The sequence below is a fragment of the Rhyacophila brunnea genome, unplaced genomic scaffold (genome assembly GCF_057557595.1).
Source record: "Rhyacophila brunnea isolate RB1 unplaced genomic scaffold, BYU_Rbru_1.0 scaffold_1, whole genome shotgun sequence".
Taxonomy (NCBI): domain Eukaryota; kingdom Metazoa; phylum Arthropoda; class Insecta; order Trichoptera; family Rhyacophilidae; genus Rhyacophila; species Rhyacophila brunnea.
The window spans coordinates 47,955,177-48,086,125 of NW_028232751.1; the positions used below are offsets into that span (position 1 = coordinate 47,955,177).

Sequence of the window (130,949 nt, forward strand, 5' to 3'; positions counted from 1 at the left end):
GGAAGTTGAGTATTTTTTTGTGATGGTGAAAGACCAGTGTTGTTGTTTAAGTTGAAGAATGACATTGATAATGGGAGAGCGCAGTAGACCACTATCAATTTTGATACTGGATAGTGCACAGACCACAACCTACTTAGTCAGACATGGGTGATCTATGCTATAAATAATTGACTAACCAATTCCAATTTCAGCTGAGTATACTTCTCAGCTTCCTCTTTCTCAAATTTCAGTTTTTTATATTCGGCAGCAATGGCTATCTTTTTCTGGTTAAAGAATTGAGTTTCTTCATTGGCTCTATTCATATCCAGCCGACATCTTTCATACTCTTCTTTAAGAGAACCAGATCTAGAACATAACTCAAAATATAATCACATCTATACCAGGTTATTACCATATGTTGTGCACTGTTGTGAATACAACACGATCTTACCCACTGATTTCTTCAAACAGCAATGTCCGTTCTTTAGGATTTTGCATTGCAATGCTTTCAACAGCACCTTGAAAAACTAAGAAATTCTGTGCCTTCGCAATGATTCCAAGTTTTTCCAGCTCAAATAAATATTGTTTAATGGAGACCCACTGAAAAAGAAAAAATACCGAATGAGTTTAATGGCCCGAATTTATTAACATTACCATTATGTCACGCCCTGTCACTCCGAGATAGAGATAAGCTTCCCATGCACGTACAGTTTGAGTAGCAGGTTGAACATGGCACAGACAATAACTGTTCAATAACTGTACGTTAGTGGGGACACCACAGATCAGTTTAACTACCCCATTTAAATCTGTCGAACTGTCAACAGACATGCCCATATAGGTACGTACAGTTATTGTCTGTGGCAGAGCAAGTGTCAAAAACTATGGAGGATAAGTTCGCGGAGATAGAACACAGGGGTAGTGCTTAAATTAGTTTTAAGTAGAGTATACTTGAACAATATTGATAGGTACACGAATAATTTTACTTTGAATTTATTATGATTATAATTGTTTTTACTAGAAACTAATTGACATAAAATACACACCAATGATGTTAGTAAAATAAATCATGATTTCGCTAGTGGATTGTGTATTTTATCGATTCACCGAAACAATATTATACACATTTGTGTAAATATAAAATATGAACTATAATCTTTTCTTTTGAATAAATTATTCCCTTTAATGGGCAGTATTAATTATCTATTTGGTCATATTTATATAGGTATTGATTTTATATACAATAAATTTAAACATACCACAAAATTATATTTACATCAATCATCAGTATAATAATTAATTACTATATTATTAAAATATATACTTAAATTTTATTTAGATTTACCGACATTGTCATTCACAATTAGGTATATTAATTTATGTTGTGAACGTTTTAAATTAATTGTAATATTCACTACATACAATAAATAAAATTTGAATACTGAGTTATTAGTCTATATTTTCACAATAACTTAATGTTTATAATGCTCTCTAAAATTTTAACATTTATATTATATTGTATAAAATAATATGTTTACATAAATAACTATTACTTTGTTTTACTCTCGTAAAAATAAATAAAATATAATATTTGCGATCTCCGCATACATAATATTATTACATTTTTAATAATAAATGAATTTGTATTTTATAACAAGCAACACCAGCCGCAGTTGTATCGCGCGGTATATTCTACTTTACGTTACCAACATCTAACATCACCCGAGAACTTTCGGCTAGTTGAAATTCCAACAGTTTTACAAAAACACGGGAGTAGGGGGTCGCTGGCAGTTTGAACCTGGCACACATCTGGCAGGTCGAAAAGTGTCCGTCTATGGGCGCAGCAGATTATCTACCAAAGATAACTGTATGGCCGCCATTACGTATTAACTGGCATGTTCAACCTGTTACGAGAACTGTCCGTCTGTGGCCAGCATTAACGTTACCAACATCTAATGTCACCCAAGAACTTTCGGCTAGTTGAAATTCCAACAGTTTTACAAAAACACGTGAGTGGGGGTCGCTGGCAGTTTGAAACTGGCACACATCTGGCAGGTCGAAAACTGTCCGTCTATGGTCGCAGCAGATTATCTACCAAAGATAACTGTATGGCCGCCATTACGTATTAACTGGCATGTTCAACCTGTTACGAAAACTGTACGTCTGTGGCCAGCAATAGAAAGGTTATGATAGAGATAGTGATTCAACATCGTGACAGTATATGACATGTTAGTAATGTGTTTGGGCCATATGAAGAATTTTAAATTCAGCCGATGTAAGCAAAACTATTACTAACATAATAGAGGATTTTCACACGCATAGATTTATTGCCACTAATACCACTGTCGCAAGAAAAATGCATATGTAAACCCTTACTGTCGTGAAAATTTTATTATGCATGAGTAATATGCACAAAGTTAGAAGCCTCCTAATATTGCCTGTACACATGCGTAGATCTATTGTCGACAATAGCATGCAAATTATACTTTCACAACAAAAATTGTTTACACACGAAACGGTGATTGTCTCACCAATCCCATTTTTACAGTGCCGGTGGGAGGCGTTGGTTATCTGTGTGAACTATATATCGTCACTGTTCTGGCAGAAGACACTAATTCGAAAAAATTACATGAGTTAGTTATACCAAAATGTTCCTTATTTCAAACTTTACCGTCTGGTAACCTTTTTAATAAATAAACAGTCTTTATTTAAAAGTCATCCTTTTTACGATTACTTAATAAACTTACATGATAGACCATTTCAAACATTTTAACAACTTCAAAGTCAAATGAATCAAAACTAGTATTCTCCAGTTAGTGTGTTCTGCCAGAACAGAGACGATATATATAAACGACACAATGTGTTAAATTCAATTAAAGCAATAAATAAAATGAATAATTTATTACCTACTTAATTTAATATAATCTTTCGATTCATTGTAAATAGGTTGACAAACATCTGGTAGGAAATTTTAATATTGTGTATTTTGGAACAAAGTACAGGTATTCTAGAAATGCAAAGGAATTACCGATATCTTAGTATCAAAGTTGCTTGTGATTGATGTTTCGCAGATAAACCATCCCTTATTTGGGTGTTAATCTTCTCAATATAATATTTTACACGTTATACAAGTAAATTAAAACATTCTTCTGACATTCGAAATTGTCTCAACATTTTCACAACTCTCAAAACAGTAAAGCCTAATTTATTTAACTTATTAAATAAAAAAAAAAAATTTTTTTTTTTTGTGCCTGCTTAATGTGACATCAATAACATGCAGAGATCAAATCTGATACACAGTTTTAATTCAAAATCAAATCGCTGGATAAAATATAAGAATATTTATTACCTGTCCATCAATTTTATGATCTGAATAAGAGCCCAACACGGTACGTTGGAAAGATTTCTCTGTTCCACCTTCAAATTCAAATATAGCTATTACTGATGCACTGTAAAGCAACAAAATAAAACAATGGTATGAATAACGAAAATGCTTTAATGAAACAAGGGTGACTATGCCGCAGATGCCCGCATGAGCTTTTATAGTTTTTTTTTTTACAAAAACAGTTTATTCCATGTAGATAATTATATTAAATACCTTCTTCGGTACATTACGGTTATACCGGACACAGTCGGATGAAAACGGGAAGCAGCGAGATGTAGCCCTCAACTAAACAACAGAGCCTACATAGGCGTGCTAGTAATCGGCAACCTTTTTTTATATGTATTCTGTGACTTTTACTAGTAGGGATTCTTACTATATAATTTGTTAGATTATTATCCACTTAGAGCAGTGATACTGTCACCTCCGAAAGGAAGGGGGGGGGGGGGGGCGTAGGTCGCTCTGAGAATTTTCACCTGGCTCGAAAAATTATTACCTACTTACTAGGTACCTAGTAGGCTAGTAGGTATAATTTTAAAATATTTCTTTGCTAAGTAACTACATAATATTATCTGCTTATCTATTAACAACAAAGAAAGTTTTAAAAACTCATGCGGGCATCTGTAGCACATTTACCGAAACAAGAGATAACTTCAGTCCGAGAGAAGCAAGTAAAAGAATAATAAATGTATTCTATATAACTAGAATAGAACGTAAATTAATTACCTTAGAGAAGCAGGGCGTTGTATAGATGCACCATGAATTAGATCTGCGAGCTTCTTTACTCGCAGACTAGTCTTCACGCCCATAACAAAGCTGACAGCATCCATGAAATTCGATTTCCCTATGATAAAAAAATTAATAGTAACTAATGGACATACAAATATATTGTATAGGTACGCATAAGTCTCATACTATTTATGTAACCCCTTGGAGCTCAAATATCGTCCCCTTACTGCGAAAATCCAATAACTCCACTTTTTTGTGAAATTGAGTTATGAATGCAATTATAGTTATTTTTTTAATGTCTTTCTACTGAAAGGATCCGTTAACTCCTATCGGCTATATTACAAAAGTTATCGGCATGCCTGGATACATGTAACTCCATATGCTTGATTTTTAGTCTGTAAAAATCCAATAACTGCACTTAATGGATTTTTTCAGAAAGGTCAGGAAAAAAGTATTTTGGGGTCGCATAATAATATATACCTACCAAATTACAAATAAATACATTTTTGTCGCATAATTTATTTTATAAAATAATACAATCCTATTCATTCCTCGAAATAAAATTATTATTAAAAACTTCCTAAAAATGCATCAGTAGCCTAATATATTATAATCATAATCAATTTTTTAATGAAATTGTAACAATGTAACTTTTTTCTTTTTTTTTGCTTTGTAAAAACACATTTTTATTTCCATTTATATACGATAATAATTTTGTCAGTCATAGCACGCAACAGAGTGGCGCAGGTAGCGTGCTGGGCCCATAACCCAGAGGTCTGTGGATTGAAACCACGATCTGCTAGTTATTTTTTTTTTTATCAAAACAGGTCTTGATAAATTAAAATACATATTAATAATAAATTACTTAATAATTTAGGAAATACTTATAATAAAATTTCACAACTTATTCTCAGATGTGTAATTCGCAAATATTATGAAGTAAAATCGTCACTATTGAAGTTTCATGCCGTGGCGCAAAGCTAGCACGCTCGGCTGGTAACCAAAAAATTATTGATTCAAATCCAGCCGAGTGCGTTATTTTTTCATGTGAAAAAAAGCGGCCACCCATGCAAGTAATATCCGCACCAGATATTGCTTAACTTAGGTGATCGGACGAGAACGTTTAACCACTCGGCTGGTAAAATTTTGCGTAACTCTGTGCACACAATTTCAATATCATGGCCAGGGATAAGACATATACCTTCATGTCAAAAATTTGATATAATGACAACGCCAAATCCAATAACTCCATGTGTCAGATGATAAAAATAAATAACCTACAAACTTTAATCCACGTAAATCAAGAACCAATAGATGCAAATGTAGTTGATCATTTAAATCAAGAAAAAACATTATCACGTTGGAAAAATTGCGACCCAAGTAAATGGAAACGTAATGTCATTTAATGTAATTGACTGTCTTACAAAACAAAAAGCAAATCATATTACTCAATAGAAAAAACTAGGTAGGAATGCTCAGTGATATTTACTACAAATAAGCAATCTGAAATTTGTTCGGCATACTGAAAACTTCAGGACTATGTAAGACAAAAAGATTTTATACTTTCCAACGTTACTAATTGCATTCATGAAAGAAGGGTCAAAACGAAGATTGTAAACAATGAAACGATACCAAAAAAATACTTCTTAAATGACCATAATGTAGTTAGGTACGAGTATGCAGAGCATTTTTCCTTAAAACGCATTTCGTCTCATCTAATTACAACTGCCTTCTCTCATAAAAATTCAAGTGGATTGTTTGAAGGGAAAGATGGAAAGAGGGTCAAGAGTGTCAGTCAGTTAATAAATCTAGCGAAACAGACATCAACATACATCAATTAGTATTATAAGATGTATGAGCCATATACTGAACTCCAAACCGGTATCTCAAATAACTTATCGACGAACCTTTTACAATCATTATAACATGTAATTTTTTAAACTATAGAAGGACCAATGTTCTATTTGCATGAATTATTGAAGCGCTAAACCTGATGGTAAGCTTATGCAAGAAGAGAGTAATTCTGCTCACATTTCAAGAAAAGAAGATTGTAATAACGCAAAATCAATGTACAAAACCAGCTAATTGCGAAGCAAATTTCAAATCGGGTACATTCGACATGCAGTCAGTTTTACAAATTCCCTCAAATGATGTTAGTCAGTTACTATAGCCGAAAAATAATATGTACATACAATTTGACATTGATTATGTGGCAGATCTCCCGAATGCTGCATTTTGTTTTGTATGGATGGAGCACGGAAAAAGGGGAAGTTTAGAAGTAGCATCATGCTTGTTATACGTATTTACCCCTATTCTATCAGCAAAATTTCATTGTTCTTCAAAACGTGTGAAGGCCAAAATCGGAATAAAAGAGTTTCAACACTTCTTCTCCATGTCGTTCAAAAATCAATGCATATACAAATCATTTAACAAAAGTTTTTCGAAAAGTGGTCACACACATATGGAAGTTGATAGTATGCACAGTGTCATATAATCTCAAAATAAATATGTGCCGGTGTATAGTGTAGGAGATTGGTTGACTATTATGCGTTCGGATAGGTCAAAAAGACTTAAAAAATAAGCATAGTCCCCCATACCACGTTCATGAAATTCGATATGCCGATTTTCTGGATATAAACGCTAGATGCAGTAATGAAATGTAGGTACTGGTGAAAACACAATCAGAGAGAAAGTTAATTGGTTAGGTTAGGTTAGGTTAGAAGAGTTCTCGGTACTCAAAAGTCAAGCCTGTCAATAGGCATTATTATTAATATTTTAAAAGGCCTAATATGTCACATTCGCTTGTTATTCGTAATTTAAATTAATTTAATTTTAGTCGATTATCGTTTTTAACCTACTTTCCTGTGGAGATACAAATTCGCCATTTTTACACAATAAAGCTAGTGGGTTACATATTATATTTTCATTAAAATCTCGATTTCGTCAAAATGGATGATTTGCCCTTTTTACAAAACAACGACGATATTAATGTTACGCAAATCGTCAATTAGAAAATTGTTTACCTGATCCATTTTCGCCGATTACTGCAGTAAACGGCTTGAGAGGTCCTATTCTTGTTTTCCCTCGATAAGACTTGAAATTATCAACTTCAATAAACTTCAAAAAAGCAGGCATTATGCCTGACATGGCTGATTACTTTATAATGCCTGACTTATGAAAATTACGCCGTCTACATTGCAAAAACCGCGGGCAATGAATGTTTATTTGAGTTGTGTGTCCAGTGTTACCAACTAAAATTTTCAAAATTCAGTAGATTTTTTGATTTTTTTCTTCAAAATATCAGTAGATTGACAAAAATGTATGATATTCAACAATCTTGTTTGGTGAAAGCGTGCTTATTCACATAATCTCACAAGTGTCTTTTAAAAAATCATGTAGAAAGTGACTTTTATTCATTACAAAATATTATAATTTCTTCTTTTTCTGACCAAAATTTCAGTAGAACTACTGAAATTTCAGTAGACGTGGCAACACTGGAACTGTCTCGATCTCATACAGTGTTGCCAACTAAAAAATTTAAAATTCAGTAGATTTTTTGATTTTTTCTTCAAAATATCGGTAAAATGACAAAAATGTATGAAATTCAACTATTGTGTTTGGTGAAAGCGTGTATTTTGACATAATCTTACAAGTCTCATTTAAAAAATCATGTAAAAGGTGACTTTTATTCATCACAAATATCATAATTTCATATTTTCCTGACCAAAATTTCAGTGGATCTACTGAAATTTCAGTAGACATGGCAATACTCCTGAACAATAATTCTACTTTGAAAAGATGGCAACACTGGTCAGTACTCAGTTTCGTATATTATCTATGCTCAGTTTGTAAGTAGCGAGATAGCGAGTGGATGTCAGCGGGTTTTACTTCGTGTTGTGTGTTTGTTTTATTGTTCGCATCGGGTCTGCGCGTTTGTCGGACACGCAAATGGTCGACGACTAATTCGGTCTAGCTGTGTGCCAACACCCAACAAAATCATTGGTATTCTAAACCCACGAATGAACAGTAAGATGGTAATTAATTACCCGTGACATGATAATCGAGTGTCTTTCGATTTACCGAATCTAGTGTGAATGTGATGTTATCCGCAGTGTCTTGTGTGTTTACTTGTAAATGCGAGACATCGGCGCGTATCTTCATCAGACGTTCGCATGTGTGCCTCACCTGTCATTCGGATGGTACAGTTGTTTTTATTTATTTATTATTAAAATTACATGGATCCATCATAAATGAAATAGGTAATGTTTCAAAAATGGTGTCAATGCGCTACAAAGTTCTCGACCTGCGTAATGCAACATTACATTAAGTACGTCTATCGTTTATTCCACTGCACAAATTAAATTATTTATTAGTAATATTCGTAAACACAAAGAAAGCATATTATTTAATAACAATAACATATTTTCCTAACAATACAAATTGTAATTAGTTGGGCATACTTAATATAGTATCAGCTATGACAATTTAATAAAATCCTTAGTCTGTTTTGCATAAATGTAAAAGAACCATGTGAAATAATATACTTAATGGTTTTTTTTATAGGTAGCTACTAGTAAATTGATCTAATATTCTAATATGTACATTTTATGTTATATTACATATCGTCCACGATAAATAAGTTCATCCATTTGTTAGTTAGTCAACAGTATTAATAATTTTAAAAACAATATCCTACCTACCTAATATGACGTTCTATTGTGTGAAAGAAAATTATTAAACATTTGTAACGTATACTTACCTATTTATGTAGAAAATCCTGGCGCCGACTGATTTCGAGGCACGATGTGTTATAAATTCAATATTAATATAGGTAGGTACCTACATCATGTCACATTAATTAACAGCATGATTTTAAATTTTCGTTTTTAAGTTAAAATCATGTACCTACTACCCACCTATCTATAATATCAGGAATTTCTGTGGTATAGTACAAAAATGACAATTAAAATTTTCATTCACTTTAGTCACTCAGTAGTCTCAGTCAAAGGGCCAGATAAGGGATATTTCCTTCAATCGGTAGGGACCTCGTCCGAAAAATAACAGATGAAAACATTCACGAAAAACCGTCAGGCAGTCTGCCCATTATTGGCAAAAAATGCCCGATGCCCAAACGTCTGCGTCATCTTATAACGTGGGTCCGATTGTCTGATTATAATGTGGTGATTCGAATCGTGGGTAATACACAATACTTATAGGTTTCATAAGCATATAAACAATTCTGTATTATATGCTATTCATATCACAGCATGACGTGTGGATTTTGAGCTATGGATCCATTACCTGCATGGCCCCCACATCTTAAAGCGCCCCCCCCCAGGCCAGGATTTTTGGCGGGCCCACCTACCTACCAGTCACTAAGATTAAGTGTAATATATAATATTGAACAATATTTTTTCCGACTCTCGTCTATTTGTACTTGTCTGAAGATTTTATTTCCTGAAGAGTTACTCACATACCCATCAAACGAAGAATCGTATGATAATTGTATCAATTTTTACTTTTCAACAGTAAGTACCTAGTCAATCCAAATTCATCACCCGTTCGTGCCTCCCTTTGCAATAGTCTGCGGCTCCCCAGAGAGGCGCGCCTCACATTTTAAAAATCACTATATAGTTTTTAATTTTTCTAGAAGTCACAACCACAGAAAAGATTAATACATACAATTTCGTAATACAATACACTACATTTTGATGCAGGCCTTTGAATGTGTGAGTGTCTTACGAAAATGAACCACACATTACATACCTGCAATAGTGTGTCTGCAACCTTCAAATACACCAATATTGAATGAGCCTCACTCACCTCAGTGCATAAACCGAGAGCAGTTCTCAGAACGAAGAATCAGCGCATTCTTGACACAAGTTTATCGCATTCTCTTCCACACTCGAGATCGGTTGCCTGTTACACCACACCAGTGGCGGCCGGCGATCTTCAAAATAGCATTTTCTGGTAGTGCGCAATGGTTTACCTTCTATAAAGAGAACATCTTCTTTTTTCACCCTGTCATGACCCAACATATTGGAGCATAGGGCAAGCACAAGTTCGCGCCACTTCCCTCGGTTCATCGTCAAATCTTGCGCCTCCCGCCATGTCAGACCTGCAGCACGTAGGTCGCTTTTGTGGCACCGCTGCAGGGTGAGGGAGGGCCGGCCATGGCAACGGAACCCTTGAGGCTGTGCCATAAAGGTACGAAGTGTCACACTCTTTGGCGGCATCAGGAACACGTGTCCTAGCCACGTAGAGGTCATAAAGCGTCTCTTCATGATTAGAAATCACCGAAGGCCATAAGCTAAGCGTCAGCCAAACGTCTGGGTAATTCACTTTGTTAAAAGTGCAAAGCAGTATGTTTATTTTTTAAATCTCACATTATTATTAATTTATGTGAAATTATAAAATTAACTAACATTACGCGGGTAATATTTATATTGTAAATCAACGTTCATTCGAACTCAGTTTTATTTCTGATGTATTTATATGGCATTAAAAGTATGTTTCTCTTATATTATCGTTCTTATTTTATATTCACCTACGACCTACTACTCATGTAGTGCTGTTGTGTTTTTTTTTTATTATTATATTGAATGTATTTGAGTGGTTTAGAAATAAATGCGGCGGTTCGTATTTTCGTAAAATGTTGGCGATTCATTAAATCTTAAATGTAAAAATGTTAAAAATTAACTCGTCAACATTGTTATGAAACAGAAACTGGCGCTTTGGTTCTTGAGTCCTAATTTCGTGCGCCGATCATAAAGTGTGTAAAAAATTCTACAACAAACGCTACTACTTACAGGAACATTGGACCACGGTTTAAGAAGTATACAATGACCTCATTGTGATCCTGTGCAAACTGAAAATCTATTTGGATCGCAATCGCTTTGCGCCCATGAACGAAGTATTGTTCATAATACTGCTACATGTTCTACTTCGCGAAGTGAGTGTTACACATATGAATAACGATGAAAAGTTGAACGATGTCAAAAATGCAGGCGGTGCGTAGCACTTGCATGGTATTAGAGGAGCCGCCGAAGAATCTGACAGTATTCTACATTGCGGTACATTATTTATGTTATGTTAGGTGCTCGTGTTTGAAAGGCTTTTTGATTTCCGTAAACACTTTCCTAACCGTCAACATTTTAGATATCGAAACTACTAAACGTCAAACTGACATACAAAAACAAAATCCATGGAAGTCTCAAGCAATATAATATAAAACTACCAAATTAAGCTATACGAGTATGAAGGTATTTATAATTTGTGATTTTTTGACATGACGTTTCATTTTATTATGTGGTATTGTACTCGATGCATGGCGGAGTTCTTTCGCGAATACCGTCTGTGGGATCTTGGCATTACGTTTGACAGTAAGCTGTCATTTAGTGGTCATATAGCTATCATTTGTAAAAAGGCGCTACAACTGTTGGGCTTCGTCTTGCGTAATTCCCGGGTCTTTTCGGATGTTACTTACTGTTATAAAAATTCTCTATAATTCCTTAGTAAGAAGTTGGCTTGAGAGTGGGTCGATTGTTTGGGCCCCGCATCAGTTGAAATATGACCTTATGGTGGTGCGAGTTCAAAAGAAATTTTTGTGACTCCTTTATTTGAGGTTATATGGATACTAACCGTGGCTTTATCCAACTGACGTTCTCTTAGGTATGCTTACATACTGTACTTTAAATGCTAGAAGATATCAATATTTGGCCAGGTATTTTTTTCGACTTATAGGTACGTGGTGTAAATGAGAACTCTGCCATTCTTGGTAGAATTGACTTGTGTGTCCCTGATAACTATCTTAGAAATCGGGAGCATCAGTTGTTTGTTCTCCCGAGGAGCAGAACTAACCTGCCATTGGTGATGCCAATTGGGAAAGCAATAACTCTGTTCAACCAAATCGCTTCGGATGTTGATGTATTCCATCTACGTGAGGATGAGTATTATAGGTGGACGTTGTTTTATAAATTCTTAAAATAGGGTCCACTTAGCTCATTCGGTGTGGTTCCGTGCTTTATAATTTATATTTTTTTTATAATTTTGTACCTTTTACTTTACTTTTCATACTGTTTTTGTGGTACTGCTTATATTTATTATTTCTTTACACTGTTTCTTTGTTTTTAAATGTCATGTGAACGTCTTAAATTTTTAAAGTAGAAAGTAAAGAAGTACCTACATTGGAACATGTATATGATTTACCCAGTCTTTCAAAAGGTTACCGACCACTAATGTTTGTTACTTTTTAAAATTCAATTAAACCCTAAATCCAAGTCATATTAATTAGATAATAGTCAAAAAATATTCATTTATTTATTAAATATCTAAAATTATGCCATGAAACCATACACAATTTTAGATATTTTATAAATAGAAGAATATTTTTTATCGTCAATTTGTTTAGTATATTATTCACTTATTAACGTATAATAAATTAAATAAAAATATAAATTAATAATTATTAATTAAAAATATAAATCTGATCTGATATAAATAAAATCCTTTTTATTTATATCAAATCGAGCTTCAATATTGGGACCATACCTAAATAAAATTTGATATAAATAAAAACGATTTCAAGTTATACACATTTAGATAAATTTTTATAAAAATCGATGTTTTTTTTAAATAAATATAAAAAATATTAAAACTATGAATTAGTCAAAAATCTTGCTTAATGCTTAAAAACTTAATAAACTAAATTTTAATTATAAATATGACCATAAAATATATGCAAAAATAAGGTGGGGTCCGATTCAACAAATTCACATTTTATTACATCTATCTTTTATTAACATTTATCTTTGACTTAAATAAAAAATATTTTTCTTTTTAATGTTTTCAGATAAGTAAGTAAGTACCTACATATTTATTAATTAACATAGTTGATTGTAAATTATCAAAAAAAATGTCTCACATTGCAAGCTTCGTATTTAAAGACATCACCGTAAGAAATACATATTAGTAATAAAATGAAATATAAAAATATTTGTCGGAAGTTGGATTCTAACCTACGCCACCAGAACTTCAATTAAAAATTACTGCAGCCTTGGAACCCTCGGCCACCGTTCTTGTCGCGATGATGACGAAAGATTGTAATAAAATAGTAATGGTAACATTTTTGCGTTACACTCGAATTCATGCACACAATTTTAATATCATAGCGAGCGGTAAAACGTATACATGCTAAATTAGACTTCTGCTATCAAATACGGCCATGTCACGTTTTTCCGGTTTATTGTTTTAATAAACCTGGCAGGTAACTTAAAAACAGTTTTATATTATAATCAAGTTCAAGTAGTTTGAATATCAAAACCTGACTAAACGATAACATAATCCACTCTCAAAAATGCCCCTGTCAACTTGGTTGTGTATATAATGATCCAATCTCAATTATCCTGAAACTGAAACTGTATAGGTATTAAGTTATTAACATTGGAAATATTTTATACACTAAGTCAGCGATGGCAAATACGTAGCACGCATGCCCGACTTGGCACGCTAAAAGTTTTCGACAGCACGTCACAAAATAAATTCCTTTTATTTTTTAATATTCAAAACGTTTATATTGATTTTATTACCATCTCAAACATGGAGATAAAATCGCGTATGGAAAAACATGCCTAATACTTTTATATCTTATTATTTGATTAATTATTTGTAATTAAATGAAACACAATTTTATAGTGCTTATTCCACTTGAAAAACCATAAAAAAGTGGAATAAGTACTATAAAATTGTGTTTCATTTAATTACAAATAATTAACCAACTAATACAATGCAGTTCCACCATGAATTGACTATTAACACCATAAAAGAAACTTTTATATCTGTTGAAAAACTAGTAATCTCGTTGTTGACCATTTTTTCTACCACTTGCTTACTCATGTGAAAGTATTTTTTCTATGTTGAATCATGTACATTCTAAGACTAGAAATAGGTTGACTAATGAAGATTCAACAGCATGTATTAATTTGCAATTAACGGCATATTAGCCTGATATAAAAAGTCTCACAAATAACATGAAACAAAAAACTTCAAACAAAAATCAGTGTGTTATTAAATGTTTTTATATTTCCTTATTTTCCTTCATTTTATGTGTATCACTTTTATTATGATTCATTTAGATTATATCATGTGTATGTACACCTAAAAAGGAATAGCTCGCGCCACGAATTAAAAAAAACTCAGCTTATTTTGGCACGCTGGTCAAATCCTATTCGCGATCCCTGGACTAAGGTACTATGAAACCATAAATCTGTCGTAAGACGTCAAAAGACAATATGTCCGTTTTTCTAAATTGTTCGGGAGAGCTATTTTAAACTTCGTAAACTATTCAAACAATGAACAATTTATTGCAATCACATATTGATACAGTTTATTTTTCCCAACCTGTAGACGTAGACATACCACATTTTGATACTCGTATATTGTACATCTTACTGATGCGAGTCTGAAACATAACTCAATTTGCCAAAAAACGGACATATTATCATGTTTTGTCATCTTACCACAGAATTATACATTATAGTATATTGTAAACGCCAAGCGGGGTTTTGGGGCGTGGAAAACACCCGGTCGGCAGGATTCAGGGAGCGGTATAAATTCGATAATACATGTTTTAATGATTTTATTAAAAATATATTTTGTAAGTAAGTACTTACATAAATTGAATCTAATTATAGCATATAATATATATATGAAGTGTCTTCGTACGTTGTATATTTAGTACCGAATGGCGGCACTTACGACAGGGCGGCAAATCGACGTGAAAGCGAAATATGAAAAGAGTTCCTACATAAGTACAAATTATGTATATTCTGATTTAGAACTTTAAATCCTCGGATCTATGATTCATGAATGCATCGCAATTTATATAAACATATTATATTTTTTTTCTTTCACCCTGTCATGCCACTTCCCTCGGGCCATTGCCAACTCACGCGTTTCCCGTCATGCCAGACCTAGAGCGTGTAGATCGCTTTTGTAGCACCGTTGCATGGTGAGGGTGGGCATAAATTGTCTGGTGTTCAAATTTAGAACTAAGCTCATCACAGTATAAAAAGTATTAAATTATATGCCAAATGTTAGCATGTGGCGCACTCAGTCAGCGGACAACTTATACTGGTGGATCTATAGCGGCAACACGTGTCCCAACCACGTGAAACATCTCTTCGTGATTACTTCAATCACCGAGGGCTGCCCTGTCCGCTCACGAATTTGAGTGTTTGTAATGCGTTCGTACCTTAGACTATAGATACATCTAGACGCCACCCGTTGCATTGCTAAATGAAGCCGCGTGCCTTGCGTTTGGTTTGTGGGCGAGCGAACGCATTCGTCTACAAATGTTCGAGACCATAGACCATTTCGCTAGTGCTCGCCCAAAGTGCTCGCCGCTCAGAATTAAAATATAATTTTCTATTTTTTTACGTTATATAGTATTTTTAAGCGGTCAAAATGCAACCATTAGGTAAAGATATCCATAATTTAAGTTATTTTAAAGAAACACTAGGTCACCGATATTAAAATATATAATAAAATACAAATAAATTATCACGAACATGTATCAACTTACCTATGAAACGTAATACCATCTTCTTGCTTATCAGTACGGCTACCTTATTTTAAGACAACGCACAGAACCATCTTTTCTACTTAATTAACTAAAAATATTTATCATTGACTTTATGTTTAACACAAAAAATATCAATTTTAGCAACTCGAGCTCGCAAGTTATCGACGCTATGTGAAGCGTTTCGCCCCGATTTGATGGCGATACTTTTGGAAACTAGCTCACAGATATGTAGACCTTTTATCTTACTCTAGCGCGTGTCGCAGAGATTGTAAGGGTGCCGAATACTTTCTCACTCGCACTCATGCATCGTTTTTGTTCAGGCCTTGGTTCGTACTAATGTACCTACCCCTGATTCGATTGGGAGACATCGATTCTCAACCCTCAAATGCCGAGATGTGTGAAGCCTAGTAAGATGCCACGTCTCACAGTCATACAGGAACACGTATCGCACGCACGCGTTGAATAAAAGACATTAGGTCCTCATAGAATACCGTCCTGACTTCCATTCGACTCCAAGCTGGCTGAATGCAGACCCGTCACACATATGCAGATTCCACATTCGCTGGAAAGCCCACCATCGTTCCCTGACTACACGGTTCGAGTTTACAGTTATGCTGCAGTTTAGAATTATTGTAATGTGAATTTTTCAAAAGCAACCCTTATTCACTGGAAAAGATACTTACGAGTGCGTTCTCACCAGCGTTGCCAACTTAGCGTTTTTATTTCCAGATCTAGCATTTTTGAATAGGCATCTATCTAGCTTGCAAAATTTCAATCTGGTGTATGGCGTAAAATATAGCGTGTTTCGATACTGCGAACGACTTAAAACTTCTCACAATAAAGCTAGAATATTACACTAGATTTGCTCTACACTAGAATAAACATGCTGGCCTTACGTAGGTACCTACTTTATATTTTACTAGGAAAAAATACAAAGTGATAGTGCCACCTGTCAATATTATTGTCGATGCGCTCAATATATTATTTAAATATACAGTCGAACTTGGTTATTACGATCACGGAAATAGCGAGATCCTAAGCAATAAAATCTGACCGGGCAGTTACCTAGACCGATGCCGCCGGGAACGGATTACGTTTATGACACTAGTTAAGTGTCTAAGCACCTAATTGTTGTTTTCGCCAATGTAGGTATATTCTTTACCAAAAGCTAAAACAACTCAACCAGTAATAACTCAATTATAAAGTATGATTCTTATATAAGAAATATTTTTACTAGTTAATACTATATCTGTGGCACGTGGCGCCATTCTGTTGAAACCACATCTCAATCAAAATCAATGCTCCTAACCAAACCTAATTCGCGAGCTCCGGCATCATTCTTGAAGAAATAAGGTCCGATGATGTCACTAGCGTGACACAACATGGTGCCTTTTCGTGGATGTAATAGAGTCTGTAGGGTCTCTTCTGGATTGGTCTCGCTCCATATGCGGCAATTTTGGTTATTAACAAACCTGTTAAGCTAAAAATGAGCCTCATCGCTGAACGCAATTTTGTGATAAAACAATGGGTAAGTCAGTGACGTCCCGTGGGGGTTGGGAGATTGAGCATCGCCTAGGGGCGGTAGTTACTCAAAGGGCGGCAAATCGAGAATAATTATCAGTTATATATTTATTGAAATAGCTACCTAACTCAGTATGTAATAACGAAAATATTTTTCCAATAAAAAATCAACTCACTGGTTGAAAATAAAATGTATTAATGTAATTTATTAACATAACATGTTTAACAAGACTGTATTTTTTTGTCGCGTCTAGTTCTTTTCCATTGTCCTTGACCGACGTCCATAGAGCGGAATGCACAATCTAAGATTTCGATCCTAAGGCATGATCCGAAAAGCATGACTTAACTATAGACAATCCTGAGTATAGAGTTAAGGAATCCTTAACCATAGACTACTTTTGTTATGAACACGCCCCCTTCTGTATTACAATTTACCACTGACAGCTACTGTCAAAATAAATTCGCATGTCTATAAAACAGTCCATACACTCAAATTCATTTAACAATGTATCTCAATATGGATATTGATATTGTTAATTCGTTTGGCATGTACTTGCAGAATATTATTTTACTTTTATACGCCAGCCCGCAGAAATACAAAATGCCAGGTGAAGGAAACTTGACGCTAGTGTTACCATGTTAAAAAAATATCTTGCGGTGCCTGTGGAATCACGTATAATGACTTATAACAGAAACATAAGAGTATTATAATTAAATATTAATATGTATTTATAGTTATTGCATTTATAAAATCCAGTTGTCATATTTTTGTCATCGTTTAACAATTATAAAATAATTTACCTAAACCATAGGAAAGAGAATTTTTAAATTTGGTACTATTTTCAATAGAAATGATCTTAACAAAGGACAATGTTTCTGCATAGTGTTTTCTGCTAAGGAAATTTTAGTTATGACAAATGTTTCTGCATTCCGCTCTTAGTGACTAGGAAAGACACGTGGTCATTACTCTGATGACACGTGCAGATTTGCGATTTGCAATATTTTGAATTATAGGTGAGTTACCAAGGCCTGAAAAAAAACAAACCATAAGTGCAAGTGAGAAAACATTCGACATACATCTCCGTTATACGTGTTAGAGTAAGATAGAAAGTTTACGAATCAAAATTTATGGTAGTTGAAAGTCATTTTGCATTGCGCAGCAAACTTCACTTGATTATCGCCCGCATCTGAAATAATCGCAAATATTACTAAGCAATTTAAAATTCACTCGGTAAATTCCATAAACCAATAAATGCTCAGATAGGCAGTCAAATAAAACGGGTCAACAATTACGTATATCTCGAATAGTATATAAGTATGTAGGTATAACAAGATTGCTCGAAGCACCAAACGGATCTAATCAAATCAGAAGTGACTTTCCGCTGTGCCTAGTCATCGTGTTCAGCAAACGTGTGTCATATGTGCTAACGTATAAGTGATATATGGACCCTTAATGTAATTAATAGAAACCAAAAATTAGGAGGGCGTGCCATAGAAAGTGAAAATAAACCAATGGATAAGGACGAAAGCACCATTACGCGATGTGATATAGGTCGTCAAACTGATGGAATGGTAATGGTCCGGATGTATCGGTCACCAGGTGGATAAATGAAAATTATATATGTACTCAAAGGTCACTAAACGACTACGAATAATTGACAGTGAAGAGCTATGGACGGAAAATCCTTCGTTCGGCAGTGAATCAAGTCTCGCTGATGATTATATATGTCCGTGCCGATGAATACGTTCTAAACATTAAACTTATAAAATTCCTGGCCATAGTTTAAATTTCTTATTAAAATCCCTTTCCAAATTTTAATGAAGTACATAATGCCGAGAGCAACTTCTGCAAGAAACGATTGCACGGTCTCATAATAATGATAATACGAAAGATTTAAGTGGAATTCTTAAAAAATAGGTACCCAGTCGTATTAATTTACCTAAGCATGTGTTATTATTAGTAAAAAGTATTTTTTGGCACCTGTACAGCGTTGCCAATTTATTGTTTCTCTTGTCAGATCATTTTGATCAAATTAGCATTTGGCATATTATGTCGTTAAATCTAGCCGTTTTCGCCACCGTAAACAGCTTACAACTTCTTATAATAAACATATGATAATTATTTCAGATTTTCTTGAAAATCAACACGCTGTTTTCTTTTTGTTTACCCTTATAATATATTAAAAATCTTTAAATAATATTATAAATGTTACATACAAAATGATGACTAAACTCCTTACCTGCATTGATTTTTAATTTATTTTTTATTGGTTGTACAAATAACACCAAAATCTTCGATCTTTATTCTTGTAAAAACAATATTAATAATATGTAAGTAATTATAACATATTTTTTGAATTTTGAGAAAATCTCCCATTTTGGTCTGCCGTCTGTCTAGCTTACTTTCTTACCCAATCTGGTATATTTTTGTGAATGATTATTGGGAACACTGCACCTGTAGTACTTAAATAACACCAAGTTGATTAAACGAATCACTGTATCGTTTTGTCATTCTTATGACAGCTGAACTGCTTAAATAGGTCGAAAATTAAGAATCTCTAGTATGATAGGGATCCAACCAAGCATGAACAATTCATAATCCTTATAGAAAAGGTATTTGTGACAGTGAAACCACTCACCCGGAAAATGAATGACGTCAGTTCGAGTCCCACTCTGTCTTGACTTTTTTTTATCAATGTAGGTACTTACTACTTCTTATTTCAACCTGTCACGACCCATCATTGGGCATAGCGCTAGCTCGGTTCATCGCCAACTATCGCGTCTCCCGCCATGCCAGACCTGCAGCGCGTAGATTACTTTTGTAGTACCGCTGCAGGGTGAGGGAGGGCCGAGCGCCACGGCGACGAAACCCTTGAGGCTGTGCCACAAAGCATCGAAGTGTCGCACTCTCTAGCGGCATCCGGAATACATGTCACAGCAACGTAAAGCGTCTCTTCGTGATCACCTCAATCGCCGAAGGCTGCTGTGTCCGCTCATGAACTCGAGTGTTTGTAACGCGATCGTGCCAATGTACCCCTAAGTGCTCAGCCGTAGTGGTTTGGCGGGCGTGGCGGCGTCTTGCGAAACTCAAACGTATAACCGTGTGTGAAATGTTAAATACAGTGTCTTTTTTGGGGCATAATACACACGGCTATACGTTTGAGTTTCGCAAGACGCCCCCGCGCCGCGCCCGCCAAACCACTACGGCCAAGCACTAAGATTCGGCGGAGACATCGATTCTCAAAACTCAAAAGCCGACACCTTTGACGCTTAGTAAGATGTCAAGTCTCTGCCATACAGGAGCACAGGTACCCCGCACGCATTGGACAAACATAAATTATCTATACACTCATGTAATTAGGTACTTTATGTATCATAGTATTGTAAATAATGTATGGGAACTTCAAATATTCATATTTTGTAAATATGGTCACATCGTGGGTTCAAAATATTTGCGTTGATCTAGAAATCGGCCGAGGAAATTTTAGTAAAAAAAAACAGTTTAGCTTACCGCTTAGAGTCTTCTTCTCGGACAAATAAAATATTATGACGTGTTTGCCTTATAATATGGATAATAGGAATAGCGCAATGGCTATTTTGTATCATGTATAGTATAAATTATAATATGGCGGAATGTCATGAGATGAGTTACCTGCATTGCCAGAATTACTCACGCGTACCTATCTCAATAATTGTCGTAAGCTCTTCATGCGTAGATCCCCACACTATCGCACCGCATAACCATCACGTGATCGGATCACGTGGCCATGTACCCACTCAGTGTCATTGAAATCAAATGACGTTTTACTTGATCTTTGTCACAACTGGTCACAACACTCACAATATGACCGTTCAAACTGGATTTTATAAAAAAATATTTGCTTGGACACTGGAGTGAGCCTTTGTAGGGTTCCCATATTTGTCGATGATTAAAAAAGACATATTTCAGCAACGCCGGGTTCCATGCCCGGTCATCTCACAATACATACATCTGATTTTCTCAATACACAGTGTTTCTGCGATGTATTTTGCCATTGTAATTACACCCATGGGATGCCCAATGATTACTAGATCCCGCTAATTTACCCCGAAATGTAATAATTTTACAATCATACATTCTCATAATATTAATTATTTAGTTTATCTATGGCCAATAGACAAAGCATAGACATGGACTAATATATTATATTATTGTTAATCGATTATATAAAATTGGAACATAAAAATAACTGTTCATAGCGGAAAAAGAGGACACATTATTACGCAATATTCGATAAAAAAAGATACCAGACAACGGACATTGACCTCATAAAAGGGGACTTGTCCGGGTAAAAGAGGACGTCTGGGAACCCTTTGGCAGTTTCGCACATATCATTATAAAAATCAGAGATGTTAAACTGAATTTAGTCGTCAGCTGAATGCAGAACTATTCTAACTCACATTTGAAATATTTTGCAGAAGATTTTTTTGAAACAGCCTACTTCAGTTATATATTATTTATATATACAAGTGTATGCACCGATTTTCTCATCAATAATCCTACTAAAATATGATGCGCACATTTATCCATAAAGATAATAAATAATTTCAGTAAGTTGTTTCAAAAAACTCTCTCCTCAAAAATTTCAAATGTAAGTTAGAATAGTTCTGCATTCAGCTGACGAACATCTAGTGCTGCTATCAACAAATCGCGTGCATCTCGGGCTGCGAGTCGAAGATGCCAGAACGCATACACACACCTACGAATTGGTCATTCCTATACCGGCTCGCCGGTTGCCGTATCCAAATATGTATAGGTACGTTTCGAGAGGTTACGCACGACTGTCGCTAAGTAGATGTGCGTGGTCTTCATATGCAACATCGAAACCGTTCGAAACGACTTTCCTAGAAGGTTTGATTTATGGCTGTGCGGCAGACAAGCCGAGTTTAGATGTGAGAGCCGGCTAATAGGTATTTGGCAACTTTTGTGCAATTTTATTATATAAGTTGTTCAAGTGACCGAAGCGGTTGACATATTGAATTTTATTTTTCAATGAATAATAACCTCGAGCTTTGGCTTAATTTTCACTCGGCGGGTACAATTTCCGAGAATTAATAATAAATTACAGTTAATTTAAAAGAAGATCAAATGTCGTACCTCATACCCCACACATTGCTACTTAAAAAAAATATGCCAACTTGTTATTTTCGTGTTACAGCTGGGCTAGTATATAATATGGACTCAAATTACGTGCAGTGGTACATATATGCCATTTAACCAATTGAACAATGCATAAGCCACAGACCAGATTAATACATATAATTCAGATAGGCTATCCCCCCCAATACAATACATTTTGAAGCAGGGTTTTGAATGTGTGAGTGTCCTACGAAAATGAAACACACATTATAGACGTGCAATAGTGTGTGTCTCCTCAAATAAAGCAATATTGAATAATCGTAAGTGCATAAACCGACAGCAGTTGTCATAACGGAGGGGAAGCTTAGAATGACGTATTCTTGACACGTGTTTAAGTTTATCCCATAATGTTCCACACTCGAGATCGGCTGCCTGTTACTCCACGCCCGTTAGGTATTTCAGTTCCCATTAATTCTGTGTTCCCTGCATAAGACAAAGTACCTATTTGAATAACATAATTTACATAATACCCAATAATTGAACATCACGCAAATACCTTGGCCTCAAACAGTTCCCGTGGGGGGTAGGCAGATCATGCGTTATATAGGGGTGGCACATTATAAAGGGTTTCGATTGAAAGATCGAACACAAATATCACAAACTTTGATATCTAGCAGTGGCGGGGTATCACACGTCATGAAACAGACGATGCGGTCGCTTCATCAGAAAATAAGTATCTGAGTTTTAAAACAATCGAAGCATAAAAATCCTGACAACCTAACTATTGTATTGCAATGCATGTTGTTATTGCGGTTTGTCAGACACGCAACTTTTTCACAAAAGTAAGGCCCGTTTCAGACGGGACACCGGTGTCGCGCTCCATAGAATATAGGAGGCCTTTGTATTCGAATAAAGGGGCCTTTGTATTATATTTATGAACGCCCCAGAGCTAATGAGTCAACGTATAATTTCGCGTTATAAATTAGAACATAAAACTGGCTGGGGTAATAAAAACAAGTGTATCAGCGGCTTGAGAATGTAGCGGCCGACGGAAAAGTGTACCGGACACGCGTTGACTCATTAGCTCTAGGACGTTCATAAACATAATACAAAGGCCTCCTTATTATAATATGCGAACGCGACATGGGTGTCCCTTCTAGAAACGGGTCTAACTCCGTAATTATCAGCGTCACAGACTTCCATATACCTAAAACCACCATCATTTGAGCGTGCGTAGGTTTCATGGAAATGCTCCAATGTTCAGTAGATGGTACATATCAGCGCTCGAAATGGAAAAATTTACGAACCGGAGCGGTCAACAGTTTTCTGAAGATATTCACATAGTTACCAAATTGTATGTTTTTTATAAAAAGAATAAGTGTATTAGATTTTCTATTATATGGCTATCTAGTTCATTCGGTGAAATTATTTTTTCCACGAGACGGAGCGATAATTTTACCGATTTCACGAACAGGAGCGGCGCTCCGGTCCATTTCGAGCCCTGGTACGTACCTATATAAATTTAAGATTTTTTGGTTATTTGTCTGTTGAATATAGCCGAAAATAAATAATATAATAGCTAAATAGGTAGGTAACCTAACGAGTTTGGATTTCAAAGAGCTCTGCGATTCTTTGCCGTAAAGCCAGGAAGGGAACACAATAATTTGAAAAAGTTCACGTCGACGGAAGCATCGAGAGGTGGAAGGTCGCCTACAACGATGGTCCGACCAAGTAAAGGACGCTCAATGTGTCTCAATATTTTCAGGTTTGTGGACAACAAAATAGAGGGATCGCTTGTTGAAAATTTACCTGTGTGATGTCTGATGATAGACCGACATTAACATATCTATTGTAGTGGGTATTGTAATACAATAATAGTTATGTTGTCAGAATTTCTTATATGATATATTTTTTTAAACTGAGATGTCAATTCTTTCCAATGCTGCGACAGCATCGTCTGCTCCGTGGAAAACTGCCACTGCTCTTAAAAATTGTAATATTTGTATTTGTTCTTTCATTGGCCGGACATAATATAATGAAAATGACAAATTATAAATTCAAAGCGTTCAAGACATGGCATAAAAAATAAGTGTTCACAATGTTGAAATAAAAATACAGGTAATGTGAGTAAACAATACGATAATAAATGTAGATACATGGTAGCACACAGAGTGAACTAGGTCGATAGACGCTATATTAAAACCTTTCAAAAACATCGTCCACTTAAACCAGTGTTTTCCAACGTGAATTGCAATTTGAATGTTTCGGGGAGCAATGCGCAAATTATTAATATTTTTTACATTTTTTCTGTAAAGTTAGTACCTTATTACTAAATTAGTACCTCAAATAAAAACTCTTTGCAGCTCACATCAAGCACAAGGGATTGCACTATTTTTCTTCCGAGTTGTACATGTAACATTATACATAATATTATCTTCGAACGTTAAATTAAATAATTACAAGATAACAAGAACTTTTTATATACCACGTATTTAAATTTTCTGTTGAATCATATAAACTTGACAATTCTATGTATTAATAAATACCTTTTTTGTACCTACTTGATAGAAATACTGAATAAATATAGAATACTTACTGAAATGTCATTTTCACGTTTTATATTGATTTCCATAGTAACGCACATATATATTATAATTTAGTTGCTAGGACCCCCTTAGCAACCAATAATAGTGTTTTACTTTTTACGATTTTTTTTCCGAAATAACTTTCCATACAAGAATTAACTGAAAATGAATTCAATTTTGTTTAAAGATGACTAAAAGTATTAAAAGAATGCATTGTCGTCGTGTTCTAATATATTCAAAAAGTTTCAAATGTCTAGCTAGTCGGGAAATCTTCAATCGTTCAATACAAATCTTGGACAAACAAGAAAAAAATTGTACTGGACAAACAAGAATACGAGCTAATAAAAACGTGGTAATAAAATAGTAAGTATTGAATATGTGCATTTTTTATTTGAAGCAATTTATTTTTTTCGGAGATTTTTGAAGCTTTGAAGTGGAGCATGACACAAATAAGCTTAGGAAACACTGACATAAACTCAATCTCACGTAGCGAAGCGATTTGATTGCACATAGTTATTTCCCTCCCAATTGGCATTACTAATTGCAGGTTAGTTCTGGACCTTGTGAGACACAAATCAATACTACCAAGAATGGTAGATTTTCCATTTACGCCACGTATAAGTCGGAAAATGTGTAGCTAAATAAAGATCCTTTCTAAACTTTCAGCTACCTACAGTATGTTTCCCATTTCCACGGTCACGGGGAGACGTCACTGATGACGAAGTGACTGCTTCATCAGACTTTGCTATGTGTAAGTAAAACCTCCATGTGTCCTGCTATACTGGCCTGCTAAGTAAAAAGACAGTGTTTTTGATTTGAGTGAAATGAGAGTCAGAGCTTTATACCTACCTACTACATTTTCTCTTAAATTAAGTAAAAATATTGGATTTTTTTGACATAATCTCTAAATGCACACTATGTATTTAGAGATTATGTCAAAACAATATAATAATTTTACATAATATAAGACAAATTGTAGTTACAACTTGGGTTCTCATTTCACTAAAACCAAAATCCTGTTTTTGACTTAGCAGGGCAGTATTTATGTAAGTCAATGGTGGCAATCTAGATTCTAGACTGCTTATGAACGGTATCCGAATAATAAATAGTCAGTCATGTTATTGTACCCATCTACAATTTATTTTCTCACGAATTTTCATCTCGGCAATAGCCTAGTCTAGTTGCTAGATTAATTAAGTAATTTCGTTTGTTTCGAAAATAAAAATGACGATTGGAGAAGACCCAAAAGTCCGCTTTGCTGGATGAGTCAGCGCAACACTAATACTTACTTATTCACACATAAATTTATTCGTAATAAAATAACGTTGTAGTAGGTATATACACTAGGGATTACAAACCGGAACAAATTTTTATAAATCCCGGGGTTTCGCGATTACTAAATATTTTGTTGATGCATTTTACGCAATCGATTCATCATAATATTTAAAAGGGTGCCTCGAAACAGTTCAAACCAGTCGTACAATTATTAAATTATCAGTTGCTTGCATTATGCTGTAGAGTAGATACATAGAGCATATCGGTACTATGATGGCAAACGGTTATAACAGCTGTTTACACAATATTATAGAAGAGCAAAAACAAAGTTTTGAAATCAGTCTGACGGTTTAGTTTTTATAAAATATTTTAAAGTATTTTATATCAAAACAAGCGGAATTAGCATCCCAACACAAACCTTTAATGATTTTTTTGAAGTTTTATTGTTAAGTATCTTGCATTTTCAGCAGATATATCTTTTTGACATAATAATATATCAACCTTCACATTTAGTCAGATGCAGATATCTTTTAACATTACTTTGTGTCAAATAAAGTTGCAGGTCTACTATTTTGCCATATCAAAGAATGCACAATTTGGAACATATTATGAAAGAAAACTTTTAAAAGTAAAAAAAATGTAGTTGTAAGTTATAACCGTCCGCAATCACTGTACCGATGTATAGAAATAAAACGCGATAGTAAATCGATAGATTATTCAGTATGTAATAATATTGTGCAATTTATACCATACTTCTTCTATTATATGTTTTATATATTAATTATGTACGTAAGTATTTTAGAATATTGCAGAACACTACTTACTCCACTCAACATTATTTGGAAAGGCTTTATTAGAATAAGTGAAAGAAGGCGAAACAAAATTTAAAAAAAAATGTCATGAAAATGGATCAACTGGAGAAGAGGTGCACTAGAAGACGAATGTTCTTTCAAGGAAATATAATCAGATGATCCCAAACACAGGACAGATTGATAAATAAAATTCCGATATGGTGTAGGTATTCGATACACTACATTTTGACGCAGAGTTTTGAATGTGTCAGTGTCCTGCGAAACTGAAACACACAATATAAACGTGCAATCGTGTGTTGCAACCTTCAATACACCAATATTAAATGAGCGTTAATGCATAAACTGAGAGCAGTTGTCAGTATTCGACGTTTGACGTATTCTTGACACGTGTTTAAGTTTAATCCGTATTCTTCCGCACTTAAGATCGGTTACCTGCTACTCCTTACCCGTTACGTATGTCAGTTCGCATTATTTCTGAGTTCACTGATCCCAAAGAATACTGTTCAACATTAAATGACCGCGAGTTGCTTTAATTTTCTGATGACAAAAATGCAGTCGCAAATTCAACGTAGGTACTGATTCCCCATATATGAATTGGAATTACTGCAAAAACAAAATCTTGGCAACAATAATGAACTTAATAAAGATAGCCATTTGCAATTCCTTACGTAAACAAAGGATTAAACGTCAGATTGACAGTGGTTGTTACTTTAAAAATAACAAAAACAATGAGAAATAATTATATCATTATATAATTTATTTAAAGTGTATAGAAATAAACCAGCGGCGCTTCAATAATTTTATTTAACAATACAACAACAATAACTTGTTTAAATACATATCATTCTAATTTGACTATGCTTTTTAATCAAATTTTTTTTGATTGTATTAAATATTTTTTATCGTATTTTCTACTTTTTTTTTGTTTTGTTACGCCAAATATGTATAACTTCTAACGCGCCGATTTTTTTTTAAATTGCCAGCTATATTTAGATAATAAATCGGCATTTGCAGTTTACGTCCTTTGGACACAACGTGTATTTAGTCATGTACAACGCTATTATCCAATAAACCCTATTGAAGAAAAAAAATGAGGGTAACGTCCATTTTCCTTTCAACAGTCGATATGTTTAGTTCACAAAAATAAGTAATTTTTTACAATAAAAAACACCAATCGCTGAATTCCGGGTTTGCAGTATTTTCAATCCCGGCATTTCTAACCCTATTATAAATAGAATAATATTCTGTTGTGTGTATAATCGGGCGCAATGCATTTGGGTCATTTATTTTGGCCAACGGATTTATTTACAACAGACGCCAGTTACAGTAGGTACCTACGTTGCATAATTCTAAAGCTGGACATTCAGACACGGTAAGACCTGAAATTTCAGCTCGGCCGTATGATTTCTAAAGGTAAACAAACTGGTAGACGTCTGTCTTTACTAGGCTGCTATTTCCAGAACAATATTATTATAAATTATAATATATAATTATGGTGACCACGCGTGCTTTATTAGAAGAAAAAAGTGGAGAACTAGGAAAACACTCTAAGAATGTATTGAAATATACATGTATATAAAACAATTTTAAGTACCTACATACCTATTCAGGAACAGTTTTCTGTTGACGCATTGTTGTTATCCTTTATTATAGAAGCCGGCAGTGGCGGAACTGCACTTTGGAAGACCCCGCAGTGATCCGATAAATTCTTAGAAGGTTTTGAGACATTATTGATACTATTTATAATGTAGGTACCTAATACTGGGTTCGAAATGTACCGGATCGCACCGGAGCGCCGTTCCGGTTCATAGAATCCCCAAAATTATCGCTCCGTCTCGTAGAAAAAATAATTTGGCCGTTTGAGCTAGATACGCCATATAACAAAAAAACAAACACACTTTTTTAGAAAATACACATAAAATTAGATAACCACGTTAATATTTTCGTAACATTATCGAGCTCTCCGGTTCGTAAAAAATCCATTTCGAGCGCTGAGTCCTACTACGCACTCTGTACGCAGTTGGAAAATAGAATTCTACATTGCAATAAGTGTGCATACCTTTGACCTATTCTATATTGCAATGAGTGTGCATACCTTTGACCTATTCTGCTAACGTGGCTGCCAATTATTAAGAGTTTTAAGTTAACAGTTATTATAGGTCACTTTTAATCTCTGACTCCTGACGTCCGCTTCCGTCCTTTCAGACTACATACAGAGCAGTTGTGTATAGGCCATAATATAATATAACACGCACTGTATGTAGTAAGTTATTCACACAGAAGAAAATAATATTAATTATTTCCGAGTTCCTTGGTTATTTATTCATGTCATTGTATTTTATCATAATGGTAAAACCAAGAACATTATATCGTCTCCCCAAAAGCAAAAGGCCACTTGTGACATTTTGACGATTTTGAGTAAATGAACATAGTTTTGTTCGTAATTTTTTTTCTCTACATTATAGGCAAAATGGCATTTTTTGGAGCTAAATCCATGAAATCACAATTTACAAAAGAACGGTTATTTTTGTATTTGTAAATATATTTTCAATTGACGTATAACAAAAACGTAATGTGTAAAGGCCTTTCTGCAACAAAAAATATATTTTTTTTGATGCAGAAAAAGTGTCCTTGTGATGGGAATCTTCACAAGATAATATCGTCACTGTTTTGGAAGAAGACACTAATTATTCGAAAAAATGAAATATTGTGTTAGTACCAAAATGTTCCTTATTTCAAACTTTACCGTCTGGAAACCTTCTTAAAAAATAAACAGTCTTTATTTTAAAGTCATCCTTTTTACGATTACTTAATAAACTCCCATGATAGACCATTATTTCAAACATTTTAACAACTTCAAAGTCAAATTACTCAAAACTAGTATTCTCGAGTTAGTGTGTTCTACCAGAACAGAGACGATATGAAAAATAAAAAAAAATACATTTCAATATTCGAGTAATAAGTCACTGTGCTCTGAATTTCGTTAAAAATAATAAGAAATAACCTCCACACGATTTTTCGATCAAAAACTTAAAATGAATATTTCTCAAAACTCAAAGTGCCCTTTTTGCTTTTGGGGCGACGATATTATGTATAGCAATGTTTTATGTTTGCTAGGGGCGGCAGGTTATATGAAAGTATGGTGAATCAGGCAAGTATAGTGAGCAGGCTGGTAATCAATTTGCGGCAAAATTTCCACATTCACATTATATTATTTGGGTACGTTATAATGACCAAAGTAAATCCTCCATGATGCCTTGCATTTTTCTTATCGCGTCGCTATTTCTCGTAAGTTGTTGGCTATTGTTGGCCTGCTTCATTCGGTTGTATGAGAAAGCCGATTCCTTGCCCCTCTTTTTATTTAATACCTTTATGAATGTTTAATATCTGTGTCGGAAAACAAAAATCCAACGTACCATTTTGTATCAGAAAATATTTTAAATGTAAAACGATATAACTTTCCTGCAGTTTGTTAACGTTTAGTGTTCACCGAAACAATATTGTATCTTGATATGAAATAGGCGGGAACCAGCTGTATTGACATAATTTTGTTTGTATTGTAATATCCGCAGTACTTAACATATTATGTTGTATGTAAATAGTCAAATCGGCTTTATTGATAATGATTGATAACATACCAAATCATTGATAATTATTTACCAATTTCCAAAGCTGTTCGTCGATAGGTAGGTACCTCTATAAAAGAAAAATCTGATTGGTTCTCCAATCGATATCGATCATATTAAATTTGTCATTTGAGCAAATCTGTTCTTTGGTAAACTATCGATCCAATCTGTACAATTAAAACTAGGCCTTATTCTAAATGTAAATAATTACAAGATAAAAAGAACTTCTTTTAAATTTTCTGTTGAATCATATTAACTTGACTTGACTAGCTTAAACGATTTAAAAAAAAAATTTACTTGATAGAAATAATACTGAAATGTCATTATGACATTCATTTTGATTTCCATAGTAACGCACGTATATATTAATAATTTAGTTGCTAGGACCCCAGACCAATGATAGTGGATTGGATTACGGATTTCTTCCGAAATTACTAATTTTACTAATTAAACAGAATTAACTGAAAATGAATTCAATTCTACTTAAAGATGACTAAAAGTATTTAAAAAATGCATTGGCATCGTGTTCTGATAATCGTCGGTGTTTTGTAAAAAGGGCGAATTAACCAAAATGCTACTTTACGGGAGGAGGATTTTTAACTTTTGACATTTATTTGTTTTTTACCTGTATATGATTATAAATATCTAACAATATTATAATAAAGCTTAGAAAGAATACTATCATTATAATAGGTATTATTAAATAATATTTTAAAAGGCCTAATATGTCACATTTGCTTTTTATTTCGTAATTTTAATTAATTTAATTTTAGTTGATTATCGTTTTTAAGTACTTTCCTGTAGAGATAAAAATTCGCCGTTTTTACACAACAAAGCTAGTGGGGTACATATTGTATTTTCATTAAAATCTCGATTTCGCCAAAATGGTTGATTCGCCCTTTTTACAAAACACCGACGATATATTCTAAAAGTATCAAATGTCTAACTAGTCGAGACGTTAGTTAAAAATCGATTGCAAGATTTGTACTGGATAAACAACCACCGGACAAATAAGAATACGACCTAATAAAAACGTTGTAAATAAAAAATCATTTTGAATTCCAAACAGCGCCCTGTTAATTTTTCAGGCAAAATCTCAAAAATGTAATACCTGAATTTTGTTTATTTTACCTACACAATGAAAAAGTAATTTTTCCAATGCTATTTTTTACAATTGATATTATGTGGCGAAGGGTGCCTGTTGCGTTAGAATGTTAATTCTCAAATCTTGTGTCTTATTCGTTGAATAAAAAAATAGTTTATTACTTAAATAATTATTAGCAAGTCTTAGTAGGTACTACTGAATAATGGAGTAATCCGCGATGTCGGTTAGTAATTAAGGAATTAATTGACACCTACCTTAATTTAATATACTATAACCGACGGCCATTATACCGCAATTCGATAAGCATTTCATGTAACAATTACTAAATAAAATCATCTAGATACCCGTAGCTTAATTGGAAAAGCATACGGGCGCGAATCCAGCAGATACAGGTTCAAGTCCCATCGGGTGTCGTATTTTTTCTTGTACAAAATAATTTTTTCTAGGTACGCTATATCGTACCACTTCGTTCTTAACTACCTTTATTCATCGATTGAAAAGAGTCTGGAAAGTGAAAGAGGATTTAAATGAAAGTGTATCAAATTTCAGATAATATTTTATTTAAAAAAAAACTTTTTAATAACTGGGACATATTAAAATATCAAGTTTAAGATTTGACGAACTGCTAATAAATCATACCACTAGTTCGGTAAATCGTACCTAGGTTCAACATCTCAAATTTGCAAACAGGAAAATAAAATATTTTGAACACATGCACGAATCGCATATATCCGGGTTATTTGCGCAAGTTTCGTGCAGCCATCTACGGCACCGCACGCACCGAATCCAGTCTCCTTTGGGTCCTTTCTTATCAAAATAATTGCCCATGCACATGTGGCACGTGTTTTCATCATCCAACGATAGATCCGAATCCGAATCATTCAAAACCATAACAGTATCAGATAGTTCATCATCATTGCTGCTGCTAGAAGCAGTCTTCTTACGTCGAGCAAAATTTTTGCCTCTACTGGCCTTCTTATCCTTTTGTTTGATGAGGACTTTATATTTAATCTTTTGGCCCACAACTAATTTGAATTTTGGTAACTTGACAGCCGAACGCCTAGCAACAGAAGCTTCCATTTCAATTTTGAAAGGACTTGCAGTTATTTCAGCAGATTTCTGAGCAGTTCGCTTATTTTTGGTCTCTTTATTCTTTGGAGTAGAAGACATCTCATGAACTGAGACTTGAAAATCTTGAGTCAATGCTGGTTGCGTGGATGTAGATGGAATCAGGTCCGATGATTGCTCTAACGACCCAGGCAATGCACCTGGCTGTGGTTCTGAACTACTTAAAGCTTCAGATGCAACGATTAGGTGGTCTTGAAAGATGTGTTTATTTGGTAGTCAAATAGCCGAACTTTTGAAACCATTAACAGCATTGCCAATAATTCGTAGTTCGTAGCTCTCGTTTAGTAATTGCGAAACCTGTTGTTGTGTTACTGGCTGTCCAGCATTTGCCCACAGCCATTTTTCCATAGCCTGTGTGTACCATATGTACTCAAAGGTTTAAAGAAAGACAAATCCAAAGGTTCAAGTCGATGAGTGGTATGTCCAGGCAAATGCAAAAGAACTATACCATGTTCTCTTCAAGTAAAAGTGCATCTAAATTTTTAATGTGTGTAGTATGGCCATCAAACAGCAGCAGTACTTTTTGTTGAAGCGTAGACTTAACAATTTCAATGAAATGTTTCATCCACGCGACGAATAAATTGGCATTAATGTAGCCTGTTTCAGACACCGTAACAATACTCCCTGCAGGTGCGCCTTGTTGAAGCTGTGGATTCATGCGCATTCTTTTAAAGAAATTAATTATTGGTGGAACATAATGACCAGCAGCGCTAACAAACAGCACAGACCAATGTTGTGTTGACACTTCGCTCTGCGCTTGTAATAGCGCCAATTTGTTTCTTACCCCTCTGCCCGATAATTTTCTGGGGCCTTTTCTGCACCGTGGAAAATCCCGATTCATCCATATTGTAGATGGCAGTGGCGGTAATTTTATTTTCATCGATGACTTTTTCCAACAAGTCAAAAAAATGAGTAATATTTTCTCGGTTAAACCCTTTGGCCCGATTTAATGATGGCTGTCGGATGCTCAATTCTGGATGGCGTTTCATAATTTTTTAAAACCAACATTTACCTGCCATTTTATTAATTTTGCTGAAAGTATGTGAAATACCGTTTTTCTCAGCAAATTGATAAGCTAATCGACGGATATCGCTTTTGGTCAAACCAAACATATGAGCCTCAAATTCCAGTAAATGTTCAACAAGCTTATTTTCGAGCTCAGGTATAAAAATTATTGGTCTTCCTTTTTGCAACATCAAATCATTTGCGTATACATTCCTTTTTTGCATAATATGTCTCCTGAGTGTAGGTTTAGAAACTTTAAATACTCGCGAAGCCTCATTTGGTCCCATTTCATTATTTTTGATTGCCGAAATTGCTGCTTGTAAATCTGTATTAGTCCATTGGTAGTATCTTCTTGTCGATAGTATCTGAAATTATAACATGAAAACAGTTTTGTCACAAAACAACTAATGGTTTTATTGTGGTAAGGTACTTAAATCGTACGGGTACGACTTACCAAACCATGGATGGTACGGTTTAACCAACTCCGAGTTTTGTGTAGTTAATATCACCAAAACATAACCTATATATTTAAAACATTTTTACCGTGACTCAATATTAAACTGTATGAACATGTTAGCAAAACTTTGTTAGAGAAAAAAATTAAAGAAAAGAATCCAAAAAGCGAAATTACTCAATAACAAACGCACGCGTGCATTGAACATAAAGCAACTATGAAGTTGACTACGCTTCGCCGAATGTTGCTAGTCTAAAAAATGTAGGCTAGTTTTAGAGATATTGAGGTGGTACGATTTATCCAACGGTGCGATATAGCATACTTTCCCCTATATGCGTGAGATGTTTTAAATTATGTATATTCAATATATAAAATGTTACATTCTCAAATCTTGTGTCTTATTCGTTGAATAAACAAAATAACTGGTTTCTTAGGCCTACCGCGCATGGACGATTACATAACCGGCCGGTAGCATTCGGACAATCGTTGGTTTGCTCGCGCATGATCCAAATTATTACCGACCAGTATGTTTGAGCGCGCATGGCGTGATATAGATCGGAGGCAATGCGCGCGCACTGAAGATATGCGTCCGCACCGAAAAATGGCGGACGCAATATAAGAAACGTCAAAATGGATTTTGTAGAGCTTATATTATTACATAATATTTAGAGGTTTTGTATAGATTATCAAACTGTTTTAAAATGTGGGTGTATATATTATTAATTTATGAAGAAAGAAACTGAAAAAATGGGACTGGTACGCGCATGCAAAGCCAATAGGTACGCATCGATGAACTGTCAAGTCAAATGTGGATCTCATAACGGTTCGATGTATGCGTGCACTCCATACGACCGCGTCACTTGTGCGTGCATGTATGAGTGCACTCTCGGCCGGCCATGACTTGTCATGCGCGGGCTCTCATTTAAAAGCATTGCCAATGTGACCCCGGCCGATTCGAATCGGTGTAAAATTTTGTGTCTGAACACAGATTTTCAATTCGGCCGTTCGCTCGATCGTCCATGCGGGTTGCATTGCAATACGATGGTTACAACTCCTCGATTGTTGACCGTACGATAGTAAATCGTTCATGCGCGGTAGGCCTTATGGTACGTTTACATCTGACACTTATACCGATATACTTATTTTATGTGTCTGACATAAAAATTCACTTACTGTTTACACCTGCATGGATCTGACATAAAATTCTGGTATACTTCTCGTTGAAATAAAGTCTCGACACTTTATTCAATGGCGGTGTTTACATATGGTATTGTAATTTATTCGGACACTTATTTTGTATACTTCTCAAAAACGTTATGTCAGTTGTCAATATGGGAATGTTAAAAAAGAAAGCAGCGACTGTTATTATTTTAAGTCTTTTGGCAACAAAAAGGAGGAAAAAATGGTCTAGATGGGTGCGGGAATGGATTCAGCGACGAGAAGAACTATGTGCCTTCCGTTTAATGTCAGAGTTTAAAATCGAAGATCCAACTCAATTTGTGAACTTTAGTTTGCAAGATTGGACCTTTTGCCAAAAAACAAGACACACTATTCAGAAATGCAATAAGTGTAGAAGAACGATTAACAGTAACATTGCGATATCTAGAACTTGATCGTCATTGCATATTCATGCATATTCAATATAATATTATCGTAATACAAGTGCAGGTGTGGGCCAAAATGAATTAGGTAATACCATTTGAAGCGCATTTTTTCTTCACAGAGTGCATCAGAATTAATCGTATGTGCCGAGAACAAGCGATATTTTATTTTCGAACAAAATCCATAGAACACGGCATATCCGATTTATTTCTCACTGTCTATGATTTTTGACAGATCGCTACAGTAGGTACATTTATTAACGTAAACTTTGGGCATACATTCATGGTGTACCTATGATAATTGATTGTCCGTTGTTTTAGAAATATACCTATGCAATTCACTAGGTACCTGTCAAACTACGAATAATGTGTCAGGTACTTGATATAAAAGTAGACGGTAGTCCAACTTCGGTGATATATCGCGGCAAGTTGGGAAATGGCGAATACGCGGTGTTTACATTTGCGTATATAAGTAGATTGAATAAGTGACAGGTGAGTGTCGACACACGCAAAATAAGTGGCTGGTACAACTATAATTACTGTTTACACTTGGTGAATATGGTGTCATACATAAATATGACGATATTAGTGTCAAATGTAAACGTACCATTACCCTATCTGTGGCATATTTTTGTGAATAGTAGACAACACTGACCGCGTGCTATTGTTAGTCGTATTTGTGAGTGATGTAGCATCTTCTTGATTTATTTTTACTACTAATTTTATTAATGTGTTTGCTGTCTATACATTTTGTAGTAGGTGCCTAAATCTAGGTTGAACCATTATTGACGAGATGGCATGGTATTGATACGTTACATTATTTCCATTTTTGTTGTCTAATAATAAACATTAATTATGGAATCCATTTACGTTTTACCGCCGATGATAAGCGGTTTTGACGTTAATTGAATGGAGTTATGCTGAATACGCCGAATTCGTATCACAGAGGTCAAATAGGGGAAAATAATATCGAGATTACTAAGCCAAATGGGCGCAAAGGGTAGTTTCAGTTTTGAGTGAGGTGAATGAGTTAAATGATACGGTTAGACTGTGTCCGGAAATTTGTACGTATGCAGTTGGCCGTAACACAGTGAATCGTGAGATGTTAAATCAGAAATACATGACTGTATAATATTGAAATCGATTCCTTGCATAAATAAACCACTTAAAAAATACGTACTAAAAACATTGAAATACGAGGGAAAGATAGAAGAAAATATGTAGGTAAGTAAATAATTAGAAATACAATCATACAGTATAATTTATAGAAAATTAATTCTGATATGTTATTTCAATTTCAATTTATTTTTAACATATTATGGACATTACAAATTATAAGTTTAAGACGTCCACAACATGACATATAGAAACCAAGAAGTATGCTTAAAACAGTAAGTGTTACATAAAAAAGAGATACATAGTATGTTATTAAACAGTAGAAATATGTACATACAAAAATATCAATTAGATAGGTAGAAGGAAGCAGTGGCGGCCGGTGATAATAAAATTAGGGAGTGCAAATAAAGACATGCATTTTTATTTTCATGGTATTGAAAAAAAATCTGCAATAGCCTTCGTGGTGGAGGTAGGCGAATGCTAAACGACGCTTACATTCACGAACAGCATTTATTTGTTGTCAAAGTTACAAAGTTCAAGCCTCTGGTATGATAAGTATGATGCAAAAGGCAATAGGTACACACATTTTTCGATTTTTATTGTACCTAATTACACTTCATATGTGCTGACATAGTTACCATGTTTGTCACTCGTAACTTCCATAAATCGTAACTGATGTAAGTATTTTAGACGTGTGTCATTGAGAAAAAGCCGTAAAATCCTCATATGTCATCCCACATCATTCTCATATGCGCGTTATATCATTTTTATAAATACTGGGCATGGATCATTAATTTTCCAACGGGATATCACGTGTATTAAAAATTTGCCACTTTTGTACACCTCCACTCCAAAATTGCACTCCAAATGGGACTGATTTGAAAGACATTCAACATCAAAAATAATAGTAAGTATAAGTAGGTATATTGTATGTATTATGTTACTGACTTACTTTTCTGTAGATTTATTTATATTAAAATTATTTAGTGTTTAATTTTGAAATGTAAAATTATAAAATCGTATTTGTATGGTGAGATGGCTGTACCTAACTTAATTATCACAATATTACTCTAATCGATATGTTGATTGATTCAATATTAATATGGCACATCAAACAACAGAGCATTTACCTCATAACGTCATAACGTATGAAATAATAATATACCTAGTATTTTTAAATACTGCGCGGGAACCTTTTACCTACCTCATACGTACGTACAATAATATTATTATAAACGCGCCAGTCAATGGCGACATCTATCGGTTATACTTGAAGCACTAAGAGGGAGGACATTGCTCAAAGCAAGGTAAAAATTGTACGTTCAGTGAGGTTACATTTCGGCAGCATGCAAAAAAATCGTCTACGGTCGGGCACTCGGGCGGTACAGGTCGTCTTTCGAACATTCAACAAATACTATGAAAGACGTACATTTATACACATCTCCAGCTCAGCGGCTGGTTAAAAATACGCCAGAAATACTTACGTGGATGCACTTAGCGGACGGGCGACAATTTAAAGATATTTTACAATAATTAATTATTACAATAAATGTAGTTATTTGAATACGTACATATTATTACATAATAATTTGGGAGATCAGTGCACATTTGCTCCTATACAAGAGCCGTCCCTGGAAGGAAGTACACCGGATGAGTTAAGCAGACCCTATTTTAAGAATTTATAAAACAACGTCCACCTATACTCATCCTCTTGTAGGTGGAATATATCAACACCCGAAACAATTTCGTTGAATTGGCATTACCAATTGGCATTACCAGTGGCAGGTCGGTTCTGCACCTTGGGAGAATAAACAACTGATGTTCTCTATTTCTAAGATAGTTATCAGGGACACACAGGTCAACACTGCTTATCGAACCAAGTAGTACAAAAATCAAATATATGATTATAATGACGGCGTTACTATCAAACATTTGATACCAATACTTACAAAATTATTGATCTTTAATTATTGAATCAATAAAATTGTAACAGTAGGTACTGTCTGCAATGGTCTACGATAAACGCTTATTATACGCTATTATTATTATTATTATTATATGCTATACATACGAGAATTTCTTTCCGGTAATGGCAGCTCACGGTAAACTGTGCTTCGGCGAATTGTAATACGTACAATTTACATGTAGCCAGTTAGACATGCCCGCCACATCATGATGCAGGACCCTGGCCAGGATGTTTGGCGGGGGCCCCTTCCTATCGCGAAGATTAAGGGCAGTGTTTAAATAAATCCACTTGAATTATTGACTTATCGGCATTTGGCATCATATTATGAAGTACTGATCGCGACCCCCTTTTGTGGTAGTTAAGTAACATGCAACCCTTCGCCATATGATAAATAACTATTTTATGGATCATAAAAAGAAAATACTTATAAAACCAATTTATACACGCGAATTATCATTGAATTAAGTATATCAATCGTCATATATCCAATCGAATTGCGTCGCGTTAGAGCCGTGTCAACCCCTCCCTTATGGGGGCCATTAGGTTAGATGTTAGTTTGTTGAGAATGAGATCTTCAGTATACCAAAAGTACGTTAATAACACACAACAGATTAATAAATAGAATTCCGATAGGCTATATCCCGATACAGTACATTTTGACGCAGGGTTTTTAATGTGAGATAGATAACCATTGGACAAATGAAAGTAGTCTTTCGTCAGAATAAGATTCTGACCATTCCCCGTCACCATTATGCTACATATACGAGGGTTGTCCGTAAAATAAGGTCTCCAAGACGCTGGAGTCGAGAGGAACGCTTTAACGCAAGATCCGGGAACTCTGGTGTTTAGCTTGGTTTCCCGTCTACAAATCTCCACCACTCCGAGCTGTCTACAACGCTTAGTCTTGGTTTGGTAGCCGTTCGCGATGTGTGACCGCCAGGTGTGAGTTACATTCTGTTATTCGTTTTTTGTGTGCCAAGGACATTGCACATATAAAAATTTATTGACAGTTATGTGAAGTGTATGGACATCAAAAACGTGCGAAAATGGTGCAGACAGTTTAAAAACGGGCGTACAGACGTCCATGGACCATGATGAACAGCGTGCCGGACGGCCATCGGTTTCGGACGAAACGATTGCAAAAGTGGGGAGGGTAATGCTTGAAATTCGATGGGCGACGATTCCGGAGCTGTGCAAATTGATCCCTGATATCAGTAAGACTGATATTGAGAAGATTTTGACAGAACATTTGCATTATCACAAGGTGTGTGCAAGGTCCCCAAAATGCTCACCGAAGATCACCAATGGCAACGAGTTGAAGTGTAACAACCGACCTCATCAACCAATTTGGATGGGATAACGTCACATACAGCCCGGACATAGCACCAAGTATTTATCATCGCTTTCCTGTTGAAGTCACACCTGGGTGGGACAAATTCAGGACCGACGAGGAGTTGGAAAAAGAGGTCGTACGCTACCTGCACGCCGCGGCGGGAGAGTTCTATGACACGGGTATACAAAAACTGCTACACCGCATGCAAAAATGCATCGGTCGCAACGGGGATTATGTAGAAAAATAGTAGAATGTCCAGGCTTTCCAACAATGTAAAAATCATTTCAAATAAATGTGTTTTTCTTTGTGAAAAAAAAATTGGAGACCTTATTTTACGGACAACCCTAGTACTCAATAGACTAATATTATTAGTAGTTCACTGATGATTGAGTGTCCTGCAAAAATAAACCACGCATTATAGACGTGCAATAGTGTGTGTTGCAACCTTCAATACAACAATATTAAATGAGCGTCATTGCATAAACCGAGAGCAGTTGTCAGTATTCGACGTATGGCGTATTTTTGACACGTGTTAAGTTTATCCCGATTTTTCCGCACTCGAGATCGGTTGCCTGCTTCTCCACGCCTGTTAAGTATTTCAGTTCCCATTATTTCTGAGGTCCCTGGTAAAGAATTACGTTTTTTGACTATGTTTTTCGTTGACCAGTAAAAAATATTACGAATATGTCAAAATTCTAAAATGTAGCAAATTATCACTTGCGAATTTTCGGCTTGGCAATCTCAAATAATTATATTATAGCAATAGATTTCTTACTATATGTTTTATTAATTAAAACTAGCAGATTTGTTCCGTGTTATATACCGTTTTCTTGTTGGATCTAGCATTTTTATATACTCCAGCTCTAGTATAGCATGTTAGTATGTTGTAATAGTAATTTTTAATTAATCAAGTTTAAAGATAGAATCTAAATATATACGATGCTGGCATGTGCGGCAGAGTAGAAGTCCAAGTATCAAGATTACTTCTAACAGTATTAATTATTGATACCTAAGTATGTTTTAATGTTACGCATTTAAGAATAAATGTTGAGAACCGAGAACCGAAGCTCTATTCAATTGCAAACTTTGTAGTCAATATAATCAAAGTCTCATTGCATAGTAGTTTATTATATCTTGGTACTCGACTGACTCGGTCAGCTAATTCAATGTCAATTATTTTATCATCATCATCAGCCGGGGTCAATCCACTGCTGGATGAAGGCCTCCCCAAGTTTCTTCCAACTCTCTCGGTCCTGTATCGTTCGCTGCCACGTATTTCCGCCGAACTTTACCAGTTAGTCAATCCAGCGGCTTTTAGGGCGACCCTGTGGCCGTTTCGTGACCCTTGTGTACCACTGGATGTCGGCATTTGTCCAGTGGCCGTCCTTTCGACGAGTAATGTGCCCCGCACATCTCCATTTCAGCTGTTTGGCAACGTCTATTACATTGCGTACTCATGTTTGCTTCCTAACCCATTCGTTTCTCTTACGGTCCTTTCGGGTGATGCCCAACATACACCTCCCCATGCCTCGCTGTGCGACCCTTAGCCTTTGGACATCTCTCACGTTGAGGGTCCACGTCTCGCACCCTTACGTGAGCACGGGTTGCACACATTGGTTGAACACCCTACGCTTAAGACATAATGGTGGGTCACTTTTGAAGATACTATTCAGACGTCCGAAAGCACTCCATCCCAGCTTTGTTCTTCGAGCAATTTCATCGTGCATGCTTCCGTCTATGGGCACCTGCTGTCCGAGATAGACGTAGCTGCTGACTTGCTCGATTTGGGTGCCATTAATACAGATAATCGCATGGTCCGAAAAACAGTTCCTCATCACTTTTGTCTTTGAGACATTTATCTTTAGGGCGACCGTTTGACTGACATCCGTGAGCTCTTGCATTCTACCTTGGAGGTCTTTCGGGCTTGTGAGAGTATAACAATATCATCTGCAAAGCGCAGGTGACTGAGGTGCTCCCCATTAATTGGAACACTCTTTTCCTTCCAGTCAAGTTTCCTAAATAAGTCCTCTAAGAGTAGCGGTATATAGTTTAGGTGAAATGGTATCACCTTGCCGGACACCTTTGTTAATGGGGAATTTACACGACCGTTTGTGGAGTTTCACGCATGCTGTGGCATCACTGTATATACTGTTCAATATGTTTATGTAGCGTCTGGAAATTCCTTGGTTGCTAAGGGCGTCTATAATTGAGAATTTTTTGATGGAATCAAAAGCCTTTTCATAGTCTATAAACCAAGATATACCTAATGGCAGTTTGTATTCCTGGTAGCGCTCTATGACTTCCCTGATGACTTGTATGTGATCCATAGTACTGTAACCTCTTCTGAATCCGGCTTGCTCTCTTGGTTGGTTCTCGTCTAGAACTGTTTCGAGACGGTTTGAGAGTATTTTCGTGAAAACCTTATACAGAATTGGCAGTAGACTAATTGGTCGATAGTTTTTCAGATCTTCAGTATCTCTTTTCTTATGGAGAATAATAATGGAGGCATTTTTCCATGACTGGGATATTCTCTTTGTGCAGACAAGCCGTGAACAGACGTGCGAGCACTTCGCTCACCGTCCTCCCGGCCCGTTCGAGAAAATCGATAGTCAGCCCATCTTCTCCCGGGGCTTTCCCACTCTTCATGCACATTATAGCATATTCCTTCTCCGTGGTAGTAACCTCGGGAAGCGGATCTCCATATTCTCCGTTCACCAGAAGATTTGAATTGATGTCAGTGTTGTCAGTGTCATCTTTGTATAGAGCACTGTAAAACTCTACAACAGTGTCCAGTAGATGATCCCAGTGACGCACGATACTTTATATAATATTAATATATATTATATAATAATATTTATTGTCCAACAGGCCACGTGTGTATCAATTTGTATTGCAGTAGTGAAACACGTCACAGAACCACCCAGGTTTAGAAGATCACATAAACGATGTATTAATAACAATTGTGATCTATTCGGGAATCAAACCCGGAACCAATGGCATTAGAAATAAGTGTCTTGCACATTTTACTACGAGAGACGCTCAATTATCAGAACGTTGCCCTCGTTATTCTAATAAATTGATAATGATAACATTGATAACACTTATATATGTAATCAACTTTTATAATAGAGCAATTGAATCGACTATAATTAAAGTACATATTAAGATTATAAGTTTCTTACTAAGTATTTATAAATATGAATTATTTATACAACACAATATTTATTGCAGCCCGAAATAATGTGTTTCAAATTCCAAAATGATAACGGTAAATGTGCCAATTTAATATGTCGTTGGCAATAAATAATAAAATAATATAACAGTAGGTACAGCTACATATTATAAAATTATAATTTATAACCACTGTGTTTGAAAGGAAATCATGCTTATTGACTATGTATTATAGATACTGGATTCTCCATATAGGATTGTCTTGTGTTCCTAATTGAGCTTAATATGTTGCCTTATATGTAATATACTTATATGAGCTCAGATTATACTATTAGTATCTATTACATTTAAAGTGATATTATTCTACTTTAATGCAGGAGTGAAAATATCGCATTTTCTCACTTTGGCGATAAGTGGATTTGACCAAATTCGAAAATTATTTCCCGTGATGTGCGATTTTTTTCATGATACTCTAATTTACAAGTTACAATAATTATAAAATAAAACATTGGATGTAAAAACAATATTAAATTATTTTTTCACACTATATTATTTTCCTAACCAACTTTGGTTTTGAATATAGGTAACATGTACCTATGCATGGCCCCCACAAGGGTGGGGTTGGCAGGGCTGTAGTCTGGGCCCCCGGCTATCAGCTATGTATTTTTCAATTTTTCATTATCGTGTGGCGTTGCTGAAAAAAACAGTAATTGTGGGCTACCTTATTTTTTGATCCAAACAAAATGTTCAAGTCTGTGTGATCATATTTGAGAAAACTGGTTTGACAACATTTATTGAATTGTGAAATCTTTCTTGTATATCCCCTTTTTCATTGTTATTTTGTGATCTTTTCACGTTATCCTACTGGATCTGATTCTGATGATTTTCTACTGGGTTCTGTAGAATATCAGTTAGGAAACGCTGCTGTAAAGTATCACACTGCCCACTGCCTTAAACGATAGATAGGTGGGCCCGCTTCAGGATGTGGGAAACATATACGTATGTCTCATTAAATCTATTAATTTGTAAAATTGCTATTATACCAGATAGATGTGTCGATACTTTATCGCTAGTTTTGCCATTTGGTGTTCGTCCGCTATAAATACTTTGTAATCAAGTTGGGCGTAGTTTGTCCGGCTTTATTTTGGCAAGTTTCAATGAGGCGCAGCTGTGTAATTAATTACAAATTAAATATTCTCATACATAAGCGCACACTACCTCAAACACTATTTTGATTACCTGTTATAATGCTAGTGATCGCTCGTGATTTCGTCCGGCTGATATAAGGGATGTAGACAGTATAGGTACTTACTGAATACGGAATGAAGAAATAACAGATTTTACTTAATGTATCTATATATTATCATTTAAAATTTAAATCAATAAAATAGAGGGTCTAGGACATGGATAGCGAATAGGATTTGATCGGCGTGCTAAAATAATTTTGTTTAATTCGTGACGCGAGCCATTTCTTTTTAGATGTACCTACACATGATTTATAATCTAAATCATATTTATTAAATATACCTACACATGATTTATAATCTAAATCACATTTATTAAATATGAAAAAAAATTAGGTACATTGGTAACTATATATTGTTGATTGAATATATGAAAAAATGATACACATCAAATGAAAGAAAATAAGGAAATATGAAAACATTTAATAACAAACAAATTTTTGTTTGAGGTTTTTTGTCTCATGTTATTTGCAAGACTTTATGTATCAGGCTGATAATATGTCGTTGATTGCTAATTATTAATACATGCTGCTGAATCTTCCTTTGTCAACCTATTTCTAGTCTTTGAATGTACGAGTACATGATTCAATATAGAAAAAAATACTTTCACATGAGTAGGTGGAAGAAAAAAATGGTCAACAACGAGATTGCTCGTTTTTTAACAGATGTAAAAGTATCAGGCATGCTTTTCCATGTGCAACATTTCCACAGTTCCACGTGTGAGATGGTAAAAAAATCAATATAAACGTTTTGAATATTAAAAAATAAAAGTATTTTTTTGCGTACCATCGAACACTTTTAGCGTGCGGTTCGGCGCCGGGACAACTGGGCGCCACGCAATCGAATGAAATTCGAAAATAAATAGACGTTCGTGAATTATATGTGCTTTTAAAATATACCTATATCTACTTAATATTATTATTTATATTAATTTTTATTTATATTATTTAATACTTCGGTGAGAATTTAAATAAGCACACGTAAATAATGATTTAGTTTAGATGCATATATTTGAGTTCCAATGAGAAGAGAGTTTTTCTGCCATCTTTAATGTGTACAAAATGTTTTAGGTCATTATGTCGTTCTGTACATTGTGACATTCAAGAAGACTTATACGTACCCCATGTATATATCATAAAATACGTTATGAATTTGCATATTGGAATATTATATTATATAAGTCTAGGTGTGTACTTACTTACTTTAAAGTTAACGTTTACAGTGTAAACTTTACACCCTACGGCCTACGCCCTACACTCTACCTACAGTGTAGGCGGGCTACACGTTTTCAATATATTTTAACGGACTTACGTATGCATACACGTTTGGCTTCAATTTCCGTTGTTACTGTGCACCGTAACAATAGTTCAGCGAACCCGACCATCAGATCATTAAACCTGACACTTTAATTTGATAATTAATATACTTACCTATTTAAATGGCAATGCTTCAAACGGTACAGTGGTTTTCAAACATTTTCGTCTCGCGGCGCCCGTTACCCAGATCTAAACATGGTTTCCTTAAAAATACCCATTGCGGGACAGGTGAGCCTGGTATTCTCCACATAGTTTCTCACATAATTTTAATTTTTTTCTTTACTTACAAGCATTCCTTTTCCGTAATTGAATTTGACTAATAATAGCATTTTGATTCTTTTTATGGGCGCTATTTCCCTAGATTTGTCACTGGCTATTGTTGGATACAGCATATTATATTGTAATTTGACTGATACCTATGAGCCAGGTATGGATTTCACGAGATTTTGCTAAATGTTTCAAGGATTCCGCCAAACAAAAAAGGTTGGGCGTCACTGTACTAAGAAATCAGTATTGGCAATATCATGTATAGATTAAATGTTGTATTGTACGCTAGCTGTTATAAAATGAAAAACAGTGAACGTTCACATATCTCTATTTACCATTCAAACGGGAGTTCGTGTTCCAACAACTTACATGAATATTACAATAGTCTTGGCAGAAATCGATTTCTGTTTTATGAGTCACATTCGTGCAAAGATTCGTATGCCAAATGAAGGCATACGTCTAACTCAGTGTTTCCCAAACTTACGACATCTGTGTACCCCTTCTATAATTTTCGTAACACTGAGTAACACCAGTGGTTTCCAAGCTTTATGTTACTACGCCTCCTTTTAAAACAATCTGATCTTGGCGCCTTTATTTCATTAACTAATACAGGCACCTTTGTCAAAAATGTAGTTATATAAAAATGAAAAAAAAACTTAATTAATATAAAAATAAACAAGGTTTTACTACTTATATTATATTCATTTTTAAATTAATTTATTTTTCATGTGATGGATGTGCTTGTTTATTAGCACAAAGTGCTCTTTTTCTACTAAACGGGCTCGCTATTTGGATTTCATTGCAGCTAATGCAGAAACTCCGTTTCGCATAAATGTGATGTTACGAATGGTAGCACTACTTTATTTCCAACTTACATTGCTTTTCTTGACAAAGTATTATATTATTCTTCACTCATTTTTTCCGTCAGTAGTAGTCAATCCAAATTCATCATCGTTCATTGACAAATGGATTCTATCATGGGCCCCACAGCTCGCCCACCTACCTATCGCTAAGGTTAAGGTCAGTGTGATGCTCTAAAGTAGTGTTTCCTAAATTATACATGGGAGTTATCATTTAAGTATATTAATCATCAGGTATCATATCAAAATGCAACGCGCAACCACATACATATTTAAAAGCACTGAAATGAAGTAGCGTATTTTTTTACTATTAAAGTAAATTTGCTGTGTGTTAATCTCACTTAGCTGTTCGACCCGCCACGCCGGGCCCCCGAGCCCTGTGTAAAATCGAGGTCTTGTAAACAAAACGAAGTATTTTTTTTGTTATTTTGATTTCCAAAGGTCCAATTTTTTTATGAATGCCTTCACTTTGTCTTTTTAAATCAGTGAATGTATTAGTGATCCTAAACAAATTTGCGTCAAATTTCAATAATATAATTTAACCCTTCTATTTCATTTTTTCACAAGATAGCCAGCGCGCTTCACATATTGTATAGATGTGAGGTATTTTAAAGATAGTCTCTATTTATTATCTTCAGACAAGTTTGCAAACAACCTTTTATAGGACTGTTTTTTATGTAGTTTATAACTAGCGGTCGTTTTATAAACATATTTACAAACTGTAAACCTGAAGCTACATTTGTGTTAAACTTTTCGCGCTTCCCTTTGCAACACTCCTCGCCTCCTCGAAAATTAAAATTCATTCATAATAAAATATAAATAAAAGTTATATTATAAATTCATTATAATCAACGAGAAGGATAAAATTGTTTATCTTGACACAGATTATTTGGTTCCCTGGTTGTTAATTTTAATCTGAGATGCGGTTCCACACCCAAAAGCCTGTTCCTTTTTTTCACTTAATGTCTACAAATGCTGAAAAAGCAACTTCCCATAGATATGAAGTTGGAAAAGGCAAGATCTATTCAGGACTCTCTCTGTTAAAACTGAATACACATGTTGCATTTGCAACCAGAATGATGTTAAAGTATACTCCTTATACCTATTTATTTTTCAAGAATCCGACTGAAGCTAATTCCAACAATTGCTCTTGTTCCGCATGCGATAAACCTTCTAGCATGGATGTTGTATTGATGTCGTATTAATGCATGTTGCACCAGGCGCAGCCAAAGCCCGGTGCACCGCGTATCCCCACCAAACTCTTCCCGTACCCCGGGGAGTACGTGTACCAAAAACACTGACTGTAACTAAAGCAATGGTACACAACTCGGGGACGGTCATATATTTAAAGCGACCATACGTTAAATGAAATACTTAGAATTTTTCCTCCCTAAATCTGGAAAAGCATAATTCATTTGACATGTGAACAACTTCATTATAGTATAGTTACATGCCTGGTAAACGTGCAGGAGGACGATCGATTGCTAGTGCTGCGTGCACACTTGCGCCGTGCGTGCAATGGAAGCATTATAAATGATGCGCGAAAACTGTTTTTTTCCACGAGTACGCAACGAATTTACGCGGCAGCGAACCCCTTTGTGTTCTTCAAAACTGACAGTGAGTGGTTCGCCACGAACTTGACTAAGGTATGATGAAAGTGCACTGACGAAGCACCGTCACAATGGTAGGTACTGTAATTTCGATTTCCCGCAATATGTTAAGTAGGTTATACTATAATTTTGATGAATTCGATACGAAAAAAAAGTTTTTTTTTCATAAATATTATAATTTTTACACATTTTTTTACCCATCGTACAAATGGGCATAACAGTGAAATATAATTGTGTGAACATATGCTAACGCTGTGTTATCTAGGTACAGGTACCTACTATTAATATTTGAGTCCGACCCTCACCAGATTTGGAAACTGTATTACGATGAAATGGATAAAAATGGCTAACAATATACAGTAGAACCTCAATTATTATTCGGACTAATATTGTGGTCGATGAAGTAGTCGGGATAATTGAAAAAATTATAAAAATCTATTTTGCCTCGAGCATAAACATTTTAAACGTATTTTTTTGAAAAAAAATAATCTTTTTGAAGTTATACTGCTTTTGGCGCGTTTGGGAAATCAGATCAGAGTGTATTTTTGGCGTGTGACATGTAACACATAATTTATTTTTTCACACGAAAAAAACGCACTCGATTGGATTCGAACCACCGATAGTTCGGTTATCAGCCGAACGCACTACCTTTACGCCACAATATGATACTGAAATCGTGACGAATTATACAGTATAATATTATAATTTAGAATTGTTCCGTTGCCTAGGCAGCGAATTTATTATTGTCGGCCATTTGCAATTCCTTACGTAAACAAACGATTAAACGTCAGTTAGTAATATAAGTTAAAGTGTATAGAAATAAACCAACAGCGTTCCAATAAGCGGTCTTTTTTCTTGAGTGTATAATTTAACAAGATAATTAAGAGCTAGTCAAAGAATCTAGTTTATCACAAGTTTTGTTTTTGTTTTGTTACGCAAAAGAAGTATAACTTCTGACGCGCGTACATAAGTACACACACCGATTTTTTTTATCAGTCGTAAGACTCGTAAGTACTTAAGTATATATATATTTTTAAATAATCGAAAATCCGGATAATCATGGTCCGGATTAGTGAATCCAATCCCGAGCCAAAATTCTGATCCCGGATTTCGGTATTACAATTTGCCAATCCGGAATCCCGGGACTAGTCCCGAGATTGGCATTTTTTTCCACTGTTAATATAAAAAATTTATATTTACAAATAACATTGATAAAATCGGTCAAAAATAAATCTAATATAATTTATACTATTTAAGACATTTATTGTTAATATTGTATACGTTCAATCTTGGAAATACATAAGTTTAATGGAGTAAATAATATTGTAATATAAATAATAATGTGAATTTAATATGAGATTGCTGTTTCTGATAGTAAAGACTTAATGAATGGGTTAGCGAGATTTAAAATAGTAAAGCAAATCATGTTGTTACTTATGGCCTTTCCGCTACATAAATCTAATCAGCAGCCAAATATGAAACTGCCGTAAAACGTATAAGTCATCGTGGAATTACTTTGTTAATAGTGCGAAGCATTGTTTTTTTCCAATCTTTCTCATATTTATTAAGTTATTTGAAAAAATAAAATGAATTGGCAACACATGGGTAATAAATCAAACTTCATTCAAACTCAGTTTATTTCTAATGTAGTTATATTTTATTAAAAGTATTTTTTCTGTTATATTTTCGTTTTTATTTTATTTTCCATAAAAATTTATAAAAAAATCAATCCCGAAAGTTTCGGGATTATGTTTATCAATCCCGGGATTCATATGTATCGAAAATAGCTCGGGATCCCGGGATTGAAATCCCTAGTCCGGATAAACCATATTATTCTACTGTATCTAGCGGCTTTTGTAACCATAATTTATGAAGAAAAATTCGATCAGCAAGCGGGAGACAGCACATTTAATCAAACAATAATACATTATCAATTTGATATATCACAACGTATTATTAATATGTTATGTGGTTATGTCATATGGTGTTATGTCATTCTTAAAAACTGGGGTAAGTACGTGCCGTGGGTTTTGTTTATGGGGAACGATGAACCACATATTATTACTCCCTGATGTAGTTAGTGGTGATATTATTCATCCGGTTCGTACTGGGCGTGAGAACCGGTTGATTTCACAAGTTCACAGTTCTAAAAACACAAAAAATAATTTGATTTATTATTTCATCTGTAAACAATGAAATTATTACAACTTGACAAAACGAGTGATATCTATCTATAATATTCTTTTAAATTGTTGGGTCTGATAAGAAAGTGCGTAGTGCCAAGGAACTCGGAAATAATGGGAACTGAAATACCTAAATGCCGGGTCCACACTGGCAACATGTCGCCGGCAACCTCGTTAAATTTTACGATAAGTTTGATAATTATCGTAAAATTTTACAATGTTGCCGCCGACATGTTGCCAGTGTAGACCCGGCATAACGGGTAAGGAGTAGCAGGCAACCGATCTCGAGTAAGGAAGAATCCGGGATAATCTTAAACACGTGTCAAGAATACGTCATAAGTCGAATACTGACAACTGCTCTCGGTTTATGCATTGACGCTCATTTAATATTGGTGTATTACACACACTATTGCACTTGCATAATGTGTTTCATTTTCGTAAGACATTTAGATATTCAAAACCCTGCATCAAAATGTAGTGTATTGAATATAGCCTATCGCAATTTTATTTATTAATCTCTTCTGTGGGCGTTGCATTACTATTAACCAGTATTCCACATCAGTATGAATGAAAATAATGACTACATTTGTGTTTTTGACATTCGAAGTAACAACATGCAAAATCTACATATAACATTTAGCCGTATCACAGGTCACCGTCAGCTATCGCACCGGAAAGAGATGGCCGTATAGCATTGAGATAAAAAAATACACGTTCGTGAGGCGCTGCAAACAGCAATGATTTATCATTATATTTAATAAGACCATTAATTTGATAGGCACGACTTAATACTTAATACTGAGCTAGGTACTCGTAATCATGGCCCCCACAAGGGGGGGTGACAGGGTTCTAACCTAGGGGCCCGGGCTCAGGAAGGTCCCGGTGTGATGAGTCGACCGATGAGTGAGATAAACACAGACCACAAATTTCTTCTAATATTAAAAAAAGTCGCCTGCGGCGCTATTTTTGTTAAATTATTGTTAATAATTAAAATATTTCATTGTACGATGCAATTTTTAACTGTGTGCCGATACTCGACAACTTCATAATTCAAATAGATGTACATATTAAAAAAACAAAAATTCGTTAAAAATACACCTTAATTTTACCGCGTACACCGTGGAAAACGCTACTGGGGGCCCGGTTCAGGATGTGGGGGCCATGCTCGTAATTGCTAACCTACTATTGAATCATGCAGAATTTTATAATCATATTATATACGTACATGATTGTATTTCTAATTTACTTACCTACCTACCTATTTTTTTGTATTCCGGTGGGGTTTATTACTTTTTAAGTGTTTTAGTTAGATATGAATTTATTCTATATTTGTTTCTGATACAACAGCTCACAGTGAAGTGCGATACGGCGAACTGCAGACGTAAAAAAATCTGGACATGGGCAAGCGGGTCCCCGTGTGAGCCTACTAGGAAATTTCTCGATTTGATTTGTAATAGCGTTCAGTGATAAAATGTGTTACCAAGAGAAGGAAAAAGCCAAAACGGATCAATGAATCAAAATTTGAAAATGCGTGGTGGTAATTTATGGGAGTCTGTTTAAAAATATGAACACAAGTTTTGGAACAAGTACTATTATAAGGGTGAAGAGTACATTAAAGACAACCTTCACTCTGGGCGACCCATGAAAGTAATGGCACTGGGACAACTGGACGCTAGGACAAGTGGGCGCCGCACTGTCGAATGAAATAACGTTCATTAATGAAATAAATAGGCGTTTGTTACGATTTGATACAGAAAGTAGACGAGGAAGTTTATCTACTACTACTAGTTTTCATTCCTTTTGCTCTTAACCTATTAACCTAATGTTTTAAAAAAAAAAATTAAAATAAGAGAAATCTCTTCTCGTTAATTCGTAAAATTATTATTTACGTTTGCATATTTAAATTCTCACACAAGTATTAAAAATAATATACTTACATAATTTTGAAAATAATTAATTATAACCAATCGGAAGTTCAATAATTCTCAGTTAATTCAACTCAATCAATTCTTAGAAGTGTTTTCAAAATCATGTGTTCATTCATTAGAATGTTACATTCTTAAATCTTGTGAATAATTCGTTGAATAAAAAAATAGTTAATTCATGTAATAATATATATTTTAAAAGTACATTTGATTCACGGAACGTCTATTTTATTTTCTAATTTCATTCGATTGCGTAGCGCCCAATTGTCCGGCGCCGAATCGTCCTAGACCCAAAGCAACATCCACAGAAATGTGCAAGAAAGTTTCTTTAGTTAGAGTATAATTTTACCAGGCAGACTTGTGAAGAGTTATTTAAATTGTTTGAAAACCGGTGACGTAGACTGGCCGCCACCTAACCTTGCCATTTGGAATAGATTTTTTTGAATTAAAACGTGTGTAAACCAATCAAGTGCTTGGAATTTACTAATAAAATTATACGGCGTACGTGAGTAAACCAATCAAGCGGCTGGCTTTTACTAATGCAATTATACGGTTGCGTATACACAAAAATCCTTGTCACTGTGTACATGCACAATGACAAGGTTATCTGGAGGATACTCTACATCTTGGGTATAATGCGAACCATTTGTTTATAAAATTGGAATGGCACCACTGCCCGCCACTGGAATTTTAAATCGACCCGAACTGTGAGTTATTTTTATTCGAGGCGCTATTAGCACGGTTCAAAAATAATATTTTATGTGCGCATTGTTCGCGGGGTCACCTATAAATTTAATAATACATACATAATATTATACCTACACCAACGTCGGCATACAAAATTGTAACTAACTGGGAAAATGGGCGACAGGCCTGCTGCTGCCAACAGTGCCAACTGTCCTTGATAAAAATGAATGAAAACGGTTGAAAGAAAATTTGCTAGATTTTTTTTTGGTTCCGGAATAGATATTGAAAAAACCCGATTTTAAAATTCGTGTACTTTTGTTCTTTGGACGTTCTCATTCATTTTCGTAGCGGTTTTTTTAGTAAACTAAAGCGGCGAAGGGCAATATAAATAACGATATGTGTATTCTGCACGATGCGGTCCACATGGAAAAGTTTTCGAACCGGAACGGTCGACAATTTTCTGAAGATAACATAGTTATCACATTTTATGTGTTTTTTTATAATTTAATTTTAGATTTTTTGTAATATGGACTATCAGACGGTCAAATTATTTTTTCCACGTGACGGGGCGGGGCGATGACTTCGATTTCTCGAACCGGAACGACGCTCCGGTCATTTCGAGCCCTGTAGTACAATTTATTAAACTTCCTGAAAATCTAACTTCACTAATATAATATAGGATATTAATAAGTAACTATTTACACACTTCGACAGTGATCAGTGTTATACCTACATACACAGTGGCGAAGGGTGGAGGTAGGCTGTTAAGATCTGACATAAATAGTGCACAATAAACTTTGTCAGTCAAACGTATTTGTTTTCATTGAACTAAGCCACAATGTGTAGAATTGTAGGTAGTGTTTGTCATTTTTTTTTAAATTCAAGTAAACCCTGCCCAATACAAGCCATAGTAGATAATAGTCAAAAAGTATTCGTGTATCTATAAGCCATCTAAAATTATGCCATTAAACCATATACAATTTTAAATATGTTATAGACCTGACGTTGACTATGAGTCAAAGTATCTAATATTAGAACCTTGATACAAATCACCGAAAACGATTGGAAAAAATAACGCAATTTGTAAAGCATTTAAGCTGGTTTCGCCGTAATTAGGACGCAGGTGGCTCAATGGCATATTTGCATGAATCCGATGGATGCGGATGCGATCCCTACTAGGCGTCGTATTTTTTAAATTATATATCTGATGTACATAATAATATGTTCAATATAAAGAATATCACATTCTCAAAATTTGTGAATTATCCGTTAAATAAGAGAAATAGTAATTATATTGTATTTCTTTAGTAATAGTGTATAGGTCCTACATTGTTTCATTTTTGTCTTCGTAATTATTATGTATGTATTGACATTGTTTGGTACAATACCTTTTTCAATGCTAGCAAACAATATACCACTGCAAATCGCTTTTGTCGTACCTATGGTGCCACTGTTGAATGATTTACCTAAGTACTAGACAAGTTTTTTTGTAGATAAAATGTAAACTGAAACCGAGATCCACTGGCCTATATTTAAATGTGTGAAGTATCTAGAGAACTACTGTCCGACACACATTGCATATGATATGACCTTTTGCGGTAAAAGGGTCACACCACTCACATCCACAGAGTAATAAATAAGACGAGAGAGGGTACGTCCAGTTGTATGCTGCCGTTTTCTATACTTATACAAATACGGTTAAAACATGATGTACAGTAGAACCCCAATTACCCGGAATAATTGGGATAAAACTATCCAGATAATGATAAATTCGGACAGTCGAAAAATAATAATAAATACATTTACTTCAGAAATAACTAGGTATGTTCCATTGATTTTTCTTTAAACGACAAATTATGTATTGTTCTTATAATCATATCGATACATCAGTTCCAAAGTATAACAAGTAAAAAAAATTACAAGTTCCAAAATGTAATAAGTGATAATCTGTGATTATTTTAGAATGACAGTGGTTATTATTCGTTAGAATTATACGTTATTGTGTGGAAACCTCTGAGAACTCGTATTATTAATATTAGAAAAACATAAAATTATGTTTATAATAATATTATAAATATAATTAATATATTCTTTCGATAATCCTATAATTTCATTAAAATTTACAAAAACTAGATTAGTATACTCGAACAGTAGAAGTTAAACATGACCATAATCTTGTTTCCTAATTATGATTTTTGAGTTGTTACACTTAGGAAAAGAGGTATTGATATTATAATCCAGGGTTTCCCAAACTTTTTCTGCAATGGAACACTTCGCAAACCCGGAAATTTTAACGGAAGGGCTTCAGCACAAGTTTATTTATGGAAAAGCTCATCTGATCCACTATTTGAGCCTGTTGATTTCCTACAACTTGGCTATGAGTTTTACGAGAAAATACTTTGTATCCAAGACAAATGACGAATGAACCTCTACCAAATTATTTGGTTAAACCATGCAAATGTAATTCTAACTGCCGTACATTATCATGTAGTTATAAGAAATCGGCTTTGACATCTATATCATTGTGCAAATCTGTAAGTAGTGTTTGTAAAAACTGTGATCATGATACTTAAAGCAGTTTGAACACTTGACTTGTTTCTTTTTTTTAATAAAGTGCACTTAGTGTGGTTAGTGGTTATCGTTATTTCATTTATTCACCTATCTATATGTGCAACCTACACATTTTCTGGATTGACCATTATACTAAAACTAATGTCATATGCATAATATATGGTAAAGAAACCAATCTGGGTGATTCTATACAAAAATATTACTAAATAAAATAATTTTAGCCAAGGAGGATCCTAAGAATCGATACATTGCCACTACCCGTTATTTTTATTTTTTTCAAATGGGACGAACCGTTCTACGACCATGCCGATGGCATGGTACAATTATTGCATTATCAATCAATCCCTGATTCGGTCTCGGTTTTATTAAAGAACTCAGAAGAATTTTTGGTGGATTATAAGAAAAAAAATTAAAACCTCAATAAAAAAAATTTTACCATTAATATCGCCTGGAAACATCGACATTATATATCTTTGTGACCCCAAAACCCCATTCCAATTGTCAGAATGCGTTCCGCATATTTTGTATACGAAAAGTCTATGGGATCCTGCACTAATACATGCCAAAGTTATTCTGCTAAAAATATCGAGTAGTCAACAGATAAATAAATCTTAGTGGGAGATCACTTTTCAATGCAAATGGTTACGTATGTATATTTTTTCAGAACACCTACATATTTACGATTTATTCATCATAAAACAGTTGTCATCCGTTATTTAGATCTAATTTAAAATGAGCCACGTTTAGTGCATGGTCGGTTGACAAATGAGTACCTACCTATTTTGTGAATTTATCTTTGTCGGTAGTTCTGTCAGACCATCATACGTAAAGCCTAGTACATACCGATATACAAATCTGCTACATATTATATAATATTGGTACATACTAGAAAATATTACCAGTTGGCAGTATCACCTGTCAGTATTCTCGTACGTTTACGTGTATGTTCTGTCTTACTGCCTTTGTTCTCGTATTTCAGACTCAATTATTTGTATGTGAGTTGCTGTATCAGCCTGGCTCAGTCTTTGTAAATTCTCCTGACTTTGCCGAGCATGCCACCGCTGAACTCGTTCATTTGATAATCGGCAACGTTTAATTGGTGGTTATTCCTCAATCATATGTATTTATCACTCGATATGCTATTAACGCACTTTTAGCATCAGCTGTCAAACTATTATGAGAATATAATTTTGTTTTCTTTCACGACCCGATTAAAATAAACGATTCCTCCGATTTTTCAAATTTAGGATTTGCATTTATTATACGTGTATATTTAATGTCTTTTCTGAATATACATATTATATACTGATAAGGTAATAATTTTTATCTTTTGCCGCTACACAAATACACAAACATTGTTTGAAACTCTATGAATGCCCATATCAGCAAACGCTACTATAAAATTAAATGTAGTTTGTTCAGTCCACATTGTAAAAATTTGCGCGCTTTGATCAAAACAATATTCCACGAGACCACGCGTCGCCACTTCTGATAAAGAGTGAAAAAAACTTCTCATGGCTGTTTGTATGTGCAATATTTTAAAAATGTTTTTCACGCAAGAAATACAAAAAAAAAACAGGACAATTTGTGTAAGGACATGTTTTTATGTTTACAGTTTTTATCATGGCTCGGGGTTAGGGGGGGAGGGGCGTGGTGGGTCGACCAGTTAAGTGAGATAAACACCAAAAATTTGCTCCAATAATAAAAGAAGTCGCCTGCAGTGCTATTTTGGTATGATGATAATGATAATTCACGTGTAGAATTTTATTTTATAATTATTTTTAGTGTATTTTCTGACTATTTTAATATGGCGAAGGGTCGCATGTTACATGGCTATCAGTGCTTCTAATATGATGCCGAGTGCCAATAAGTGAATTCATTTAATAATACAAAACATCGGTAAAGATACACGGAACACCTTTAATTTTACCTTGTGGAACCCTGCGGTTCCGTTTAGTACCATTTATGGAAGGAACACTACTGTAGAAAATCACACTGCCCTTAACCATAGCGATATGTGGGGGGGGGGGGGGGGGGGGCGCTTCAAGATGTGGGCGCTACGGTTTTTAAAATATAGTTTTTGGCAGATGTTTCTAGGTGTCTGTACTAAGCTTATTCACATCAATTCTGCGTAGGTACACCCAGGGGCGTTATTTTGAAAGAAACATATCGATGCACAAATTAACGAGGTATCGGTCAAAAAGTGTCAATACTTGCGAGAGATGTCATAAAAAATAATTACAAGATAAAAATAACTTTTTATATACGACGTTTTTAAATTTTCTGTTGAATCATATAAACTTGACTTGACTAGATTAAACGATCAAAAAAAACTGTACTGATAGAAATAATACTGAAATGTCATATTGATTTCCATAGTAACGCACGCATATATTAATAATTTAGTTGCTAAGACCTCAGACCCCTAGCAACCAATAATGGTGTCGAACTATTCATACAAAACAGAATTAACTGAAAAATAATTCAATTCTAATTAGAGAAGGCTAAAAGTATTAAATAAAATGGTTCGGGATCGTGTTCTGATATATTCTAAAAGTTTCAAATGTCTAACTAGTCGGGAAGTTAGTTAAAAATCGATTGCAAGATTTGTACCGGACAAAGAACCACCGGACAAATAAGAATACGAGCTAAAAAAAATAATCAAAATATCGGCATCGGTGTAGAAAAAAACGTAAGTATATTATATTTTTTTGCCGGCCTTTTGTACCTACGCCATGTCGTAGGGTTAAACGACAACAATGGACTTGTTGGTGGAAAAGTACAAATTGCTAAATCAATAAACTATAATTATGTTTGTTAAATTTATATTACCGTCTCACTCTTCCTTTGTATGAAGGTTATAGGCATACGCACAACGTAATACTAAATAACGTATTATATAACAATATATATTATATTATCATTATTCATTATACTATGCTACGTCGTCAAATATTATTCTCCTTTGCTGTAGACCTCGAAGTTTGTGGCAAATTTTTGAGAATCTATAGTGCACACCAAACTTTGTCAGTCTTACATGTTATTTGTTTTCATTGAACTAAGATTAAATTTGAAAATAGTGTTGGTTAGTTTTTAAAAATCAATTTAACCCTGCCCAACCAAACCATAATAGTTTAGGTATGCTATGGGCGACCCGACAAAAATAGTGCACACTTTTTCAGTCTTACTTATTTGTTTTCTTTGTATAAAGAATAGATATTACAGTACAGTCGGTTTTAGGTAGTTTTTTTTAAATTCATTTAAGCCTCAATTACATTGAGCTTCTTTACGAGCTATCAACATACATGTTAGCTTGTTCGATGATTACACTGGGTGACTTTACAGGCAGATTATAAATTCGCCAACACACAGCTCGTAGAGAAGCTCAATGTAATGGAGGCTTAAGACGATACATCAGTGAAACGGCAAATAATTTTCAACTATAGGCACGACGAAATTTTGGACTCGCTGGCATTCGGAGAGAGAACATCGAGCTGGGAACACGTCAATCTATTTCGTGATGGCGACGGGGATATTAATTCTTAAATCGTGTAAAGATGACTAAAAACGTTACCCATTTACTTGAAAAAGAAAACATGTCAATGATTATATTATTACTGTTACTAATAGAACATACGTTAAAGTGCCCACCACCACCCGTCATATATGCACAACCGTGGATATGCACGGCCGCTTTCTATTACGCTTTAAACGTGTCTGAAATAAGTGATTTTAAGTGCTCATAAACAGAACATTAAATGGATGCATGTTGGATTTATATGACAAATTATATTTCGCTTGGCATGCGTCATTTGCACCCGCGACCCGCAATCCACGCATCGCCTATCCATGATCTTTTTAGACCGTGCCTCAACTGAGGAATAGCCTTAAGCCCTGCCTAAACCAAACCATGAGAGATGTATGATTTAATCGCATAATTTTAGATATTTTATAGTTATATTATAACATATACTACTATTTTTGACTATTTACTACGCCTTGGTTACGCAGGGCTTAATTTTTTTTTTTAAACTAACTAACACTAGATATCTGCACACTGTAGCCTTAGTTCAAAGAAAACAAATGCCTATGACTGATATAGTTTCGGGTACGCTATTTATGTGGGATCTTATCAGTCTACCTCCACCCTTCGCCAGTGCCACCGATAACCAGAGACTTCGTCCGCGAAAATACGGAAATACAAGTAGACGCATTGTTCTGAATGAAGACATAGACTGCTTCGATTTGATACCCACATCTCAATTATTCAACATTCCACTTTACCTACTCGTGATTAAATTGTACTATTAACTCCAATCGAATCCGTGCGATCGACAACGGTTGGATGTAAGCGCTCGTTCCTCTATCCGCACTCCGGCTCACCACTCAATCACTGTTTTCTTATTACCTTGGTTACTCTGAAGCATTGGTGCACAACCTATTTGAAAGAAGGGTCAGTTTATCCATTTTCTACTGTTTCTCGGGACGCAGTGAGTAAAATTGTTGTAAAAATAATGATAAATTATACTAGATAGATATAGGTACTTAAGTACAGTTTATTATATTTAATTCAATAGTAAAGTTATATATCAGCTTCTCCATTCACTCTCCACTCTGCATTACGTAATATATAATATATATTTGCACGATATTAGTACCTATATAGGAAATTAAAATTTTATTAAATTGAACAGATTAATAAATATAATTGAGATAGGCTATACCCCAATGCTGTACATTTTGAAGCAGGGTTATGAACGTGTGAGTATCCTACTTGTGGGTTTTACACGTGTGAGTGTGCTGATCTTCAAATACACCAATATTGAATGAGGGTCCGTGCATAAACCGCAACACTCTACACTTTGAATGCACGATTATCTTAACATATTTTTGTATATAGATGTTGTTACTATATTACCAAAACGGATGCAAATTGTAGCTATTGGATATTTTGAAAATCATCACGGGAGCACATGCCATATCTCGCGGAGCTAGGTTGAGAATCGCTGATATATACCTATCATTAATACACGAATGCCAAAATTCCTATCTACAGATTTTATAGAAAATAAATATAATAAAGCATTGCTGTAAAGTAATTTTACAGCATGCCACATTCGTGTAGGTACTCGTTTATAGGAAAACAATTTCAAAGAACTGTTACAATTTCAGTATATGACAATAATTGTATTTTAAAATATAAAAAAACACACATGTAAAAGGCTCAGATGAATAGGTTTTAATTTCTAACTTCAACAGGTATCTTTCAGGCCGAGTTCCAGACTTGACTCTTGAAAAAATATGGTAAAACTAATGCATTTTTTAAATAAAATTTGGTTGGTTTATTTATTATAAACTGGTTTCATAATATATTTTTTACTAACTATCCTGCAAAAATAGTTGTAACTTCGGTAAGGAATAACTTTCTGGCGTACTATTGAGAGTATTGAGATGCTTATGATTCTAAACGAAATCATCACCATCATCAGCCGGGGTCAATCCGCTGCTGGATGGAGGCCTCCCCAAGCTCTCTCCAACTCTCTCGGTCCTGTGTCGTTCGCTGCCACGTATTTCCGCCGAACTTTACCAGTTCATCAATACAGCGGCTTTTAGGGCGACCCTGTGGCCGTTTCGTGCCCCTTGGGTACCACTGGATGACGGCATTTGTACAGCGGCCGTCCTTTCGGCGAGCAATGTGCCCCGTCCATCTCCATTTCAGCTGTCTGGCAACGTCTATTACATCGCGTACCCTTGTCTGCTTCCTAACCCATTCGTTTCTCTTACGGTCCTTTCGCGTGATGCCCAACATACACCTCTCCATGCCTCGCTGTGTGACTCTTAGCCTTTGGACATTTCTCGTGTTGAGGGTCCACGTCCCGCAGCCATACGTGAGCACGGGTAGCACACATTGGTTGAACACCCTACGCTTAAGACATAATGGTATGTCACTCTTGAAGATACTATTCCATCTCAGCTTTGTTCTTCGAGCAATTTCATTGTGCATGCTTCCGTCTATGGACACCTGTTGTCCGATATAGACGTAGCTGTCGTCTGACGTGGGTGCCAGAAATACAGATAATCGCAGGGTCCGAAAAACAGTTCCTCATCACTTTTGTCTTTGAGACATTTATCTTTAGACCGACCGTTTGACTGACATACGCGAGTTCTTGCATTCTACGAGTACCTTAACCTTTGAGGTCTTTCGGGTCTTGTGAGAGTATAACAATATCATCTGCAAAGCGCAGGTGACTGAAGTGTTCCCCATTAATTGGAACACCTTTTTCCTCCCAATCAAGTTTCCTAATGAAATAGATACTACAAAAAACTAATTTTTACTATAGTATCCTTAACCATCTATATGTAGCACCGTCGATATATTATATAATATACAATTTATACATTATATATAATAGTAGTTCAATTTAGAAATCGCTTCAGAGAGTATTAGGTATAAGAGCCATTTTAGTTAAAATTTGTCGTAATTAAGTATGGCGCCTTTAGCATTGTGTTCAATGTGCATGGGCACGAAGCCCGAGAGATGCAGGTTCGATTCCTGCGGGGTTTTTTCTAATGGTTTATAATACATTTTCTCAGAAGTGTTTTAAAAATTATGTATGTTCAATCCTTTGAATGTTTCATTCTTAAATCTGGTGAATTTGGCGTCAAAAAATAGTTAATTAAATATTATATCTACTTATTAATACTTACATAATATACTACCATAATAGATATTACAAAATATGACTATTAAATTTTAACAACATATTATAAGTACTCAAATATATCCGTTAACTTTAAATCTGTATCCAAGAGCCAGTATGTCTCGAGTTCGATCGCACGTTTTAGGATTAATTCAGAAGTTAATAATAAAACCATAACTACATTCTTTTTACGGTATGAATTCAATTCATTCGAAATATGCTTAAATTTAAAATGTTCATACTCCCAAACGAATTAACAATAATACTGCGTGAAACCAATAATTGTTATCAAAGTAAATAACTATAGTTGATATGATTATACAACATAAATACTGGAAGCTCTTCATATTATACATAGTATGTACCATGAAGTAATGATGAAGGCATGGAGCTTAATTGCTGAGAATAGATATAATATTGAAAGCCCTATTACATACATAATAGTTAAGCTCCCACGTTCACCTGTTTACAGGAAAATTTGAGGTATCAGATTAGTATTGGTCAGGTGTAAGCCATCGTACCATTTGAATAAAATTATTCGAAATGAGTTTCAACTTTAAAAGTACACCTAATCTATGGAATTTATAGAATAAGCAACATATTAAATATACCTATACAGAACAACTACGTATTTACTATACTGTACGTGTACACTACAGTGTAGTGAATATCTGTATATACTGACTATAGGTAATACCTAGTTACTTTGTTCAACGAAATCTCTGGATTTAAGTATTTATATTAATTTAAAGAAATTTTAAATACCTACTAAGTAATTAAATTTTATCTAAGTATTTTTATTTTTAACTACCATTTTCACAATTTATATTATAACATTTATAACTTCAAGAACATTTCGTATTATGTGACACTTTCAAAATTTGTGACAAAGCGCTAAACACATTAAGTAATATATAGATGACATTATTGTTATACATAGTTAACTCTCGTGTAACCTTGTGGCCCAAGTGTCAGTTCAATTTAATTTGGGACAATAATGTCACGTCGCGCACTACTTTTTCATTTTAAAATGAGCGTAGCTATGCACAAAGCAGCCAAGCCACAATTTTGAAAAAAATGAGTTTCCATAATCTCACACGTTTGTTTTACGTTCTGCACAAATCAGCCAAGCTGATGTCATACAAAAATCTCATATAAATGCGTTTTAAAGATTTTGCAAATCGCAGAATATGACATTTTCGATTTGCATAAAGCAACCAAGCTGCTGTCATACAAAAATGTCGTATAAATGCGTTCTAAAAATATGCCATATTCGTTCTGAAAAAAGCAGCCAAATGATAATATTATGTACTTACCTAATTTTTAAAATCGTGACTGTAAGGTGTGTTTTTCTACATTCAATTAATAAACATTATTTTCTCAATTACATTATATGTTTTTCATTTTATTATATATAATATAATATACAGATTTTTCATATAAAAAATAGTGCCAGGCAGCTAAATATTGATGTATAATTTACAAGTTTTTCGAATTATTTTCAGAATTTTGCAATTTCCATAATAATTTAGTAACTTAGAAGGCTATTTTTAAAGAAAATAATCAAAAATAAAGACTTTTCTTACAAAAATAAGAGATGGCTGCATTCTGCAGAATGAACATTCTAAAAAAAACTGTTTTACACAAAACACCCTGGACTGCTAAAACACGAAAATTTCATAGATTATATGCTTTTATCTCTTCAAAAGTTATACAAAATCATATATATATATATAATATCTATCATTCAAAAAGTATAAACAGTATACAGGGGCTTTGCTGATTTAAAAAAAAAACACAATTTACATAAAAATGCTTCTATCTCTGTTTGTAGTTTGTGTGGCTCGGCTGCTTTGTGCATAACTACGCTCAAATGGCAGTGAGCAATATAATATGGAATCAAAGATTGTCATATTATACGTGATGTCAGTGATATGTCACGTTCTTGCCTTGTTGAGTACCCACCTATCTACAGTTATAAAAAAATACCGTGTATGCGTGTGTGAGGGCACGCACAGTACATGTGAAACTTCTTTAAAGTAGGTGGTGGAATGAGTATATCAGAGAGATGCCCATCCCACTGAGCGACTTTTGAAAGCAATATCCGATGAAATTTTAATTTTAGCAGACAGACGACTGTAAATTTTTCGTATATCTGAGTAAATGGGCATCTCCAAAGTATGGTTAATAATTCGTGAAAAATATTGTACAAGCGAAGGTAACTGCGATATTATGTGTCTTGTGAATGCTTAAACAATTTTAAAATGTCGATATGGCGTCAATGCTGCCTGGCGTTATAATATCACCTTATATGGGTCTTGGCCTCCTCCAGTATTCTCCATCCCGGTCTGCCCAAAACCGCTTCCCTCATTTTTAGGACGCCCAGGGTCTTAACCCAGCTTAACACTATCCCTTCATTTTGTACGAGTCGACCAGGTCTTCGTTTTAGTTACAACTTTCCGAATGTCCCACATTGCGGAATAACTATCAATGAGGAACGTCGGGAAAAACTCACACCAAGCCCGATACTAAAGGCGACCTTGCTAGCTAAATTTATTCCCTGTTTTGAAAAAAAAAGTGCCAGAGCACCAGAGTGGACGTGTGATGCGCGAGAGTCATAAAAAGCACTCGGTTTGCGCACCTAACCTGAACCTAATCCACTGTAATATTAATATACCCAAGTAACGGCTTATTTTGTTTTGTTACGCCAAAGAAGTATAACTTCTAACGCGCGTACATAAGTACACAAACCGATATTTTATTTTATTTATATTTTTAACCTTAATATTAATATGTAATATACGTTAATACGTGAATACATAATATTGTAATATGCGAAATAACATTTTATAAAATATAACAACCGCCGGTATGCAATTCGGGTAGAATGCTCGCCTACCACGCGGGCGGCCCGGGTTCGATTCCCGGCCGATGTAACCTTTTGTATTTTATTTAACATGTATATGTTTTACCGCTTGCCACGATATTACAATTGTGTGCAGAAAATGTTTTATTATAGAGCTTTGGTTGCGGGTATATTTCGATATAGATTTCCCATTTTTGTACAAAACTTGTGTAAAAATTCAGCGGCACACAAATAAAATCATTTTTATTTGAATCTGAAAGAAAACAACCTGTCTCTAAACGGGTACTAGCATGTAGTAAGTTTGGGGGACACTGCAGTATAATATAATATGTAATTATTCTCGCAATATTGTCTGTAATAATGCAACTACATAAGTTTGTATGTTATATTATAATATATAGCCACAGAACCGACCTGAGGCTATGTATTACAACGCTACATTTTTGTGCAGGAGTTACACAATAGATAAAAAACGGATTCAAATACAGAGTAGGTTCAGTTGATTTTTAAAGTATCTAAATTTAATTAAATAACATACACACTGGTTACTATTTATATTACAGTGAATGCCAAATGGGATTTTGCGAGCTAAAAATAGGGATCCCGCAGAAAAATAAATTGCACATTAAATGTTTTAAAATATTGTAGGTAATAAGTTCCACGCAAACTTAAAATTGGACGCATATATGCAGAAAAGATCCAAAGCTCATTGGATCTTTTTTTAAATTTATTCAATAATCCGATTGAGGATACCTCATATATGTATATGCAAAAAAGATCCAGCCCGTAAAGTTATTCCTTTCGCGTCAATCCATTTCTAAAATAATGCCAAAATGCAAATCTTCAATTTTACATTTTACGAAAAGAGTCCAGTGATAATTGGTCTTGATTCCAATGACATACATTTTTGTATAAAAGATCCAATTGGCTTTGGATCTTTCTTGAAACTAACTTTCGCAATTTTGTCTATGGCATTGGATCACTAATAACCAGGGAAAATTCCGAAGCAAAAGTTTGCTTAAAGCGAATGGTGAAGCGGTGAAGGGCAGACCGGTAAAAATCCATTTTGAGCATTTGATTCCACTGTGGCACATTGGAAACGTATATTGTCTGCCAAACCTAACTATATTAAGTCAATAATGTATCTGATACCTGCAGATGCTAAATCATTTTATGATAATTTAAATTGCGAAGAAACTATAATGATGACATCGGAGGTTATGGTAGTCCATTAGACTTTGTCCTAGAAGATGAAGCATTCTGATATTGTTTTAAATAAAACATTTTCGTAGTTTGTTTACCAAATAAGTTTCATATAAATAAACCTCTTTTATTTTTAAAGTTATACTTCTTTTGGGGCGTTTGGTAGAGAGTGAAATTGAGATTTGCGCGCGCACACCGTTACGAAAGTGCGCGACAGCATGAAGTTAGCTGCGAATCAGTCAGCTGTACACAAACGCAAGTTAGCAAGTAGAATTGTTTCGTTGCCTTGGCAACGAATTTATTATTGTCGGCCAGTTGCAATTTCTTACGTAAGCAAACGATTAAACGTCAGAGTGACAGTTGTTACTTGAAAAATAAAAACAAAGAGAAATAATTATATAATTTAGTAATATAAGTTAAAGTGTACAGAAATAAACCGACGGCGTTCCAATAAGCGGCCCTTTTTCTTGAGTGTGTAATTTAACAAGATAATCTTAAGAGCTAGTCGAAGAATCTAGGTTATCACAAGTTTTTTTTGGTTACGCCATAGAAATATAACTTCTAACGCGCGTACATAAGTATACACACTGTTTTTTTGTATTTTATTAATTGTTTTATTTAAAAATATCCTGTTAAAAAAAATGTTGGATAACAATAAAACAATTTTTTTACATAATATTAAAAACAAATGATCGAGAATTTCAGTTTTTAGGTACCACATACAACAAAACGTAGGTTATGGATTGGATCTTTCACGCATGTTTCCAATTATAATAGAAATTCATAAAAGATCCAATTCTCATTGGATTCTTTTTACATTTTAAATTCTAAAAACACATTTAAGCAATAATGATCCAACCCCATAAATTACTATATAACTCATTAATGAAATGTAAAGTTCGAATAAACTGTACATCATTAGCAAGATAGGTATTTATTCCATTATTTACGATAACTTTTGAAAGCTGGCAGTTTACTGTGATTTTTTATTTATCCAATCTTCTATTTCCTCAATTATCTCAAAACTAGTAGGTTGTGGATTGGATCTTTTCTGCATATGTATATCCAATTGCAAATTAGTGACGTTTAATTTCAGGACAGGACAGGACAAAGTGAATAATAGCGTTTTCCCTTGCGAAAGGTAAATTTCATTAGATATGTAGACTTCTCGAGACGAGACATCTCGACCACAAGCTCTAGCACGTGCAGATTTGGTCATCAGAGATTCACCTTATCACCATATTGTCACTTTTATAACCTATCATAGTATGTCTTCTTCATATCCTTTGCTTCATTACTGGGGCGGGTGGTCAGTGAATTTACAAGCGTTGCCAACAATTTATTTCCGGAGAGGTCCTACAAATCTTGTCGCTTTCTTGATAGTACCGCTAGATCTGGAAGGTACAGGCACTGAGACAACTGGATGCCAGGACAAGTGGGCGTCGGACTGTCGAATGAAATAACGTTCATTAATAAAATAAATAGACATTCATTACAATTTGATACAGAAAGTAGACGAGGAAGATTAATAAGTTTATATCTACTACTTCGTAGTTTTAATTCATTTTTCTCTTAACATAACGTTTTTTTATTGCGAATTGAGAATTATTAGTGCCTGACGTATTATATAAAAATAAAACAAGTCTCTTAACATATGTACAATTAAATCAGTATTTACGTGTGCATTTTTACATTATCACAAAGTATTATATAATATATACATATATATTTTAAAAGTACGTATAATTCACAATTTAACGTCTGTTTATTTTCGAATTTCATTCGATTGCGTGGCGCCCGATTGTCCCGGCATCGAATCATCCTAGAATCCCAGGGCCTCCTCCCTTCGACGCCACCAAAGATCACTATTCTCTCCAGGCTGCTTGGATCTGTTCTTACCACGTGATCGAATAATTAAAAACGCGTCTATTGCAGTTGGCAGAGAGGCGTTCTTTGATGCGAAACTCTTCAAGCACAGAGACATTTATACGCATGGCCGTTTTCATCATAGTATTTAGTTAAACCTCAATAAAACTATAAAATACGTCTGAAGAAAATCTCTACCTCCAAATAGATAGTGAGTTTATTATTATTAGAAACATAAATTCCTACATTTTAATTAATAAATAAATACATTGATGTAGCAGTAGTAGGTACCTTATTTATTTTAAACGATCGCTTGGAGTTGCGCTTGTTACGCAGCTGCGAATAATGTTAAAGTAGGTACTGCCTTTGAAAAAGATAATATCACTGAGTAAGGGGGTAGCCATGCGAACGAGAAATAAGATCGCTAAATTGATTTCCGTTTATGGAATATTTTTTTTAAAGATCTATAATTTGGAATAATTTTTCCTTCGCAAGAAAGAAAATAATAATATGTTCATTCGCTTGTTAGCGTATGTCCAAGGTGAGGGTCATGGCCTACCCCTTTGGATAATTTTTATTGTATTTAGGTATATTACTTACGAACCCATCGCCATTTCATTACTTTGGTGTGGTAGGCAGTGGCAAATGGTGGATGTAGGCTGTTAAGATCCGACATAAATAGAGTACACTAAACTTTGGTTGGTTTCGGTTGGTTAGTTTTTAAAATTCAATTAAACCCTGCGACAACCAAGCCATAATAGATAATAGTAAAAAAAATACTCCTCTATCTATAAAATATCTAAAATTATGCCATTAAATCATACATCATTTTGGATATTTTATAGATACAACTATTTTGTCGGATCGCCCAGAGCATAAGTACCAAAACTATTATGGTTTGGTGAGGCAGGATTAATTAATTAAATTATAATAAGTAATCAACACCATCTGTAAATAATTGCAGTCTTAGTTCAATAAAAACAAAAACGAATGACTGACAAAGTTTAGTGTGCACTATTTAAGTCGGATCTTAACAGCCTCCCTCCACCCTTCGTCACTGGTAGTAGGTAGGTATATTATATTCCCAGATCATCAAATATTTCGCATTTCAGAGTTTCATGTCAAGTCATAAATTTCATTATATTCTCGTAAATTTGTTTTTTGTAGTTAGATACTTGCTTTTCCCTCCACCACCCGCCACGTCTCCACACCCGTTATGCAGGCATATACCGTGGCGTAACGAACGATAGGCGCTGTTCAAATTTGTGCCGAAAGTGTCCCAGGAGCAACTTCCCAAGACCTTGGTTGGCGTGCACTAGAGTGTGCGTGATCCCTACTTCCATATAATGTATTACGGTCAATTCTCGATGAGAAAAGACCTTCTCGCTCGCCGTATAATGCCGCAAACTTTTTAAAAGCTGAGAAATTTTCCCTCTAGATACCAAGTCGCAATAGCCGACCGGTCCAACTGAGGGTCGGACCCACTTGAAAAGCTCTTCCCTTTCAACCGACATATGGGGACACTCCCAGAGGATGTGATCGGCATCCTGCAATTCGCCACATAAGCAAGTCGGAGATTCTATTAGGCCAAGCTGACAGAGCTTGGAGGCAAAACCACCGTGTCCGGTTAAGAACTGAGAAGTCCAATGGTAGTTAGATACTGTCTACATCTACATATTTAAAAAAAAAACGATTAGGCATTGTTTGATAGTAAGTAAATTGAACGTAGTTATGCAGAATGTAGCTAGTCCACAATAATGTCGAGCTGAGATAATGGCACTTAGCAGCAACATGATATTAAAAATGTGCGTATTTTAAAAGCCCGATTTTTATTAGTACCTACATATTTAATTAGCATTATGTCGTTTGAAAAGTTCTTTCGAAGGTGACATAGGTTTTTGAATAATTCATATTTTAAACGTATTTTTAAAATTTATAAAAACATCGATTTTTTCAGAAAATTTAAATGTGCTCAACTTGTTTAGTGTTTTCCAAGATGACAAAGAGATTCTTGAATAATTCATAATTGAGTAACCCATCACATACCTATACATTGAGATATGCGCATAAAAATACTTACGCAATTTAGGGTAGGTATAGATAAACCATCATAAATCCCAGGTGTTCGAATTTAAACTCATCGTCATCTCATCACAGTCATCAACTCATCAGTCATCACTGTCCTCAGTCATCACACTCATCACACCACAGTATAAAACGTACCTATTGATTTATAATATGTTAAATGTTAGCATGTGTCGCCCTCACTCAGCAGACAACTTATACTGGTGGATAGGGAATCCAATCCCGAGCCAAAATTCTGATCCCGGGATTTCGGGATTACAATTTGACAATCCCGGGATCCCGGGACTGGTCCCGGGATTGGCATTTTTTTCCATTGTTAATATAAAATTTTTATATTTACAAATAACATTGATAAAATCGGTCAAAAATAAATCTACTATAATTTATACTATTTAAGACATTTATTGTTAATATTGTATACGTTCAATCTTGGAAATACATAAGTTTAATGGAGTAAATAATATTGTAATAAAAATAATAATGTGAATTTAATATGAGATTGCCGTTTCTGATAGTAAAGACTTAATGAATGGGTTAGCTAGATTTAAAATAGTAAAGCAAATCATGGTGTACTTATGGCCTTTCCGCTTCATAATTCTAATTAGTTAGCCAAATATGAAACTGCCGTAAAACGTATTAGATCATGGTGGAATTACTTTGTTAATAGTGCGAAGCATTGTTTTTTTCCAATCTTTCTCATTTTTATTAATTTATGTGAAAAAATAAAATGAATCGGCAACTTACACACGGGTATAAATCAAACTTCATTCAAACTCAGTTTATTTCTAATTCTAATATTTTCGTTTTTATTTTATTTTCCATAAACATTGATTAAAAAAATCAATCCCGAAAGTTTCGGGATTATGTTTATCAATCCCGGGATTCATAGGTATCGAAAATAGCTCGGGATCCCGGGATTGGAATCCCTACTGGTGGATCTATAGATACATTATTATTATTAGCATTACTATTATTAGTTTTATTATTTTATTTTAATAGAGTATTATACTGCGCTTTATCGACCATCGTATAAATTAAAAATAACAACGTTATTAATTAATAAACCTTTGGTCTTCTTTGAACACTACAGTGACTGTAGAATTAAAAAAAAAAGAGAAGAATAACAGTGTAACCATTTTCCTTTTAACCAAGGGAATACAGAAATTTGTACCGCACAAGAAAAAATCTGTACCGGACAAACAAGAAAACGAGCTAATAAAAACGTGGTAATAATATATAATTCTGAATGATTCAAAAATAGGTTAGCAAATATTTGCGCGGTTAGTATCAATTCGTACCTCAATTAATAATTAATATTTGATGTAATAATGACAGGTTTATTATCAGGTAGCTATTGATCAATTTCAAATTAATGTTCTAATTGGAACATTATTATCTGCACGCGAGCGTCGTAACTCTATGGTTTTGTTACACGTACAAATTAATTTCTCCATGAATTAATGTTCCGCGAACAACGCGTCATTTTTAATCTCAATGCTACACGGCGAATTGCATACATACATTTTACCTAATATAACCCTTCTCAATAGCTTCCTTTCATTTTTTTTTTTATTATATTCATACCATTCAGGTATTTATTATATTAATACATTAAGTTAAGACAATATGTGTGAATGTCTAAATATTTATATTGTAAAAATAAATGATATGGTAATGATGTTGTTATTTTGACCCTTTCACGCAATTTCTTGCGTGCAACACTGATTTATAACTATTAAAAAATTCCAAACTATTACGAGTTACCTACCTATGTAAACGTTACAAATAACAATTATTATGATTGCCATTAAAAAAAACTCATTAGGCGCTCAAATTGATGAGAAAGTAATTTTGTCTATTTCAATTATTAAATGCATGGTTGCGTGTTTTCCCAGAATAGTTAGGTACCTATCTATTCCATGAGAAAAATGTATCAACATTCTTCATTTTCTTATAATATACTTCGCCAGTCTGTCTCGCTAGGTCTTGCAGACGGCTTGGCGGTGTTGGATTTTATTATAATTGTGAAGTATGCATAGATGGCGCCATATTTTTCCCTTCGGGATGGGCTACCACTGACATTTTAATTTTAATACAATATATGTGTAAGTATGTGCAGTTAAATATGATACATAATTATACATCTCAATCATTCGAATATAAAGCAATATATTATGTGTATATATATATAAATAGCAATCCAATATAACGTGATATTAATCTCCTTTGGGTCCCATTGAGATAATAAAAGAAGGTTAGCAGTGTAAAAAATGAATTTAAACATTGGTTTGTTTCATTGTCTATAAAAAATAAATGCTTGCAGCCTTAGAATAATATTTAAAAAATCAAAATTTGAATTAAAAATTAACCTTAAACAATATAGTTTCCCGGTGTGGGACATTCATATCGAGACAAATGTTGATAAATAATGAAGCAATACATAATATTATATCTGATAAGAATAGGAATTTATAAGACCTAAAGATGTGGAATCAGCTTAAAGAGGCCTTCATCCAGCAGTGGATTGATACAGGTTGATGACGATAATGACGATATAAATGGGTAGGTATATAAAATCACAAATTTAAAAAAATATAGTAGTTTATGTGACCAAGAAGAGTAGAATTAGGTTGGGATAACCTTCATCCAGCAGTGGATTAATCTTGGTTGATGATGATAATGACGATATAATGAATGGGTAAATAATATATCAGCAATTTTGTTAAATATAGCAATTCATATGACCGACAGAAATTCAAACAACTTAGAGAGGCCTTCATCCACCGGTGGATTGATTCAGGCTCATAATGATAATGGAAATACAAATAGATATAATATAATATAATATCACCGATTTTGATAAATATAGCAATTCAAATGACAGAAAGGAGTAGAATCAGGCATGGGAGGCCTTTATCCAGCAGTAGATGGGTTCAGGTCAATGATGATAAGGACGATAGAAATAGGTATAATATAGTAGTAGAATCAGGTTGCGGAACCCTTTATCCAGCAGTGGATTGATCCTGGTTGATGATGTCGATATGAATATGTAGATAAAAAAAATGTAATATCACCGATTTTGATAAATACAGAAATTCATATCACAGAAAGGAGTAAAATCAGGCTAAGGAGGTCTTTATTAAGCAGTGGATTGGTTCAGGTCGATGATGATGATGATGACGATATGAATATGTAGATAAAAAAATGTAATATCACCGATTTTGATAAATACAGAAATTCATATGACAGAAAGGAGTAGAATCAGGCTAGCGAGGTCTTTATTAAGCAGTGGATTGGTTCAGGTCGATGATGACGATGATGATAATGATGATAATGACGATATGCATATGTAGATAAATATAATATCACCGATTTCGAAAAATACAGCAATTCATATGACAGAAAGGAGTAGAATCAGGCTAGGGAGGTCTTTATTAAGCAGTGGATTGGTTCAGGTCGATGATGAGGATGATGACGATATGAATATGTAGATAAATATAATATCACCGATTTTGATAAATACAGCAATTCATATGACAGAAAGGAGTTGAATCAGGCTAGGGAGGTCTTTATTAAGCATTGGATTGGTTCAGATCGATGATGATGATAATGACGATATGAATATGTAGATAAATATAATATCACCGATTTTGATAAATACAGAAATTCATATGACAGAAAGGAGTAGAATCAGGCTAGGGAGGTCTTTATTAAGCAGTGGATTAATCCTGGTTGATGATGATGATATGAATATGCAGATAAATACAATATCACCGATTTTTATAAATACAGGGATTCATATGACATTACGGAGTAAAATCAGGCTAGGGAGGTCTTTATTAAGCAGTGTATTGGTTCAGGTCGACGTGATGATGATGATGACGATATGAATATGTAGATAAATATAATATCACAGATTTTGATAAATATAGAAATTCATATGACAAAAAGAAGTAGAATCAGTCTATGGAGGTTTTTATTAAGCAGTGGATTGATCCTGGTTGATGATGATGATGATGACAATATGAATATATAGATAAATATAATATCACCGATTTTGATAAATACAGCAATTCATATGACAGAAAGGAGTAGATTCGGGCTAGGGAGGCCATTATCCAGCAGTGGATTGGTTCAAGTCGATGATGATAAGATGGATAGAAATATGTATAATATCACAAATTCGTTAAACCAATAGTAGTAGAATCTGGTTGCGGAACTCTTCATCCAGCAGTGGATTGATCCTGGTTGATGATGATGATTATGATGACGATATGAATATGTAGATAAATAACATTAGAAATTCAATACTGTCAAGAATACAATCAACGTAGAGAGGCCTTCATCCAGCAGTGGATTTATTGAGGCTCGTGATAATAATGGCATTATATATAGATAGGTAGATAATAATATAATATCACTGATTTTGATAAATATAACAATTCATGTGTAAGTAAGGAGTCGAATAACGCTGAGGAGGCCTTCATCCATCAGTGGATAGGTCAAGATTGATGATGATAGGGACGATAAAAATAGGTAGATATTATACAATATGACACATTTTGATAACTATAACAATTCGTATTAATTTCTTTCGTGTTTGCAATAGCAACTTTGTTAGTTTAATATGACTATATTAAAAAAAAAAAGTGTGCGTAACACAGCGGTTTCCAACCTTTATGCTACTACGCCTCCCCGAAGAAATTTTTTTTTTCCGCGCCTCCCTTACCTTTTATTGTTTTAATATATTAAATACTTAATATAGAAACGTTTTAAATAATAAAAACTTTATTATAAAAGAAAACTGAAAACTACAATTAACAGAATAATAACAAGGTTTAACTATAACATACACATACGTGTAGATTTATTTTTTATAAAAAAATATTTTTAAACATTTAAACCAACTACATCTATCGCATAAAAATTTGGTCTTCTAATCTTGGGGGCAATGTGGAGAGTGCCACTCGTAGCTCTTTTTCGACTACTAACCTAGCTCGATATTTGGTTTTCATTGCATCCAGTGCCGAAAAGCCCGTTTCGCATAAATACGACGTTACAAACGGTAGAAGCACTTGCATTGCTTTGTAATACAAATATTCATACTCTCCGCTAAGATTCATAATCATTCAAAATATTTTATTATTATATTATATTAAAGAAATCACGTCAAAAACAATTTAAAAAAACAATATCACACCCTGCCTACAAGCTTCAGTTGACACTTTAGCTACGAGTAACATTTAAATTTGAGGTTATTGTTTTCATGCAACCAGCGGTCATTTTGTGCATTACCGAAACAGAGCGTTTGCAAAAGCGCCATTTTTTAATTTCTCCGCTCCAAATATTTTTTAATAGGATTTAAATATATGTATTATGTTTTATATTTTAAAATAAACATTGATGCACTGAATTTTCACTGTTACGTTAAGATATGAAGTTTTATTTATTTGTAGATATTATGGTATAAATTTTTTTTTATTAAAAAATTTTGGCGCCTCCCCTGGCAATAGATCGCGCCTCCCAGGTTGGAAACCACTGGCGTAACAGCCACAAAGAAGTATTTTAAAAAATCAAATTTGGAATATCATGTTATCTATGAAATGGCGTACAGTGGCGGACGCTGCTGTTGAAAGATAATTTACGTAGTGAATTGTACCAAAATTATTGTTTTCTCACCAGAAAAAAGTGCGCCAATGCCTACATTACGATATTTGAATAAAAATAATCGAATTCGTTTGTCAATTAAAGGATTAGAAGGTCTTAAGCGACAAAGACGTCATTCTGCTGTACGTTAAATGAAATATGGCGAATCGTATACGGTATATGAGAAAATATCGGATATAAACGTCACGTACCTGTAAAATCATTGAAAATTTCTAAAATGTGGCCAATTCAATCGGTAGATGAATCGGTAGCGCACTTTTTGAAGTGAAGATGTAAAAATAACAATAAAATGTCGCTTAAATGGGCTGTTGGTGCGTTTACCAAAATCTCTTAGGATAATAATATATAGGAGATTAGAATGGGCGTGTTTTGTCTTCATGTTATAATATAATACTTGTAATCATTATTATGCATCACCATGTCGTCTTCTCAACTACCATAAGTACATAAATTCCATTAGGGGCTGCAATACCGGTTTTAAAAACCGGTATCCCAGTATTTTTCGATACCGAAATACCGATTTTAAAAATTATACAATACCGACATATTCGGTATTGAAAGTGGAAACAAAATGTATTAATTGACATAAAGAGTTTAACAGGACTGTATTTTTTTGTCGGGTTACGCTATGTCTGGTTTACTTCCGTTGCTCTTCGACCTCTTTGGTGACTAGCAACGACACGTAGATTTTCGAAATATACTTGTGTCAAAGGTAGGTATGTAAGTACATAATTCTATAATTTAAAATTTATCCAAATATTTTCGCTGTTTGTTGTTTGGTGTATTTTTGTATAGATATATGATATATCTGAAATCCCGGTTAAAAACTGTTCGTTTATATAATCATGAAGAAAGTGGCAGTAGTTTAACTTCTAGGTAATTGTTAATATCAGCATCTCTACAATATCTTACCTTTACCTATTTTTAAAAGTTTGTATATAAAATATGTACAAGAAATTTTTATATATGTATTTTATTGATAGATAAGTACTTCTGTTTTATCATATATTTCACGAATACCGGTATTAATACCAACGAACGAGACAGATTTTATAAATCTAAATTAATTGGAAATATTTGGGGTTTTTGATAGATACGGGTGAAAATAGTGAAGATTGCTACAATTAATGTACAGACTTACAAACTAATCTGTAGAATGGCCATCAATAGAACTACAAACTACCATAGGACGCCATTTTGACAATTTCATTCGAATGTCAGATGTTGTCCAGCTACGAGTCTTGATTGGGTAGTTTTCGACAGTGGCTCCCCTATCCCATTCTTCAGATAGTTTGTAGGTCTGTAAACAATATATTTTACAAGTGTAATTTAAACAGACCACGAGTCACTTTTCCAGTTTTATTTTCTAGCAGGCTTCGTCTAGTAAAGAAGTTTTTGGGATTTTCATACGTAAATAAAAAAAAAACTCTTCGTTTTGTTATGGTACCAAGTCATTCACCATTGGCGTCCGGTAATGACACGTGAGTCCGTTAAAGTATATTTTACATCTCGCAGCAAAAAAAGTAATTCGATTTACAGATCAGTGATCAGAAAAATTCGCAACATCGCGTAGCCATATAGACTAGCGTGGCGGAGCACTTAATCCTTTTCAGGTCTCTGTTGAAGCGTCTGAGAGGAAATATCCATCGAGTAAGAATAACATTAGGATTTGTAAAGAAAAATATATTTTTCATTTACAAAAAAAAAAAAACATCGTACGGTGTACAGATGTACAGGTGTGTACATGATATAAAACAGAATTTTCCATTTGTTACCATACTGTTAGAACAGGGGTTCTTAACCTACGGGTCGTGACCCATAATTGCGCCGTTTGGCATATTGTGTGGATGGCGAAACACAAAATAATAATTATAAATATCATAGGTAGAGTCCGTATTCTTTATGCTGGCGTTCACGTCACGTCACGTCGCTCGCGGACGGAAAGCATTGTGTCATCGCGTTCGACTGTTGCAAGTTTTCCATGGGAGGGATCGAGAGGGAATGCAATGTTAAGATGCTGAAGCAGGGGGGAAACCGCACGCCAGCATAAAGAATACAGACTTTACGCTACATTACAAATAATGTACAAACATAATTTAAAACTTATTTTTTGGATATTTTGAAAAAAAACGATTTCGCTGAAAGAGATGAAAAAGCTCTCAACTTTGACTTTAGATGGAATACTTCTTTAGGCCACGAACCCAAAACTTGCTTACTGAAAACTGCTCTTGCCGTGTATCAAAAAAGGTTAAGATCATTTTTTTTTATTTCCTCACTCCCCATAAAATCAAATGATACATTTGAAATGGTATGACGATAAACAATAAATACTTTTAAATAGAGCGTTGGAGCGGAGCTCGGAGCAGGAGCACAGAGCACTGGAGCAATGGGATTTTACCCGGAGCACCGAATATTTGTAGTGCTCCACTGCTCCGGATGTTTATTTTTATTATTAAATTGTCGTCCTAAAATCCAATGAAAATAGTATATTTTGAACACTGGAATTATTTGAAATATGGCAACCACTGCCGAGTAATAAATAAATTCATTTTTTTGACAGAAGAGGCAAATAATGAGAGACGATTTGCTGTCGGTTTTTTTAACCTAGAATTAATAATGAAAATGATGATTATTTTAAAACTGCTTATTTTTTATTTTTTTAACATTTGTATACATATAATGCTTATTAAAACTTTTTACCCGGAGCAGAGCCGGCGCAAGTATTAGGTCCCGGATCGGAGCAACTCAAAAAAGGATCCGCTTCAACGTTCTGCTTTTAAACGCGATGCTTGTTCTAATACAAGCAGAACGTATCACCACATCAAAACGTATAAAATTACGCATACAGGAGAAAATCAATTTTAAATAGGTACTGTTTTGATATGCCTCATGTCTCTCACATACGATTCATACAATGTGAGGTATCGACTTGTATTCCCTTTTTGAATAGTTTAACGGGCCACCCCCTTACCCACAAGCACCTTCTGTGGGGGGGGGGGGGGGGTAATTGCCGCCACTTTGGGATTAACTGACGTAAAAGATTTGATTGAGTTGACAGTCTGAGAATGAGGATGTCTGACAGCCAAATCAATTTTCGAAGATGCTCCTCGGCCAAAATAATTGGGACACATCGGGCTGGATCGGATCGTTTGTAATCGAGAAAGGTTATGTAGGATTCAGAGGTCAAGATCCGTCATAATATCTGGGGCTATAGAGCAAAACAATGATAAAATAATAGAAAAATCGGTACTGTTCGGTTATACCGGAGGCAGCGGAAAACGCATTTTGAAAATAGCCGATAAACTGGATTATTTGTTAGGTTAACCTAACCAAACCTAACCTAACCTAACCTAACCTAACCTAACCTAACCCAACCTAACCGAACCTAAACTAACCCAAACTAACAAATAATCCAGTTTATCGACAATTTTCAAAATGCGTTTTCCGCTGCCTCCGGTATAACCGAACAGTACCGAAAAATGAAATTCATTCTAATGCTGACAACAAATCCACTTAGAATAAACAATAAAAAAATCTAATTGTTCTCACAGTTTTTTTAATTATCTGGAAATCATGATTTTCGCATGTTATCAATGAAAAAAGAATACAACTGTTACGAATGTAAATTCATTTTAATATTATAGTGCGCCTAGAGCGGAATGCAGAAACATTGGTTATAACTAAAATTTCCTTAGCAGAAAACACTATGCAGAAACATTGTCCTTAGTTAAGATCAATTCTATTGAAAATAATACCATATTTATAAATTCTCTTTCCTATAGTTTAGGTAAATTATTTTATAATAATTGTTAAACGATGACCAAAATATGACAACTGCATTTTATAAATGCAATAACTATAAATACATATAAATATTTAATTATAATACTCTTATGGTTCCGTTATAAGCCATTATACGTGATTCCACAGGCATCGCAAGATATTTTTTTAACATGGTAACACTAGCGTCAAGTGTCATTTTATCATTTGGCATCTTGTATTTCTGCGGGCTGGCGTATAAAAGTAAAATAATATTCTGCAAGTACATGCCAAACGAATTAATACTATCAATATCCATATTGAGATACATTGTTAAATGAATTTTAGTGTATGGACTGTTTTATAGACATGCGAATTTATTTTGACAGCAGCTGTCAGTGGTAAATGGTAATACAGAAGGGGGCGTGTTCATAACAAAAGTAGTCTATGGCAGTGGTTCCCAAAGTTGACTGGGCTCCGACCCATCTAAAAAAAAAATCCAATCTTGGGACCCACCTCTTAGGCATAAAGCCCACCAAGAAAGCGCTCGACGCGCTCACTACTGAGTAGGCCACCTCCCACCCGCGCATTACCCTTCACCTATGTAATAAGCGGCTCAAGCAGCACAAAATAATTATTATTACAACGCCTCTCATAACAAAGCAATAAAAATATTATATTATTTCGGGGCTTGTAATTAATATTTACGACGACATTATTCAACCAGCGAAATATAGGACATGCAATAAAATTAAACAATGAGATCTCTGTTATTAAATAATTGCTTCTCGCCCGTCGATCGACGACGCCGTCCAGAGCGTGATTTTGCTCGCTGTGTTCAATGAATGGACTCCATTGTATTTTCTTTCATTCGTATCGCCGAGAAGCGGTGATTCGCGAAAAAACGATGATTCATGCGGCGGGCGCGTATAATGCGTCGTCAAATACAGTGGGCGCTGGCGTATTTGATTACGTTGTATTTTCGTTGATTTACGCGCTACTTGTGAAATTTTGCGCGAGAGCCACACTTGCTGCGTTAAGTGGGTTTTACGCCTTAGCTGTCTTAGAGAAAAGAGGGTATACATATTGGTAATGCTCAGATTCTCTAGTGGCGAGTCGTGGAACTACTTAATGCTGTCTTATCTGTTCTAATTTAAATTAAAATTTTTTTTTTTATAAGTGTTACCAATAGAATGAAAGACTGTTGAAATAAGAAACACAACTTAAATAAAAAAAATATTACATAAATACCTACACCTGCAAGGTTTTTTTACAAAGTTATTTCAATGGGAAGGATGTATTTGTTTCTTATTTTTCTTCATTACAGTTTTAGCATCAACTTCAACTTTAGTTACTTTTAATCGCAGTGAGTTTGATATATCCAATTTATTTCGGTATTTAGTTTTAATGTTAACCATAGCCGAAAATCCGACCTCACATAGATATGAGGTAGTAAAGTGGAGGAAGATTTTCATAGCTTCATCGAACAGGCAAGGATAATTATCAGCAACTGAGAGCCAGAATTTCGTTAACTGTTTACGATTGAAACTATTTCTCAGTGACGTATCTTCTGATAAATCAATGAGTTCTTCACTTGCTTTTATTGACATAATAGTTTGTAAGTCGTCTTGAAATGGGTAACAAATCCGACGCAACGAATCAAGCCATCTGTAGTGCATTGGCAATTCAAATTATTATTATTTTATCACAATATTTTTCGTAACTTAAGTTTATTTCAATTTTTTAGAATTATAAATAGCTGAATGAAATATCAAATTTATCACTTTCTATTTTTTTAAATTCATGTACCTATACAGTGGCGAGGGCCCACTCAATATTCGCTCGCGACCCATAGTTTGGGAAACCATGGTCTATGGTTAAGGATTCCTTAACTCTATACTCAGGATTGTCCATAGTTAAGTCATGCTTTTCGGCGACTTATTCTTAGGATCGAAATCTTAGATTGTGCATGCCGCTCCTAGTGATTAATGAAATATTTGGGAATTATTAGTTGTTTTTGATATTTTTATTGAAATTTTCTGACATAACACGTTGGATAAATCATGATATAATACGTATTTACTATAATTATATATGCATTGTTTTTTATGTATACCGGCATATGTAATAAAAAATACCAAGGTGCTGTTTATACAATATACTTCCGGACAATACCAACACAAAGGAAAGTCAACGTGGTGTGAGTGTCGTCCTCGATATTACCAAATATGTATATTTTTAAATAGACAAAACACGGGTTCTTGGGGTCATCATCTCTCACTTTTTTAAGCGGGGCCACCTGCATCTGTGAGTAGGGAATCCAATCCCGAGCCAAAATTTTGATCCACGGATTTCAGGATTACAATTCGACAATCCCGGGATTGGTATTTTTTCCATAGTTAATATAATTTTTTTATATATACAAATAACTTGGCCAACAATAAATCTAGTATAATTTGTACTATTTAAGACATTATTGTTAATATTGTGTACGTTCAATTTTGGAAATACATAGGTTTAATGGAGTAAATAATACATATATAATATATAATATAAAATAATAATGTGATAGAAAAACAGTTTTATTTATTTATGAAAAGATAACTAATAAAAAACAATTTCAATTAAAATAAAAAATAACATTTTGTTGAAAAAAATTAAAGATTTAAGTAGATACTTAATTAAAACATTATTCTAAATAATATGCCCGAATTAATCACCAAAATAGAATTTTCTAGTAGTGCGCAATGGTTTACTTTCTACAAAAAGAACACAGATTAGGTGTAAATGGCTGAAACGTCTAACTAAATGTTTCTTGATTTATTTATTCTATTTCTCAAATTCACTTTACCGATGTTACCTGCATCTTACATTTTATTATATTGTGGAATTTTTAATTTGTGTTAAACTATTTACAAATCTAAACTATTTTCATTTATAAAATTTCGTAAAATCAATATTGTGTTTAGTGTTTACATATATTATATGAGATTGCTGTTTCTGATAGTAAAGACTTAATGAATGGGTTAACAAGATTTAAAATAGTAAAGTAATAATCATGGTTTATGGCCTTTCCGCTTGATAAATCTAATTAATCAGCCAAATATGAAACTGCCGTAAAACGTATGAGCTCATGGTGAAATTACTTTGTTAAAAGTGCGAAGCATTGTTTTTTTCCAATCTTTCTCATTTTGATTAAGGTGACGCATCAGTGAAACGGCAAATAATTTTCAACTGTAGGCGCGACGAAATTTTGGACTCGCTCGCATTCAGTGACAGAACGTCGAGCTGGAAACACGTCACTTTGCTTCGTGATGGCGACGGGCCAATTAATTCTTAAATCGTGTAAAGATGACTAAAACGTTACCCATTTACTTTAAAAAGAAAACATGTCAATGAATATATTATTATTGTTACTAATAGAACATACGTTAAAGGGCCCACCGCCACCCGTCATATATGCACAACCGTGGATATGCACGGCCGCTTTCTATGACGCTTTAAACGTGTCTGAAATAAGTGATTTTAAGTGCTCATTCCGTCCCGAGACGGAGCCGCACGGGACTGATGCTGCAACCATGTACCGTAGTGCTTAAAGAAGAAAGTTAAGAGAGAAAATGTTTGTTTTTTGGACTGGCTCTGCTGTCCGCTGACGTTAGGCGCTTTGTGTACCCGCATACTGAGTGTCACGAATTGAAATGGATGAGTCTACTGAAGAGTCGGGACTATCCCGCTCCCCATACGACGCTGCAAATTTCTCAAATGCCGCAAAGTTGGCCTCGGTTGCTACCAGATCTCCATGACCAATTGGGCCCCTGTGAGGACGGACCCTGGCAAACAGCTCCGCTCGTTCGAATTCCATAATCGGGCAATCCCAGAGGATGTGTTCAACATCTTGGTGGTCATGTCATACCCGCAGGTACAACCCGGCCCATCTACTATCAAGCCAAACTCGTGGAGTCTTGCGGCGAAGTTGCCATGGCTGGTGAGGAACTGGCTAATCCAGTGCGAAGGTTGGAGTCTTCTTAGAACATACGTTAAAGTGCCCACCACCACCCGTCATATATGCACAACCGTGGATATGCACGGCATAAACAGAACATAAAATGGACGTATGTTGGATTTATATGACAAATTATATTTCGTTTGACAGGCGTCATTTGCACCCGCGACCCGCAATCCGCGCATCGCCCAGCCACGATCTTTTTAGACCGTGCCTCGTGATGTACGGCCTTAATATATGTGAAAAAATAAAATGAATTGGCAACTTACACATGAGTATCTAATAAATCAAACTTCATTCAAACTCAGTTTATTTCTAATGTAGTTATTTATTATTAAGTATTTTTTTCTTTTTTATTTTATTTTCCTTAAAAATTTATATAAAATCAATCCCTAAAGATTCGGGATTATGTTTACCAATCCCGGGATTCATAGGTATCGAAAATAGTTCGGAATCCCGGGATTGGAATCCCTATCTGTGAGTGAGATAAACCGCTACTTGTCAGTCGTGAAATGAAATATCCATTACATTTGTAAGATTTATTTTGGTATTTTAATGGTATACCAATAAAGTCAACCAAAAGAATAAAACCATGTTTTATGTAGGTAGTTTTTTTTTATATAGGTAATAAATAATCACTGAATCAGTGACGTGTAGGCAAAGTGCCACCCTTAAGTATACTTTGAATGCCGTCCCCTTTCATTTTTAGTTTTTAATTGCCTATTTACATATTATGTATTTTCGGCTATCTTAAATGAACAAATAAACAAAAAATCTTTAAATTGATAAACACACATTATTATACGGACAATTAGAGCACTTCCACGAAACATACATACTCTTAAAATACCGGTGGCTTTAGGTATGCGGAGGAAAAATTTGTCTGTACAATAAATCGCCGTTACAATAATTATGTATTGTCATGGATATTACCGTACAACTCAGCCGGTCCGCACATCTAAACTCGTCTCGTCTGCAACGTGTCGAATACGTCGAAGCGACGTCATCATTGTTCACAAAACAGACATTACCACATGGATCTCCGCACATTGGTGGAATGCGTCATTTTAGTTTGTATTGTATGTACTATTTTCACCCGACATGCAGCGCAGGTATTATCCCAAAATGTCACACTTCGTCATTCATATGGTCTGCCGTGTGACATCACTGTCCTCGCACGGCCTTGACTATACGCACATAAGAAGGTTGCATGTTGGGCTCAGTTTTGATTTATGACTATTATCCAAGTCGAGACGATTTTCAATGTGCGACTGGGCTAAGATATAAGATACGTTCCGTCGTTTCCCTATGTAATTTGCCGCTTCTAACCAATACATGACCTGTCTACCCCCACGGGACGTTACTGGTAATAATAATAATACGAAACCAGTGATTCTGGAATGCAAGTCCATGTATTTTCAGTGTGGCGGTTTTAAGTACGTGATGGGTCGAGGTGCCGGAAGCTTTAGAAACCCCTTTGCGATAAATCGCTATACAGCAATAAGTCTTTTTGGACAGTTTGGTTGATTTTTTAGACGTAGATATATTATGAGTATTCTTAAAAAAATTAAACTTTCTGACTTTGCAACTGCCTCATCTACTTCGCAAAAACTGTCTTCGAGAAGATTGTTAGCTGTCAGTGAGTACAAAATGCGGCGTTGCCATTCATATAATTATATATTTTTAAAGGTATTTGGACAATGTTGCCGGTTATATTTTTTATCATTATTTATTTATTTATTTTCGCAGTCAACCCTTACTATGCGTTGGCTTGATAATGGTTCGGACCTCTTTAGATCCACAGAGACATCCCAAATGGGGACCATTCGGGGGTCTGTATAGTACTGACATAAAATTCATGTCTAAATAAAACACGGTTCTTGTTGGTTTACCTTTACACGAAGCCAGCAGCAAACAAATTTGAATCAGAAAACTGAATTAATGTTCATATTGAATCTAATAAAAATGGAGACTGTATAGTATGCGATCATCTCTTTCCGATAAGAAAGCTCACGGCGAACTGCCACGGTGAAATGTTTTACGTACAGCTTATATTTAACCCGTAAAAACCGCCACTGTCTTTTTAAGAGATTTAGCGCCCACTTGGTGGTAATTCACAAATCATGTAAATTGAGTATATTTTTACGTGTGGTGAATACGAAATGATGTATAAATTTGATGAAAGTTAATAATATTTGCATATTGACTAAGGTAACCGAATACTGAGAAACGTATTTAATCAAGTGCGAGCCAATATCGATTTGGCCACCCCTCGCCGTTAACTACTTGTAACGTCATAGGCAATACGCGATAATTTGAGAGAGGGAGGGATAAGGTGGAAAAAACCACCCATATTCTACGTTAGATATGGGTAACCTTTCTTTGCACATTCATAGATTTAGTATCGACATAATTAAGTTAGAAGGTGACTAACTTTTTTTTATCTATGCGTGCGATGTAAAAATTAGCACAACAGTAAGTGTTTGCATGTGCATTATTCATTTTATTCTTGGAGTATTGTCGCCAGCATATCTATGGATGTTTAAAGTCCCCATGAGTGTCTATCTCTATCTCATGTAATGACCGCGTTATGTTATCAGATACCTATTTCATACCAATCAATAACAAACTAACGTTCTTATAAGTGCAGTTTTTTTCAGTATTTAGGTTTTCTTCCATTCCAAATTGTACATTCTTTGATGTGGCAAAATATTATAACTGCAACTTTATTGGTCACAAAGTAATGTTAAAATATATCTGCATCTGACCAAATGTGAAAAAAAGTTGATAAGGCAAAAAGATATACCTATCTGCTTAAATCTCTGTCTAAAAAAATAAAGTAAAGGCTTGTGTTGGGATGCTAATTTCGCTTGGTTTGACATAAAATAATTCAAAATAGGTACCTTATAAACTAACTTGTCAGACTGATTTCAAATCTTTGTTTTTACTCTTCTGGAAAATTGTGTAAACAGCAGTTGTACCATTTGCAATCACAGTACCGATTGCAATAAAATTATAATATTACAGTCTGCAATACTCGGCGAACAACGCGTCAGTTGATCTCAGTGCTAAATCAAATCAAATCAAATTTATTTATTTAACATATAATGAACATAACAAATTATAAATTCAAAGCGTTCACGATATGACATAAAATAAGTGTTAATAATTTTTAAAAATAAAAATACAGAGAAGTGTGAGTTAATAATAAACGGCTATCTCTTATCGGTACTACAGCTCACGGTGAACTGTGATACAGCGAAATGTAATACGTATGTAACCCAAGCAAATGTACAATGTGTAAAAGATTCAAAATGTTTTTATGCAAATGCCATTTAAAAAAATTGCGACTAGTGTCAGATTTTTGATGTGTTTTGATCAGATAAATCCGTATACCACCTACCTACAATCCGATCTATAATCTACTACCTACAAAACTCTGGCTCCAAACACAGATTATACTTAATATGTAGGTACTTATTAATATATATAATCCTGTTCCCTCTTAACTTCTTTTGCCAATCGCTGAAAATTAATTGTTAAAACTGTAGCAATTTGTGTATATTATGTATTATCTTACTATTACAGTTAGTGTAAGTTGTGAATAGCAAGACTAAAGTCTATATTATGATAAGTCGTGTATTTTCGATACCTATGAATCCCGGGATTGATAAACATAATCCCGAATCTTTCGGGATTAATTTTTTTATAAATTTTAATGGAAAATAAAATAAAAACTAAAATATAACAGAAAAAATACTTTTAATAACAAATTAACATTAGAAATAAACTGAGTTTGAATGAAGTTTGATTTATACCCATGTGTAAGTTGTCGATTCATTTTATTTTTTCATATACCTAAATGAATAAAAATGAGATAGATTGGAAAAAACAATGCTTCGCACTATTAAAGTAATTCTACCATGATCTCATACGTTTTACTGCAGTTTCATATTTGGCTGACTAATGAGATTTATGAAGCGGAAAGGCCATAAGTACACCATGATTTTCTTTACTATTTTAAATCTCGCTAATCCATTCTTTAGTCTTTACTATCAGAAACAGCAATCTCATATTAAATTCACATTATTATTTATTATTATTTACTCCATTAAACTTATGTATTTCCAAGATTGAACGTATACAATATTAACAATAAATGTCTTAAATTGTATAAATTATTACTAGATTTATTTTGACCGATCTTATCAATATTATTTATAAATATAAAAATTTTATATTAACAATCCCGTAATCCCGGAATCAGAATTATGGCTCGGGATTGGATTCCCTAGTCGTGACAGACAGCTCACAGACTGTGTCTCCTTACAAATTACTGTGGGAGAAAACTCGTAGTTGTCCACGTTTCCTTTTATTTCAAAATGACAACAATATTAATTGATTGACAGCGTGGAATCATTAAAAATAACACTCGTGGCTTTTGAGAGCTATCTTTAAAATTATTGCACGATATCGTGTTTTGAAATCGGTTCTCTCATACCTCTCTGGCGGTTACAACTTACAACATTGTGGTTTAAATTATTTTAGATCTGTATTATTTTCATAATATGATGTGAATTGAACGCGATGTTATTAAATTTTTGTTGCGTCTTAAAGATTACAAAATCCGCAACCTCGACACGAATTCACTTGTGACTTATTCTTATTACTAAATTACTTATTGGACTTTTTTCATATAATAATATAGTTTCAATGCCAATTATTAATTTTGTCACTTAATTTATTGTACTGGTAACGTTTTCGCATTTTCATTGTTTCTCGTTGCGCTGCAACTTCACGGTATTTACATCTTCGGTAGGGGTGCTATTCAAAGAGATTGTATCAATACTCGGTATCGGTGTCGTCTACGTAACCGTATCGAAAGAAAAGTATCGTTGCTACATCCCTAGCTGTCGCAGAAACGTCAAAATTGTAAATAAATCTACTGTTCTTGTTATTGTATTTACACAATATTGTGACTCTTACATTATATAAATGAATTAACAATTTAAATAGCATTTAATCGTACTCATTAACTATTATACTTATCAGGTAACCAAAGACTTTTACTATAATAGAGAATTGAAAAAAAAATCGACCGTGTCTACCTACCTACCTGTCACTTTCTTTTCATTGAAAAAAATCAACGTAATTATTTTGTTTCGTTTGCGATTAGATAACGTTATATTTTTTCATTACGATTTGTACATTTTACATTACGTAGATGTACGTTCGTCAAATATTAAATTATTGAAATTGTTTTCCATAAAACTAACCTAACAATGTATTTAGTTATGAATTTAATGTAAGCCCATTGTAATGACTGAATTGATGGAATGGTTCGATTTTGTGTATGTGTAAATACTGTCATACCTGAACAATCATAAAATCGCATACAGATAGATGCCAGAATCTCATTCTTCAAATTTGAACACAACCGTTTCCTTTTGGAATTTTTTTTCCATATGACTAATTGTTTGTGGTTTATTTTATTACTGTTGGTTTTATCAATAGGTATATTAACAATATTAATTGGGCATATTACTTTCATTGCATTGATTATTTTTTAGCACAAAGTTGAGTCCCCGCTCTGGAGGTTTTTTTGAGTTTCAAGACCACGAAAAACATGTGCATTTACGATAATGTTGATACTTGTAATGGTGACATTTGTATAGCAATTTAAATGTATGCTAAATATCATGGTTTGAATCACGTCGTCTGATTGGTTGGCTACGTAGAGTGGATTTAGTAACTTGTTATTTATCCTAGAGCTGCTTTGACAACTCAAGTCAATATTCATTTTGTTTTTTTTATGAAAGAGGACAGAATTTAAAACTTGCACCTCAATAGGGTGGAACACCTATCGATATAACACATATGTACATTCAAAACTAATTTTATTGAAAAATTGACTAGAGCGGATTTGGCGACTAAGCGACTCATTTATACATTTTCAATGTACTAATATTTATCATTATCTTGTTTCAGATGCCGGACCCTTCGGTAGTCCACCATTAATCGAAGACAGGATGTGGCTTAAGAAAATTGGTCACATCAGTTTTACAGTTGTATACCGATAACTATGTAGACTTAAACTCTAGCAGTATTCCTTCAATTGCTCAAACTTAATAATCTACTCGCCAACAAAACGAAACACACAAAATACATAACTGTCTTTAACAATAAACCGCTCAAGTTAGATTTGCCATAGCATACAATACACGTTTTGAAAAACTCTCCATTAACTCTATAAAAACAAAGTGATTTATTTAATAGTAAACTAAAAAATATAAAACTCAATTTTCATGTGATACATACAAATTACAAATCCCTTAAATTATTTGTGAATTAAGTGTGGCTTGAAAATCTTTTTTTATGTGGCTAAAAACATATTCATTTAAAATTGAGTGGTGTAAATAAGTTCTTTGTAGAAAATAGGAAGGTATGGAAGTGGTGTAGAAATGGTAATTCTTATCAAAGAGGTTTGAAGAGATATTGATGTTGACGGATAGACAATAGGTGAATTGACATTGACATAAAAAGTGGGTGAGGATTCTTAACATCCTAGTGCCGATTGACACCCAATGGTGGTGAGGGTTGTTGGATCGGTTGTCCAGCATGTCGCTGTCGGTGGGACAGCTAGTGCCGCCGGTGACCGGCCGGCCACCCACCAACAGGTCTGGCTATCCTAGTGGACCGCGGATAGAGGCGCCACATTGCCACTATGTGGACTACAACTATGAGCCAGTGGCCGCTGTGGTCTGCTGCATGTACATCGTGTTTGGAGTTGTCTACACACTCTTTGGTAAGATATTTATCAATATCACCTGTCAATCATTTTTATAATCTATTTCTTTCAGGGACTACAATCATGAATCTTAGCCTCCTTCAACATCTGCCTCCATCTAGGTCTGTCGAAAATCATATCCTTCCAGTTTTGGGTAGCCGATCTCTTTAAATCTAATTCAACACTATCCATTCATTTTGTCGACCAGGTTTTCGTTTGTTATCCAGCTTCCTGAATATAAAAATTATATATTTTCAATTGTGCTTTTTCTTTTATGGCTTATAATCACCCGAAACTGACCAACAAAAAGAAATTCAGATAATCGAAAATCTGGATAATTGAGATATGGATAATTAGGGTTATGCTGTACTTCGGTGCAGCTCAGTTGAGAAGAGACTTATTCTCTAAGAATGTGGTGCTGCAAATTTACTAAAATCTAAATTATTATCCCTGTGAAAACTAGGCCACAATTGCCAATAATTAGCACAAACTGATGACCAAGAGACTCAAGTAGCTCTTTTTTCAACCGACAAATGAGGACAATTCCAAAGTATGTGATTGGCATCCTGCAATTCACCACGTAAACATGTGTTGGATTTTATTATACTAAACTGACAGCCTGGTAGAAGCTGGGAAGTCCAACGGTATAAACATAATAAATATTTGTTATAAAATTGATATGAAATTTCTCCAATTGTTCTAATGCTCAACCCCCGCTGACAGTGAGACAGTGATAAAATACATTGGGAGACAGCTTAGTTAGTGCGTGCCATAAGGCTGATCAAACAATACTTTTTATTATTTTTATTTTTAGGCAGTCACTGTGTATTTATTCTTTTTTTTTCCACGACATTTCGAGCTTGTGCATAGATATTGAAATTGCATTCACCTAACAGCAGACTTCACGACATTATGTGTTGAGAATAACCACTGCAACAATCCCGAAACCCCAAGGAAAAAAGAAGGAAGAATACAGTAACGGGTCAGAACCCAAGCAACAACCAACCAACTCATGGAATTAAGATGTTTTTAGAAACAAATTTGCAAACCGTCAATCGTGATAATCTGCATTACCCATTCCAGGTATAAAACGTATTCCTAGAGAGTCATGCTTCACTGTCTGCATTGTCGATGTGTAATTAATTACTGACTAATCATATCGATTATTTCAACTGATATGTTTGTTATCTTGTCAACCTTAGAATTATGCTATTAATAATGCATTTTTGCTGATAATATAAACTGTATTAGGTATATATATATACACCTGTGATTGTGGTTTTATAGCACCTAGCTTATCTACTGTTACCTACATCCCTAGCCGGTTCTGTTTATTAGTGAGAATTAAAGGGTTTAAAAACTCTTAACGATAATGGTCCAAAGCATGGAAAAGCACCTATATACCAAAACAATATTAGATAACCTGTTTGAAAGTATATTAATTCTTTTAAGTGAATATGGTTTCCATGTATTAGTAGGTATTATTCTTGAATAGTCCTGAGGTGAGGGAAAGAGATGATCCCGTCTCTTTCTATTAAGCATAAACAGGCCTTTTTTTTGTAGCCTTGTGGTGTTACAACTGAAATAGCATTGATTAATAAAATAACTGCAGAATTTAATAGTGATGTTAGCGTAATTGAGTAGCTACATTTTATTGCGGCAATATTCAGCTTTGGCAGGTGAGCTAAAATTGTGTTAGGGGAAAGTGAGATACAGGAAATACAAAAATAAATTAATAATAAGATCACCTACAGGTCACAAAGGCAGTTAATTTAGTATGTCCTGATGATTGTTTCTGCTTCCAGGTTATCGTTGTTTCAAGGCTGTCATGTTTTTGACTGGTTTTACGTTTGGAACGGTGATAGTCTACCTCATTTGCCTCCAGGAACATCTGATGCCGGCGTATGGAAATGCTTGTGAGTAATTTTTCAATAAAACAGATCCACAACCTTTCACGTTGATTCATGTTGATCTTGAAAATAGTGGAATAAAGTGTAGAGGACAACAAAAGTATCGATATTCTTTGTTCAGATACAATACGGGTACTGAGTATTGATGATTTCTTTTGATAAAATACCTATGTTTCTTTCAATTTGTTTTTGTTGGATGGACCTAAAAAAATATTGATAAATTTTATACTCACTTTAAAAAGAAGAATCAATCAAAATCATATGACAAGATCAGTATAGATACTTTTTTTTTGTATGCCATTCCTATGTAAGCCTTATGCACAGGTATGTTCGTTCTTTAAACTGTTGTAATAAAATATAATATGGTTCATTCGATTTAATTTCTTGCAATGTGATGTGATGTCATTAGGCGGCCCTCTTAGTCCAATGTATATGGCACTGGCTTCACATACGAGGTCTCCGGCTTCGATCCACTGAGCTCACAATACATTTATTCGATTTTCTCAAAGCCTGGGTTTTTATATGATTGTTTTACTTCTGCTACTTACTTACTGCAATACTTTTTCACAACACTACTGCCGTGATTGGGCCAAATGACCTGTTAGAGTGTTAAAAAGAATAATATACTTAATAATATTTGAATATAACTATTTAATACATAATTTTAAATCAAATGACTTAATAAACAAAAGAGATAAGGACATATTCATATGAGTTAGAAATTGACCCAATTATGTATAATTGATTCTAATGAACTCACTCATAAACTTAATGAATGATTCAATCTGTTGTGTTTGCATTTCAGCCGTGGCTCTTTCTGCCGGTTTATTATTCGGCCTCATAACTATGCTGATCCAGTATGTAGGCCTGTTTATGACTGGTCTCCACACCGGCCTATTTGTGGCTATCGCATGTTTGGCTGGCTATGACTATCTGGCAGAAAAACCACCCCACACGGTAAGCATAATAATCTCTAACCTTTACCAAAAAATATTATATTAATAATAATATGCCGCGCGATCAATATTTTAATTAAATTCTGTTCACCTATAGGTTATATTTGCAAAACATGTAATCTCAGATTAAGTTATTTACAGGTATAGTGTATCAATGCAAAAATACTATGAAATGGTTTGTGAGAGAGTTTCATCCTCATAGTAATGATATATAGAGATCGCCTATTGTTCGGCAAAATGAAGCCTTGTTTCTTGAGTATAATGCACAGTAGAACCTCTTTTTTATTATTATCAACTTAACTACTACACGTTATACCATCATGCTGCTTCTCAGTCCGGCTACCAAATATAAACGTAACATAGTTAACCATATGTTCTACTAAAATACGTAACTTAAAATAATTATCACTAACTTTATATTTAACACAAAAACAATAAATTTCAGGAACACGTGCTCGCAGTTTTTAAATGAATGTAATCAGTCAAATCCATATTTACCGGCGACGTTTCAAAAGATATTTAATTCAGCTGTAGAAATTCTATCTTACTCTAACGCATAATGTGGAGATATAAGTGTGCCGAATGCTTACTCACTCGCACTTATGGCCCGTTTTTGTTCAGGCTCTGGTTTTATCTAATTCCGACAATCAACATAACCTTACCCAGAGCGTTGGAGCTGAGTTTGGAGCAGGAGCACGGTGCACTGGAGCAATGGGATTTTACCCGGAGCACCGAAAATTTGTAATGCTCCGCTGTTCCGGATGTTTTTTTTTATTATGAAATTTTCGTCCTAAAATCCAATGAAAATAGTATATTTTGACACTTTGCAACACTGGAATTATTTGAAATATCGCAACACTGCCGAGTGATAAACAACCTCACTTTTTTGACATAAGAGACAAATAATGAGAGACGATTTGTTGTCGGTAATTTTGTTTAATAGAATTAATAATGAAAATGACGATTATATTAAAACCACTTAGTTTTTTATTTTTTCAACATATCGTCACTTAAGGAACAACACCGCGGAAGTCAATTTATTAAAATTTTCAGGGGAAACAAAACACGTCTCAAAAAATTGAAAAATGATACCTTTTAACTTATTTTTTTTTGTGTTTATTTAAAAAAATGTTTTTTTTTAACTAAACAAAAAAAAAATAAGTTAAAAGGTATCAATTTTCAATTTTTTGAGAGGTTTTTTGTTTCCCCTGAAAATTTTAATAAATTGACTTCCGCGGTGTTGTTCCTTAAGCGACGATATGCACCTATACTTATAATACTTACCCGGAGCGGAGCCGGAGAAAGTATTAGGTCCCGGAGCGGATCTGGATTGGAACAACTCAAAAAAGTGTCCGCTCCAACACTCTGGTTTTACCTATTGAGTTTTTTCATTAGGGACAAACACTATGACTGCCATATGGTGCAAAATGATTACTAAAAGTTCTATATTTTTCAATCTATCTATGCTCCAGACTTGTATGAAATATAATGTCATATAATGTAACAAAATCTAACAAAACAAAACAAAGCATATTATATTCTATTTGTAATTTCTCTTAAAATCACTCGAAATTTCTTGTAATTTGTAGAATATAAATTACTTAGTAATATTATAATCTGTGTTTTCTTTTTCAGATGTGGCTGTGCGTATCAGTCCTCCTTGGTGCAGCTATATTTTTTGCAGTTCTTAATTTATGCTGGAAGAAAGGTGTGTATTTTATTGTCATTACGAAGAATCCTTTGAGACATACAGTACCTAGTTGAAATATTCTCAGACTATAAAGACCTTTTATTAAATAATTTCACAGTTTAAAGATATTGTATCACATTATTATTAATTCAACTGATAAGTAGTGACCCATTTTATCTTATCCAAAAGAAATTTTTATCTTTGATATTTTCCATATTGTACCTTTTCTTTGTGAAGATAATAATTAATCTCATTGGTTACTTATAGCGTTGATAATACATTCTTTACATTATTTTATCTTGTTAAAGATTCCATCTTTACATAAGTTAATTATACATAATATTATGTTATGTAAGTATCTAAAAAATTCTCAATTTGTGTGTGAGTCAGGGTATGGACCTAATAGGTTGAGCAAGTGGGTGACATCCATTTCTCGTAAAAAACAAAATCTGTTAATACAAACCTCTACTCTGTGGAGGCCCATATGATCCTATTAGGATCGGACATGGTCGGAAAAGTATCTAAATCAATAAATTGATGTTCACATCTCTTTCAATTATTTGAAATCTTGGTACAAGTCGGTTATGTGGAATACAGCGGCAATTACATTTTGAAAATACCTGATATACTACATTATCTGTTAAGTTAACCTAACCAAACCTAACCTAAACTAACAAATAATCCAGTATATCGGGAATTTTCAAAATGTGTTTGCTGCTGTAATTCACATAACCGACTTGTACCGAAATCTTTATTTTATCATTAAGTACTTAAGTAATACTTAATGGAATAATATTATAGTTTTATTATATTATATAGGTTAAATAATTATGTAGGAAGGAGCTATTGTAACCTGTAACCTTTTTTTGTTCCAGGATTAACTATTTTTGGCACATCCATCTATGGAGGAGCACTGCTGGCCGGCTCTCTTGATTACCTTATTGAACGGCTTTCGATGGCCAATTGGGTAATTGAATATTTTTAATTTTCTTTACTGATATTTCTTGGTAAAATGACATGACAGCTTAAAGAAATAACAATGTTATTAAATATTTTTATATAGTAAGTAGCTTTTCCACATTAATAAAATGTTTATCAAACACAATATTTATTTATGGTAATTTTGCAGTTATTTAATTATTTCGTCAACTAATAGAATATTTTACACATAATTTGGGACTGTCAGAAACATACATACATATTACAGAAATATTTAAAAACAAAAATTGCTTCGCAGCAGGAATCAAACCCTCAGCCATCTGATTCCGACCAACATGCTCCCGGTCCATACCAATATTTTTCTGAGGTGATCCAAATTATGTATATTCAATCACGAATGCTATATTCTTAAATATTGTGACGTATTCTTTTAATAAAAAAGATAGTTTAATTATAGAATATCTGTTTATTTCAATAACCATTTTATCATATTATCAATAAAAATTTCACCATAAATCCATATCTTTTTTTAATGATTCCAATGAAATATGGATTATCTGGATAATTGACATTCTACTGTACCTATACAATAAAAATTAAACTGCACATTTCTAATATGCAATTGTAACTCAATGAATGTAGTTTTTCTTTTTACCATGTCCCAAATGGAGCATATAGATAGCATCGTAATATTTTTGCAATGATTGGTTTGTAGCTGTTCATTCAAATCTTATCTACATAGGACATCTATATGGCGAAATGAAAAAAGGAATGGAGAATGTCAAATGGTCACGACAATTAATATTATTAGATATATAGATCGAAGTATAAGTCTCAGGACAACATATCGTCACTGTTCTGGCAGAAGACACTAATTCGAAAAAATGACATATTGAGTTAGTTATTCCGAAATGTTCCTTATTTCAAACTTTACCATCTGGAAACATTCTTAATAAATAAACAGTCTTTATTTTAAAGTCATCCTTTTTACGAATACTTAATAAACTCACATGATAGACCATTTCAAACATTTTAACAACTTCAAAGTCAAATTACTCAAAACTAGTGTTCTCCAGTTAGTGTGTTCTGCCAGAACAGAGACGATATCTACGTTAACCAATATCGTTGGACAAGATTTTAGTTGTGATGAGAAAGTAACCTCAAAAATACTCCGCGAGGAAGAGGTTAAAAAATATGTGTAATTAATTTATCTGAATAAGATTTCATTGCAGGTTTGGGACCGAGTCATATTGCGGCCGGTAGAGCACGCCCCCTGTTGGTTCTCCTGGCTAATCCTCGCCGTTTGGCCCACGATGGCCGTCTTAGGCCTTGCAACGCAAAGCTGCATCACCGGAACCGGTATTCACCATGAGGAGAGTAAGCATTGTACTTTTTAAACCAATCTTACATTAGTTAGGTAACTAAAATACATTGAAGCAATTTGATCAAAGCCAAAATCTGGTTAATATTAATTTGATTTAAATGAACATTCAATTATTATTACTTTTATGTCATTAATGATTACCAATGGCTACTACCAGTACTCATGTATGTATGTGAGACGTGGACCCTTAATTTAAGGGATAATGAAGAGTAACGTGGCATGGAAATGTGCATATTGGGAATAATGTGAATAGATCACAAAAAAAACTAATGCTTAGAAAATAGGAAAGATTGACCGCACAATTTCATAAATATTGTCAAACTGACATGTCGCTCAGCGAATAGATAATTATTGAACAAAAGTAGTCATAGAGTTATACAAGCCCAAGGAGCACTTATCGGCCACAGGGTCATGCTAAAATCTGACGATTTGATGGAACTGATTTATTAAGCTGGAGACCGAGAGAAATGGGCGGTCTTTCATTGACTTTGTTAATGATGGTATCGTTAATATACTACGATACTTAAACAAAATATAAACCACAAAAATTTGTCATTTTATTGCTTGGAATGTAAATGTTAACATATTAATCCTAAGTACCATATTGCTATTGGAGTATTCGTTTGAGCTATTCTTGCGATGTATTATTGTCCCTGGTATTTATCTTGTACATCAGTATAATTCTTTATGTTAAAATGGCGCATTCCCACCCCGCTGATCGCGTATCTGGACCAATTACAAATGATGTGTCCTACGAATTTTTCTACTGCGCATCCTGCTTAGCTGGGTATGCCTCTGTCAAGTTAAAGAAGTCTATAAAACCAAAACATGACAGTAGACAATAAGTAAATGAATTGTGTATATCATATCATATACATTGGAAAGCATAATCGTTTTTTGTTATGAATTGTCTTTGTATGCTTTGATTGATATTCAACATATTTTTCTGTTATTATTTTTGTTTTGTACAGGCTGTTTTCATTGAAAAATTTGTGCAGTAAATGGCGAATTGTAATATTTAAAGCGCGATCCTTCCTATTTGAAATTATTACTATTTCATCGTCCTTGTTATTATTAAGAAATATTTTCACATGTTATTCATTTTACAAACACTGACAAAATGTAAAATTACTATCAATAATTGTAAATTAAGTTTGTTATTAGGTTACTATTTAAATGACTATTTTGATTAACAAATACATTCATTGTATTAGCGTACAGACACAACCACTTGTTACTTACAGCTTATATGAGTAACAAGTGTTCAGGCACAGTGGGTTTGTGTGAGGAAGGAGGTCGGTTGAGGCACACTGCAAGACGTGTTTGACGCAACAAAACTGAGAACGTTCCGTACAAACAGTACGAAAAATTTAGTCCACAGTGTGTGTTAACCACTGGTGGCTACGGATAGTTGTCATCTCTGTGCGTGGCTTTACTCTCATTGCAAGCTGTTTTAGCTATCGACCATCATACAATCATAAGTTATTATGTTCATAAATTGTCGTATGCGATATCTTGTATCATGTTTGCTGTAATGCCTAGTCCAGATAGAGATACATTGCATGTTAATGAACATTTAAAATGTTCTGATACTAATCTCCATGTTTTTTTGTATTCTGTCGTAATTGGAAAATATTTTTCACGTACATATAGATATTCTTGGTTTGGACTAGACTTAATCGTTAAAACTCCTATGTCTATATAGATGTATCATCATCATAAATCGTCCGGTGTTCAAATTTAGAACTAAGCTCATCACAGTATAAAAAGTATTGATTGATATGTCAAATGTTAGCATGTGGCGCCCTCACACAGTGGACAACTTATACTGGTGGTGGATTTATAGCTGGATTAGACATTACACAGAACAGTTTTAAAATGAATTCACTATTATAAAATGTGTTATAAATTAATTAATGAGTAAATGAAAAAATATATATTATGGAGTGCAAAGGGTTAAGAAATTGCTGTTTGCTTTATAATAATGTAAATGATTTTGATGTAAATAATATTTAAAACAGGCTCTGACAAGTTGCATTGTTTTTCACTCATTAAAACTTAATAATTATCTCTACTGAACTGGAATGTATTATGCATATTTGCTTTTGCGTTGGTAAATATTTCTTTGAAAGAATATATATTATGCGTTTTAGTCATAGTTATTAGAGAATTTACCGTGCAAGTGCCTATATTAACCTATCCACGTTTTCAGGTATAAGCGCCCGTAAGAAAAGGCTGAAAAATGGATCTCAGAGACCAAGAACTCGCGAACAAAGAGCTGAAATGAGGCAGCGTAAATATCGCTATTTGTATCAAGTGCGGACGGCACACGGTGATGTGATATCACAAGTATGTATACACACTACATATCGATAGCTAAGTGTAGGGGTGACGAACCTGTGCCCTTTTAGGGTCTTGAGTGCGACCTTCCGACATCAAAGGGTTCGTCACTCCTGGCTTAGTGCATACATATTATTATACAGCTAGTTTTTACCGAAATTTAGTTATCATACACAAAACAGCCATCTTCTTCATACCTTTATACCCCGTTAACACGTGCATGGATTTACTGCTGACAGTACGTATTATCGCAGTCATAACAAAAAAATGCATATTATTATGTAAACACGTATTATCCTGTAAATTGAAAGAATTCTGGCTTCTGAATTTTCACACGACAATTGGACTGTGATATCTGCACCTGGGTAGTAGAACGATAATAGCTAACCTGTTGGTAAAAAAACCTACTACACCGTGCAGACTCATTTTTGAGGTTAACTGATTTTCATGACCTGTCAAATAGTACTATAAAATGATAACATCGCATCTCGCTTACTCTTGAAGAATGAGATTGTTGAGACAGTCAGCACTTTTATGTGTAAACAGTTATTATAGTGGTAGTTTTAAATACACACTATTGGTGCGAGTAAATCCATGCGTACAGGCGTTATTATACTATAAAAATATTTATTCAATTTTCCCAAAACATACATAAATGGATATCCCCATTTTATCAATATTTAGATTTTTAATTTAGATTTCTTTTAACATAATTTTTTCATATTTTGTTGAATGGTTTAGGTCAGGTGTCGGCAAACTCTTGGACCAAAGGAGCCAAATATGAATGGCACAACGGTTAAAAAAACTTTCGAGAGCCATACGTATATTTTTATATATATATGGTTTAATTTAATTAATTAATTACATTTTATAATTGTCTGTTTATTAAGCGAAGAAGATTTCCGGAATAAAACTAACGTAAATATATTTTTATTGTTGAAATTATAAATATAATTTATACAGAATAACCACTTGTGTTGTGAAATTAAATTGCTTTTTTCTCTCTCCAAATCCTTAATTTTGTTGGGAAGACCTATATATTTGGAGCTCCATAACACTTTGCTTGTTAAATCCACTAATAAAATTGTATTTCAAAAGTGCTCGTGTCAATATCAAATAGAGAAAAATTTTATTTGTCGACTTTTGCAATGGGCGGATTTAAAACAACAACAATCATACCTTTTTTGCATCAACCATCCTGGAGGAAAAATTAGGTTCGCGATAATATCATTATATAATATAATAAGTGTACAAATCAATGACAAAAAATAAAAAATGTGAATTTGGCAAAGAGCCACACGCCAATACCCAAAGAGCCGCATGTGGCTCGCGAGCCGCGGTTTTCCGACCCCTGGTTTAGGTGAATAAATAAAATATTTTTATAGCACTCTGAGTATACCTTTATACTACAATTTCTCATTATGATGCCAACAGACAAAACCTCCCACCTTACTGCCAACTGCAAATACAGTAAAACCTCGTTAATACGATTTCCACAGGACCGAAAATCGAAAAAAAATTCGAATTACGAATTATAAAATGTATGGGGAAAAAATATTAAAATTTTGAAGAAAAAAAAAATGATTTTCATTAATATTGCTTACGATCATAGATGTACCTACCAAATTTCCGGTTCCTGCGTGTTAATGGGTCATAAAATGTCAGAAATAAAATCATTTATGATGTTTTAAGAAAAGTATCTTTCAATCACAATTTTCAATGACTGGCTCATGAAATAGTGTACTTTATTACGATTTATTGAATAATTTTATATGCCAGGACTCTACTCTAAAATAATTTAGAATTAAGAAATTCGAATTAAAGGTATGGTTTTATATGAAAATAATGTTCAAGGGACTTTTTTCGCGAAAATTTCGAATTACGGCGAATTTCGAATTATCCCTGTTCGTAACGAGGTTTTACTGTAGCTTTTTTACTCATTTTCTGAATATTTAAAGACTATAAATTTTCTAAATACATCCCAACGACCATGGATTATATAAAATTTTTGAGGTAGTCCAGTTTTTAAACTTGGGATCTCCAGACAACATTCTTCCGAAATAATTTTTTTTTGTTAACGCTTAAATTACAGAGTTACGTACAAGCACTTCAGAAAAAGGTGCAGTGTAGCGGTGGAGGTAGCGGAGTCGGCGCCGAATGCTCTACTCTGCAAAGTGACGCCACGCATCTCACCATCCTGCCCGGGGCAGACCAGCCTCCTATCGATCTCCTCACCGACTCGGAAGATGAAGTGAATGAAGCCATCGAAAGGCCATCTCGTTAAAATGCAGCGCTTCATTCTCAAACGTGTAGGATTACATTATTATTAATAATATGTACATAATTTTTGTAATTAGCGTGTATGTGTTTAATTTCTTATAATGTAAACGTTAATTAAATTTCTAATTGATACGAGTTTTGTACTATTCCATGGAGATTGATTTTAGCCAACTGAGATTTCACCTATCCGCATATTTAGGTAATATGTATACATCTGGAATGTATACAGCAATGATTAAATTTGTTGCTGTCTATATATTGAATTGACTAGATAAAACGATTATACAAATCTTATTAGTTATTTTATGGTGAAAAGGAATTTCACAAGTAATTAATTACCCACATATTAACAAAATAAATATGAAACTCACTGTACCTACTTCTTAGTGAACAATGATAACTATTGCCTACCTGTAACTTGCCCAATCCAGGCAGACTTTAATGAAATTTCCTGGAAGTGCTTCCTGTTGCAGACTTCATGAAATATCTCATCAGCCGAACTAATGGCGCAGCCAAGGCAAAAATTTTCCCTCGATTCCTTCAAAAACTATTTGAAGTTTCCGTAATAATAGTGGATAATGGAGTAGTACAAAACTCAGCAATTAGAAGTTTAATTCAATTTTTATTAAGTACCGTCAGTCGATAGCATTAATTTTCTAAAAATTAATTGTTCTACGTCCTGAAATAGATGAGTAGTGTCGCCGTAACGGTGGAATCTATTGTAAGGCAACGATATGCGAGTCCACATTAGATTTATTTGATGTGTCTGCTTCAATATTAGCGCGCGCTAAAATATTCTTAATCCTGTAGTCCAATATGTCTTCTAGTTAATTGGGGGAATAGTATAAGGATATCAAATGAACTTCTGCGTCCATGTTGTATGGAGTTTTAATATAATGAATACTGTATTAGTCCAGTGGCAAGCTACACTTCTAAGGGCTGCATACAAAGAATGCACAACTATTCTGGCTTTGTGAAAATTATTTTTTCTATATAATATGTATAATATTTACTGCCAAGATTATTTTTATTCATAATGTGGTATACCGTCACTATGTTATTATAATAAGTTCTCAGATTAAAACTGTGATTCTCTTTAAGTGAAAATATCTCTAATGAGATGTATAGCATTTATTCCATATTTCAATACAAAAATAATATATTTATGTACTATTAATGGATGTCTAAATATATTATTTTATAATAATATATAAGCAAGCTTATTCTCTTTTGTGTTTATTAATAATCAATATATTTATTATGATAATAAAATTACAAATTTCGTACATATTGACATAAAAAAATAATATCTTCCACTCTATACATAGTTTATTTTGTTGACGCCTCAAAATAATAAAATATTCTGTCAGTTTTACTCACAATATTTTATTTTGTATATTATATAGTGCATTCTCTTATAGCATGGCGCTAATATAAAGTTTTGTGAGCATTATTTTTGGCAAATTTTTAGTTTCATTAGTGATCAACATTATACCCTGTGTACACGTGCATGGATTTACTGCGGACAGTACGCATTATCGCAGTTATAACAAAAAAATGCACGTGTAAACACATCATATTATCGTGCAAATAGCAAGATTGAATGTATTAATCGAAAAAGTACAGAAGCTTCTGAATTTTCACGCGACAATTGGACCGTGCAATATTTGGGCCTGCGCAGTAGAACGATAGTAGCGAACCTGTTGGTAAAAAAACGAACTACACCGTGCAGACTCATTTTTGAGGTTAACTGATTTTCATGACCTGTCAAATAGTACTATAAAATGATAACATCGCATCTCGCTTACTCTTGAAGAATGAGATTGTTGAGACAGTCAGCACTTTTACATGTAAACAGTTATTATCGTGATAGTTTAAAATACACACTATTGGTGCAAGTAAATCCATGCACGTGTACAGGCGAAATTATGGCGGGATGATCATTGTTTAATGGTTGAAGCATTGTAGATCAACCAATGTTCGGTAGCAACTCACAATCTAAATTCAATTAATAAGACGTACTCGTATTTTATAAAGCTTTTTTATTCAAGGTAAGGAGTCGTCCACATATGACATGTCTTAATGGGGGGAGGAGGTGGTCTGATATACAATTTGAGTCAAGGGAGTTTATTTTGTGACTATTATAACTGCTTCTGGGTTTTAGAAGTCACAAAATCATTAATACATTAATGTTTTTTTTCTGAGACCAAATATTCCTTTATCAAAATAGATTTTTGTTTTTTTCCTTCTTTCCTTGACGTTTCGGGCTCGCTGCAAAAGCCATTAAGAAGATGACCTCTGCAACAAGCCCAAAACGTCGTGGAGACGAGGAAGAACACGCGATGACAATCCAAAAATCTATTTTGATAACAAACAGTCGTGAAAGTCCCAAACATTATTGACATTATATTGAAATCAATCATTTGAATGGGTGGGTTCAAAAATGGGACGGAATTTAAATGCAATTTTGTGATGAAATGTGACAATATTGGCAGGGGGGTCAAAAATGTCCAAAAGTCGTATGATATCATCTACGGACAACCCGTAATGATTAATCCTTGGCATTACTTTATGTGCAAAAAAATGATGGAAATATATTGATACGTTTTTTTGATTGGATTAGTATTGCCACTAAACTTTGGCTGGTAGATGATTATTGATCATCCCAATTTTATTTGTTTCTTTTCTTATCATATTATTACTCAAGTAGGTATTGATAATATGATGGTGTACATAATAGTTAGATATTTTTTCTGGAATTTGATTTTCCTGTGGCCAGACATTTTATGTATTTTCTGTTCGCTAATTATTCTTAATCACATAACCATATAATAATCAACCAGTGTTTTAAATAATCTCTTACGCACACAATTGAAGATATGTTATAGCTGTGTCTTTTCATCTAGTATGTAGTTAGTTTCTGTCTGTACCATACTGCTTTGCTATTTAGAATAAGCATTAAGTGTCCATAAATACATATGCTTTAATATTATATCACAGTTCGGGTAAACGGGAAAATCATAAATACTTTCACAGCAAATATTGGAATAGTTCTATGGACAAAATCTATGAAAAATAGGTATTTTTTGTATATATTTTCAAGTATCGCCATTACCTATACATAGTTATTTTTAATATTAGAATTAAGTAAGCGCTATGAAATAGCTACACAAATCTGGAATAGCCAAGTATATTTTCATATTAATATTTAGTAGTAATCAAATTTGGCACATGCTTAAAAAATTACCCACTTTGTTTTATTTACTTGGCAATAGAATTCATTTAAAAATTATCATATTATCGATTCAATTATTATTTGCAATTGTCCCTTTTTATACTTTGTTTAAGTACCCGGACAATTGACCACCGCGGATGGCTGTAGATGGATTCACAATTTAAAAAAAAAACTTACCTATCCACTGCGATATTGAAGGTGACTAATAATCACTCAAAACATTTATTTTAATATGGATAGGAATGCCTCCTTAGGCCTTGTCCAGATTGCGCATGTCCCAAAAATGTGCTGCACCATATAACAAGTTTCATTTAGCAGTGAACAAGCTAGGTGACGTAATTAATTTTTGAATGGGCATAACAAACAAGTGCGAGTGCGAGTGCGAGAATAAAGACTTAACAACTCAATCGTGATACACAGTTCCTTTCAGATTTTATTTGTCACGATAACTGGCAAGATGTATTTTCGGCATTGTACAGCCTAAATGACGATAACTGGCAAGATGTATTTTCGGCATTGTACAGCCTAAATGACGTAATTTATTTTGAAATTGTCATTAAACTGTCGTTTCGAGCTCAAAGTGGTTGTTATTAATTATGGAATGGCTATAAAACCGTCACGCGGTAGGTGATACGCTGTGAGTGCATGTGGAAGGCTCAATGAGATCACATGTACCTGGAATGCATGTGAGTCAAATTGCGCCATCTGGACAAGGCCGAATTAGTTTCCAAAAAAAATTTGAGTTACATCGATGGATTTTTCTTTTAATTCAATTCTGAATAATGCACCAACTATAAAGAAAACAAAAATAAATATAAGAAAAACCTGTAATCAAAATATATTTAGATCTTCGTTCGTGGTCAATTTTCCATGAAACTTTTTACATTAACTACAAGTTCTCTGGTTTTTTAAGCAATTTAAAAAAATCTAATATGCATTTTATTTATATTTTCTTGCTAATTAAAAAAAGCGTTTTTCTAACTAATTTGGGTTTTTATAATGAAGGTGTAGGTGTATGTTTCATTAAAATAATGAAAACTATGCTAATATCTTTATTTGCGAAAAGACACCTGGCAACCAAAACATAAATCAAGGTGCTGAGGATTAAGTGCATGGGTAACAAAGTTGAGTAAAACAACACCACAGTTAAATTATGCGATTATAAATTCTATGTAAATGTTCACCATAAAATAAATGAAGTCTCATTTTAAAATGACCCTTGGTTACTATTTCATGAAAAATTATTGATTTTTCTTTCTGATTATTAATGGTTATCAAGTTTGAAGCGGACAAGTTATGTCATTATTAGTAACATTTAACTTATATGGTTGGGTACTTACTATGAAAATAATGATAACATTTTATATGTTATAATCATGGGATATACTCCAATTTTGGGAATAAAATACATATATTTTTTCATACAAAGCTATTACCTCTTTGAATCCTGTTTCACATATGAATAGTAACACACCTCCTAGCTAGTAGCTCTTGTGTGAGGATGGTTATGGAGTCCTTCATTATGTGATTTGACTGAAGGGCAACTCAGCTTAGTTCACATGATAAATTTTTCAGTAAAAAGATGCCACAATGGCCAAGCGGTTACGTGTCAGGCTTATAATATCATCAGTCCTGGGTTCCAATCCTAAGTCTGGCAAATTCACATGGTGATTTTCAATGTATGTTTGGATCCAGAGTATGGACCTAATAGTTTGAGTAAGTGGCTAACATCCATTTCTCATAAAAACAAAAATTTGTTCACAATATTTTTCCTGTCATCTCTCAATTATTGTCGGTCTGTGATATTTTTCCTACTGTCGAGCAGCTTGGCCCGTTAATTTTTGTGTTGGTTTGCTTGCGGAATTTGAGGCGAGTAGGATTCAAGATCACTGGTTTCTCACAATTATTTAGTAAATGCTCATCGTAGGTTGAAGTGACTTTTTTTTAGATACTTAGCACTTTGATACCTGCTAGACGGTGTGTACTTGTGTGGCATCAGAATAAATTACGATTTTATTTTATAGGTATTTTCAAAATCTGGTTTTTTTTCGGTTTCCAATGGGGAGTTCAAGAATTAATATCAGATCGTAAATTTGGTATTAGTAGGTGTCTACTGATTTTCAGTAGGCACGCCATGCCTATGTCATTTGAAAATTGATTTCTTTATTATGGTTACATGTAAATTGTACATAAAACATTTCACTGTGGCACAGTTCACTGTGAGCTTTCTATCGGAAAGAGATGACCGCATACTATACGGTCTCCAATTTTATTAGATTCAATATGAACATTAATTCAATTTTCATAGCTGATTTTGGCAAAATTCATGAATTCAAGAATGAAAACTTAACATAACCTAAGAAATAATCCAGTATATCGGCTATTTTTTAAATCTGTTTGCCGCTTCCTTTAAACGTTAACCGACAAGAATCGTGTTTTATTTAGACATGAATTTTATGTCAGTACTATACGACCCAAAGAGGTTGGACGATCTTTAATATACTGCCATATATTTCCGATACAACATTTCACGGTGAAGTGTGATACGGGGAACTGTAAATTATGTACAAGTTTCCGGACATGCTTTATTATACAACACTTATACCAGTTTAATCCTCAAGCACCTCTACTATTGTTAGTGATATCACATAACAATGAATAAATTTATTCTATCTATATGATTAATTTGATAAATGGCTTCGAGAAATGTTTTTAATTTACCCTTTTAATTAAGCCCTGCAATAAAGAAGTACAACAACCCCTAATTGATAACGTTAATTTGAGGGATTTGTTTTATTCTTAACATTCCATACGATAATAGGTTTTCTTGTGATATGATTGGCAAAATTTAATATGTTGCCAATATTATGATAACAAAGTCAATTGAATTGAAATCTCTAAAATTTGTGTGGTAGCTGCCAAAAATTGGTAAGTTGATAATTTAGGCAGTTAGAGTTAATAACAGATTATGTGTCTATATATAAATATGTATGCTAGTAAATAAAATCATGGTCATCCAATATATAGAGCATGCACATAAATCACAAAGATATTAGCATTATGCCTGATTTTAGAGGACAAGTCAAACTTCAAATTGCAATTACTCCATAACATGATTTCGAGATTTACCAACTTTTGGCAGTAACCAATGGTTAAATTTAAATCCGGTGATTGTACATATGGGATCATAAATATTAGAATCAGAGAATTAAATAGTGATAAATTAGGGTTGATATAATTTTTAACAATTATTTATTTTGTATATTGTTTAAATATTATTTTTCCTAAAGTTCAGGTAGGTACAATATTTTTAGTTTACAATGGAAAACCAAAGATCTCCTAGTTTTGTTTTGTTTGGGATAATAAATGTTATTAGAAAAAATATATTTTATTTTAAAGCAGTAGGTACTTATGTAAGTTTTTTTGTTTTGTTATGTTTTAAACTTTAATTTAATAAAAATATGTAAATATATATGTATAATAGATTCTTTATATAATACTTATATTAGTTCCCTTATTGTTTTATTTACAAAAATGTTTATCTCTTTATGATTACACATATTATATAGTTTTATTTTCTAAACATTTTTAGTTTTATATGTAATTTTTAATAGATGTTAAAAAATTCACAAATCCATGATAATAATTTAATAATCTTTCATAATTGTACATGAACTACCCTAGTGTATATACCATAACAAGGCTTATGTAACTTTTGAGCTAACTTTACAATTCAATTGATTTAAATATATGTACATTACATATTATTTAATTGTTACACAAAGCATAAGAGTAGGTAAACAATTATTATTATTACACAAATTATAACAGAACATTTTTTGTATTATGTATTACAATATACATATTCCAATGGCACTTCATCTAATTATTTTCACCTCAATTTAATTGAAGCTCGGAAAAGCCAATGTAATTGCTTTCTTGTGTGGCTATTCTAACATATCACAACACGAAAAGAAAAAATATGAGAATATGATATGCTGTATTCAGGCAGATAATTATCCTGAGAAATTAACCGTCAGGCTTGATATTTTTTTAACACGAACGCACATGGCCACGTTTATCGCGAGTTGTCAAATATCGTTCATTAACACAGTTAACACGTATCACTAGATTCCAAATGCATCCGATTAGAATCTCCAATTGGATAAATAAAAGTTCAATTGGAAATTCTAATCTAGATGGATCTAGAATCAAGTAAGACGCAGTGTGGTGCATTAAAAATTATTGTAAATTACCGCCATGTTTATGGAATTGCTCTGAGTGATATCTGTGTTATTTTGGAACAACAAAAATAATGGAAACGTGCTACTGTATTAACTATTTAGAAACATAAACGTGATCTATTTATGCGAAGCATAGTGTCAATTGTTGAATGGTTATTTATCAATCTCATATATGAAAAAATGTAATAGTTATTACTTTCTCTGGGCATTGTCACGTGTTTGACAAAGTTTGTGATAATGTTTCAAAGAACTCCCTTCTAAAAAAAAATTAAATGTGATTCTTCATTCAGCTGATGTTAATAATTGTGATAACTCTAATCGAAAGAGGCAAGCATGTCGCATCGCTACCAAATTTACTTGCAAGCGTTAACCATCTTTTTTTCTCTATTTAACAATATGTCAACTCGGTATGCGTCAACGCATTAAGTAACGTGTTTTGTGAATGTAAACTAAATTATGTAAAGAACGTAATTTACATATTTCAATTATAATACATAAAACGAAACAGAATTTATAAATGGTATTTCGTCAAAATAGTTGAGTGAGTTAATGTTTTACATTTTTTAAACCTTGTAAAGTGAACCACTGCATTAGGTTTTTATTTCATGTCATTCTGGGGCTAAATATTTTGTAATATATAATTTTATTGTTGTTTCTTGATTTGAATTTGATTTATCTTTAGTTGTTTTTTTATTGTCTCATTGTTCAAATAATGTGAAACCAAAATACTTAATAATTGGTGAATGATGATATAAAATGGTTATAAAGATTGGCATCAATCAGAAATAGTGTAGCTAAGGCGGAGGTGTGATATTTGAAATTGAAAATAAATCAATTTGGGAGTGTTTATATTTTATACCAAACAAAAAATATTTTTGAAAAATGTTGCGAAAGTTTTAATTTGTAAATAATCCTTTACCGTAAGTTTATGTATTATGTACAAGAAATATTTTTATTACAATTTATTCGAAAAAAATTCACACATTTTATTCAGAATGGACAATGGATTATAAAAATTGCCTGCTGTATATTTTTTTGATGAAAATTTCATAGCTATTTATTATAAAATCTAAGTTAAATTGAATGTTGCTAGGTATACCTAAATATATAAGTATATAATTTTACTGAAAAATTAAAACTACATTATAACTTGATTATTTATTAGCTTTTTTGTATATATTGCACTTTCGAGTAGACAACATTCATTCATATTATCTGTGGCAAATAATTAGTCAAGTAGGTAAATGCAGCTACGTAATACTATTTTTAATATGTCTAAAAATAAGCAAAAATGACTTTTCATGTCTATGAGTGATTATTTTGCACCTCTATGTTTGATATTTCTTCTACATAAAAAAATAGTTGCTTTTTTCTAGTTTCAAATATCTCAAATACAAAATTCAGACATTTTGTGTATTTGAAATAAAAATTTACCGTGAATAAATTATTCTACTATGCTCAACTAAACAATGGCGTGGAATTTATATTGTGGCCATGTAGTAAAATTGTAAATAATTCCTGAATCTCAATAGAAAGCAAAATATCTAAAAAGTTGAAATTTTCGCCAAATAACTAATCATCTTGAATTAATATATGGTTGGATTTGCTCAATTGGAGCTATATGAAAAAAAAAACCCACAAAGATATAGATTATAGTGTATTAGATATTTGGTGTATGTTAGCTATTCAAATATGTTGTATTCCTATTATGTCATATTTATTAATATCAATAAACATGTATAAAATGCAAGATATTACGTAATAATATTTCGTAGAATGCACCACACTCGCTGGATTTATAATATTGTAATGGTTGAGTATTTAAGATACTAAACATGTGTGATATAATGTCTCTTGGGCATCCTTGGTTATATTTTTAATGATGTGTATAGGTTTGTTTCCTGTGCGTTTCTCTATAAATTCACCAAAAATACCTAAAAGGTATAAACTGTTAAGTTTAATAAGTTTTTTATGCTGCCGCACACAAAAGAATTTGGCACATACATTTAATATATATTTGTTTTAAGCACATAGTGTGTAAATATGCTGTCATATGTTATTTCCGATTTGCAGTGATAACAATGCTATTCCTCCGATAAGTTCAAAATCAAGATTTTACATACTGTTTAGAAGGCTGAAATAATATGATCTGACTATGCTCTCTCTTGAATTGACAAGAAACTTTAATATGCTATATTTTGACAGTTACAAACCACAAATAGGTTCAACTGTTGATATTAAATTAATAATTATAATAATAATAATTATTCACTGCCATCTGTTGTGCTAATCTATACGCTCAAGGTAAAAATAATTTATTGGCATACTATACTACCTGTTTGGTTTTATTTGTCTATCATGAACTGTAATGCTAGTTTAAACAATAATATTATGCTATAAATAAAGCCAGCAGGCACATCTATGGCCGTTACTCAAATTAAAGACTTAAAAAATATTTATTATCTAAATTTAACAGTGTGAACATGGAATAATCTGTTGAAGATTAAAAACATAGATTGATGAGGCACCAATTTTTGATACTGGATAAGTTTGAGAAAAAACATTTTCCTGCAACCCAGTGGCCGTTTTCTATGAAGCAGATAAGGCAGTCAGAAAGTACCATAATCATAATATGTGTATTTTTTACAATCTGAGAATAAAAAAATAATTTAAGTGTAAGAATATCCTGGCAACTTATTTTTTTAGTATTACAACACTCGTGGTGATTTTTCGGATAGGGAAAATCTTCACAAGGTGTTATTCAAACCTGTTGGTGCCTCTGGTACGTACCTAAAACAACCACTGCCGCAACCAGACCGCTCTGGCACAGTATATGTGTTAAATTGCATAATTCAAACAGTGGGTTAAATATCTTTTTGTTTTGTAAATATATAATTTGTAAGTAACAATGATAATAACTTATGTGCTTGTAAAAATCTGCATTATTGGAAATGATTTTAAAACAATAGAATTTTTCTTACACTTAATACCATTTCCTGTCGGCTGTCTACATCTTTTTGGTTTGTTGAATTTTAAATTTCGTCTCTTGTATAACTTGGAACCCAAATCGTGGCTTGTCTTAAGTAAAATTTCTGTCTTTTAAAGTCATTTTAAACAATGTAATATAAATATTACCATTGTAAATGAGCACAAAATGAATGTATTGTTATATTGCAAAATAATGTCTTATACTATTGTCAGAATTAGATGTTGTGAAAAATAATTATGTCAATAACAATTATGTATAAGTTGTCAGGCCAATGCAGAGTGAGGTAAATCAACTTGACTTGTTTGGGGAAAAATAGTTGAAGTTTCATCTTATGTATGCATATAAATGTTACACACTACTTTCTATACAGAACAGTATAAAATCATAGACTATAAATAACTCATTTGACAGTGTATACAAAAAAAGTGTTCATTCTGCATTGAACTTACAAAATAAGTTATTGGATTTGTAACATCGCAATTATGCAATAACAACAATATAGCAACCATTATATTCATTGTGGGTTGTGATATGTAGATATACGTTTTAATTACTTTTACTTTGAATTAATTTATTATCCTTTAAACTTTTGGAGAACACCTAAAGTTGCTGCATGAAATAAATTATTAAAATATGCCATACTAAAATAGTTGTTTCATCATCTGGTGTATATGGCAATTTTAGTAAAGATAACACACAAAATTCTTGCATTTTATGTCTATAATACAAAGAAAACATCATAAACTGAAGTGCTATTGACTAAACTTCAAACAATATATAGAATTAAAATTCCCAGAAATACTATGGTTCTGGGACAAAAGATCTTATGTCAGTTTTGTTGCAGTGTGCGGTGATCATCGCAGTTTTCAAATTTCTGTAGCTCAAAATGTTATGTCTTTTCCATTATCTGGTTAAGTGTGATTGAATTATATATATTACTATTTAAAGTTTGAAATAATAATATTAATCATTTAAATTGACATATTTCCTTGGCATAAGAACTTGCTAACTTGGGACAAGCTCAATCGTTCACAAGAGCTGGATTCCATAGGGCAGGATCTCCATGAAACGTGCATCCTATGAAGTGGATAGTTGTGATATCATAATAATATTAACATTTTATATGTTGGGAGTTATGTGGGACACCACCACCATTAATTTGATTGTCTGCCGCTGCTTGTTGATTTTTGATTATCCAGATTTCTTTTTGATTATCAGTTTAAAAAATGTACATTTTAAATAATATATAATTGGTAGAAAAAAATTATCAAAAATGGCTCTTAAAAAAGTTTATTATGGAAGAAAAATAGATGTTTTATTATTTTTTCAATTATCCAAACTATAGTTATCCGCAATTAGTCTGGATTAGGGATTCCAATCCCGGGATCCCGAGCTATTTTCGATACCTATGAATCCCGGGATTGATAAACATGATCCCGAAACTTTCGGGATTGATTTTTTTTATCAATGTTTATGGAAAATAAAATAAAAACGAAAATATAACAGAAAAAAATACTTTTAATAACAAATAATTACATTAGAAATAAACTGAGTTTGAATGCAGTTTGATTTATACCTATGTGTAAGTTGATGATGAACACCAAGATCTCATACGTTTTACGGCAGTTTCATATTTGGCTAACTAATTAGATTTATGAAGCGGAAAGGCCATAAGTACACCATGATTTGCTTTACTATTTTAAATCTCGCTTACCCATTCATTAAGTCTTTACTGTCAGAAACAGCAATCTCATATTAAATTCACATTATTATTTATATTACAATATTATTTACTCCATTAAACTTATGTGTTTCCAAGATTGAACGTATACAATATTAACAATAAATGTCTTAAATAGTATAAATTATATTAGATTTATTTTTGACCGATTTTATCAATGTTATTTGTAAATATAAAAATTTTATATTAACAATGGAAAAAAATGCCAATCCCGGGATTGTCAAATTGTAATCCCGAAATCCTGGGATCAGAATTTTGGCTCGGGATTGGATTCCCTAGTCTGGATAATCAAGGTTCTACTATATATCAAAATCTTACTGCACAATATTATTTAATAAGCCAAAACAATTACTACAATTTCATGTCATTTCTTTCAACAGGCTCATTTTTTTTGTAAAATGTCTAACTTTTTCCAATAAGTAGTATTTTCATACATTACTCTGATTGTTTTATTGTCATTCATCAGAATATCTAATAACCATACAATAAAGTCAATTGTTTCATGGGGAGGGGCGTCCAGTTCATACATAAATGCTCTTGAATTGGACATTACCCCACGACTCATTATTTTGCTCATTATCAGGAAATGACAATAATTACCTTCTATTGATGTAGTGACTTCACAACCCTATGAAATACTTTACCTGGTGACAAACATCGACTTTCAATGCAGTAGTGTGAATGTAAAATGTCCAGTTCATGGAGGTTCTACACTATATAAAGTAGAATTACAATCTTATTTTGTGACCTAAGAAGAAGAATGATTAAATAACAACTCAATTAGCAATATTATTATTATGGGATAACTAGACAGTTTTAAACAGCACTAGCACAGGGAACTGTAGACATAGGACGTAAGAATGTGTGTGCTAATTTCCGTAGAAAGCTTTACCATGTGTAGACCTTGTATGACAGTATCCGTCACATAATTCCTTCGTATTGTGTGGAGAAGGAGAAACCTATTTTCGTGGTTCTCTTTTTAAATTATGTATCATTATTATTTATCTAATCACATTAATGTATAAGCTATACGTAATCGAAGATGAAATATTTATTCATATTAATTATTCTAGAGTACCTATGGATTAAGATGAGCCAAAGAAATACTACTACTAAATAAATATCAATGTCTGCTGTTATATATTTCATATGCAGTGAAATAAAAATATGATTCTACTAATTAGTCTTTTAATTATTTTATTCACTGCATCCTTTCATGTTTCTCTGGACATATCATCATGGCCCCACATCCTGAAAAGGGCCCCCAGGCTAGAATCGTTGGCGTCTACCTATCGCTAATGTTAAAGTCAATGTGACACTATATAAGCATTTTCCAAATGGTGTTCGAGGTAAAATTATTTAGTGATTTTTATATTTTTGAAAACATCTACTTGAATTATGGAGTTGTCGAGTATAGACACAATAATCAAAAATTGTATCGCATAACCACATATATTTAAATGTTAATAGGTACCTATCAAGTAAAATAGCGCTGCAGGTGACTTTTTTACTATTAACCCGATCGCCGCGGATGGGACATATGTTGTTTTTTACATAAGCTCTGATACTGGGCGGATGTCGCAACTGTTGATATCGAAAATTGAAATGTCGGTAAAGTAGGAAATACTTCACGAATAGTATTAATTTTTGTATTGAAAAATGCTCTGATTCGTGTTCGTACCGCCATATCGATAACTCTGTCAAAAATATGTTGTTTTAATTTCATAAACATCGAGCTTTCGAACCCCTTCGATCTATCGAGATTCGCCGGTCCGATTGCATCAGTTCAAATCTACGCGGTATTTTTCGCGGCTGCGCAGTAGGTATACAAAATATATTTCATTCGAGTTGAGTGTGCGCCGAGTATTTACCGTGTAAAGTTGAATTCACCGCGATTTTTACATCATGTGCGGGAATACGAAAAAGACAACCAAAAAACGAAAAGAAATTTGTCGTAATATTTCTAAAAATGTACTTGAACTTGTGTTCTGGATTATGTCATTTATTACTCATGTGTCTCCCTAATTGTTTCAAAGTCATAAATCGAGCTCATTATTGAAAGTCGTAAATATTTAGTAAAGATGCGTCCACACGGAATGAAAAAATATATATTATTATATTTTAGAGGATTGCAAGTTTTATAAATAAATTACGAATTACTATGAAGGAATATATAAAACGTATAAATTTTTGCTAAAAAAACACACACGGGTAGGTATAAAATATAAATCATGGAATATTCACTTTTCAACTATATTACATATTATCTTCGCGTACAATTTAATGCTTATAAATTTTTAAAACCTTACCCAAAAAAAAGTTTTTATAGCACTTGGAAAAATTTACGCAATTTAAAAAATAAATATTGTTTTTTTTACAAAACATAAAATGACAATCACTAACATAACACAATGCTCAATAAAACTGAAAAGTAATCTACAAAATCCAAGTTTCACTAAAAAAAAAACAAAAAAATTATTATAATATTTTCAACCAGTGTGGACTCACCTTTACGCTTAAATTATAATGGCCCATAAAACATGTAAAATGCTGACACAATCTATGCCACGAAATAAAACTGGTGACTACCGTCCAATTTTAATGGATTTGTCATCAATAAAACTTACACTAATTAACAATAATTCATAAGTCACCAATAAAAGCTATTATTTTCAATAATTTTTATGGCATTTTTAAGTGTTTTTAACACGAGTAAAATAAAATTAGTCAGTGATTAATTGTCTTCATCGGCTCACTTGTTTTGAAGTCAAGTGCTTTGTCATCGAAAATGGCTACAGAGTTTATCCGAACAAAGCAATACAGTAGTTTTGTTAAAGTAAACACAGCTAAATTCAACACTCTATTATGTGTTTTAGTGTGGCACTTGGATCCTTATGTATCTAGGCATGGTAACAGTTGTAGCCACAATTTTTAACTGCCGTATTTATTATAATACAGTGAAGAATAACATTTCGAAAAACCTACCGCGGACAGCACATCTTTTGTATGGAAACTTAACGCGCCGATCGGGTTAAAGTGAATTTTTAAAGTGCGTTTATCTCACTTATCTGGTTGACCCATTACGCCGGGTCCCCAATAGAGCAATATTGAAGAGTTGAACACCCTGAATAAATACATTTAACTCTTGTATGAGTATCCAGTTGCAAAAATCGAAAAGTAATTGGTAGTATTGTAGGAATCGGTCATGCTTTCTTCATGACTGTATCTACTTTCTTTCTCTTCCCACTAATTATATTAAACAAATACCTAGGTACTCGAAAGTCAATTTTTGATATCTTGTAAAGTTTCCACTCCCACGATGGCCGCGCGGCTTAAGCGTCGGACTATAGCGTCGTGGATCCCAGGTTCGAATCCTGGGTCTGGCAAGTACACATTGTTTTTCAATTTGTGTCTGAGTCAGAGTATGGACCTAATAGGTTGAGGAAGTGGCTGACATCCATTTCTCGTAAAAACAAAATCTGTTAATACAAACGTCCACTCAGTGGAGGCCCATAATAATATGATCCTATTAGGATCGGACATGGTCGAAAGAAGAAAGTTTTTAAATAAATAATTATCAATGACTAATTCCTGGTTGAAATTGTTCCACGTTTGTGTAAGTAGGACCGGATACAAATCCTTCTTTTATTTTGGATTTGTTTATGTGGTTATTTAGGACGATATATTATTATGCTGCAGAAACTTCATTGTCGGCGCTTGCTGCTTTATCTCAAGTCACGGGTACGCACAAAATACATACCTCACTTGCCCGACATTGATGTCGGTCCACACATTGCCCAGCAACTAGGCCAGCGGGGGGCAAACTTTTTGGATGGAGGGCCAAATTCAAAAATTCAAAATGAGCGGCGGGCCGCAAGTAAAATACCATTCTTAGATATACACTATTTATTATCGCGAAAAATAAACATTACAAAAAGATTAATGAGAAGAATGAAAGTGTTGTACATTTTTCAACATTTTTTTAAATTCAGGTGTTAATTTTGTAGTGGATATTCTCAAAACTGCTTGTAAATGGGCATCGAAGATGTAAATCAGAGATTGTAAAGAATTTTTATTGAGGTTCATGATCGAAAATGTTTGTTCACATATATAGGTTGATCCAAAAATAATGAACATTTTTCTTGCATAATCTTTAAGTTGGTCGAATTTGTCTGAATTAAGGGCATTGTAAAATTTGGAGATTTCTTCACGACGATGCATTTCTCTTAAATCAGTGTCACACTGCACATCAATAATCTCAAGTTGTAGCTCTGTCAGTACACTATCAATATCTATTGAAAACGGATCGCGTACTATTGCTAAACTTATCTCAATTTTTTGGACGTCACCAAATCTTTGTGAAAAATCTTCATTCAGAGCTTTAATAATTTTACCATATTCTGGTATATTCAGCAACTTCAAAGTTGGAAAGTAGTCCACGTTATTATTCGATATTTGTTGAAGGAATATCTTGAGTTTTAATTGAAATCTTACAAACTATAATTCAAACTTTTTACCATATCATGGGCATATATTTTTTTCCTTGCAACGCAGAGTTAAAAAGTATTTAAATGTGTCACGATGTTCAATATAGAAAATAGTAGTTACATAGTGTGAGACGACACGTAAGGAAGACGTACTGAGATAATACATTTACGAAACAACAAATTCTTCAAATTTTAATCTATTGTCAAAATTTTTTAAAAAAGTTATTCGTAATCAGAAGTACAATTAATGATGGCGGGCCGCAAAAAAACACCCGGCGGTCCGCAGTTTGACCCCCCCTGCACTAGGCAATAGTTTCACCATTTTTTTGGCAATTGTATCGGCAATCTGCAATTTTTGATGCTCATTTACAGGCCACTTTATAGCCATAATTTGGTATTGTTGTGACAATATTAAGTACCTACCACATATAAGAAGACTTCTCTTCCAGATGAAGTCTAAACACATGAAAGTGAAACTGAAATAAGGACTCTTGCACTTAAGAGTAACATTTTAATTAGCTCATTTCCCATTACCGATTCCTTTGTTGCAAATTTCACACTATTATTATACCGTCTGCTTCTGTTGAATTAAGTAAGCATTTTAATGTAAGTTTTGATTTTTTTTTTAGTTTAGTTTAGATTTAGATTACTCTTGTCAATATAAACTTGATACTTGAATTTATTTCAAATGGATGTTTATTAATCACTACCTACTTACATAAACATTTAATAGCTGGACGTGTACCAAAACAAAATAATTTTGTACTGTAACATCAAACATTATTATGATTATAGAACTGTTGGGATTATTCACTGAGTGATTTTATAAAACTATTCCCAACTTTTATATGACAGAAATTACATTAAGCCATTTCTGTTTTGAATTTGAGATTTAAGAATGTTATTGAATATCAGCGGCGAGGGGTGGAGGTAGGTTGTTAAGATTCAACATAAATAGTGCACACTAAACTTTGTCAGTCATACTTATATGTTTTCATTTAACTAAGGATATGATTTTCAGATGGTACTGGTTAGTTTTTAAAATTCAAATAAACTGCTTAAACCAAACCATAATAGTTCAAGTATGATATGGGCGATCTGACAAAAATAGTGCACACTTTTCCAGTCATAGGTACTAATACCGAGAAAAAGGAGGACTCACATGTAGGCTAGTGGGATCTTTTCATCAGCATTACATCAGTTGAGGGGGCTGGACATCATGGGGCATAGTTATTGATAACACATATTTTGATTTATAATCCTGCGCAGGACAGCAATTTATTTAGACTAACACGTGGGCAAACAATGACAATTTTACAATAGAGGTTATATCAAAAAATCTTTATATTGGCCGTGTTATTATTACGGGTCTATCGCCACGGCACTATTAATTTCTACTGCGCCGGCATTTCAAGGGTGGGTTAGTTTTTGTCACATTTCACTCACTGGAGAACTTTTATTTATTACGATTTTGCGCGGTAGGGGTTGTACGAATATTTATCAACACGGGAATAATAGACCGAATAAGACTTGGGCATCCGCCCCGTCACGGACGGACACGATAGTCGTTTTTGTCGACTTCACTGCCGAATCGATACTGACTTCTTATCTTATTTTTGAGAAAAATCTCCCTTCTAATAGATGGCGAACCCTTGCGGTCACCGAGCGAGGAGAAGGTCTTGCTAAAAGAAAAAAATGCGGGCGACTTCGACCTTCACCGGATCTCGGTAGGTAGGAATTTTTACCTAGGGTTTGCCCTTTGCAAATGATCGTTTACGAAATGTTATTTGTAATATTTTCCTGTAAGTCAGAGGTTCTAAACATTCTTCTGGGAGCTGGATATTTTTGTTGTTAAATTGTTGATCTGAAATTTGAAACTGTCGCGCACCAGGGCCTCCCTTTTTCTTTTGGTAACAGTACTTATTTGTTTTCTTTGAATTAAGAATACATATCAAAGTTGGTTGGTCTTTATAATTCATTATGCCCTGCTCAACCAAATCATAATTTAAAAAAACATTATTCTATCTATAAAATTATTGATAAATGAATATTTTTTGCCTATTATCTACTACGGCTTGGATTTGGCAGGGTTCGATTGAATTTTAAAAATTATCAAACACCATCTACACATTGTAGTCTTAGTTTAGTGTGCAGTATTTATGTCGGATCTTAACAGCCTACCTCCACCCTTCGCCACAATAATTTGGAACACCTCAGAAACATAATATGTTTTGAGAATATTATAAATCAAATGGATGCGAGTTCGAATCCTATTTTGTACAAATACATTTTCCATTAGGTTTGTTTGTGAGGTGTTTTTAATTATGTTATTATAATATACTGAATTATCTAAATTGAATTTAATCAGTGATGGTCAAAAGTAATTTAATTTATAATAATGTAAAAAATTACTTATAATCTTCACAATTAGTTGCTGGAATATTGTTGTAAATCTGATATTTTTAACGGCCCACATGCCCAACGTAGGTCAAAATGGAGATTTTATGGTATTTTTAAAGCCTTGCCTGAACATGCCTTAAACGTTGTAGATAATCTATTTATATAATTTTCAAACCTTATTATCCTTTATATTTATTTTAAACATTTGGCGACTACATAAAGTATTTTAATTACATAAAATAGTATTCTTTTAAACCTCTCGTTCTAATGTTTTAGAATATAGTCATATTTCAGTACATCTATGTGCTGTGTTAAGATTTTTCAGGTTTATTAATTTTTAAACGCATTTATAAAACCATTAGAAAAATTATTGTTAACATTATATAGTGAAATATTTGCGATAAAAAATTATATTTGATAATCTGTGATCCCAAATTTGACAAGATTTAGGCATTTTATTATTCAAAAATGGGCACGATTAACGCATTTGAAGATAATTCTAAAGATACTGATTATAAGCTATGTCTTTGACCATTCAAATGTGATAAACATCCTATGAATAATGACTGTTTTATAATAATTATCGACCTAAGAATAAGGTAGTATTTTTTTGAAACACGCCATTTCTATTGGCATTTCCCAGTGGTTAAGCTACAAAACTAAGCCATAATAAATTGACAAATGATAAATGAAGTAGGGAGTAAGATCATGTTAACGCGCGTGTTTAAACATGTACCTAGCTGTAAAAATTTTTTTTTTTTTAAACAGTAAATTGACCAGGAGGGAATGGCTTCCTCTGGCCCAATTTTTTTTTCTAGCTAATTTGCAGGCCCAGTGGGTCCTATTCTATAACACAAGGTGCCAACAGCGGTTATCGCGGGTTGTTTATCATATTTATATATCGAGGCGGTTCATTGCTGCTATAAGTTAACCATCTGCAAGGCTATTCTTAACATTTATCACTTTAGCATGTTTCCGTTATTTTGATTGGTCTCAATTAACATGGAAGGCATTCTATACACTAAACGGCTAACAGCGGCTATCTCCAATTCGTAATACGGCGAAAAATTAGGTTGTAGACATGTCGGTCAAAATCAGATATGTTCGTTCTGCCGACCCAAGCGGATAAGACCGAATACAAGTGGATAAAACCAAACCAGCGTCAACTAGCCGGTAATGAAAGGAACATAAAATTCTGTCTCATTCTCAAAGTTAGTATGGCCAGGACAGGGGCTGTTAAAAGATATCACCCTTTAACAGTTCAGACAGTTAACTTTTTTACATAATTAACCGCCAGAATACGTAAAGTGATAAATGTGATATATTTATCACAATTAGCTCTTTTTTGATGTTAGATGTTATGTTAGAATAGGGCTGCTGAACTGTTAAAAAAGTGCAATGTTTTAACAGTCCCTCTCTTGGCTTTGTTAACTTTTAGAGTAAGATAGACAGTTTAGACGACTAACTTATTGTAACAATTATAATACCTCAATACATAAATATGATAAACTACCCTCGATAGCCGTCGATAACAGCCTTATGTATAGAATAGATGTGCAGGGCTAAAAATAAAACTAGCGGGAGGCAAAAATAAAAAATATATTAAAAATTGAAAATTTTATTGCTCATAAATAAATAATAAAACATTTAATAATAATGAGTGAATTTCAGCACATGACACAGTTGTGATTTTTTCCAACAATAATTATTTTTCTACATTTTATTGTCATCAGATCATTTTTGGTCCCTTCAACTAGTGCCAAGTACTTATATTTTTTTTTATTTACACAGAAAATTTCGCATAACTTTTACATATAAAAAAGAGGTTTTGCTGACACCCACTGAAAGCGTGAGATTCAAAAGCTTATGCTTTAAATGATTAAAAAATAGTAATCAAAAACAAAGTCACCAACTATTTTCTTTTGGTAGTTTATTTTATTTATATTGCAGATAAACAAACTGAAACCTTGCATATTATCCAACACAAATCTAATTTTGTTATTTTTTCATGTTAATTAAATCTTTGATGAATATTAAATTTATAATATAGTAAATTCCATTTTTCTTTTATACAGTAGCTTAGTAACGTGTTTTAGACAGCAAAATATTATAACACTTTTATGTGACTTAACCAAAAAATTAATAATAGAGAATTATTTCACTATTTCACAAATAATTTAATTAATTACTGTGAAAAAAAATGTTATTTATTAAAAGGGAAAATGAGAAAGATGCTGTTATTCTACTGTCTATTAATTTGCTGATTATTAGAAATATTACCTGTTAATAATAATTATTCTGTCCTGCAAAGTAAAAAGACAGTGTTTTTGTTTTTAGTGAAATGAGAACCCAGGTTTTAAACAAACATTTCTCTTATATTATGTAAAATTATTTGATTCATCTGACATAATCTCTCATTAGACACTATCGATTTAGAGATTATGTCAAAACAATCCAATAATTTTATATAATATATGAGAAAAGGTAGTTTAAGAAGACTTGGGTTCTCATTTCACTAAAAATAAATGTCTTTTTACTTAGCAGATTAGTATTGTTAAGTAGGTGACAGTTGAATAATGCAATAACTAGATTTTTGTTAATATGATTATTTCTTAAATTTACATTGGATAAAGACAATTAATCGCATTTTGACTAGTACCCTTTCCAAGCAGTTGGTAACTCTAGTGAATAGGTCATTGAAAAATGATGTAAAATTTCAGCGAACAATATTTTATTGAGATAACAGATTACAAACAATTCATTCAAATATAATAATATCACATTAGTTATATGAAAATTTAACATCACTTTTTGATATTTTTTTTCATTTTGATTACTAAGCTATAAAAATTGAAGGTTTGTACAATAATCGTTTGCTATCATTAAAAAAGCACCTTTGTTTTACTTTAGAAATTATTACTAAAGATTTGGCTTATTCGTTTTTTCTTAATCGTTCATTGATTATCAAGAAATATGATTACAAGATGCTCAATAAACTATATAATTATGGCAACCCAATTTATGAAGCTCAGAAAAACGATTGCCAATATTAAGAAATAAATTTTATTTTAAATATCGTACATACAAATTTACAAAATCAGTTCTTTTATAAATAAAAAAGTTGATTTATAGATTTTTCAAAGGATAAGTTTTAAATTATTGTTAAATTATCAAATTCAAATTTCAAATTTATCTATTGTACATATAATAAACTATAAATGAGTGGTCCACAAGCCAAGTGAACCAAGTCCATTTTGGTTAGTTTTGAGTAAACTAGGTTCAAACATAATATTTTAGTATTTCTAATTCTGTAAGGGGTATGATTGGTTCACATGGTTTGTGAACCACTCAAATTACAAATTTAAAGAGTTCACGACATTACATAAAAAATAAGTGTTAACAATATTTAAATAAAAATATAGGGTAATATGAATAAAACAAAACCCTCTCCACCAAAAAGCCGTACTTCAACTGATGCAGGGCCCAGACAATATACTCAGTGTGCAGAAATACATAATTTTACTGTAATTTGGAAAACACTTCTAGTGGCTGATAAATATCTACCTATTTTAAAAGAATTCTCTAAATTGACTACATAACATCATAAATCCTTATAACTAAAATGATTAACAAATAATTGAAAATTTATAAAATTATAACCGTTCAGTCAACTGAAATATCAGCCATCAAGTCTGCTCTGTAGTGAAATATATAGAATTTTTAATACAGTGACATCCAAAAAGATCCGAAAGTACGCAAGACAAAGCCTAACATTTATAGCGCCTTATTACAAAAATAGTAACATATGGCTACTAATAAAATTGTCAGTCTAATATCAAACGTAATGCCAAGATCTCTTACAGATATTTGCGAGAGAACTCTGCCACGTATCGAATATTGGATAATCAATATTCGTGAGGCTTTAGTAAATGATAATACATTGCATTTACCAAAATTTGTTACACCTGCCCCAATCTAATATATTATCTATATCAGGTTGGAGTTGAAGTGACAACCTCTAAGAAGAGTTTCAAGACATCAGTAAACAACAAAAACATAACATATCATTTTTAATTCAATGTCATTTATACAAATCGTGAACAGCAATGGTTCCACATATGAACCCTGAGGGACCCCAGAAAATCTGTGCCTGATAGAGACCATACGATACGTATTGTTTGACGATTCCTTAAATAACTTCCCGAATAACTTTAGAAATCGATCCAACAATAAATTAGTTGGAGTTTTTCCATCAGGATGTATTTAATTAGAAAAAAGAATATGACATCACAGCGATTGATCAATCATAATACATAATAGATAGAATTATAAAAATGTCTCAATTACTAATAGCAACCAATATAATAAGAAAGCAAAAGAGAATGTATGATCTTATGTAAATATTAAAGCAACTTCATAAAAACAATTAATTATACATTTAACTCTCCCACACTAACGTACAAACGGGTCTAACGGGGTAGTGCATGCGCACCGCACAACACTGTATCCTGATAGTGTCGCATAGCCTCTCCTACTCAATTCCTATCTCTACCTCCACGTGGTGAACCCTGGAAACCTGAGCAACTACACCTAAGATCAGGTAGTCAACCCTGGTGGAACGTGTAGTCAGGGCTAACGGAGAAGGAAGGAATGGCCCTCCGAAAAGGGGGTTGGGCGTGGGGCTAATAACCTCATCCCGTAAAAAACACATTGTTACGAAACCACAGCAGCCTCGGAAACCGAACACTAAACTTAGACAACCTGGCAAACGCTTTAAGGAAATACGATTTGGAACATGGAATACATTATCACTCTATCGACCAGGAGCACTTAAACTCCTTACAGAACAACTCATAAAATACCAATGTGATATTACGGCCCTACAGGAGATGCGATGGATAGGTCAAGGAGTGATGGAGAAACGAGACTGCACTATACTCTGTAGCTGCCATGATAGTGAACATCACTTTGGGACTGGATTCATCGTAAGCAAACGAGTGAAACATTTAATTATTGGGTTCGAACCAGTCAACCCAAGGATCATGCGACTGCGAATTAAAGGAAGTTTCTTCAATTACTCATTTATAAGTGTACATGCCCCTACAGAGGATAAGTCGGATGAGGAAAAAGAGGACTTCTACGATGCATTAGAAAGCACGTACAACAGTTGCCCAAATCACGATGTAAAAATAATACTCGGTGATCTAAATTCCAAAATAGGACGGGAGGAGATCTACACTGCCATTGTCGGAAAATATAGTCTTCACAATGAAAGTAATGACAATGGTACCCGACTAATTAACTGTGCAGCGTTGCTAAATATGGTTATTGGTAGCACAATGTTTCCCCGTAAGGATATATATAAGGGAACTTGGAAATCCCCGGATGGGTGCACAATAAACCAAATAGACCATATTTTGATAGACAACAGGCACAGATCGGATCTAATGAGCGTCCGGACATACAGAGGGGCTAATGTAGACTCCGACCATTTCCTAGTGTGTGGACAAGTTAGAGCAAAGATCTCAAACACCAAAAAGGAAATGGGAGCAAGAGCAAAACCCTTTGACACAGAGAAACTGAAGATTCCGCAGGAACTGGCTCGGTACCAGGAGAGCTTGAACACTCACCTGAGCGACAATGTTAAGGTTGGAGACCATGAAGAGGTGAATCAACACTGGGAAGAGTGCAAGACTGCCATAGTATCCTCACCTAATGATACCTTAGGACGCCGAAAAACAGGTGAACGATCAGAATGGTTTGATGAAGATTGCCGCGAAGTCACTACGAGAAAGAATGAGGCTTACTTAATGATGCTACAGAAGAAAACACGGGCATCAGACGATGAGTATAAAAAGCGCCGGCGTGACGAAAAGAAACTACACAAGAAAAAGAAACGTGATTATTTAAAAAAGGAAATGATCCTACTCCAAGAACACTATAAAGCCCAAGAAAGTCGGCTGTCCTATAGAAAGATAAATAGTGTTAGGAAGGGTTTCAAGCCTCGTATCACAATGTGCAAGGATGACAATGGCATAATACTCACAGAAAAGCACCGTATTCTTGCCCGGTGGGTGGGTTTCTTTGATCAACATTTAAATACCCCCCATAATGATGCCGGCAACACTAAGATTAATACTCATGACCAGGAATCAGTACAAAGTGGCATGGATGATAACGAAGAACCACCGACATTAACTCTGCAAAATGAACGAGCCCTGAACATCTTTGAAAGAAAAATTCTCCGCCGTATATATGGACCGATCAGGGATGGCACCAATTGGAGAAGAAGATATAATGCTGAGCTCTACAGGCTGTACGAAGATTGCAGCGCAGTTCAATCAATTAAGATTGGGAGACTGCGATGGCTAGGTCATGTGCAGCGTATGAATGACAATGAACCGTCAAAGAGAGTGATGTCCAGCAATCCAGTAGGACGTAGAAGAAAAGGGAGGCCAAAGATTCGCTGGTTAGATGAAGCTGCCAGTGACTGCCGTATTCTGGGGGTACCAAATTGGAAAGCGGCCACACTGGATAGGGACAGGTGGAGGGAGCTGTTGGAGGAGGCCAGGACCCACACCGGGTTGTCGCGCTCCTGATGATGATGATGATGACGACACTAACGTCCACAAACACTATCAAGTAGAAAACAAATCAACCTTTGTGGTGCCATCAAACAGGTTAATCGAACGATACACAGCGTCATGAAACATTACGTCCATCCTGAGATAGGGTATCATGAAGACCACAGAGTTACAAGTGATATTGATGGGAACATGAAAATTAATATTTGTCAGTATAGATGGATTATAAATGAACCCACGAAGAAGTAAAAAGAAATGCTTTAAGAAAACAATCACCTTGTTGGGTGGACAGGGATTGTATTGATAACATACTCAGAAGAAAATGAGTCAGAAATGTCTTTTAATTATCATTATGAAGGAACCCGTATTCCCATAGGTAGAGAAATCTGTTGTGGATTCGATCCAATTTCATTATGTGGACGGATCTGTAAGGTCTCCAAATATTGCTGGCATATTGGAGAATACACAAATGATACGTATAATGTACGTAGCACTCGGATATTTTCGAATTATCTTGAAACCTTCATAACAAAACTAAGTATTTTAGTAGCTCTAGTACTGATATTAAGAAAATGCTGATTGAAAGTGAACTTTGCATGATACAATACACCCAAATCTTTTATCTCAGTTACCCTGCTCAATGTTATATCAGACAATGTGTATGGGAACAATAAGGAGTACCTTGAACGACCGAATGAAATAGTATTACATGTGGAGGTGGCAAATTCAAAGTTATTTAAAATAGACCATTGGGAAATAGTATCTAGATGGACTGCGTCACGGCACAACATGACAGGGTTTCAATAGTTCGAAAAGTTTAAGATCATTTATGAAAAGCAAACAAGAAGAATGGGTTATAACTTTATATTGTCAACAAAATTAGACCAAGATTTGAGTTTTGAGGAACACCAGAGTTTGTTCTAAAATTCCACAATTTGTTAAAGAAGTAAAAAAATATATGAACTATATCACGCGTCAAATGTACATAGCTTTTGTATTAAAATATCATGATCAACGCGATCAAATGTTTTAGAAATATCTGTGTACACAGAATCAACTTGAATTGACTCGTCCATTGAATTTGAAATAAAATTATTACACACTATCGTTTACGCCATGCAATTTCAGCTCTCAAATTGGCTTCCTTAAGGCCAGAGGCACTGAAAAGATGTTTTGGCTTTACGTTAGTCCGTGGGTGCCCAATCAATACCCCCATTTTTTACAATCCATCCAACATTGATTACTACACTGAGAGTTGATAGTCATTTTGAGTATTGATTTCGTTGTCAGCGAACTTTTCTCTTTCTGTTGTTGGAAAGAATAAAACTCCCAGATTTGCCTCTCGAATAGGGTGGCAGAGCCTGGTGTTTACTGGGTGCTGATGGAGCTGATAATGATGACTCTGAATGTCGGCTGACTACTGTTGACCAGGTCGTGATGGTTTTTTTTGTGCAAAAATTTGAAGTCAACCTGACGGAGTTGATTTCCACACGTGAGACTGAAATTGCTTCTGCTCTTTCTATGAGCAAAGCCCCCATTACAGCCATAGGCTCAGTTTTTCTATGGTCATTTATCCAGAGGCTGCAAGGTGTTCGGCTTTTAAAAGGCATGCATTTATGTCCTCGTGAGCGAGCGCCAGAGTTAGTGTTGCCCGGCATATCTGTTCGTTCATTACTTTAGGAGGAGCCTATGACTTTAGCGCCATTTGAATGGCCTCATTGTCGCCGTGCGGAGTAAATATCTACCTCTACCCCACACACAATGATGGCACAAACCAAAAATATTATTAATTATTATTATAACGTTAAATAGAAATTACCAGTACTTAAATAATCTAATTATTATTAAGTAATAAATTAAACAATTATTTTATATATCTATAATTTTATCAAAATCTACAACACTTAAATTGAAGCAGGTAATTATTGTATTACATATAACTTATAAACGAGTTCAATTAAGGAGGAGAGGCATGCCAGCAGAGAACCTAGCGGAAAAATACAAAGCTTGCAATTTGATAAAAATAAAAACGATTTCAAGTTATACACATTTATATTTTTATAAAAATCGATGTTTTTTTAAAATAAATGTAAAAAATATTAAAACGATGAATTACTCAAAAATTTTAACAACGAAAAATTGAAAACTAAATTTTGATAATAAATTATGACCATAAAATTTAATGTTAATATGTGACCCTGCAACAAATTCACATTTTTTTACAATTGTAAGTTTATCTTTGATTTTTAAAAAAAATAAAAATCTTTTCAATGTTTTCAGATATATATTTATTAATTAATACAGTTGAAATTGTAAATTATCAAAAAAAATCTCATATTGCAAGCTTCGAATTTTTCCACTAGGTTCTATGCTGGCGTGCCTATATGCATATAATCGGTAAATACCATCAGGTTTGTTTCCGTTTATCGGCCTGCTCTAAGCCCATGCTATTCCGTCATTTTAAATGATTCAATTCTTAGAGAAATCATACTGTGCATGATGGTCTCAAAACTTATGCTGGTGCAGAGAACTTACAGGTACCACAGTTTTCCACTGGTGACTCTGTACCACTCTTATGAATCGCAGTAACAATGTGCATAACAGGCACATTCGTACATAATGGGGAACCTTCGTACAGTCAAATAAAATGCTATTTATTCAATGTAATATAATCATGTATTGGGA

At 33.8% G+C, this 130,949-nt stretch overlaps 1 protein-coding gene and 1 pseudogene across 3 annotated transcripts in view; one reads left to right on the plus strand and one right to left on the minus strand.

Annotated features, from left to right (window-relative positions):
- Positions 1-816, minus strand: part of LOC147079875 (structural maintenance of chromosomes protein 1A-like) — a 13,910-nt pseudogene extending 13,094 nt beyond the window's left edge. The window contains exons 1-3 of the transcript XR_015070459.1: positions 688-816; positions 431-579; positions 177-345 (exon numbers count right to left, since the gene is read on the minus strand). The product of XR_015070459.1 is annotated as a structural maintenance of chromosomes protein 1A-like (transcript). The remainder of the gene's footprint in view (positions 1-176; positions 346-430; positions 580-687) is intronic.
- Positions 817-7,930: 7,114 nt separating this feature from the next.
- Positions 7,931-103,681, plus strand: LOC147079876 (transmembrane protein 198). 2 transcript variants are annotated; one of them, XM_085945271.1, is made up of 10 exons: positions 7,931-8,286; positions 25,560-25,644; positions 90,287-91,103; positions 92,891-93,001; positions 93,801-93,952; positions 95,587-95,659; positions 96,517-96,608; positions 97,813-97,957; positions 100,177-100,313; positions 102,397-103,681. In XM_085945271.1, exons 3-10 carry the CDS (start codon positions 90,917-90,919, stop codon positions 102,586-102,588), a joined length of 1,089 nt encoding a protein of 362 aa, XP_085801397.1. In that variant the 5' UTR covers positions 7,931-8,286; positions 25,560-25,644; positions 90,287-90,916; the 3' UTR covers positions 102,589-103,681. The 2 variants fall into 2 exon arrangements, with proteins under 2 accessions (XP_085801397.1, XP_085801405.1); XM_085945279.1 differs by lacking the exon at positions 25,560-25,644 and having other exon boundaries at positions 102,397-103,486.
- The last annotated feature ends 27,268 nt before the right edge of the window (positions 103,682-130,949 follow it).

Bases quoted from the DNA above. Each gene is read 5' to 3' on its own strand.
- LOC147079876 (XM_085945271.1), top strand. From the start codon at position 90,917: ATGTCGCTGTCGGTGGGACAGCTAGTGCCGCCGGTGACCGGCCGGCCA. The intron at 93,002-93,800 runs GTGAGTAATTTT...TTTGCATTTCAG, and splicing joins GCCGGCGTATGGAAATGCTT to CCGTGGCTCTTTCTGCCGGT. The intron at 93,953-95,586 runs GTAAGCATAATA...TTTCTTTTTCAG, and splicing joins CAGAAAAACCACCCCACACG to ATGTGGCTGTGCGTATCAGT.